This window comes from Heterodontus francisci, chromosome 5 (genome assembly GCF_036365525.1).
Source record: "Heterodontus francisci isolate sHetFra1 chromosome 5, sHetFra1.hap1, whole genome shotgun sequence".
Classification (NCBI taxonomy): domain Eukaryota; kingdom Metazoa; phylum Chordata; class Chondrichthyes; order Heterodontiformes; family Heterodontidae; genus Heterodontus; species Heterodontus francisci.
Window position 1 is genome coordinate 199,503,953 of NC_090375.1, and position 112,839 is coordinate 199,616,791.

Consider the following 112,839-nt stretch of genomic DNA (forward strand, 5'->3'; position numbering starts at 1 on the left):
TACTGGAGTATCAGCCTGACTTCGAGTTGAGGGGCACTGCGCAAACTTGACTCTCATTAAAATATCAGTCATTAGTTCCTAAATAACGACTGTTTTAAGTGACTAAGTATTCGTTGGGTGCTCTCTTTAGCCGAGAATGTTGGGGTACAGAGTTGGTATAAAATTGCTGACAAGATTCAGAGCACTGATACACTGCCTTAATCACTGATACAGTGCCTTAATTCTGAATTGATAATGTTTTATTTAAGATGATTTCTAGTTAGTTTTTTGAAGCGAGTAAACACCACACTTGTTGCAACACGGCATCAGTTACACAATCTGCATAAGCACATCTTAGTTTAACTGTGTTTAGTTTTATTTCAGAGATTATTTCATGATGCAAAGTGCAATACATAATCTGGAAGTGTGCAATGTTCTAATGCTATTTCGCCAGTTCCTTAATCCCATTGGATTTTGCCCTGCAGTGTTGACAAATTCCTCCCTTGAAGCGTATAGTCAGAAGCATGGGTGGGTGGGAATGTTCAATCCGGCTGCCCTCTCCGCGGTTTAGTTCGGGATCCGGGAGGAAAAGCCCCTCCCACCCCTGAGCCTAAGGCTTTCCGGGACAGTGGGTGTGCAGTCTTCACAGAAAATAACGTCTGATTCAATTCGGCAAGTTTCCCTTGTCTGTTGAGGCGGGTGTTTATTAGTTGTGCCCCGCTCTCTGTTACTCCTGGTATCCCCGTATTGTTTCAATCCAAACAGACATTCACATCAAGTTAAAACAAGTGTTTTGAGTTGATTTTGAGACCATTCAGTTTAATTGACACTCAGCTGTAGTTAATGTAAACTTTGAGCGGTTCAATTACCCCGGTTCAGGCAAGTAAATTTTTCACAATCCCTTGCAGCTCTGCGGAGGGTTGAAGGTCATTATCCCGTGGTGACCGGTTCGATACCGGAGTCACGCTGGTTTTCAGTGGATTGTCAAAATATAGTAACATTCTAAACTCGGACCCATTTATTTGTCTACGGTAATTTAGTTATGATCTCCATGTGAAGGGACATCCGTCAGAAATTGACAGTTATTTTGCCGCAAATGCGACTTATTCTTTCAAACAAACGGGGTGATGTACCCACCGGGAAAAGTATACTAGAGTGACGAGGGGGAGAGACCCCCGACTGCTTTCTTGTAACTGATGTAATTCGGATCCTTTCTGGCCCGTGTTTCTCTGGTAAAGCCTGTCACTAATTCACTGGTTTTCTGTATGTGATATTCTGCACTGTTTCCAGCTTCGTTTTGTTCATTTTACAAAAGGACACACACTTTCCTCACAATTACTGGGATTTTCCCCATGAATATTAGTGATTTATTCCGGTTTTGTACGTTTCAATTTTTTCCATCTTTTTTTAAGCGGTTGAGTTTTGGACACAGTATTAATCCAGGATATATCTGGACGATGAGCGTTAGTTATTCTCGTATTACGAAACATTGAAAAAATCAGCCAGGTTCATCCATAGGAATGTTTGGGTTTCATGGTTAAAAGGATAAATTTAGGACGAAACAATGATGACTTCTGCAGCAAAAGATCTAGAAATAAAATTCGGTAAAGTTGCCCTTAGATTGTGATTTAAAAAGTTATTTATTTAAACATGCACAACTTTTATAATATTTACTATACCCCATGTGCACCTTAACAACGGGATTCAAATTAATGTTTTTATTTGTTAATAGTTTCAGCAGAGTTTGACAGTGGCAGGTGCAGCTTCGACTTTCAACAGACTGGACCTGTTTTATTATATTTTGCCGTTCTTTTTATGGCCGAAGATTCTACACAAAAAAGTTTAAAGAGACGTGGTTAGAGAGATTAAATTCGTTAGTTAACACAAGTAGCTTCAGTCTCGGTACATAACAAATCGCCATGAATATTTAAATAAAGTTCATGATTAAATCGGCTGACCCTTAGCCGATGTTAACTCAGACCCGACTCTGTGTGGTGGGGTTAACACTGCGGTGTGTAGAGGGGATCATGTTTATTTAACTCGCCAGGCGGAGGTGATAACACCCGGGCGCGATATTACTCTCCACTGACTCCAGCGTTGTGCCCGTTACCAGCGGGGGTGGGCGAGGTAAAATTCTACTTTAAATGTCTGGAATGCCGGTGCCTGACTGTTAATTGTACTGACTTTTCAAAGATCTCAATCACGCGTTAGTCCATAGCCTTGTGATTTTTTTTACAATTTATAAATCATTTCGAAATTCACAAATGTCCGATATGGACCAGGTTGGAACCTAGGCTCTGTCGGCTTGTTCAGCATCTCCCCGAACCTCATTCCTGCGGTTCGGTAAGTGACTTAAAGGGTTGCTTAGTTCAAAGTAAAGTCTGAAGTTCCTTCCCCACAAAACTCAGGAACTAACGAGCAAACTCCCGGTCACATTAACGACATATTTTCAACACCTGGAGCTTCGGGAGGGGTTTTAAACTGAAGTAACCCCAAGATCCAGAACAGGAACGCGAGTGTTTCCCACCTCTCTCAGAATAAGCGAACGGCGCTTGTCTGGGTTGGAAGTTGAAATATTTTTAATTCACTTTATAACACATTCGTTTGTGTTAAAAATGCAAATGATTCAAACTCTAAAAAAGAACCGAGCAGGCTGGAAGTTGTTTGTAGAGTGAGGAAGGATTACCGCTCGTTATTCTACCATCCTCTCTTCCTATTGTGGTCTATTTAATAACCTTTCCCTCCTCTCTAAATACAATCATTTTATTAATCGGGATTTAAGCAGAAATGATCGGATTTATTAACGGGGACAAATGGACGAAGTGAAACGCGGCAAAAAGTGAAATAATTACTTTAATCTATAAAACCAGTCATCACAAGGAAAACTCCCCGCAAAATAAACATTATATCGATGAGTTTTTACCGAGTTACTGATAGGAATTAATTTATTAATAAACTTTACTGAATGCCGAATTATCCCGCTGCTAAAAGCGGCCGTTGAGGTTCTCATTACAACAAGCGTCACGGAAAATGTGGTTATTTATTTATTGCGCTATGAGCAATGAGCTGAGAACTGCTGTTAAAACCACACAGGAGCGTGTTCAGGGGCCGAGGTTAACATTGTTACAGTGAGGGGTGTGCGAACTTGCGAACATTTGAATTAGGAACAGGGGGAGGCCACTCGGCCCCTCCAGCCTGCTCCGCCATTTAATAAGATCATGGCTGATCTGACTGGAGTACCTCCAGTAAACTCTCACCCCCTTGCTTATTAAGAATCTATCTACCTCTGCCTTAAAAATATTCAAAGACTCTGCTTCTACTGCCTTTTGAGGATGAGCGTTTCAAAGACTCAGGACCCTCTGAGAGAAAAGCAATTCTCCTCATCTCTGTCTTAAATGAACCCCTTATTTTTAAATAGTGACCCCTAGTTCTAGATTCTCCCACAAGAGGAAACATCCTTTCCACATCCACCCTGTCAAGACTCCTCAGAGTCTTATATGTTTCAATGAAGTCACTGCTTACACCTTCTAAACTCCAGCAGATACAATCCTAGTCTGTCCAATCAGAAGATAACCTATCCATTCCAGATATTAGTCTAGTAAACCTTCTCTGAACTGCTTCCAATGCATTTCCATCCTTTCTTAAATAAGGAGACCAATACTGTACACAGTACTCCAGATATGGTCTCACCAATGTCCTGTATAACCTCCCTACTATTGTATTCAATGTCCCTCGCAATAAACAATAACATTCGATCAGATTTATTAATTACTTGCTGTACCTCCATGCTACTTTTGAGATTTGTACACTAGGACACCCAGATTCCTCTGCATCTCAGAGCTCTGCAATCTCTCACCATTTAGATAATATGCTTCTTTTTTATTCTTCCTACCAAAATGGACAATTTCACTTTTTCCCACATTATACTCCATTTGCCAGGTCTTTGCCCACTCACTTAACCTATCTATATCCCTTTGTAGCCGCCTTATGTACTCTTCACAACATACTTTCCTTACCTATCTTTGTGTCATCAGCAAATATGGCAACCTTACCTTCGGTTGCTTCATCGAAGTTGTTTATATAAATTGTAAAAAGTGGAGGTACCAGCACTTATCCCTGTGGCACACCACTCGTTACATCTTGCCAACCAGAAAATGGCCCATTTATGCAGCTGTTACCTGTTAGCCAATCGTGAGCCATGAAAATATGTTACTCCCTATACTATGAGCTTTTATTTTCCACCATGACCTTTGATGTGGTACCTTATCAAATGCCTTCTGGAAGTCTAAGTACAGTACATCCACCAGTTCCTCTTATCCACAGCACATGTTACTTCTTCAAAGAACTCCAATAAATTGGTTAAACATGATTTCCCTTTTACAAAACCATGTTGCCTCTGCCTGATACCTTTGATTTTTTCTAAGTGCCCTGTTATAAAGTCTTTAATATAGCTTCTAACATTTTCCCTATGACAGATGTTAAGCTGAAAGGCCTGTCATTACATTCACTATTTTTCAATCTAATGGAACTTTACCCGAATCCAGGGAACTTTGAAAAATTAAAACCAATGCATCTACTATCTCAGTAGACACTTCTTTTAGGACCCTCAGATGAAGTCCATCAAGACCTGGAGACTTGTCAGCCTGCAGCTCCAACAATTAGCTAGTTACCACTTGCCTGGTGATTGTAATTTTCTTGAGTTCCTCCCTCCCTTCCATTCCCTGATTTACAGCTATTTCTGGGATGTTACTTGTATCCTCTATAAGGAAGTCCAATGCAAAACACATTTTCAATTTATCTGCCATCTCTTTATTTTCCCTTATTATTTCCCCACACTCACTTTGTATCGGACCAACTTTGTTAACTCTTTTCTTTTTTAACTAGCTATAGAAACTCTTACTATCTACTTTGATATTTCTAGCTAACATTCTCTCCTACTCTAATTTTTCCCTCCTTATCAATCTTTTAGTCATTCTTTGCTGTTTTTTATATTCTGTCCAATCTTCTGACCTGCCACCCATCTTTGCGCAATTATATGCTTTTTCTTTAAGTTTGTTACTATCTTTATTTTTTTTTCTTAGCTGTGGATGGTGGGTCCTCCCCTTGGAATTGTTCTTTCTCATTGGAATGTATCTATTCAGTGTTTTCTGAACTATCCCCTTAAATGTCTGCCATTGCATTTCTATTGACCTATCCCTTAACCTAATCTGTCAGTTCACTTTAGCTAGCTCATAATAGCCCTTATATAAGTGTAAAATATTAGTCTTGAACCCACTGTTCTCTCTTTCAAACTGAACATAAAGTTCAATCATCTTATGATCGATGTTGCCTCGGGGGTGCCTTCACTATGAGGTCATTAATTAATCTTATCTCGTTGCACAATATCAGGTCTAGTCTAGCCTACTCTCTGGTTGACTCTGGAATGTGCTATACCAAGAAACTATCCTGAAACCATTCTATGAACTCATCATCTAGGCTACCTTTGCCCATCTGATTCTCCCAATCTATATGCAGATTAAAATTCCCCAAGATTATCACCACACCTTTCTGACAAGTACCCTTCATACTCTGTCGCATTGTGTACCCACTGTTAGGGGGCCTATACACCAGTCGCATGAGTGACTTCGTATCTTTATTATTTCTCATCTCTACCCAAACTGCTTCTACATCCTGATTTCCTGAATTTAGGTCATCCCTCTCTGCTGCACTAATACTATCATTAATCAACAGAGCCAGCTCTCCACATTTTCCTAGCTTCCTGTCCTTAAAAGTAATCTATGCTTCAATATTCAGGTCCCAATCTATATCATCCTGCAGCCACGTCTCTGTAATGGCTATCAGATCATACTTATTTATTTCTATTTGCACTATCAGTTCATCTGTTGTGTTTCAAAGGCTATGTGCATTCAGATACTGAGCCTTTAGTTTTGTCCTTTTATTATTTTTATAACGTCTAGCCTTGACTGCTGATTTACTCTTAGATTCCTACTCGCTATCCCTTCTTGTCACGGTCTGTTTATCATTTCCCATATTAATATCTTTTTCTCTTACCTTGTCTCTACTCTTTGATTTACCACATCTTCCCAAATTTGATCCCTTGCTCCCACTATTTAGTTTAACACCCTCTCTATTTCCCTAGTTATGCGGCCCCAGCTAGAACACCAGCACCTGCACAGTTCAGGTGTAGACCATCACAACAGTACAGCCCCCACTTTCCCCAGTACTGGTGCCAGTGCCCCATGAACCAGAACCCACTTCTACCACACCAGTCTTTGACCCATGCATTTGTTGCTCTAATCTTATTTGCCCTATATCAGTTTGCATGTGGCTCAGGTAATAATCCAGAGATTATTACCTTTGAGGTTCTGCTTCTTAATTTGGTGCCTAACTCTGCATACTGACTATGGAGAACCTCCTTCCTTGTCCTGCCTATGTCGTTGGTACCTACATGGACCATAACAACTGGATCCTCCCCCTCCCACTGTAAGTTCTTCTCCAGCCCTGAGCAGATATCCCGAACCCTGGTATTGGGCAGGCAACACAGCCTTCTGGTCTCTCGCTCTTTGCTGCAGAGAACAGTGTCCATCCCCCTCTCTATACTGTCCCCTACTACCACTACCTTCATTTTTGCTCCACCACTTGAATGGCTTCCTGTACCATGGTCAGTTAGCTCATCCACCCTGCAGCCCCTACTCTCATCCAAACAAGATGAAAGAACCTCAAACTTGTTGGACAATCGCAAAGGCTGAGGCTCCTGCATTCCTGTCTTCTGGGTCCTGTTACCTGCCTCAGCTGCAGCCACACTCTCCTTTCCTTGACTACTGACCAAATCAGAAAACCCTATCCTAAAGGGTGTGACTGCCTCCTGATACAAAGTGTCCAGGTAACTTTGCCCCTCCCTGATGCATCGCCCTGTCTGTCGCTCGGCCTCCAGCTCAATGACTCTGATCCAAATCTCTTCGAGCTGCAAACACTTACTGCAGACGTGTTTGCCCTGAAGCACACTGTCATCCTGGAGCTCCCACATGCTGCAGCTGTGACACAACATTTGTCCTGCCATCTTTAATGTGTTTTAATTAGTTACTTAATTATTTTATTCTATCATTTTGTTTCCTTTTATATATTATTAACCTTACTACCAGTTCATATACTATTTTAAACCTTAGAAATAGAATAGACCTTAACCACTTACCAGATACTCACCAAACAGATAGCTTCTTCTCCCGTAGTAGAGTAAAAACCAAATCCTATAGGATGAAAAAGTAAAAAAAAAGCAAAGAGGCACCTCCTTCCCTAACTTCCTCAGTTCACCGAACTCCATTCAAGTCACACTCAGTCCCGTTTTTAACAATCTAATTAGTAACCTTTTTAAACTATCAATTTTAATTAATACCTCTAGTCCTGCTCTGTGTTTACACTCTTATTACAACATTTGCTGTTACGCTACCCAGCTGAATATTTTTAATTTCCCAGGTCCTAATTTGAACACACTCACTAATAATACACTCCCTGCTGGTCTCTCTCTCTCACTGTGTGATAAATTATAAAATCCACCCTAGTTTTTTGTTTATATACTAATGAATTGATCAAGTCTTATTTCATATTTGATTTATATTAAATTAAAAATTACTGGTATACTCACCCAGCCGGCTTTTAGTTTCCCTGCTCTCTCTCTGTTGATTGTGACATCACTCATATCACATTTTGATTTTTTTCTCTTGCTTTTCTCCTGCCGCTCTCTCTCTCTCCAGCCTCTGACCCTTTGGCGCATTTTTTAAATCTCCACTTTGCTCCCGTGCTCGCTCTCTCGCTCTCTCTCTCTCTCCTGTGTGAGGTATGGTCCCTTTATGAATAGTACAAAAGCAAGGAAGTTATGATAAACCTTTATCAAATACTAGTTCAGCCACACTTTCAGAAGTGTTAAGACCTTGGAGAGGGTGCAGAAAAGATTTACCAGGGATGAAAGATTGAAGAAGCTGGGATTGCTCTCCTTAGAGCACAGGAGGTTAAGGAGAGCTTTAATTGAGGAGTTCAAAATCATGAGGGCTTTTGATCGCGTAAATAAGGAGAAACTGTTTCCGGTGGCGGGAAGGTCAGTAACCAAAGGACACATTTTAAATAATTGGCAAAAGAAACAGAGGGAGTTGAGGAGAATTGCTTTACATGGCAAGTTGTTGTGATCTGAAATGCGCTGCCTGAAAGGGCAGTGGAAACAGATTCAATAGTAATTTACAAAAGGAAATGGGATAAATACTTGAAAAGGAAAAAGAAAGGTAGGGCTATGGGGACCATCTGTCTTTATATTGAGGGCTATTTTAAGCAAAAATGTGGAAAACTTTTATTCTATGAAATATTCTACAGAATGACAAATGGTTATTTTATGCTTTCATTCTGTTCAGAGCATGGCTTATGACTTCCTGTGCTCAACAGTTATCAGATTAACAAACCTCCTGCAGTTGACAAAACAGGAAATTATATTTACCAGTAATTTAATCAGAAACTTAAATCTTTAGCTTTTAGCCCACTGGGGCTGTCAATGAGTAAACCTGCTACCTCCAGAATTTTCATCTTTCTCACCATAAGTAGTTCAGTCCACCTTTACTGCCTCCTTCACTTCATTCACTTAAACACACTCTTAAAAACTGTTAAAATACAGGTAGTAATGATGAAAATTTTAAACATAAAATATTAATAAAGCAATATTGGGAAATAGAACCTTACCTCGGCTGCTATCGGATATTTTTCTGAAGCCCTGCATGATCTTGGCTTGTATCCTCCAGTATCTGGAATTGAGTGTGATCTGAATGAGGTGTTTAAAATGTTAAAAAGGATTGGATTGGATAGGATAGATAGGTAGAAATTAGTTCCTCTGGTGGAGAATTCAAGAACACAGGGGCATAGTCTTGAAATTAGAAAAAAGACAGGGCTAGTTCAGAGAAAGACCAGGAAACAGTTTTTCACACAATGGGTAGTGGAAATCTGAAATCCTCCTTCTCAAAAGTATGTGGATGTTGGGGGTCAACTGAAGCTTTCAAAACAGTGGTTGATAGATTATTGTTGGGTAAAGATATCAAGGAATATGGAGCAGAGGCTGGAAATTGAAGTTAAGGTGCAGATCAGCCATGTTCTATTTGAATTGTGGAACAGACTTAAGGGGCAAAATTGTCTACTGCTGTTGCAATGTTCTTTCACTCCCTGCAGTTAATGGGAACGTGTAGGATGAGCAGCCCTGGGAAACAATTGGAAAATTAAAGTATTTCACAGATGTAGGATAATTACCGAGTAAAATTTGGTGCAATTTAAGTAAGTTATATACTTCACATTTTTTTCCAGAAACGTAAGTTGAGTTCTCAATAAAGTAAAATGGGGCAAGTTAAAGTGCATTTTTAATCTAAGGTACCCACTTTCTGAATCAGCAAGTTTTCTCTCCCTAAGAACTCATATGCATTTGGTAATAGATGAAAGTGGTGTGGGGTGGGATCTATGCTACAGCCCTTGGGAGCTCCTGGAGGAGTTTCAGGTGTCCATGCTTTAAGCTGTTCTTACATTGCCTCAGACCCAAGTTGCTCCCAGTGGCTCCCAAAGCTCAGGTCTGGTGCAAATTACAGCAAAGTAAACTGACCCATTCCCTGAGGCCTAGTGTGGGTAGACCAGTTGCATGAACCTGGTAAATTCCCTCGTCTCCCGAATTATTCCACTATTTTTCTATAAAAGGGCAACCAATGCCAGTTTGCAGCAATTCAACAAAAGTAACGTAACGGCACCCTGAGAGTGAAGGTGGAAGCTGGGGGTGAGTGTGAACCACCTTGACTGACTCATTCAAGTCCCAAATCCTTGCATGCAGTCCATTAGCAATTCTCTCTAATTTATGTGCAGACCCTTTTTTATGACTAATCTCTATCTTCTCATTGTTTCTCCTTGATGTAGGTTCTTGAGTTTTTTCTTATCTTATATCTATAACTGGCCCAAGAAATAGAAATTTAAGCAGAGGAGGAGACCATTTCAGCGCCTCGGCACCAACTCCATATCAAATGATCCAATTTAACTAATCCCATTTCCTGATCTTCTCTTTCACCTGGGGATTGAACCTCAGCCCTCTCAAAGGAAGTTCATTCTTTTGTGAATTATTCTTTGAACAAGTTCTCCTCCAGCCATTCAATCTCTTTCCCCACCAAACTCTTCAGTCCTTTAACTCTGGCCTCTTATGCATTCCACCCCATTGGTCCCACCATTGGTCTTCAGCTAATCTTAGACTAGACCCTAAGTTATGGAATTCCCTCTCCAAACATCTCCACTCTCCACTTCTTAAAACCAACCACTTAAATCAACCTCTTTGTTGCCCCCTACAAATATCTCCTACATTGGCTCAGTGTCCATTTATTCATTGCACCTTTGTGCAATGGGAAATTTTGCTGCATTGAAGAGTTTTATAAATGGAGGTCCTTGTTAAATATTTGACACTATTTTAATTTTATATCCCTATTCTCTTAAACTTTTCTGGGTGGTTAAAACAAATTTTTGCCCACTGTTTAAAAATAATTGTTCATATCTTTATCTGGAACCTTACTGCCTCCATTACTAAAATCCAGATTCCTACAGCCCAGGTCCCAGACTTAGGATGCCCCAGCAGGAAGACCTGTATGTTCAGTTTCACCAGAATTCCAATTAAAATGACCCAACCTCTGTAGAGTTCACAGTATCAGAAGTACATTTATAAAACTGGCACGATTTGCTTAGATTAGTGGAGACAAGTGTTGTCTTCAGGCTCTCTAATCCCCTGGAGATTTGTAGATGCCACATTCTATAATAATGTGTTTAGCCATGTAAATCCCCACATTCGTCGATGCTTGTCTTGTGAAATCCCAATTGAATAAGTATCAGTATAAAAGCAACTCAACTTGAGGTTAGGTCTCCACTTAAAACCAGGTGTCTAAGATCCACTTTAGCTGTGCCAGTTTTGGACAAGTTAATGTCCAGGGAAAAGCAGAGAAAAAAGTGCTGGGTCTCTATCTGAGTGACATTCCCTTGTAACAAATGATAATCTAATAAGGCTCTGGTCAGATCATACCTTGAGCACTGCACACAGTTCTGGTCATTGATGCACAAGGGAGACATTAAAGCATTGGAGGCATTGTAGAAAAGACTTGCAGGTTGATAGGTAAATTGGCCATTATAAATTGTCACTAGTATAGGTAGGTGGTAGGGAAATATAGGTACAGGTGGGGATGTTTGGTAGGAATATGGGATTAGTGTAGGATTAGTATAAATGGGTGGTTGATGTTCGGCACAGACTCGGTGGGCCGAAGGGCCTGTTTCAGTGCTGTATCTCTAATCAAAAGAGTGACAAGAAAGGTCTGAGGAATGAAAAAAGACAGGAGAATCTTTGATTTTTCAGCACGGAAAGGGACTGGTCTTATACAGCAATGCAAGATAATTATATTAAAAAGTTGCATTTATGTAGCACTTTTTGCAAAATCCCAAAGTGCTTTACAGCCAATGGAGTACTTTTAAATGCACAGTTTAAATATAGGAAACATAGCAGCTAATTTGCGCACAGCAAGCTCCAATCAGCAGCAAAGAAATAAATGACCAGATAAGGTATATTTTTAGATGTGATTGAGGGATAAGTAATACATTTTCTGATTTTTTACCCATAGTTATTTAACTATATTGCATTTTGAATGTGTTAAAAATATTATTGTTAAGAGTACTTAGTGGATGGTGAAGAACTGACAGAATCACTCAAAGGATGTTTATTACTGATTCAGATCTGCCGATAATACTTTGCTGGGTTCACTGGTGTCAGTTCCTCCAGTAACTGGTCTGAGCATTTTACTTTAATGGGTGTTATTATCAGCTGAGGAGGGGTCAAATGGCTCCCCTCTTGTTCCTCTCCTTGTGAGAGTGGTTTACTATTTATGTGCAATGATCATAAAAAGAACCAATCAGATAGGTTTTCTCAAGTTTAGCAAAAAAAAAGTTAGCTTTATTGTACTTAAACTGATCTATGTGAAGTAATAAACTATGCTCCAACTTTCACACACACACACACACACACACACACACACACACTCGGAGTTTAGACACGCACAAAAATAGGTTACAGAGTGGGAAATGATAGATTGGTTGAATTAAAGTCCAGAAAATGACAGGGGTATACGGTCTGTGGAGGTTGGTGACTCGGCTGGCTTCATGCTGAATTTGGTGGTCCTGAGGCTTCCAGTTTGAAGATGTAGACAGTCATTTCAGTGGTTCCCCTGGAGACAGTAATGCAGATGATTTCCTTCAGGGGTTTCTATCTACAGTAGTGATATGCCTCGGTGATTACAGCCAGCAGGCAGGGTTCAAAACTTGCAAGGTGCATTGGAGAGAGAAAGGGAGGATGAACCCCATTTGTCAGTCTCTAGTTGCTTGTCTGGTTGCTGCAGAAAAAAGACCAGCTTAAGCACACAAATGGTGGACATGTCACATGACCATCACCCAGTGATTCATCATGGTGGTTACCAGTGTGTATTCCCTCTTGCAACTTGGTCAGTCCATGTCTTGGAATTCCCTTCTCTCATTCTCACATTCCCCATCCCCGAGAGGGGAATAGATTCCCTTTTCCCTCCCTGGGACAGGAATAAATCTCCACCTGCTCCCCCTCCCCCAAGACAGGAATAGATTCCCTCCCAAGACAGGAATACATTCCCCCTCCTCCCACTGAGCAATATATCCCCTCCCCCGAGACAGGAATAAATCCCCCTCTCCTCTCCAAAGCAGAAATAAATCCACCATCCTCTCCCCAGGACAGGAGTAGATCCCCCTTTCCCTCCACAGGACATGAATAGATCCCCCTCCCCTTGATAATAGACTTCCTTAATAATAGATGCCAGTATTTTCCTGCTGACTGATGTCAAGCTAACTGGCCTGTAGTTCCGTTTTCTCTCTCCCTCCTTTCTGGAAAAGCAGAGTTATGTTTGCTAATTTCCATTCTGCTGGGACTATTCTAGAATCTAGGGAATTTTGAAAAATCCTACCCAACATCCCTGGCTCCTATTTTAGCTGATAATGGTTTTCAGCACCATCACCGAGACTGCCTATTTCCACCTCTGTAACATTGCCTGACTCTGCCCATGCTTCAGTTCATCTGCTGCTGAAACCCTCATCCATGCCTTTGTTACCTCTAGATTTGACTATTCTAATGCACACAATCTAACCTCCATAAAGTTGAGGTCATCCACAACTTTCCTGCGCATGTCCTAACTTTCACCAAGTCCCATTCATCTAACACCTCTGCACTCATTGACCTACATTGGCACCTGGTTAAGTAATGCCTCAATTTTAAAATTATCACCTTTGTTTTCAAATCCCTCAGTGGCCTCACCCCTCCCTATCTCTGTAATCTCAACCAGACCTGCAACCCTCCAAGATCTCTGCACTACTCCAAATCTGGCATCTTGTGCATTCCCGAGATCCATCATAGAATCATAGAAATTTTAAGGCACAGAAAAGGCCACTTGGCCCATCATGTCTGTGCTAGCCAAAGAACGATCCACATATTCTAATCCCACCTTCCAGCATTTGGTCCATAGCCCTGCAGATTATGGCACTTGAGGTGCATATCTATGCCTCAACTACCCTTTCAGGCAGTGAGTTCCAGACCCCCACCACCCTCTGGGTGAAAAAGATTTTCCTCATTTCCCCTCTAATTTTTCTACCAATCAGTTTAAATCTATGCCCCCTCATCACTGACCTTTCTGCTAAGGTGAATAGACCCTTCACCTCCACTCTATCCAGGCCCCTCAAAATGTTGTACATCTCAATCAAATCTCCCCTCAGCCTTCTCTCTTCCCAGGAGAACAACCCCAGCCTATCCAATCTTCCCTCATAGCTTCATTTTTCCAGTCCTGGCAACATCCTCGTAAATCTCCTCTGTACCCTCTCTAGTGCAATTACATCCTTTCTGTTATGAGGTGACCAGAAATGCACACAATACTCAAGTTGTGGCCTAACCAATGAGTTATACAGTTCCAACATAACCTCCCTGGTCTTATATTCTATACCTCGACTAATAAAGGAAAGGATTCCATATGCTTCCTTAACCACCTTATCAACCTGTCCTGCTACCTTCAGGGATCTGTGGACATTCACTCCAATGTCCCTCAATTCCTCTACACTTCTCAGTATTTTCCCATTAATCATGTATTCCTTCCTTTGCCTTGCTTGACTTCCCCAAACGCATCACCGCACACTTGTCCAGGTTAAATTCCATTTGCCACTTTGCTGCCCATCTGACCAGTCCATCAATATCTTCCTGCAGCCTACAGCTATCCTCCTCGCTATCTACCACATGGCCAATCTTTGTGTCGTCTGCAAACTTCTTGATCATGCCTCCCATATTTATGTCCAAATCATTGATATACACCACAGAAAGCAGAGGACCCAGTACTGAGCCCTGCAGAACACCACTGGAAACAGCCCTCCAGTCACTAAAACAGCCAAGAACAATTACCCTTTGTTTCCTGCCACTGAGCCAATTTTGTATCCTTGCTGCATTTCCCTGGATCCCATGAGATTTTAATTTTTAAACCAGTCTGCAATGTGGGACCTTGTCAAAAGCCTTGCTAAAATCCATGTAGACCTTATCAATGGCACTACCCTCATCTATCTTCCTTGTTACTTCTTCAAAAAATTCGATCAAGTTGGTCAAACAAGATCTTCCCTTAACAAATCCATGCTGACTATCCTTGATTAACCGGTGCCTTTCTAAGTGACAGTTTATCCTGTCTCTCAGAATAGAATTCAATAATTTACCCACTACTGAGGTTAGACTGGCTGGCCTGTAATTATTCAGTCTATCCTTCACCCACTTATTAAATAAAGGTACAACATTAGCAGTTCTCCAATCCTCCGGCACCACACCTGTATCCAGCGAGGACTGGAAAATGATAGTCAGACCTTCTGCTATTTCCTATCTTGCTTCTGTTAACAGCCTAAGGTACATTTTATCTGGTGATTTATCAACTTTCAAGGATGTTAGTCCCGTTAATACTTACTCTCTCCCTATGTTTATCACATCCAATACTTCACACTCCTCCTCCTTAACTACAATATCTGCATTGCCCCCCTCTTTTGTGAAGACAGACGCAAAGTATGCAATAAGAACCTTACCAACACCTTCCGCCCATACACATAGGTTACCTTTTTGGTCTTTTATGGGCCCTTCTCTCTCCTTAATTATCCTCTTACTCTTAATGTATTGATAAAACATCTTTGGGTTCACCTTGATTTTGCTTGCCAATATTCTTTCATGCCATCTCTTTGCTTTCCTAATTTCCTTTTTGATTTCACCCCTCCACTTTCTATACTGCTCTCAGCTTTCTATAGTATTGAGTTCTTGGTGTCGGACATGTTGTGGGGCAACTCAATCACAACACGAGGAGACTCAGGTACAAGTTATTCGATCATTTATTCAAGCGTATGCAGGGAGAGATACCATCTCGGGTATTACGAGGTAATATTCTGACTTTACATTCAAGACCACCAACTTATATACCATTCTTATCATGCAATGTGTTCAAACAACAGATGATTGATGTGATTGATTATAAAACAATGGTGATTAATTACACATTCCAATGAACACACATCCTCAGCCTTACCAATATGCATACCAGATGGCTCCCTCCCAAGACTATTATCTCTTTGTTTCCCATCACACCAACCTTCCACGGAAACAGTGGCCCCCTCAAGGCCCCGGCTCCAATCCTCATGCCCTAATCCTGCCCTTTACACTAGCAGCATGTTTGTTTCTTTTCTCAACCTGACTGTTAAATTCCGCTGAGATGCTTTTCTAAAACTCAACTTGTTTCTACTTAACCCCTTCAGTCCCCCCTTTTGGCCCTTGGCCCAGCCCAAGATGATCAGCAGACCTGAACAGTGATGTGTTCAACTCTCATTGCTCTCCGCCACTCTTTGATACTGGCCAGGTATCCAGCTTAGGGCCGCAAAGGCAATTGACCACACTGTCTCTATGGGTCAGTCCTGTAGTAAGGGCTCACAACCTACTTTCCTAATCCCCGAGGTCCCATGTTCCCGTGCTACTGGCTTTTCCTTGTGTGTCCTCCTGACCCTGTGGACTAAGCACATCAAATATACAACTATCACTACTTGGGCAATAACCAAGATGTGGGAGATGATCCTGAACCAGGGGGGTATCTGTAAGTTCAAACCCCAATGCCACACATTTTCCAACCATGTGGTATCATCGATCTGTTCGACCTCCTCTTCCAGCGCTTTAGTTTTTTGTTGTAATGCAAAGTGCACCCTGTGTACCTGCTGTGAGGAGTGTGGGCAGTGGTGGGATAGGATATGAAAGCTGTCTCAAGTACTGTGTTAGGTTTTCCTTTATACTCTCGGTAACCTGCAGGTTGACAGCTTCCCTCTTATATATCTCCACAAGTTCTACGTTTCCCACCCTCGGTGATACCTGTGGGTGTAGACCCACCATGTGATTAGTTATCGGACAGGATCGGTTGTGTTCGTATTGATATTCTCGTTGTGTCGTAGTCAGACAATATCTCCCTTTTCCCACAAATGCAACATGGGTCGGTTCCATTACTGCCAGTATAGCTTCCATTATACAATTGACTGTTGCATTAAATCCACATTTTGCCTTTTCAGTTATATATATATTGGATTTGGAGACACTACAGCACAGGCTCCTATACAACATCTATCTACAGTAATACCTATCATTTCGACCTCTATTTCTACAGCGTATGGCAGTATTCTATGATGTCTTACGTAATAAATCTTCCCTTATTACCCCAATGTTCTCTACTTCATATAGGGTTTTACTGTGTATTGATTGATTCTGGTATAACCGTGATTGCCAAGACCACACCTATCAATAGGCTGTTATTGACAATGCATTTTTCATCAGTTTTATACACATGTGTTAAACCTCTGAGCTGGCAACCAGTCAGGTCCTGGTTCTGGAGACGAGACAAGTTGGATAAATGGGTGCTTGATATCCATAGGAGAACTTCACCCTCATGGAGCTGTCTCAAGCTCTCCCAAGTCTGCTCAAGTATCCAAGATACATAAGTGCTGCAGACATCATTCCTAACTGCATCCTCTGAGATGTTACGCCGCTCGCCAATTAGTGCGTTAATGGCCCGTGCATGACTCTCAAGTACTACAAACAAATCCTGAACTGTCCGTGTCAGGGTTTGACCCACACCGAGCTGCCCGCTCTGGACCAACTGTCCCAGTCTGGGGATTACTTTACAGTCATCGAGTCATAGAGTTATACAGCACAGAAACAGGCCCTTCAGCCCATCGTGTCTGTGCTGGTCATCAAGCATCTATTCTAATCCCATTTTCCAGCACTTGGCCTATAGCCTTGTGGGCTATGGCGTTTCAAGTGCTCATTTAAATACTTCTTAAACATTGTGAGGGTTCCTGACTGTACCACCTCTTCAGGCAGCGTGTTCCAGATTCCAACCACCTTCTGGGTGAAAAACTTTTTCCTCCTGCCCCTTCCCTTAAATCTATGCCCCCTGATTATTGACCCCTCCGTTAAGGGAAAAAGTTTCTTCCTATCTATCCTATCAATGCCCCTCATAATTTTGCATACCTCAATCAGATCCCCCCCTCCGTCAGCCTTCTCTGCTCTAAGGAAAACAGCCCAAGTCTATCCCGTCTCTCTTCATAACTGAAATGCTCCAGCCCAGGCAACATCCTGGTGAATCTCCTCTGCACCCTCTCCAGTGCAATCACATCCTTCCTATAGTATGGTACCCAGAACTGTACACAGTACTCCAGCTGTGGCCTAACTAGTGTTTTATACAGTTCCATCATAACCTCCCTGCTCTTATATTCTATGCCTCGGCTAATAAAGGCAAGTCTCCCACATGCCTTCCTAACCACCTTATCTACCTGTGCTGCTGCCTTCAGTGATCTATGGACAAGTACACCGAGGTCCCTCTGACCCTCTGTACTTCCTAGGGTCCTACCATCCATTGTATATTCCCTTGCCTTGTTTGTCCTCCCAAAATGCATCACCTCACACTTCTCAGGATTAAATTCCATTTCCCACTGCTCTGCCCATCTTACCAGCCCACCTATATCGTCCTGTAATCGAACGCTTTCCTCCTCACTATTTACGACACCACCAATTTTCATGTCATCTGTGAACTTACTGATCGTACCTCCTATATTCATGTCTAAATCATTAATGTACACTGCAAACAGCAAGGGTCCCAGCACCGATCCCTGCGGTACAGCACTGGTCACAGGCTTCCACTTGCTAAAACAACCCTTGACCACTTTCTGCCTCCTGCCACTGAGCCAATTTTGGATCCAATTTGCCAAATTGCCCTAGATCCCATGCACTCTTACCTTCTTGACCAATCTTAACTTTAAGTTGGGTGTTTAGTGTGCAGACCTATTGGTCAACCGAAGCCAAGTCAATCGAATTTACGACTGAAGTTCCCATGCTAAATAACGTGGCAGCATCATTCAATAGATTACGTTTTCATCTGTACCTCCCCTGAGCAGGGAGTGCACCCCTTGGTCGACCCCCACATCCCCACTACCCCCCAGCATTGAACCAAGATACCTGTGTTATTACTTGTTTTAAGGCCTCATACAATGTTCGGGTTTCTGTCGGACACCATTGAGGTAATTTAATGTCAGAAATGTTTCGGACAACCGGTACCAGCTCATTGTATACATTTTCATACAAAGTCTTTCTAGTTTTTGTCAACACTAGCACATTCTCTGGCCCAGGGTTTAGGGTTGGACAAAGGTTGGGGGGCGGGGGGGGGGGGGGGGGGGGCGTCCGTTAATTGTATCCTTGGCGTCGGTGTTGTCTTCATTGATCCCTATGGTCTTGAGGTCTGTTGAGCTATTGTGGTATGATCCATTTGTTGCTTGGCACGTTGAACCTTCCCAGATTCCCAGTCCCAGGAGCATTAGTATTGTGAATAGCAATCTGTAAGATATAATGGGCCTTCCAGTCATCACTGGTCAGCTGGGATTAAATTCTGCAAAACAATATCAGTCAGTTACATGTTTCAACTGCGTCCAGTGTTTCCAGTGTCCTTTCCCTCTAATGTCCACACAGGCACTGGTCATTATTACCTCATAGTGTCCTATCCACCTAGGTGCAAACCCCAGTTTCTCAGGCATTACCTTTCCCACTACTTTATCTCCTACACTAGGCACCTTCACCTGTTTCTCTTTCATGTCCATTTCTACATCCTGTATTATCTGCTGATCTCTGACCTCCTGTTTGCACAGCTCTTTTACAAATCTTTTAACCCTTTTTCTCGCGGGTCCTACTTCCTCACTACCTACTACAACATACCCTAGCAGTCTCATCATCCTTCCTGTCAGTAGTTCAGTTGCACTACATGTAACAAATCACATCTGCATACTTACACCAGTATCACAATATCATGCCTCACACTCTCAACTCTCAGGTGATCTTATCAAAAGATCAAAATGTCGGGGGGAGCTGGTGGTGTCTGTCTGAGATGTTTCAGTTACCACCCCCTGCAGGGTCCTGATATCTTGGGTCATGGCCAGACTTTCAAATGTAGCTCTCTTTAAAAAAAACTAATTGGCAAGGATACAAATATCTCCAAGGGAAAAACATCAAAGTACCAGTCTGATCTACACTTTCCTGACTTTCATTGGAAAGTTCTAGGTTTCTTGGAAATTCTACACTATATTAATTTAATGATTTGAATTCTGATTAGCTCCTGCATCAGTCAGATCTAATTGCCAATTCCCATTAATTATAATGATATTTCATTCACGAGCCGTGGAGAAACTGTACAGTCATATTTATTTAAAACATAAATCAAACATTCCCATTTGATTCCAGGCATTACCATATTTTTTTTCTATCTTAGATGACATTTTAATTTGTTAAAGTAAGTTGCTAAATTACACTGGATTTTCAATATCTCAAATTATTCCAAATTTAAATAACAGTGTTGCTGGGTGACAGGTTTTATTAATGTTCCATTTAATATCTCCCCAAAAGAAACTTTGTTTTTTATACTTAGGAACGACCTAGATTGTTTTTATTTTAGGTTTCTAAAAATTTGATTGTCCCCTTAAATGTCAGATGAATTTCCCTTTAAATAAGTGCTTTAAATAACCACTCATATCACTTTAATTTTGTTTATCAATTCCAATTTCTTATGCCCAGACCTGGTGGTAGTGCTTGTTGTTTTACATTAAAGACAGAAGTGCTTGCAACTGTCTCTCTTTCGCAAGCACTTTGTCTCATAGATAACAGATGCTGTGACATTTGTTGTTTGCAGTTATGTTCTTAAATTCTTAAAGCTGCTGGATCTCTTGCTGTGGCCTCAGTTCTCCAAGGGGGTGGAGCCAAACATTCTCAGATGCGTTACTTTACGTAGCTTTTAGAACAAAATTTCTCGTTTGATAAAGAAAGAAATTCCATTTTAAACTGGTTGTTTTTCAATTCTTTTGGTATCCTTAGGGTTTAAAACAACAAAATCATTAGTAACTTTATCAACTTCAAAGGAAGGCATCTCCATCAGGAAAGACAGCATTTTAGATTAAACTCCAATTGTTTCCAAACTTTTAGCATCTTTTGTAATTAAAGACTCCCTCAACTTAACATAATACACTTGAAAGTTCATTGTGGCCACCACAACTTAACAGGATAGTTAACCTTAATAGTATAAACTTAATTCAGACTTATTAACTTACAACATTCATTAACTACACATAGACAGAATAGCATGTGCTTTTTTAAAGAAAAGGTACATTACATCAATTTTTTTCTATTGTTCTTTCTTCAGGCATCTTTTCAAATGATTGTAATAAAACCCAAAAACTAAAGAAAAAGTTATTCAACATTCTTAAAATAAAAGATTCTTCCACAAACTTTAAACATTTAAACATCTCCTTTGTTTATCCTTCTTTCTCTTAAAACAATGCCCAATCCCTGACCTTTACTACTTAACAACAGTCAATAAGACATGTCCTAAATTTAAACTGCAAAAAAAAGAACAGATTTTAAACTTTGGTCCAATTAAAGCAATATTTTAAACTTCAAATTGAATTTCTGCCAGACATCTTCAGATCTTCAATGCTGAAGCTTATCTCTTAGAAAATTGTTGATTGCCTTTTCACAGTTGCCAAACCAACATTTAAAATAAAAATAAAACTTTAACTTAAAATATAATTCAATTATATATCCCATTCCTGGGTGCACAATCTTAAATTGAAATGAATAGACTCAACAATGACTTTTCACACTGATTCAACTCCAAACTTAGAACATTGATTCCTGTAATAAGTTATGAATTCAAAGTACCAAAATCTGTGTCAAATTTTCTGTCCCAATTCTAAGGAACACATGCAGGTTCAACTAGTTCGCCCCCAAAACATGATTCAAGGTTCCCACAAAAATATTCATATAAAAATAGAACAAGTAACAGACTCATGCTTTCAACATTAAAGCCGGGCAACAAAGAGTTAACGACTCAGCTCCACAGTACACATTCATGCAGGCTTGAACAAAGACACGGTAACTTGATTTTACTCACTTGAAATTTCACTAAAAACATAGTCTTTATATGTTGCTCTGCCATAAACTTAGTCATGCGGGCCCCAGTCAGAAAACATTTTGCTACTCAACTTCTTATCTGACATTTTGCTTGCTTCCTGACGTCACCCAGCGCGGTCCCCTATTCCCCTATGACTCTCCCGACCAGTGTGGCTCTAAGTTCAGTATACTTTATGGTAAGTGATTCTGACCTCTGAGCACCTTCAGACTTTTGTCCCCCCAGTGCGGTTCTGCCTCCTTACCCAGCGCACCTCCTGTCCTGAGTCCTCCTTCAGATTCTTTGAATACTCGACCAGATCTTCACTCGGGTAGGCTTACTGCCCTAACTATGGGTGGTAAATAAATGTACTCATCCATTAGCAGTGCCACTCCGATGGTCTGATGCGATTATCCTGCAGGCTACGTCAGACTGTTGTGGGACATCTCAATCACCACACGAGGAAACTCAGGTACAGGTTGTTCGATGGTTTATTCAAACGCATGCAGGGAGAGATACCACCTTGAGTATTCTGAGGTAATACTCTGACTTTACATTCAACAGCACCAACTTATATACCGTTCTTATCATGCAATGTGTTCAAACAATAGATGATTGATATGATTAATCATAAAACAATGGTGATTAATTACACATTCCAATGAACACACATCCTCAGCCTTATCAATACACATACCAGATGGCTCCATTCTGAGTCTATTATCTCTTTGATTCCCATCACATCAACCTTCCACGGAAACAGTGGCCTCAAAGTCCCGGCTCCAACCTTCACTCCCTACTCCTGCCCTTTACATTAGCAGCATGTTGGTTTCTTTTCTCAACCTGACTGTTAAATTCCGCTGAGATGCTTTTCTAAAACTCAACTTGTTTCTACTTAACCCCTTCAGGCATAAGCTTTCCTTTTCTGCCTTATCTTACTCTGTAGGCTCCTCGAAATCCATGGGTCACTAGATTTGGCCGTCTCACCCTTTTTCTTTGTAGGAACATGTTTACTCTGAACCCCTTGAATCTCCCCTTTGAATGCCTCCCACTGCTCTGACACTGATTTACCTTCAAGTAGCTGTTTCTAGTCCACTTTCGCTAAATCACTTTCCAGTTTTGTAAAATTGGCCTTGCTCCAATTGAGAACTCTAACTTCTGTTCTATCTCTGTCCTTTTCCATAATTATGTTAAAGCTGACTGAACCACCAAAATGCTCTCCCATTGCCACTCCTTCCACTTGCTCATCTTCATTTCCTAAAACTAAGTCTAAAATTGCGCCCTCTCTTGCTAGACTTGCTACGTACTGGCCAAAAAGGTTCTCCTGAATGCACCTCAAGAATTCTGCTCCCTCAATTCCTTTCACACTAAAACTATCCAGTTAATACTGGGGTAGTTAAAATCCCTGACTATTACTGCCCTATTGTTCTTGCACTTTGCAGAGATTTACCTACGTATCTGCTCTTCTATCTCCCTATGACTGTTTGGGGTCTGTAAGTACACTCCCAGCAATGTGATTGCCCTTTTTTTGTTCCTTAGCTCAATCCGTATGGCCTAATTTGATGAACCTTCCAACACATCATTCCTCCTCACAACTGTTATAGTTTCCTTGACCAAAATTGCTACTCCCCCTCCTTTCTTGTCCCCCTCCCTATCGCGTCTGAAAACCCTGTAACCAGGAACGTTGAGCTGCCATTCCTGTCCCTCCTTCAGCCATGTTCTGTAATAGCTATGATATCATACTACCACGTGTCTATCTGTGCCCTCAGCTTATGTGCTTTATTTGCTCTACTCCTCGCATTGAAATAGATACCCTTGCGCACTGCCAAACTCTTTAAAAAAAAATTTCTAACCTTTGTTTCCTTTGTCTTCTAGACTCATCCATTAATTTTCCGCCTTCCATTTTCATTTCTAATTTTCTCCCAACCGAGTCTACCCTCAGGTCCCCATCACCCTGCCAAACTAGTTTAAACCCTCCCCAACAGCACTGGCAAAACGTCCCGCAAGGAACTCAGTCCCGGCTCTGTTTAGGTCCAACCCCTCCAGCCTGTACAGGTCCCGTCTTCCCTCAAAGCCAGTCCCAATGTCCCAGGAATCTAAAGCCCTCCCTCATGTTTCCAGCCACGCATTCATCTGTCTTATCCTTCTATGTCTATATGCACTTGCGCATGGCACTGGGAGTAATCTGGAGGCCCTGCTTGCTAATTTCTTACCTAGCTCCCCAAATTCTGAATGCAGGACCACATCCCTCTTTCTACTTATGTTGTTGGTTCCGATGTGGACCACGACTGCTGGCTGTTCACCCTCTCCCCTCATATATGCTCTGCAGCCTGTCATGCTAGGCCCCCACCGGCCAAGAAAGAGGCACATTAATTTTGTCATGGATACTGATTTTAAACTGTTGCTGGAGCAAGGAAATGACTTGTTAAACAGATCAGCCATGGCTGGAAAAGATATTTGCATATTAACAGATGGTGCTTGTGTAGATAAAGGACCATTCCCTGACACATTCAACCCATAATGGATGTTGATCACTGGACAGTGAGGGGGTGGGGGAGCATTTTCCAGGGCCTGCTGGGGTGATGCAATCCACAGGGGCCAGGACTGGTTGGGCCAGCTGGTAATCTGACTAACTGGTTGTTCCAGGGGGTTTTTGAACTAGCCACAGAGAATTTGAGCAGAAAGACTGGTTGGTCCTGAACTGAGCAGATCTCTCTCCTGTCTGCTCCCATCTCTTTCTCACAAGCCTCTGAATCCACTGAAGACACATGAACCCCAAGAGAGAAAAGTCTCCTACAGCGAACAAGATTTAAGAAGAATACTGGGCCTCAACGAAAAGCAAGATCTACCTACAATCAAGGACTCTACAGTGAGCTCGTAGACCTGTAACAAAAACTCTTCAGATATTGCCTCAAACATTTCCACTTTATTTTTCTTCTGCTCTTTTCTGTCTCTATTTGCATGTGTGTATCGTGTACGCATGCTAGCGTGGGTGCGTCGTGTTTCTGTAGGCATCAACCGAATTAGAGTTTAAGTTCAAGTTTAATAAATTTCAACTTTTCTTCTTTAAACCTAAGAAAGCCTGTTTGTGCTGGTTTCTTTGCCTCATAATTGAAAAGTGGTGAACAAGGATTCACCAAGGAGGAGCTTAAAAAAAAGTGTTTAAAAAAAAACCCTGTTACGGTAAGACCAGGTGAAGGCTGAGAGGGACCCCTGGACACCTTTCTCACTTGGTCATAACAAGACGCTCAGTGACAACCTTGACCCTGGCACCAGGGAGGTAACACACCATCCTGGATTCACGTCTGCAACCACAGAAACACCTATCTATTCCCGTTACTATTGAATCACCTATCCCAATGGCTCTTCCAGTCTTCCCTGTACCCCCCTCCCTGTGCAGCTGAGCCACCTGTGGTGCCATGGACTTGGTTCTGGCTGCACTCCCCAGGTGAAGCATCACTTTCCTCAGTAGTCAGAACTGAATACCTGCTGGAGAGCGAGATGCACTCAGGGGTCTCCTGCCTGATTCTTTTTGACTGCCTGGTGGTCACCCATTCCCTCTCTCCTTGCGTACTCTTACGTTATGGGGTGACCACATCTATAAACGTGCTATCCACGTAGCTTTCATCCGCGCGAATGCACCGCAATGTCACCAGCTGCCGCTTAAGTTCCAAAACCCAGAGCTCAAGCTGCTGCAATTGACAACACTTCCTGCACAAATAGTTCTCCAGGACATGAGAAGTATCCACCACTTGTGGCTGTGCCTTCAGCTGCCTGGACCCTAAGCTCTGGAATTCCCTCCCTACACCTCTCCCCCTCTCTACCCCATTTTCCTCCTTTAAGACTCTCCTTAAAATCTACTTCTTAACCCAAGCTTTTGGTCATTTGCCCTCATATCTTCTCATGTGGTCCAGTGTTAAATTTTGTTTGAAAGATGTTCAAGATGTTACGTAAATACAATTTTATTGTTGTTGTTGGGGCAGTTATTAATGTACTTTGCATGTGTATATCTTCAATCTCTCTGAAGATAGACTGAATTAACACTGGGGTATGGCTTGGATTGTTAGGCTGCTTTATTCTACAAAAAGGTAAAGCATGCAGAGCAACAGGTATGATCAAACCAACAGGATTTGGACACTGAAAACGATATTGGCCGGAACAAGATGAACTGGCTGTGAAAGATAGTCATTGCTGTCCATAATGCCCAGCATGAAGAAACAATAATCCTTTCCAGCCCAGTGACAAAATATAATTTTACAAATTGAGTTTCTTCGACTGATAAATCTATGCTTTGGAGCAATAAGTGGGATATTATAATGCACTCAAATATGTTTCTTCGTTTGTTTGAAGGGTAAGTTTAAGTTAGTACAGATTATCTAGTAAATAATGTATTAGCTGAAACCAAAATTTGAAAACTACTGGATTTAAAAAAAAAAATACTTGAGCATGTGTAATGTGTAAACTCCATGTGATCTGAAGTCTGTGTAAATCACTGAATAAAAATGGGTTAGATTTCACATGATGAAATATCTTTATGTGGTGTGATTGGCTCAGTCTATCTATTCTGGGTCAGAATGTCTGAAGCATAAATTGTGCTCCTTGGGTTTTCACATTGACTAAAATAAACAAGCCATAAAATAAAGGCACATTTCACAAAGAAATTCCCATTCACAATAAAACAACTCACATCCCTGAAAACCATGTTTCTAAGTTATCATGATTCAGGATTATGTTGGGCTATTTTTCCATTGATGGGATCTAAGTATGAATTTTACAATGTATTTTGAGTTTGAAGCTGCTTTAAGGGGAAGTCAGATGAAAGGTGGTTAATAGGCTGATTGGAATTTTTTTCCCCAGATATCAAACAATATACAATTTGGTGGCCTGTGTTCATAAAGGGTATGCACCTTGCACCCATTGTGTTGGGAGAGTTGTGATCGCTTCCTGAATGCATAGTCAGGAATAAAGCAGAATCTGGTACACCTGAAAAATCAGACTGGCCTTTGGAAACAGAAATAAACGGGCAGTGAAATGCTGCAAGATCAGAGACTGCAGGAAGAGTGATTCTGTCCTGAACTGCAGGTCAGGATGCAGTTTATTCTGTTTAGATTTAGTAAGACGACCTACTGAGGGTAGTGTTATGTGTTCTTTATTTCATTCTGTCATTGCAATTTATGACAAACTAAGTGACTCTAATCATACCTGTTGCTCTGCAGAATGAAAATACCTTCCAAAGAGATTAAATGTTATTGATGGAAAAGGACTTAATCATTTTGCAGCATCTGATGAGGCCGAGTCAGTCTTTTCAGAATCACTGCACGCTGCGAATGGCTCCCTCTGGTGATGAAATACCAATGGCACAAGTTGCATTTCTCACCAACATGAAGTGGGGTTAATTCTGGTAACTACTGCCACACAATTCCATACAACAACAACTTGAATTTATATAGCATCTTTAGCGTCATAAAACATACCAAAGCACTTCACAGGAATGTAATAAAACAAGCCACATAAGGGACAGATGACTAGAATAAAAAGTAATATACTGCGGATGCTGGAAATCTGAAATAAAAACAAGAAATGCTGGAAATACTCAGCAGGTCTGGCAGCACCTGTGGAAAGAGAAGCAGAGTTAACGTTTCAGGTCAGTGACCCTTCTTCAGAACTGGCAAATATTAGAAATGTAAAAGGTTATAAGCAAGTAAAGTGGGGATGGGGCAAGAGATAACAAAGGAGGTGTAGATAGGACGAGGTCACAGAATAGCTGACCAGAAGGTCATGGAGCAAAGATATGTTAATGGTGTGTTGAAAGAGAAAACATTAGTACAAAAAAGGTGTTAACAGACTGAAAATTGAACAGCCGCAAGTACAAACGTGAAAAAAAGTGGGTAAGCAAACTGAACAAACTAAGATGAAATAAAATAAAATAAACACAAAAAATATATTAAAAGGGAAAAAGAAAAAATAACTGAAAATAAAAGTAAAATGAGGGGCCCGTCATGCTCTGAAATTATTGAACTCCATGTTCAGTCCGGCAGGCTGTAGTGTGCCTAATCGGTAAATGAGATGCTGTTCCTCGAGCTTGCATTGATGTTCACTGGAACAATGCAGCAATCCCAGGACAGAGATGTGAGCATGAGAGCAGGGGGGAGTGTTGAAATGGCTTGACTAAAAGTTTGATCAAAGAGGTAAAGAAAAGACAAGCATTTATAAAGCACCACTGGACTTCTCAAAGTGCTTTAGAACAACCACAGAACAATACAGCATCGAAGGAGCCGATTCAGCCCATCGTATCACAGCCAATGAAGTACTTTTGCAGTGTGTTGGAATGTAGGAAATGTAGCAGCCAATTTGTGCACAGCAAGCTCCCACAAACAGCAATTGTATCAGCTGTTTGGGGGCAGAACCTTTTCATCAAGTTCAATTGAAATAGTGTGGCATTTATGAAACACAGAAACTCAGGCCTTGCGCTTATATACAAGTTTTAATGAGACTTTACAAAACTTCCATATAACAGATAGCTATATAAAGAAACTATAATACACAAAGGTAGTCTGACATCGATTATATTGAGCAGTTACCATGTTAATAATGGATTAGACTTCAGGGTGCAACTCTCAAATAGACAAGAATTAATACTTCACTGCAGGTGAAAGGTGGAATTATTGTACAGAACTGAGTTTGCAGTAAACTTGGTAGTGGTCCATTTAACCCAGTGAACAGGAGTGCCCTATTCCCCTTGGTTGAGGTGTCCATAACCAGGGGGCATAGATTTAGGGTAAGAGGTCGGAGGTTTAGAGGGGAATCGAGGCAAAGGTTTTTCACCCAGAGGGTGGTGGGGATCTGGAACTCACTGCCTGAAAGGATGGTAGAGACAGAAATAGTCATAACATTTAAAAAGTACTTGAAGCGTCATAACCCACAAGGCTACGGACCAAGATCTCGAAAGTAGGATTAGGCTGGAAAACTACTTGTCAGACAGCGCTAACATGATGGGCTGAATGGCCACCTTCCATGCTGTACATTTCTAGGATTCTATAAACCTCACCTGCACCACTATCATTGAGCTGTTTATGGACTGAATGAAAATGAAGCATATAGCTGCATTAATAAGGCCACTGTATGGTAAGATGCCACAATGAGACACAAATATAAATTCATAGAAAAGTGCAGGACTATCAGCTGATTAGAAAGTAACAGAATAATATTTTTGATGGGCTTAAAACAAATGGGTTTATTTGTTAAAGGAAGGATTGGTAGTCAGGACACCAGCTTAAAGAAATCAAGAGATTAAACATGAGGTGATGCAAGGGCAAAGGAAAGATCACAAGTCACAAAGCAGCAAATAGACATTTATTAAAGAAAACACCTTTCTTCCATTTTCATTGATCAATTTACATTTATTGTAAATGATTTAATGTATAAAGTGATCTATTTATTTCAGTGTAATAAAACAAGGCATGACTTGAAAGTTAGAGACATAATATCACATGCACCAGCATAAATGCAGGAGCTGGAACCACTTGGACTGATTCTGCACACTTTGGTTTGCATTGGTTGATTATTTACATTCCAAGCAGTCTTCCTGTAACTGATCTTGTGTGTTTAATATCAGCAGTTTGATCACTTAGGGCCCTAATTTCCTTTGTGTAAAGTTTGAGCAGGGAATTTGATGTGAGCACAAAGCAGCAACATTCAGCCTCCACTTCACTAACGCTCAGTCTTGCTCCCACAAAGAGTTGTATTTTTGAAAGGCAGTCCTGTTTATGTTTAGAGATACAGCACTGAAACAGGCCCTTCGGCCCACCGAGTCTGTGCCGACCATCAACCACCCATTTATACTAATCCTACACTAATTCCATATTCCGACCACATCCCCACCTGTCCCTATATTTCCCTACCACCTACCTATACTAGGGGCAATTGCTAGTGTCCAATTTACCTATCAACCTGCAAGTCTTTGGCATGTGGGAGGAAACCGGAGCACCCGGAGGAAACCCACGCAGACACAGGGAGAACTTGCAAACTCCACACAGGCAGTACCCGGAATCGAACCCGGGTCGCTGGAGCTGTGAGGCTGCGGTGCTAACCACTGCGCCACCCCTATTTGTTTAAACCCAGTGGCAGGGAACTCCAGAAGAATTACTTGTGGACAGATAGAGATAAAAATGGAATTCACTCAGTCATGACCAGCTGTTAATTAAACAAAGGAAGGGAAGGATTTTGAATATCAGCTCAGAGCTGGAACTTGAATCTTTTCCAAAAAATAATGAATACAAAACAATCCAAGGGTGCAGGCACAAAAAAAGGGAAGTATGACATTAAAATAAGAGCATACTGCTCAATAGATTTGTACATAGAGCAGGATCTTGACAAAGAATCGTAGAATTGTTACAGCAGCCCATCGTGTCTGCACCAGCTCTCTGAATGAGCAATTTACCTAGTGCCATTCTCCAGCCTTCTCCCCGTAACCCTGCACATGCTTCCTTTTCAGAGAACAGACTAATTCCCTTCCTTTTGAATGCCTCGATTGAACCTGCCTCTGCCACACTCAGTCAGTGCAGTCCAGATCCTAACCACTCGCTGCATGAGGTTTTTCCTTATGTCACTTTTGCTTCTTTTGCCACTTTAAATCTGTGCCCTCTCATTCTAGATCCTTTCCCTATCCATTCTGCCCAGAATCCTTGTGATTTTGAATTAAAATTCCACCACCTGCCGTGGTGGGTTTTGAATCTGTGTCCCACATCATTAGCCTTGGCCTCTGGATTACTAGTTCACTGACATTACCACTATGTCACCATCTCCCTCCTTGACAATCAGAGTTTTTTTGTGCTAAAACAATATTTTATCCAATAATTTGAATTTAGTGATGTAAATAGAATTAAAACAATTTTAATTCTGAGCATTTGTATAAAATACGATGCAAGTTAAAAGCCCCTGGAACATGCAATAAGCAATTATAATTTCAGTGTAGCAGCAGCAGTTCTCAATATCACAATCTTTTTACTGTAATAGGCTATTGTTATATCTGCTTGTACATAATTAAACTGGTTATTTTCCATTAAAGCAGTTGATCAAATGCAAATTATGTAGAATTCTATTTCAATCCAATTTGAGGTATTAAAATTAATATATATTTGCAAATTTCTACAGTGCATGAACTTTACAGAGGCAATTATACTTATTAACACACACAATATCCTCCTCATGCCCAGATATTTGGTCATATTCTGGGGGCAGGGTAAGCTATGTGAAAATGAAGAGTCCATGATTGTCTATCAATTAAATAGCACTGGCACCTGTAACCATGGAAATATGCTATGCACCTTGAAAACATCCCTGTTCTAACCGAGAGCCTCCTTCCTTCAGCAGGTTAAAGACAGAAAGGGCGACCTCCTGATTTGTGTCTGATCAAAAGATTCACCCGCTATCCAGTGGCTCAGGAAAGGTCAGTCCTCACTTATTTCTGTCTGCAACCTACCTGAGAGGTGAGAGGTGTGGGGAGAATGGTGATCAGAAGTCTAGTAAAAAAAAAAACCTTGTTAGCGGAAGAAGATCTTATAGGAGAGGGAGCATGAGGCAAGGGCAGGCTGCCTTCCTATTGGACAGGGGTCAGCTAGTCTTGGTTCAAAAATCAGAAAAGCACCTTTAAGAGTTGAGGAGCAAAAATCTGGAAATACGACGATATGTTATTCACATGAGAGCTCGGGCGAAGGCCGCCAATAGCTGGAGTGCTGCCCTGAGGAGGGCTCTCTTTTTAGAATTATTTTATTCTACACTATTTCTTACAAAAAAGCTACCAAGCAACTAAAATTGATTATAATGGCTTATTGCACTAATTTATAAATGTACTCCTTCAGTTATTAAAAAGTGAGAATGTTATTAAACTTAAATGATGTACAAAACAAAGGGTTGGAAAACCTGTGTTGGTGCTTCTCATATGAAAAAATGGACACACATACAGTGCCACATCACAAGGGCTTGCAGTGTGAAGAGAGTGCTACTATGGGAGCAAGATCAGCTGACAGATTCCAATTACCAAGCACTACTGGCAGCAGAAATTGCACCCCTGTCACCTGCATAAGGTTTTGGGATTTTCTGCAAACCCTGGAGCAATTAATGGGTAAAGAAAACATAACTCTTAATTCTTCACTTTGTTGCAACTCGTCTTATTTGAATTAATTGTCAAGAATGTAATGAACTTTTCTGCCTAATCTGTTGCTATTGTCAGCTAAATAAAAATGATTTAAAAAAATTTCCTTCACTAAGCTTGTGCTGCAGAATGTAACTGTTGTAAGCTGTGCATCGATACTCGGGGTAAAAACACAGCACATGGGCTAACACACATGGGCTGCACAACTATGCAATTCTCCCTCTGTGTATCTCCAATATTTACCTTTACAAATAAGGCATAAATCTAAAAAGAATTTAAATGTTCAGGAACATTTCATAATTTATAACATTTTGCTGCATTTGGCCAATTCCATTTAAAATAATGAAAGACCAAGCAAAAATCATGGAGAATTTTAGTGCAACATAATGCTTAAAGTGAATAGCCTAAATCACATCAGTCAGGTAAAATGATCACACCTGTCAGTAATCCTCAAATATTCTCAGTAGAATTATTAATCCCTGAAATGATTGGTTTGGAGCCTATAATGAGCTATTTTGAGACATGTTGCGTAGAAGCTGATTCTGTGATTGAAACCATTAGTTCAGTGATGACAGAATACTAAAATCATTTCAGAGCTAGCGTAAGGCAGTAAAGTGATAAATGCCCATCAGGTGAAGAGCTCTGGTGCCCAAAGTGAATCACAGATCTGCTGTTGCCAGTCACATCACATCACGCTCGTCCCCAAAAGGAATCTTTGTACTGGGAGAATTCTGCAGCTTTGCTATTCTCAGAAACGTTTCCATTATCCCTTTCAGGCTGAGCTGCATCCACACGGCAACTGCTGAACTAAGTGGTGAGGGGGTGGTGGACAGAGAGAAAAAGTCAAGTTACTTACAACAAACTTCCACACAGCTGAAAAAGCTAATGAACAGTCAATGATCTAATCAGTCAAAGTGCTCACTGGCTGTTATAACTGATTCAAAATTCTTCTTTCTTTCTTTCGTTTGGGCCTCCTTATCTCGAGAGACAATGGATACGCGCCTGGAGGTGGTCAGTGGTTTGTGAAGCAGCGCCTGGAGTGGCTATAAAGGCCAATTCTGGAGTGACAGGCTCTTCCACAGGAATTAGACATAAATGCAAAGCATAACACAATTTCAGATGATACCGGAAGGTCTGATAAATCCCCAATGATACTGACAAGTAAAATCACATATTTAAGAGTAATTGGGCAACTCAATATAATACAATAAAATCCTTCTCATGCTGCCTGGCACCCAACCCATTGAGGTTAAAGAACAGTGGCTACACAGACGCTAACATCTGTTCCAACCGGTAAAACTGCGAATGCTGGAAACACAGTCAGTCAGACTCTTACTAACCCGTCTTCACAGGTGTACACTGGCTTGTGTGCTTTCAACATTTTTTATTTCTAAAAACAGCATCACTACAACTGCCTGCTGTTGCTCGTTGATTCAGGAATAGCCTGGAACCTCTCCTAGCCTATTCCTAGACACTCCTTTCCTCTCTTCAACAACAGTTAGGCTGCAGGAGCTTCATTTAAATGTTCCACTTCTCTGCAGAATTTAAAATTCTATTAGCTCACACAGACTGAGGTTAGTTTTATATATAATGCTCATGGGTTTAAAAAGTGCAAAGTGGAAAACAGGCCGTACAAAATGAAATGTTTTCAAAACTAAGACTGCATCTGATACATTGCCTGAACCATCCAGGCGAGTGATTGATTAACTTATATAGCTAGTGAGTAAAGCTGGTACCTCCAGTTAATAACAGAGACGATTCCCACCAGCTCCAGAGCAACTGAGTCACAATGAAATATTACTGAGTAGCCTATTTTCACCCTCGATCAGTAAAGAATGACAATAGTTTCTTTTCTGCTGCTTTATGCTGATTATGAATCATAAGCTCACATATTCTCTACCATTGACTGTTTACTGTAAAAACTGAACTGGCCCAGCTGTCAGCTAACAAATGTTTCACAAAGAGAACAAAACTTCAAACGCTGGAGTGATGAAGTGATGAATTTATTTTAATCTCAAGGGGGCTGGAATACAAAGAGAAGGAAGTTATGCTTCAGTTGTACAGAGCCTTCGTCAGACCCCTGGTGCAGTATTGCCTTCAGTTCTGGACACCACACCTCAGGAAGGATATATTGGCCTTGGAGCGGATGCAGCACAGATTCACCATAATAAATTGAGGACAGGCTGCATAAACATGGCTTGTAGTCCCTTGACTATAGATGGTGGAAACGTGATCTGATCAAGCTGTTTTAAAATGATAGTGATTTGATAAGATAGATACGGATAAACTATTTCCTCTGGTGAGAGAATCCAGAACAAGGGGATATAATCTTAAAATGAGAGACAGGACTTTCAGGGGCAAAATCAGGAAGCACTTTTTCACACAAAGGGTAGCAGAAATCTGGAACTCTACCCTCCAAAAGGCTGTAGCAGCTGAAGGTCAATTGGAGTTTTCAAGCCTGGGATTTGATAGATTTTTGATTGGTAAGGTTATCAAGGGATATGGCTGCAAAAGCAGGAAAATGGAGTCAGGTACAGATAAGCTACAATCTAACAGAATAGCAGAACAGGCTTGAGGGGCTGAAGGGCCTGCTGCTGTTCCTATGGGACAAAGCTGCTATAATCGGCAAAAGGGATAAAATTTGCAGTAGCTTTTTGAGTCAAACACCGGTTATTGCAACATTTGTTCAAAATTCATTACTTCTGATGTCTTGTTGGGTTTTCCTGTGAACCTGAAGCATAAGATGACAAGATAAAAGTATTTCCAGTCAGGGCTGTGGACCACAAGAAGAAATAATTACAGTTTGTACAACTGGAACATAACACAACCCATCAAGGCTGGCTTACGGTCGGGGACTCATCCCAGAACTATTTATAATAGGTACATTGCCCACAACAGTTTAATCACCAGGTATGAAACTGTCACAAGGAAAATCTTTGTTCCGTATTAAGAATTATTGCAACACAATTATTGTGCTTACATCTAGGTTTGAAGTATCGGCGATTAAACAATTCTAGTGGTGTGCAGCCGATAGCTTGCTGCTTGGGTGAGATGGTCCCAGTATCAGTTAGGGTGGCACAGTGGCGCAGTGGTTAGCACCGCCGCCTCACAGCTCCAGCGACCCGGGTTCAATTCTGGGCACTGCCTGTGTGGAGTTTGCAAGTTCTCCCTGTGTCTGCATGGGTTTCCTCCGGGTGCTCCGGTTTCCTCCCACAAGCCAAAAGACTTGCAGGTTGGTAGGTAAATTGGCCATTATAAATTGCCCCTAGTATAGGTAGGTGGTAGGGAAATATAGGGACAGGTGGGGATGTGGTAGGAATATGGGATTAGTGTAGGATTAGTATAAATGGGCGGTTGATGGTCGGCACAGACTCGGTGGGCCGAAGGGCCTGTTTCAGTGCTGTATCTCTAAAACTAAAACTAAAAAGCACGGAGGGATTCCACATAGGAGGGAAGGAAGGAAAGGAACAAAACTAAGGAACAGGAGTAGGCCATTTCTTTTTATTTTTGTATGCTTTTGCTTTAATTTTATGTTGTTTCTTACTTCTTTAGTTGTCTTTTTTTAATTATTTTGTGGGATGTGGATGTCGCTGGCAAGGCCAGCATTTGTTGCTCATCCCCAATTGCCCTTGACAACTGAGTGGCTTGCTAGGCCATTTCAGAGGGCAGTTAAGAGTCACCCACATTGCTGTGGGTCTGGAGTCACATGTAGGCCAGATCAGGTAACGACAGCAGATTTCCTTCGGTAAAGGACATTAGTGAATCAGATGGGTTTTTACGACAATAGAGGATAGTTTAATGGCACCATTACGGAGACTAACTTTCAATTCCAGATTTTTATTAATTGAATTTAAATTCTACCAGCTGCCATGGTGGGATATGAACCTGTGACCCCAGAACATTAGACTGGGCCTCTGGATTACTAGTCAAGTGACATTAACGCGACACCAACATCTCCCCACAGCTGTCTTCTTTGGCAAGTCCTCTCTGGTATGTGCTAGGCTGCTTGTCCCTATCTATGTGAAAGTTAAAATTTGCTCTGACGCTCACATAATGCGCAGCAATTGAAACTACAAGAGCTCAGCCTGAAGAATTATCAAAATTGACTTTTTTTTTAAGTGGACAATGTGCTTAAAAAAAGGCCACCAAAAGTCCAAAGACCCTACCTTTGTGTATTCAAACTGTCTGGCAAGGACAAATGAATACATTCAAAACTAACAGGTGTCAATTATGCCCATCCTTAACTCATCAAGAAACATTTTTGAATTGAATAGGTTGATCTGAAACAAAGGAGGTGTGAAGTAGCAACATCCTGGGCCATTGCTGGTCACCACAGGAAGAACGATCTATGTCTAACAGGCAAGATGTGAGAAACCTTCAGCTTTAAAGGTGGCTCTCTGAAGAGAGTGAGAGAGAGGGAGACCCAGGAAAAAGCATCACCAAAGCTTGTCCAGCTGAGAGCTGGGAGAAAATCCAACATGCCAGAATGGAAGGTGCCCTACTGCAAATTCTACCTTTCAACTTGTGCAGAAGTGACCCTGGTTGCAGTGGACCCCGTCCCAAAGGAACAACTCGGTACTGCGAAGTCCATCTACATTTCTCCCGATGAACCAAAAACCTGGTTGTCTGGACCCTCTTGGCTTGAGGTTCAAAGCATCACACTTTCATAGGGCAGGAAGAATGCTGTACATTACTAGGATTGCTGGAGAAGAAAGAGAGTGAGGGCATGCCAGAGAAAGAGAGATTAAAGAGCGCTTCAGGAATAGCTTGAATCTTCTTGCGTAACTGTGAAACCATGCATCTGTCAGTCAGTATTCTCACTCGCAAGCCTGGACTTGAATAGTGCAAACAGAAGTCAATAGCTCTACCATTTTCCGCACCTGCTAATGTTTTGGATTCTCAGCGTCATCTTCATCAGAATCTACAAATTAAACACACACACAATTAATGTCAATCTTTTGATAACTTCTTGTGCCTAAGAGAGAATGGAAGTTAATTACTGCCGACATTTAGGAGGTACATTTTGAGGCAACACTGGCAACTTTTTTTCCTATCTGAAAATTAGAAATAAACACAGCTCATTATTGGAAGGGTATATGAGGAGTATTGCTAGATTTATAGGTAATGATTGGAAGGGTCTTGGAGGAATATTACTAAATTTATAGGTAATGATTGGAAGGGTATATGAGGGGTATTACTAGATTTATAGGTAATGATTGGAAGGGTATATGAGGGGTATTACTAGATTTATAGGTAATGATTGGAAGGGTATATGAGGGGTATTACTAGATTTATAGGTAATGATTGGAAGGGTCAAGGAGGAATATTACTAGATTTATAGGTAATGATTGGAAGGGTATATGAGGGGTATTACTAGATTTATAGGTAATGATTGGAAGGGTATATGAGGGGTATTACTAGATTTATAGGTAATGATTGGAAGGGTATATGAGGGGTATTACTAGATTTATAGGTAATGATTGGAAGGGTCGAGGAGGAATATTACTAGATTTATAGGTAATGATTGGAAGGGTATATGAGGAGTATTACTAGATTTATAGGTAATGATTGGAAGGGTCAAGGAGGAATATTACTAGATTTATAGGTAATGATTGGAAGGGTCTAGCAGGGGTATGGCTAGATTTATAGGTAATGATTGGAAGGGTATATGAGGAGTATTACTAGATTTATAGGTAATGATTGGAAGGGTCTAGCAGGGGTATTGCTAGATTTATAGGTAATGATTGGAAGGGTCCAGCAGGGGTATTACTAGATTTATAGGTAATGATTGGAAGGGTCTAGCAGGGGTATTGCTAGATTTATAGGTAATGATTGGAAGGGTCTAGCAGGGGTATTGCTAGATTTATAGGTAATGATTGGAAGGGTCTAGGAGGAATATTACTAAATTTATAGGTAATGATTGGAAGGGTCAAGGAGGAATATTACTAGATTTATAGGTAATGATTGGAAGGGTCTAGGAGGAATATTACTAGATTTATAGGTAATGATTGGAAGGGTCTAGCAGGGGTATGGCTAGATTTATAGGTAATGATTGGAAGGGTATATGAAGAGTATTACTAGATTTATAGGTAATGATTGGAAGGGTCTAGCAGGGGTATTGCTAGATTTATAGGTAATGATTGGAAGGGTCCAGCAGGGGTATTACTAGATTTATAGGTAATGATTGGAAGGGTCTAGCAGGGGTATTGCTAGATTTATAGGTAATGATTGGAAGGGTCTAGCAGGGGTATTGCTAGATTTATAGGTAATGATTGGAAGGGTCCAGCAGGGGTATTACTAGATTTATAGGTAATGATTGGAAGGGTCTAGCAGGGGTATTGCTAGATTTATAGGTAATGATTGGAAGGGTCTAGCAGGGGTATTGCTAGATTTATAGGTAATGATTGGAAGGGTATATGAGGGGTATTACTAGATTTATAGGTAATGATTGGAAGGGTCTAGCAGGGGTATTGCTAGATTTATAGGTAATGATTGGAAGGGTATATGAAGAGTATTACTAGATTTATAGGTAATGATTGGAAGGGTCTAGCAGGGGTATTGCTAGATTTATAGGTAATGATTGGAAGGGTCCAGCAGGGGTATTACTAGATTTATAGGTAATGATTGGAAGGGTATATGGGGGTATTACTAAATTTACAGGTAATGATTGGAAGGGTCTAGCAGGGGTATTGCTAGATTTATAGGTAATGATTGGAAGGGTATATGAAGAGTATTACTAGATTTATAGGTAATGATTGGAAGGGTCTAGCAGGGGTATTGCTAGATTTATAGGTAATGATTGGAAGGGTCCAGCAGGGGTATTACTAGATTTATAGGTAATGATTGGAAGGGTCTAGCAGGGGTATTGCTAGATTTATAGGTAATGATTGGAAGGGTCTAGCAGGGGTATTGCTAGATTTATAGGTAATGATTGGAAGGGTCCAGCAGGGGTATTACTAGATTTATAGGTAATGATTGGAAGGGTCTAGCAGGGGTATTGCTAGATTTATAGGTAATGATTGGAAGGGTCTAGCAGGGGTATTGCTAGATTTATAGGTAATGATTGGAAGGGTATATGAGGGGTATTACTAGATTTATAGGTAATGATTGGAAGGGTCTAGCAGGGGTATTGCTAGATTTATAGGTAATGATTGGAAGGGTATATGAAGAGTATTACTAGATTTATAGGTAATGATTGGAAGGGTCTAGCAGGGGTATTGCTAGATTTATAGGTAATGATTGGAAGGGTCCAGCAGGGGTATTACTAGATTTATAGGTAATGATTGGAAGGGTATATGGGGGTATTACTAAATTTACAGGTAATGATTGGAAGGGTCTAGCAGGGGTATTGCTAGATTTATAGGTAATGATTGGAAGGGTCGAGGAGGAATATTACTAGATTTATAGGTAATGATTGGAAGGGTCGAGGAGGAATATTACTAGATTTATAGGTAATGATTGGAAGGGTCGAGGAGGAATATTACTAAATTTATAGGTAATGATCGGAAGGGTATATGAGGGGTATTACTAAATTTACAGGTAATGATTGGAAGGGTCTAGCAGGGGTATTGCTAGATTTATAGGTAATGATTGGAAGGGTCGAGGAGGAATATTACTAGATTTATAGGTAATGATTGGAAGGGTATTATTTTTTAAAATTCTTTCATGGGATGTGGGCTTCGCTGGCTAGGCCAGCATTTATTGCCCATCCCCAATTGCCCTCGAGAAGGTGGTGGTGAGCTGCCTTCTTGAACTGCTGCAGTCCATGTGGGGTAGGTACACCCACAGTGCTGTTAGGAAGAGAGTTCCAGGATTTTGACCCAGCGACAGTGAAGGAACGCCGATAGAGTTCCAAGTCAGGATGGTGTGTGACTTGGAGGGGAGCTTGTAGGTGGTGGTGTTCCCATGTATGTGCTGCCCTTGTCCTTCTAGTTGCTAGAGGTCGCGGGTTTGAAAAGGTGCTGTCTAAGGAGCCTTGGTGCATTGCTGCAGTGCATCTTGTAGATGGTACACACTGCTGCCACTGTGCGTCGGTGGTGGAGGGAGTGAATGTTTGAAGATGGGGTGCCAATCAAGCGGGCTGCTTTGTCCTGGATGGTGTCGAGCTTCTTGAGTGTTGTTGGAGCTGCACCCATCCAGGCAAGTGGAGAGTATTCCATCACACTCCTGACTTGTGCCTTGTAGATGGTGGACAGGCTTTGGGGAGTCAGGAGGTGAGTTACTCGTCTCAGGCTTCCTAGTCTCTGACCTGCTCGTGTAGCCACGGCATTTATATGGCTACTCCAGTTCAGTTTCTGGTCAATGGTAGCCCCTAGGATGTTGATAGTGAGGGATTCAATGGTAATGCCATTGAATGTCAAGGGGAGATGGTTAGATTCTCTCTTGTTGGAGATGGTCATTGCCTGGCACTTGTGTGGCACGAATGTTACTTGCCACTTATCAGCCCAAGCCTGGATATTGTCCAGGTCTTGCTGCATTTCTACACAGACTGCTTCAGTATCTGAGGAGTCACGAATGGTGCTGAACATTGTGCAATCATCAGCAAAATTCCCCACTTCTGACCATATGATTGAAGGAAGGTCATTGATGAAGCAGCTGAAGAGGGTATTACTAGATTTATAGGTAATGATTGGAAGGGTCTAGGAGGAATATTACTAGATTTATAGGCAATGATTGGAAGGGTCGAGGAGGAATATTACTAGATTTATAGGTAATGATTGGAAGGGTCGAGGAGGAATATTACTAGATTTATAGGTAATGATTGGAAGGGTCTAGCAGGGGTATTGCTAGATTTATAGGTAATGATTGGAAGGGTCGAGGAGGAATATTACTAGATTTATAGGTAATGATTGGAAGGGTCTAGGAGGAATATTACTAGATTTATAGGTAATGATTGGAAGGGTCTAGCAGGGGTATTGCTAGATTTATAGGTAATGATTGGAAGGGTCGAGGAGGAATATTACTAGATTTATAGGTAATGATTGGAAGGGTCTAGCAGGGGTATTGCTAGATTTATAGGTAATGATTGGAAGGGTCGAGGAGGAATATTACTAGATTTATAGGTAATGATTGGAAGGGTCGAGGAGGAATATTACTAGATTTATAGGTAATGATTGGAAGGGTCTAGCAGGGGTATTGCTAGATTTATAGGTAATGATTGGAAGGGTCGAGGAGGAATATTACTAGATTTATAGGTAATGATTGGAAGGGTCTAGGAGGAATATTACTAGATTTATAGGTAATGATTGGAAGGGTCTCGGAGGAATATTACTAGATTTATAGGTAATGATTGGAAGGGTCTCGGAGGAATATTACTAGATTTATAGGTAATGATTGGAAGGGTCTAGGAGGGGTATGGCTAGATGGTTCTCTACATTTACAATTGAACATTTGACCATTTCTGCTCCCTCCTCCTAACAATATTTCCTGCCCCAGTGATTAGGAAGAGCTCCTTCTGGCATCCAATATCTGTAGAGTATCAGCTCAGATTCCCAATATTTCTCCACAGACATGCCTTCCCTAACATCAGGAATGCTACATGGAGGGCTGGAGGGGAGGCACTTCCCATCAGCTAGAGTCAGAGTAACCTACCCGTGAACTGTCTAATAACTTGCTTCCTTGATGGAAATCCCGAGCACTCAGATCTGTTCCAAGTATTCCACCATGGAGTCATTTTTCATAAAAAGAGAAAACACATTTTGCTGAATCTTTTAATATTTGTGTGGGTGGCCAGCAATGTTACCACAGTGGGGTGGAGGACAGAATGGTGTAACAAGATTATTCTGATCTGTGTTTAATGTGGCCTGCCCCTTTAAGGCCATAAAGTCCAATTGATGTAAAGAGGTGTAGCCCAAAATCAACTCGCAGCCAATGCTATTGAGTGAAGTTATACTATAAATTGGCAGCAGCTAGCTTTATTTCCAATTGCTCCCCCTGGTGAAAGGCCAGGCTTCGACCTCCCGTACCTTCCTGCATGTGTTGTCCGGTCTCCCGCACGAATCGCTTTCAGCACAGCAACAGTTTGTACTTTTTCCCAAATACCCCCACCTGTCCCTTTAATTTTCAGTCTTCTCTGCTTCTAGGATTACACAGAAATTGCAACACAGAAACACACCATTCAGTCCAGCCAGTTCTGTTGATGTTTTCCACAGGAGAAGTATTCTAATCCCATGTACTTGCCTTGTTTCCATATCCCTTTCCTTCAGACACTTCTCTAACCTATTCTTAAATGTTGATATGGTTTTTGTTTCAATCAGTAAGTCCAGTAGTGATTCCACAGCCTCACAGTCTCCGAAAGGGTTTGACCTGCCTTCTGTCTAAAATCTCTTGCATTTAATCTTATATCTACAGACTCTCATTCACATCCCTCACCATTGGAAACAGTCTGCTTCCATCAATTCTGTCCCATCTTCCCATAATTGAAGAGAGACCTTCAAAGAGGACATAGTTTGGCTACAGAGTAGACACATTCCCATGAGGGGGGAAAGGAAGGGCATCCAAAACTAGAGCGCCCTAGGTGACTGAAGATATACAACAACTTTAAGAGATTTAAACAAAACAGAAAAAGGAGGCTTATGATAAATGTCGCTCACAATTCAGTAGAGAAGCAAGATGAATACAGAATGTACAGGGGAGAACAGAAAAAAAAAACAAGAGGGGCAAAGAGAGTATGAAAATAGATTTGCAGGTAACATAAAAGGGACAAAAGAACATAAGAAATAGGAGCAAGAGTTGGCCCTTCAGCCCTTTGAGCCCACTCCGCCGTTCAATGAGATCATGGCTGATCTTCTTCGACTTCAACATCCATTTTCCTGCATTATCCCCGCATCCCGTTATGTTTTTAATATGTAGAAATCTATTGATCTCCGTGTTGAACATACTCAATGACTGAGATTCCACAGCCCTCTGAGGCAGAGAATTCCAAAGATTCATCGCTCAGAGTGAAGAAATTCCTCCTCATTTCAGTCCTAAATGGCCTGCCCCTTATTCTGACACTGTGTCCCCTGGTTCTGGACTCCCGAGCCAGGGAAACCATCCTTCCTGCATCCACCCTGTCGAGCCTTGAAGAGATCCAGAAGTCTTTTAAGCACATAAATAGTACAAGGGTAATCAGAAGGAAAGGCAGGGCCGATTAGGGACCAAAAAGGAGATCTTCTTGTGAAGGTAGAGGGCATGGTTGAGGTACTAAATCAGTACTTTGTATCTGTCTTCATTAGGAGAAGAGGATACTGTCAATGTAGCAGTAAAGGAAGAGGTAGTGGCGCTATTGGATAGAATAATAAAGAGGAGGTACTTAAAAGGCTAGCTGGACTCAAAGTAGAAAAGACACCCAGTACGGATGGGATGCATCCTAGTTACCGAGGGAAGGAAGGGTGAAAATTGTGGAGGCCCTGGCCACAATCTTCCATTCTTCTTTAGATGGTGGAATGCTGAAAGAGCATTGGAGAATTGCAATTATTGCTCCTTTGTTCAAAAAAGGAGACATGATAAACCCAGCACCTATAGGACAGTCAACCTAACATAGGTGGTGGGGTAACTTTTACAGACTACAATCTGAGGCAAAATGAATTGCCATTTGGAAAACATGGGATAATACATGAAATGAAATGAAATGATTAGTTAAAGGCAAATCATGTTTTACTAACTTCATTGAGTTTTTTTCTATTGGAGAGAGTTGATCAAGGTAGTGCGGTTGACGTTGTGTATATGCACTTTCAGAAGGTGTCTGATAAAGTACCATACAATAGACTTGTTAGCAAAATTGAAGCCCATGGGATTAAAGGGACAGTGGCAGCATGGATATATAAAATTAGCTAAGAGACAGAAAGTAGAGAGTAGTGGTGAACAGTTGTTTTTCAGTTGGAGGGAAGCATATAGTCATGCACCCCCCCCCTCCCTTCCCCCCCCCCCCCCACAACCATCCAGCGTGCATCAATATTAGGACCATTGCTCTTTTTGATATATATGAATGACCTGGACTCAGGTACATAGAGCATAATTTCAAAAGTTTGCAGACCAGATGAAACTCAGAAATGTAGTAAACAATGAGGATGACGGCAGTAGATTTCAGGAGGACACAGACAAACTGGTGAAATGGGCAGAGAAATGACAGATGCGATTTAACAGAGAAGTGTGCAGTGGTACAAAGAATGAGGAGCAATAATATAAATAAATGGTATAATTTTAGAGGGGTGCAAGAACAGAGAGGCCTGGGGGTGGCAGGACAAGTTGAAAAGGCTGTTAAAAGGGCACACAGGATCCTTGGATTTGGAAACAGATGCATAGAGTACAAAAGCCAGGAAGTTATGCCAAAACTTTATAAAATACTGGTAAGACCCCACTAGTGTATTGTTGGCAATTCTGGGGTCGACACTTTACTGACGGATGCAAAGCCTTAGAGAAAGTGCAGAGGAGATTTACCAGCATGGCACCAGCAATGAAGGATTTCAGTTACATGGAAAGATGAGAGAAGCTGGGGTGGTTCTCCTTAAAGCAGAAGGTGAGATTTGATAGAGGTGTTTAAAATCATGAAGGATTTTGATAAGAGTGGCAAAAGGGAGAGTAACTAGAAGACATAGATCTAAGGCACCATGAGGAAACCTTTTATTTAAACACAGCCAAGTCGTTGTGATCTGGATTGTGCTGCCTGAAAGGGTGGTGGAAGCAGATTCAATAGTAACTTGCAAAAGAGAATTGAATACTTTAAAAGGAAACATTTGCAGGGCTATCGGGAAAGGGTAGAGGAGGGGAATAATTGGATAACTCTTTCAAGGAGCTGGCACAGGCATGATGGGCCGAATGGCCTCCTTCAGCGCTGCATCATTCTATGATTTTACCTCCATCAATCTCTGTCCCAATTTAGGTCTTTTGTCATATTTGTATTTTCTTACATTAGACAGCAGCCCAGTGAATCGGTGCTGTACCCCATCCATCGTCTCAACATCCTGCCTAAAGTATGGAGCCCCAAACGCTTCAGTGCTCCAACTGTGGTCTCAGCAAAGGGTTTTTTTTAAAAAAGCGATTAACCTTTTTCATTTCATGGCAGACAAAAATTAAACATTCAAATGTCTACTAAGCAGATTTGTTTTATGCTGCAGTGGGCAATCTCTTCAACTGGAGTTATTAGATCTTTTGGTTTCCTCTTAAAATTAATTTTTTTTGTTTGGATATTTATAGCAAATTCTGAAGGAGAGAGCCCAAGATCAGTGAAGTGGTTGTTTTGTGGCTGAAAACAGTTAAACATCTTTACAGTGAACACCTGCAGAAACAGAACCTCAATCCAGACAGTGCAGCCAAGATCTGCACTACATGGGAAATACTCGCTGTGGTTTAAGTTCATGGCTACATAGAGATTTGGGAAACAGGCTTCTGTATCAGAAAATCAGTCCCACAAAGGGGCCAATACAAGTTTCAACCCATCTCTGTATGAAAATAACTGAACAAAAGAGGATGTGGTGAAGAGATGGGGCTTCCATCGTATTGCACACTGCTCAGAGACGACAGCTGGAACAGACACAACCCACAGAGGGCCCACACTGGGCTGTAACCCCATTAACCTACATATCCTAACACCACCAGTCTAGCTTAGGGAGGCAACTGATCTATTTCCAAAAACCAACCACATCAGCACTCACCACAGCTTCACTGTAAAATGGGCCCTTACAACCCTGATCAGCCGTTTGACAGATAAATCAACAAGCCTACACTGGAGGGCAGTCACCGTTTAGCAGCTGCTCTGTACTTCAACGAATGTACTTCTAAAAATCAGCATCAATGCAGCTTCCTCTGTACTGGTTAGAACTGAAATTACACTTGAGAAACCCCACCAGAAAACAGAAGTGCAGATTTTAACCAACACATCATGTGTTAGCACAGTTCAGTAATTGCTTTTTTTTTCTAATTCTTTCATGGGATGTGAGTGTCATATGCTGGGCAAGCATTTGCTGCCCATCCCTAACTGCCCTTGAGAAGGTGGTGGTGAGCTGCCTTCTTGAACCACTGCAGTCCATGTGGTTAAGGTACACCCACAGTGCTGTTAGGGAGGGAGTTCCATGATTTTGACCCAGTGACAGCGAAGGAACGGTATATATTTCCAAGTCAGGATGGTGTGTGGCTTGGAGGGGAACTTGCAGATGGTGGTGTTCCCATGCATCTGCTGCCCTGTCCTTCTAGGTGGAAGAAGTCGCAGGTTTGAAAAGGTGCTGTCGAAGGAGCCTTAGTGAGTTACTGCAGTGCATCTTGTAGAGGGTACATACTGCTGCCTCTGTGCATTGGTGGTAGAGGGAGCGAATGTTGAAGGTGGTGGATGGGATGCCGAACAAGCGGGCTGCTTTGTCCTGGATGGTGTCGAGCTTCTTGAGTGTTGTTGGAGCTGCACCCATCCAGGCAAGTGGAGAGTATTCCATCACACTCCTGACTTGTGCCTTGTAGAGGGTGGACAGGCTTTGGGGAGACACAAAGCTGAGCTACCCACCACAGAATTCCCAGCCTCTGACCTGATCTTGTAGCCACAGTATTTTTATGGCTGGTCCCGTTAAGCTTTTGGTCAATGGTAACCCCCAGGATGATGATGATGGGGGCTGTGATGGTAATGCCATTGAATGTCAATGGGAGATGGTTAATTTTTCTCTTGTTGGAGATGGTCTTTGCCTGGCACTTGTGTGGCATGAAGGTTATGCAAGATTAAACCCAATTTTAGAATCACACATTATGGCACAAGAAGGTACATTCTGAGCAGAGCAACAGCCTCTGAAAACTGTTTAAAGCAAACATTTATTACTTAGGAATATGAGGAACCCAAGAGATAGTAGCTGATTTTTGCTGCAATGCATGTGTGGAACAATGATAAAAATCATATTAAAATAAAAGTTTTATTATTTGTTCTTGGGATTTGAGCGTCGTTGGCAAAGCCAGCATTTCTTGCCTATCCCCAACTGCCATTGAAACCGAGTGGCTTTCTGGGCCATTTCAGAGCGCAGTTAAGTGTTAACCACATTGCTGTGGATATGAAATGACCTGTAGGCCAGACCGGGTAAGGACAGCAGATTTTCTTCCCTGAAGGACATTAGTGAACGAGATAGGTTTTTCATGACAATCTGGTAATTTCATGATTCCAGATTTATTAATTTACTGAGTTTAAATTCCTCCAGCTGCCATGGTGGGATCTGAAGTCATGTCTCTGAAGCATTAGTCTGGTCCTCTAGATTACTACTCCAGTAACATTACCACAATGTTACCGTCTCCAACACTGTTGATTGTTTGTAAATAAAAGTGGTGATAAAGCCTTTGCCAAGAACCTTTGTCACGAACTTATTTTTGATCTCTTTACCGATATAATCCGAATGAGAGCATGATAACCAACTACTTGGAGCGAGACAGCTGGATTTCTCTACAGCATCATTCCGTTATGTTAAAAAGAGGCCTTTCCTTTTGTCTGATAGAGAACATGTCCGTCCAGCCACCGCAGTGGCTCTCAGCTCACAATGAAGGCAAACTACCACTGTGCATCGCCACTGAACCACAAATGTTCAGGACTGGCTTACTCAAGGACTGGTCCCCATTCCACGCCAGCATGATTAAATTTCAGAACAAGTTAGGTACATCACGACAAATTATAATATATAAAGATGTAGGAAAACAGTTAAAACAACTTGTATTTTTATTGTACCTTTAACACAGAAAAACATCCCAGGTTACCACAGAGAATCAGACAAAATGGAGGCCGGGGCAGGGAGAGAGATATTGGGAGAGTGGGCAAAATGCTTGGTGAAAAAGCTCGGTTTTAAGGAGGAGAGAGGTGGGAAGGGGGAAGTGGGGTAAACAGCAGAAGCAGACATAGGGATGGTCTACACCTTGGAAAAAAAAAAATCCATAAATTGCTCATATTTGCTGGAGGCAAAGGACGCGGGGTTTAAGGAGCTGATTGAATATAACTGGTCTTTCCTGTACCACCAAAGTGATTGGAGGAGGAACTGTCTGACCTCCTCCCCCACCCCCCACAGTATGGATGCAGAAGGAGATGGAAGGTGGTTAGGAGGTTGCAGGTCCACAGGGATAAAATGAAGTGGTCACAGTTGAGCTCGTCAGTGACGAAGATTATAGGAGGAGGCAGGTTCCAAGAGATGGTGAGATTCAGTAGCTCACACCAAGAGGAGGGGCAGAATTAGGCCGTCCAGATAACACAGGAGGTTAAGCAGGGAATGCACCATGGTAGCAGGCACTAGGTTCAGAGATGCTCACACTCATTCAAAAGCAGCACAAGGTTAAAGTGTGCGGTGTCAGTTTGTGGGAAAGACCTGCGCAGTGAACAGAATGATTACTGTGCGAGTGCAAATTCTGGAGAGAGTGATTTATTTCAACACTGAAAAGATGCAGAGATTACTAGTGAAGGGTGCTTGGGAACAGGAGGAGAACATGCCCACTCAGTCTCTGTCAAATGTCCCTGGCAGCTGCACCCACTGGCTCATCAACACCTCGTGGGCATCCTGCTCCTTGCAGATACCTTGATGAATGGCCAATTAATGGAGATTTGTGTCCGAAATATCAATGGATATTTATAGGGTCATAGAGAGATACAGCACTGAAACGGGCCCTTCGGCCCACCAAGTCTGTGCTGACCAACAAGCACCCATTTATACTAATCCTACATTAATCCCATATTCCCTACCACATCCCCACCATTCTCCTACCACCTACCTACACTAGGGGCAATTTACAATGGCCAATTTACCTATCAACCTGCAAGTTTGGCTGTGGGACAAAACCGGAGCACCGGCGGAAACCCACGCGGTCACAGGGAGAACTTGCAAACTCCACACAGGCAGTATCCAGAACCGAACCCAGGTCGCTGGAGCTGTGAGGCTGCGGTGCTAACCACTGCGCCACTGTGTCACCCGCTGTGGCGGGAATTAATCAGACCCTCAATATTCTTACATTATTTGCATATTTCACACTAATGAATACAAAGTTGTGGGAAATTAACAGCTGACACCCCATAAACAGACATGAATAATGTTGGCACTATGGTACTATGCACATTAAAGCTGCCCTACAATCTCCATCATGCTCTTACAGTACTCACCAACAACAGATTCGGGAGGAGAATAAAACTGGCCATCCGAGAGGGGGCCAGGACGGATGAGAGGTGCGTGCTCTGATACATCAGATACTATGAAGACTCCTGGAACAGGAAGAATGATACTCACATTAGAGACACTGGCAGAACAAGACGTATGTGTGATTTATTATATTTCATATCCCTAAAGTAACAGTTCAGGAGTTGTAACTTAGTCTATTGGCCCAGCATGTATCACACCGTCCGAATTTGTAAACCATTAAGTCATTTACGGCAACTTGTTACTGACTTTAGCTAACCTTACAGCAATTGTAGAATGGACAAAAAATAGCGTGTGGATAAAACAAAGGTTAGATTGGCTTCATTAAAAATGACAATGTAAAATTCAGTGTTACAAATCATCCTCTATCTGCACCATCCATATCACCTGCTTTGCCTGCAACTTAATCTGACATCACCATCGGGGGAACAGACAGCACAAAAGAACAGTAACTACTTACTGTTTTCATCTTTTGCCTCTTGTGGCAACACTTTAAAATCCAAGAACCAGGTCTCAATCCAGGCCAGTATGAAAGAGATGATTGGCAGTAAATAGGCAAAGGCCGTACCTTCAACCAGGAGCTAAAGTAAAATGAGACACTTTTACCAACTTAAAGCAAACTAATGATGCACAATCTCAGCAATGAACTTTCATTTAGAGTTTAGTTGCATGGTCACTACATACCTTGGAAATAATGACTTTTGTGATTAGAAAGGCACTGGTGACAGCTGTTGTAATCTGGAACAGTGGCAGAAGAGGCATTTACAGTCACAGGAAGGGAAGTTACAAAGATTCAGTAATTCAGCTCTCAGTATTAATGGTGGATTAATCTAACCTCATTTAAAGTTGTGACCACTCATGAAAACTATCACCCTTTATCCAAATTATTCACTGGATCAGAAGCACATTTTCAGTGGAAGACAAAGCAGACAGGCGTCGCACTGTCCAGGAGTGTGTGGGATGGGGAAACAGAATTTGAAGGAAATAAAAAATTTCTGTGTGCATCAGATTGTTATTTATTTAAATCAAAGGCTACTGGATCTCGGAGTGTAAAGTGCACAATTATCTGATGCAGCAGAGGTGTTGTTTGGATACTGCAGTCATAAATACACTGTTCGGACATGTTGCGGGGAATTTTATTTTGCACATTCCCCTAACGGGCAAGACATGGACACCAGGACCAAGAGCATTAAATGCTTCCTTTCCCTGCATCAATAGCTCATATCACAGAAATTCAAATATACACAACTTAAAAATAAACTCTCGTGTGGTCGGAGGAGGGGTTCGAGAACAGAAAGTACAGATTCTGGCCCACATTTTGTACATGTCCACTGTCTTAACGCAAGGGGCAAGAAAAATGCCATCACATCACTCACCGCAATCACCCACCAGTGGTTTAACCTACACAGAGCGTATGCAATAACCAGCATAAGGAAGCGTAACACCGCCAGTAACTGGGAAGGACAAAAGAGAATTAGATAAAAGCTATTAAGAGTTTAAATGCTGCATTAACTGAGCATTTGAAGGGAAATGAGAAAATTTACTCACAAGTATATCAAAGTAAGATTTGTGGAAGTCATAGTGAATGACCTCACTTTCTAAACTATGAATTATGCCACCATCTACCTAGAAAACAAAAAGACACAAGTGGAATCATTTTGTCAGCAGTGGTTATTGAAATCAGGGTAAAATAATCAAATAAAAGCAAAATACTGCGGATGCTGGAAATCTGAAATAAAAACAAGAAATGCTGGAACTACTCAGCAGGTCTGGCAGCATCTGTGGAAAGAGAAGCAGAGTTAACGTTTCGGGTCAGTGACCCATCTTCGGTTCCGAAGAAGGGACATGTTGCGGGGAATTTCGGTTCCGAAGAAGGGTCACTGACCCGAAACGTTAACTCTGCTTCTCTTTCCACAGATGCTGCCAGACCTGCTGAGTAGTTCCAGTATTTCTTGTTTTTATTTAAAATAATCAAACAGCCATATATTTGCTGGCATTTATTCAGATTTTAAAACATGGATCAGATATAGGGAACAATCTCTAATACACTTAAAAAAATCCTAATTTATCGAACTTATTCCAAAAAAAATGGCATTGCACTTAATTTGTGCATTCTGATACACTGTTGCTATTAATCAGGTTTGCCGATGGTGCAAGAGCTGGAGTTAGATTCCCGGTGCTGCTCGCAGTACTGGCTTACTCTGGACTGAAATACAGCGAGAGATTCTGAAACTAAACTCCACAACAAACATCCTGTACCAAAGGCTTATCATTACTCCAGGTGAATCTGTATTTAGTAAATTAATATTCTGAAAAAGAAAAATTTAACAAGGAGTATGGGGAAAGAGTAGGGAGGGCACAGAGCTCTTTCATAGTTGACATAGTAAGTGCGATGGGCCAAATGGATTCCTACTATGCTACAAAATTCCAGAATTCTATAAACAGCATATTATTCTAATCTAAAGTTTAGAATGATTCAATGGCTTCAAAAACAGACTGTAGTCAGTCTGAGTGGCATGAAACTCATTGTTTCAGTTCAGTTCAGTTTCGGTCAAATGAATCAGTATCAATTCTGCAACTCCTGCAGCCTTAAACAAAGAGAAACAGGGAACCACTGAACAGGATGTCCTGACAACATTTTCACTCACATGTTCAATACGTGGTCTCCCTGGAGCCCATTCGCCTAGTTTCTACCGCCTCACTGCACACCACACAGAGTGAAGAGGTAATGGCAGAGGGTACGATATACAGACAGTTCTTTCAGGGTAAACACAAGTGTGGCAGGGCAATGACGACTGCAGGCTGGAAGTGTGGAAGAAAGGATGGGCTAGCAGTGGCTATTGGGGTGAGAATCAATACCATAGCCAGTCAGACATACTGAAAAGTGGCTCTCAGCTGGAAGTGGAAGGAAAGGGGAACTCAAGCTGCTGTGGCCTTGCTAATCTTTTGTAAAAGTGAGCAGTTGCTGTAGAGCCTGGGAGTGTGTCCAGATGTTGGCCTTTCAGAAGGTGTTGGACTTAACAACTAAAGGATTGTGTTTAGGATAAAGCTGGGTATCTGTATCTCAGTTAGGCAGAATGATTTAGACCAGATATAAAGAATTACATGGCCAGTTTTATTGCATCTCCAAGGTGGAGAGGTAGTATGGCAGATAAATCGGTTAAACCATGAGTACACAATTGTAACTGCAGTTTAAAAGAGACAAATAGGATACTGAGTTGCATTAGTAGAGGGGCAAACTATACACTAGAAGGTCCTCTGACTACTGTAGAAGATAGTGGTCAGCTCAGTATGGTCATCTAACCAATGGAAAGTTGTTACTGCCCTTGAGGGAAAGGATTGAAGGTTAAATATTGGTTAGGGCACCAGGGAGAACTCCCCTGTTCCTCTTCCAACAGGGATATGGGATTTTTTATGTCCACCTCAGGCAGCAGATGGGGCCTTGGTTTAATGTCTGATCCAACAGTTGGCACCCCTGAGAGTGCAGCACTCCTTCAATACTGGCACTGGGAGTGTCAGCCTACATTATGTGCTCAGGTCTCTGGACTGAGGAGAATAATACTGCCCGAGTCATGGCCCACATCTTAAATACAAAACACACATTCCCAGCACAAAGCCTCACTCAGCAGAAAACACACATCAGAAAACTGCAGACTCTCTCTCCCCTCTGCACCCTACCCAATCCTAGCGAGACCCTCGCCCCTCTCCCTGTCCGTCCCTGGCCAGGACCCTCTCCCCTCTGCCATCCATTCCTGTTGCGACCTCACCCCTCTCCCCGTCCATCCCTGGCCAGACCCTCTCCCCTTCTGTTCCCAGTGACGCCCTCTTCCCATCAATTCCTGGTGATTTGATAAACCTACCCAAGTTTGCAATTGCTTGTCAAACAGCACCTTTAGCAACAAGTGATTTGCAGAATCTCCCGGGATATAGGATCACAGAAAAATACAGTCAAAGAGTTTAATACTTACATTTAATTCTATTATCCACAGCAAACCAACAAATAAAAGGTCAAATGTAACAAATAAGCAGAAAGTTCTCCTGACATCAGAAATAGGCTTTCTGTCGCTGGATTTGTATGGCTCTAAACTAGCAGCAAGTTGGGACGTGTTAATGGAATGCGTGGTACTGAGGGAAGCACTAGAACCAAAACGATTGACTGCAGCCCGGTCCTGGTCAGTTGGCAATCTGCTCATCCTGCACGACTCTGCCACTGCTTCAGCATCACCACAAGCTGCTGTACAAGAACAGAAATTTGAGTGTTCAGAAAAGGAGTTCAGCAGGACAGCGCCGAAACAGCAACATCACAGCTCAATTACCTTCATTAAAACCCAGGAAACTCAATTTAATACAATTGCCCCTCCACTGAATGAAGGCAAATGTTTGCAGCTGAGTAGTGGGAAACACTGAGCACAAAGCTTCATCCAGGGAAAGCCCATATGGGATAGGGCATTAAGGGAGCACCACCTTCCGCACCCCATTTCCCCACTCAACACAGCATTGTCTCCCCACAGAGTTAGTTCTCATTGGCAGGCACTAGTTCTGTAACATTATATTGTAACATTATAGTTCTGTAACATTTTAACATAGTAAAATGTCCCAAAACACTTCACAGCAGCGTTACTAAACAAAATTTGGCACCAAACCACATAAGGAGATATTAGGACACGTAACCAAAAGCTTAGTCAATAAGGTTTATGAAAGAAACGTCTTAGAAGAGGAAAGAGAGGGAGAGATGTTTATGGAGGGAATTCCAGAACTGAGGGCCTAGGCAATTGAAGGCACGGACAATGATGTAGTGATTAAAATCGGGGGTCCTCAAGAGGCCAGAAATGGGGGAGCACAGATATCTCTGAGGGCTGTAGAGCTAGAGGTGGTGAGATGGGGAAGGACAAGGCTGAGGAGGGATTTGAAAACATGAAAGAGCATTTTAAAATTGAGGCATTGCCTAATCGGGGGTCAATGTAGGTCAGTGAGCACAGGGGTGATGGGTGAACGGACTTAGTGCCAGTAAGGACACGGGCAGCAGAGTTTTGAATGAGCTGAAGGTTGCGGACTGGTGCACTGCTCCATTCAGCATTAGACAAGGTGCATTTACCATGAAACAAACATTTATTCGATCAGGCAACATCTGATGAAAGATCACAGACCTGAAACTCTGCTGTTCTCTCCACAGATGCTGCCAGACCTGCTGAGTATTTTCAGCAGTTTCTGTTTTTATTACAGACAGCACAGAACTTGCATTCGCCCACTGCTATTTCAAGCCAGATGTTCGAGCGCATAAACAAAAGATAGACAAAAAAAGGGCAACATCTGAACGTGATAAAATGAACAGCCAGGTCACCAATCCAGTGATGCGAAGATGACCAGATTATCTGTTTTAGGGATGTTGGATGAGAGATAAATATTGGCCAGGACACCAGGGTGAACTCCCCAGCATTCTTCCAATAGTGGCTTTGTAGTACCGTCACTGTTGTAATCAAGGAAATACAGCAGCCAACATGGTCACAGCAAGAATCCCTAAACAGGAATGGGATAAATGATCAGATAATCTGTTTTTAGGGATCATAGAAAGTTTAAGGCAAAGAAAGAGGCTACTTGGCCCATCGTGTCTGTGCAGGCCGAAAAACGATCCACACAGTCTAACCCAACCTTCCAGCATTTGGTCCATAGCCCTGCAACTTACAGCACTTGAGGTGCATATCCAGACTCCTTGTGAATGGGTTGAAGGTCTCTGCCTCAACTACCCTTTCAGACAGAGTTCCAGACTCCCACCACCCTCTGGGTGAAAAAGCTTTTCTTCATCTCCCCTCTAATTTTTCTACCAATCACTTTAAATCTACGCCCCCTCGTCACTGACCTTTCTGCTAAGGTGAATAGACCCTTCACCTCCACTCTATCCAGGCCCCTCACAATTTTGTACATTTCAATCAGATCCCCCCTCAGCCTTCTCTCTTCCAAGGAGAACAACCCCAGCCTATCCAATCTTTCCTCATAGCTGCATTTTTCCAGTCCTGGCAACATCCTCGTAAATCTCCTCTGTACCCTCTCTAGTGCAAATATATCCTTTCTGTAATGAGGTGACCAGAACTGCACACAGTACTCATATTGTGGCCTAACCAATGAGTTATACAGTTCCAGCATAACCTCCCTGCTCTTATATTCTATACCTCAGCTGATAAAGGAAAGGATTCCATTTGCTTTTTTAACCACATTATCGACCTGTCCTGCTACCTTCAGGGATCTGTGGACATTCACTCCAAGATCCCTCACTCCCTCTACACTTCTCAGTATTTTCCCATTAATCATGTATTCATTTGCCTTGTTTGACCTCCCCAAACGCATCACCTCACACTTCTCCAGGCTGAATTCCATTTGCCACTTTTTTGCCCATCGGATCGGACCATCAATATCTTCCCACAGCCTACAGCTATCCTTCTCGCTATCTGCCACATGGTCAATCTTTGTGTTGTCTGCTAACTTCTTGATCATGCCCCCTACATTTAAGTCCAAATCATTAATATATACCACAAAAAGCAGGGGACCCAGTACTGAGCCCTGTGGAACGTCACTGGAAACAGCCCTCCAGTCGCTAAGACATCCGTCAACAATTACCCTTTGTTTCCTGCCACTGAGCCAATTTTGTATCCACCTTGCTGCGTTTCCCTGAATCCCATGCAATTTTATTTTTTTAATCAGTCTACCATGTGGGACTTTGTCAAAAGTCTTGCTAAAAGCCATGTCGACCACATCAACTGCACTACCCCCATCTATCTTCCTTGTTACTTCTTCAAAAAATTTGATCAAGTTGGTCAAACAAGATCTGAGCTTAGACTGACTGGCCTGCAATTATTCAGTCTATCCTTCGCTCCCTTTTTAAACAAAGGTACAACATTAGCAGTTCTCCAATCCTCAGGCACCACATCTGTATCCAATGAGGACTGGAAAATGATGATCAGACCATCTGCTATTTCTTCTCTTGCTTCTTTTAACAGCCTAGGGTACATTTCATCTGGCTCTGGTGATTTATCAACTTTCAAGGATGCTAATCCCATTAATACTCCCTCTCTTCCTACGTTTATCACATCCAATACTTCACACTCTTCCTCCTGATGTTGGTTGAGAGATAAATATTGGTTAGGACACCAGGGAGAACTCCCCTGTTGTTCTTCCAATAGTGACCATGGATCTTTTACATTAACCTGAGAGAGCAGGCTGAGCCTTTCTTTAATGGCTCAACCGAAAGACAGCCCCTCCAAGAGTGCCGCCATTCTGGCCGATCAGCGCTCCCTCGGTGCTGCCCCTCCAGCAATGCCATGCTCCCTCGGTGCCGCCCCTCTGATAGGTGTGGCGTTGTAAATACCCATCTGGTTCACTAATGTCCTTTAAGGAATAAAATCTGCCGTCCTTACCCGGTCTGGCCACTATTGGACTCCAGACCCACAGCAATGTGGTTGAGTCTTAACTGCCCTCTTAAATAGCCAAGCAAGCCACTCAATTGCATCAAACTGCTACAGAAAAGTTAATTAACAAAAGAAAACAAACAGACCACCTGGCATTGACCTAGGCACTGTACACAACCTGGGCACACCCTGCCCAGTTGACCCTGTAAAGTCCTCATTAACATCTGGGGTCAAGGGAGCCAAAGGCATCATGCCAACTTACTATGTTGAATGATAATTTTCTTTAATCCACTTAATGGACATCTGAACTAATTTTTTTTTAAAAGAAACTTAAAATAGAACAGATAAAAGATGACTTTGCTACCAGCTTAAGATGGCTACTTCATTTGCAACACTGTATCCTGGGTAACCTGCCATGCAAGGCCTGTGAGGTGGAGACAAAATGTCTGCACATCCCAGCAAGAACTAAGACCCAGGAAGTTTAAGGGGAGTGCTTGTTCTTTTTCTTTTAGCAAGAATAAATATCAACTACTACGCTTGAATCACTGAGTGACTGTCTTGTGACAAGCCCTCCCCATCTGTGGTTTTAAGCTTGTGTTTCTCTGCAGCAGCAAGGAGAAGCATCTGGACTCTGAAATGTGCAGACCCAAGTGAGGGTCCTTGTCTCTCTCCCTCTCTCTCTCTCTCCATTCCAGTTTGCAAACTTCAAATCCTGCCTGTTGACTGACCACTTCTGCATACTCTGGCTACAATCAGAAACCCCGTTGGAGGAAATTATCCGCATTGCTGTCTCCAAGAGACATCTACCTCCTGAAACTAAAAGCCTCAGGACCACCAAATTCAGCTAGAAGTCAACTAAATCACCAAACCCCAGAGAGTGCATAACCCCTTTTTTCTATGGACTCTAACTTAACTAATCTACTTTTCCCCACTCTGTAACCGGTTTTTGTGTGTGTAAACCTCGAGAAAGAGTGTGTGTGTGTGCGTGGTGTATGTGTGTGAGATAGAGAGAGTGTGAAATTGGCCCATAGTTTATTATTTTAATTGGTTTGGTTTAGGTGCAATAAAGTTAATCTCTTTCTTTGTTAAACTCAAGAAAACCTGTCCAATTGATTACTTACTTGCAATTATCATAACAAGAACCAAACACCTATTGAATTGGCCAGTACATCTACTTTAAGAAAGAATTAAATCTGTTGTGGCCAAGAGGGAAAACAGAGAAGCCCTTCGACCACTCCTCACTTGACCCTAGCAAAGGGTATCGGGGGTAGGCAGGAAAGTGGAGTTGCATCCACAAACAGATCATCCATGATCTTATAGAACGGCAGGGCAGGCTTGAGGGGCTGAATAGCCTATGCCTGCTCTGAGCTTGCATGTTTGTATGTTGTGCCAAAATTAGGAGAGCTGTCCCACAGACTAGTCAAGCAACAGGCTGATGTAATCACTCTCAGCAAATCATACGTTACAGCCAATGTCCCCGACTCCTCCATCACCATCCCTGGATATATCCTGTCTCACCAGAAGGACAGACCCACCAGAGGTAATGGCACAGTGGTATACAGTTGGGGAGGGGGGGGGGGGTGGTGGAGAGTGGCCCTGGGAGTTCTCAACATTGACTCTGGACCCCATGAAGTCTCATGGCATCATAACAAAAACAGGCAAGGAAACCTCTTGCTGCCCTCCCTCAACTGATGAATCTGTACTCCTCTATGTCGAACACCATTTGGAGGAAGCACTGAGGGTAGCAAGGGCACAGAATGTACTCTGGGTAAGGGAGTTCAATGTCTATCACCAAGACCGGCTTAGCAGCACCAGCACTGCTCGAGATGGCTGAATCCTGAAGGACATATCTGCCAGACTGGGACTGCAGCAGGTGGAGCAAGAACAAACACAAGTGAAAGGCCTACATAAACCTCATCGTCACCAATCTGTCACAGATACATCTCTCCATGACAGTAATGGTCAGAGTGACTACAATCCTTGTGGAGACGAAGTCCCAGCTTCACAATGAGGATACAATCCATCGTGTTGTGTGACACTATCCCATGCTAAATGGGATAGATTCAGAACAAATCTAGCAGCTCAAAATTGGACATCCATGAGGTGCTGTGGACCATCAGCAGCAGCAGAATTGTATTCAACAACTATCCATAACCTCATGGCCCAGCATATCCCTCAGTCTACCATTACCATCAAACCAGAGGATCAACCCTGGTTCAATGAGGAGTGCAGGAGAGCATGGCAGGAGCAGCACCAACCATATCTAAAGGTGAGGTGCCAAACCAGTGAAGCTACAACACAGAGCCACATGTATGCTCAACAGTGGAAGCAGCATTCTATAGACAGAGCAAAGCGATCGCACAACCATTAGATCAGATCAAAGCTCTGCAGAGCTGCCACATCTAGTCATGAATGGTGGTGGACAATTAAACAACTAACCAGAGGAGGCAGCAGCTCCAGAAACATCCCCATTCTCAACGACGGTGGAACCCAGCACGAGCACAACCATCTTCAGCCAGAAGTGCTGAGTGGATGATCCATCTCAGCCATTTTTCAGCCAATTCGATTCACTCCATGCAATCAAGAAACGGTTGCATGCACTGGATACAGGAAAGGCTATGGACTCATATCATCTCAGCTGTAGTGCTAAAGACTTGTGCTTCAGAACTAGCCACGTCTCCAGCCAAGCTGTTCCAGTACAGCTACAACACTGGCATCTACTCGGCAATGTGGAAAATTGTCCAGGTATGTCCTGTCCACAAAAAGCAGGACAAATCCAATCCAGCCAATTATCGCCCCATCAGTCTACTCTCAATCAGCAAAGTGACAGAAGGTGTCATGGGCAGTGCTATCAAGTGGCACGTACCAATAAACTGCTCACCGATGTTCAGTTTAGGTTCTGATTTGATTTAGATTTAGAGATATAGCACTGAAACAGGCCCTTCGGCCCACCGAGTCTGTGCCGACCATTAACCACCCATTTATACTAATCCTACACTAATCCCATAGTCCTACCACATCCCCACCTGTCCCTATATTCCCCTACCACCTACCTATACTCGGGGCAATTTATAACGGCCAATTTACCTATCAACCTGCAGTTCTTTTGGCTGTGGGAGGAAACCAGAGCACCCGGAGGAAACCCACGCAGACACAGGGAGAACTTGCAAACTCCACAGAGGATCCCTCGGCTCCAGACTAAGTCAAAATCCTAGAACTCCCTCAACAGCACCGTGAGTGTATCTATGCCACATGGACTGCGGCAGTTCAAGGCAGCAGCTCACTACCACCTTCTCAAAGGTAACTAGGAATGGGCAATAAATAATGGCCTAGCCTGCAACACCCACATCCCAAGAATTAAATTTAAAAAATACACCTCCCCCTCAGTACTGACTCTGACAGTGCAATGTTTTCTCAGTACTAAACCTGGGGAATGTGTGTGGGGAAGTCTCTCACACTCTGTTACAGAAGTCCATACGTTACTCAGCTGTGGGGCAGTATTTCTCCACAATAGGCAAATATTACATAAAAAGGCATAATTTTGAAAAATCTTACTGAAAAGTATTAAGTATATCCTGCATTTTCAAAGTTTTTTTCTCTTACAAATCAACTGGAGCTACAGATGCATCTGTTGGTTAACATGCTTGGTTAAATGAACTACAGACATCCTTAACTTTGAGTCATGAGATTAAATCCTCAGACTGCCAACAGAAATACATTTTGCAAATATTGGACTCCAGACACCACTTCTGCTCAACAGATTTACTAGTTTTAAATGTCAGAATTTCCCAATCTGTAACTAGGGGAGGAGAAAGGTTAGTATATCCTGTACTAATTCAGTATTTCAATCACCCGCTGTTAATCACCACTTCAGAATACTCACAGGATGTGGCCCCCTTTAAAGTCCCACTCTGAACAGCCCAGCCTGTGGAGTCTGGAACATAGACTCGGAATTCTGGATGCCCACCAAAAGGGGGGTGGGTTAACTTGGTCTGAGGGGTGAGGGTGTTCACCCCCCAATTTGTAAAAGGATAGGTGCAATTAGTCTTGGTTAGAATTATAGAATAACGCAGCACAGGAGGAGGAGGAGGAGGAGACCCTTTGGCCCATCAAACTGCACCATCTCTTTAAAACAGCAATTCAGTTAGCCCCAACTCCCTTGCTCTTTCTCCATACCCCTGCAATTTTTATCTTTCAAGTATTTATCCAATTTCCTTTTGAAGGTCACTGTTGAATCGGTTTCCACCATCCTATCAGGCTAGTAGTGGTAGTGATAGTAGTAGGCATCCGTCTGTCTCAGAAGACGAAGGGCTGCGCCTGAGTGTATATCACTTCGGAGTTGAAAATCTCCTGTTGTGGCTGTCAAGGCCGACTCACAAGTGGCATTCCCTTCCACAGCTAGCACAGATGAATATCGTTGGCCCGAGGTTGACTGATGATTTTTCCTTCCGCCGGGCTCTCTTTTCTGCCATCTGGTCATTTCTTTTGTCCTCTGCTTTTTCCATGCCATTCCTGACTGCCATTCTCCAGGAACTCCAGTCAGCAGCAAGTATTTCCCATGTATTAACGCTGATCCCAGTCAACATGAGATCTCGCTTGCAGAGACATCCTTGTATCACGGATGTGGGCGACCTGTTAGTCTCGTGCTGATAGCAAGCTCACCATACAGCATGCCTTTGGGGACGTGGGGGTCATCCATTCGTGACCCAGCCAACAGAGTCGCCGCTGACTCAAGAGGGCAAAACATGCTGGGGATCCCTGCATGCTGATGTACTTCCACACTCGGTACTCTGTCCTGCCAGGAGATGCCCAATATCCATCTGAGGTAACGGAGGTGGAAGCTGTTCAGCCATTTTTCTTGGCTTGCATAAGTTGTCCAAGCTTCGCTGCTTTAAAGGAGGGTGCTGAGAACACAAAAATAAAAGCAAAATACTGCGGATGCTGGAAATCTGAAACAAAAACAAGAAATGCTGGAATCACTCAGCAGGTCTGGCAGCATCTGTGGAAAGAGAAGCAGAGTTAACGTTTCGGGTCAGTGAGTTCCGAAGAAGGTTCATTGACCCGAAACGTTAACTCTGCTTCTCTTTCCACAGATGCTGCCAGACCTGCTGAGTGATTCCAGCATTTCTTGTTTTTGCTGAGAACACAAGCCTGGTACACGTGGGGTTTTGTATTTTCGGTTAGCTTGCTGTTGGTTCACACTCATCTTCTGAATTTTGGCATGACAGCTGCAGCGTTGGCAATCCTGGTGCTGATTTCAGCATCAAGGGAGAGATTGCTGGTGATTGTTGATCCAAAGTATGTGGAGCTACTCCAAAGTGAGGTGGTCGATTTTGATGGCAGGTATAGTCTCTACGTCCTGGCCCATAACTTTGGTCTTCCTGATGCTGCTCCTTGCAGGCCTGGGTGAACCGATCTGCTGAAAATGAACTTCACGATGGGAAATCAGCACACTGTCATAAGCAAACAGCAACTCACGGACTAGGACTTTACGCACTTTGGTCTTGGCACACAGTCTTGCCAAGTTGAACAGCTTTCCGTCAGCTCTAGTATGCAAGTGGACACTTCCATTTGAGTTTCCGAAAGCGTGAAATAGCAGTAGAGAGAATATACCAAAGAGAGTTGGTGCCAGGACACAGTCCTGCTTTTCCCATCAAGTAGTGCATTCCAAAACCTAACCATTCATTGCATAAAAATGTTCTTCCTCATGTTGACTCTGGCTCCTTTGCCAATCACCCTAAATCTGTACCCATTGTTTTTTGATTCTTCAGCCAGCTGAAACAGTTTCTCTTTATTTACTCTTCATGATTTTAAACATCGTTATCAAGAACACAAGAAATAGGAGCTGAAGTAGACCATATGGCCCATCAAGCCTGCTCCACCATTCAAAACGATCAGGGCTGATCTTAGGATTCAACTCCACTTTCCTGTCCACTCACCATGTCCTTCAATTCCCTGAGAGACAAAAAAATCTAACTATCCCAGCCTTAAATGTATTCAATGATGGAGCATCCACAACCCTCTGGGGTAGAGAATTCCAAAGATTCACAACCGTTTGAGTGAAGTAATCTCTCATCTCAGTCCTAAATGTTCAGCCCCTTATCCTGAGACCGCACCCCCATGTTTTAGATTCCTCAACCAGTGGAAACAATCTCTGTGTTTACCCGAAAATAAAAGCAAAATACTGCGGATGCTGGAAATCTGAAATAAAAACAAGAAATGCTGGAAATACTCAGCAGGTCTGGCAGCATCTGTGGAGAGAGAAGCAGAGTTAACGTTTCAGGTCAGTGACCCTTCTTCAGAACTGGCAAATATTAGAAATGTAAAAGGTTATAAGCAAGTAAAGCAGGGGTGAGGCAAGAGATAACAAAGGAGAAGGCGTAGATAGGACAAGGTCACAGAATAGCAGACCAGAAGGTCGTGGAGCAAAGGCAAACAATATGTTAATGGTGTGTCGAAAGACAAAGCATTAGTACAGATAGGGTGTTAATGGACTGAAAATTGAACTCTAAAATCTATCGATCTCAGCCTTGAATATACTCAATGACTGAGCATCCACAGCCCTCGGGGGTAGAGAAGTCCAAAGATTCACAACCCACTGAGTGAAGAAATTTCTCCTCATCTCAGTCCTTAATGGCTGACCCCTTACTTTGAGACTGTGACCCCTACTCACAATTCACTGCCAGGAACTGTGGTGGAGGCAGAAACCCTCAACTCGTTTAAAAGGTACCTGGACATGCACCTGAAGTGCTGTAACCTGCAAGGCTACGGACCAGGTGCTGGAAGGTGGGATCAGATTAGGTGGCTAGATTTTTTGGCTGGTACAGATACGATGGGCTGAATGGCCTCCTTCTGCGTCATAATTTTTCTATGGTTCCAGTTCTGAACTCTCCAGTCAGTAGAAACAGACTCTTAGCATCGACACTGTCAAGTCTGCAGTATATGGGTCTGAAAGGGTTAATGTTGAAAGTGCAAAGAATATCTCCCACCATGATGATGTAAGTGATCACATGTGAGAGAGACTTGGAGGGAGACGCAGCATGGCTTCAGAGGAGTCACACAGACTGGTGTGAAGCTGTACATAGTCAGAATGTAATAAAGAGTTAACGTTCAAAGTACTGGTGACTCAGGAATCTCTCTAAGCTAGACTAACCAAGTATATTAAGGTGACAGCAGACAAACCAAACACACAACACAGTCTTCTTAGAATTTTATACATTTCAATGAGATCACCTCTCATTCTTCTAAACGCCAGAGAATACCAACCCTTTCTCCTCAATCTCTCCTCATAGGATAATTCTCTCTTCTCAGGAATCAATCTTCATTGCATCCCCTCGAAGCAAGTATATCATTTCTGAAGCATGGAGACTAAAACTATACACAGCATTCAAGATGTGGTCTCACTCAAAGCCCTATACAATTGCAGCAAGACTTCCTTAAACTTGAATTCCAACCCTCTTGCAATAAAGGCTAACATGCCATTTGCCTTCCTAATTGCTTGCTGTACCTGCATTCCAACTTTCTGCATTCCTTATATACAAGTACAGCCATGTCTCTTTGAACATCAACACTTACAAGTTTCACACCTTTTAAAAACTATTCTGCTCTTCCATTCTTACGAGCAAAGTGAATAATTTCCCACTTCCCTACATTATACTCCATCTTCTATCTTGTTGTCTACTCACTTAACCTGTCTATATCTCTTTGCAGCCTCTCTGTGTCCTCCCCACAGCTTACCTTTCCACCTACCTTTGTATCATCAGCAAACTTAGATACATTACACTCTGTCTCTTCATCTAAGTCATTAATGTAGACTGTAAATAGCTGAGGCCCCAGCACTGATCCTTGCAGCACTCCACTGTTCACTGCTTGCCAACTTGAAAATGTCCTGTTAATGCCCATTCTTTGCTTCCTATCTGTTAACCAATCCCCAATTCCATGAGCCCTTACCTGGCCTATTAACCTTTTGTGTGGCACCTTATCGAATGCCTTTTGGAAATCCGGGTATACTACATCGACCGGTTCCCCTTTATCTATTCTACTAATTACATACTCAAAAAGCACTAATACATTTGTCAAACTGGACATCCTTTCATAAAACCATGTTGACTTGTTCTAATCATACTGTGCTTTTCTAAGTGCATTGTTAAGAATTCCTTCATAATAGATTCCAGCATTTTCCCAATGACTGATGTTAGGCTAACTGGCCTGTAGTTCCCTGCTTTCTCTCTCCCTCCTTTCTTGAAAAGAAGTGTAACATTTGCCACCTTCCAATCTGATGGGACCATTCCCGAATCTAAGGAATTTTGGAAAGTCATAGCGCATTCACCATCTCTGCAGCTATCTCTTTTAGAACCGAAGGCCGTCAAGTCCCGGGGATTTGTCAGATTTTAGTCCATTAAGTTTCTCCAATACCTTTTCTCTGCTGATATTAATTTCATCACTCTTTTTAGCCCCTAGGTTAGTGTTTATTTCTGGTATGAAACTTGTGTCTTCTACTTTGAAGAGACACAAAATATTTGTTCAATGCCTCTGCCATTTTCCCATTCCCCATGATAATTTCTCCTGTCTTTGCTTCTAAGGGACCAATGTTTACTTTAGCTACTCTCTTCCTTTTGATATACCTATAAAAGCTCTTACAGGCCAGTTTACTCTCATTCTGTTTTTTTTAATCAACTTTTTGGTGGCCCTTTGCTGGTTTCTAAAACACTCCCAATCCTCAGACTTGTTACTCTTTTTTGCAACATTGTAAGCTTCTTCTTTTAATCAGTGGAGGCCAAGTCATTAAATATATTCAAGAAGGAGATAGACATATTTCTTAATGCCAAAGGGATCAAGGGATATGGGGAAAAAGCAGGTACAGGGTACTGAATTAGACAATCAGCCATGATCTTCTTTGAATGGCGGAGCAGGCCCGAAGGGCCTACCCCTGCTCCTATTTTCTGTGTTTCTATGTTTTATGTTTAATATTATCCTTAACTTCCTGAGTGAGCCACGGATGAGTCTTCCTTGCTGAGTTTTTGTTTTTCAATGGAATGTATTTTTGTTAAACATTTTGAATCGTTGCTTTAAGTTTCCCCGCTGCTCATTTACCACCATACCTTTTAATCTATTTACCCAATTAACCTTAGCCAATTCTCCCCTCATACCTATGTATTGGCTTTGTTTAAATTTAAGATTATTGTTTGTGATTGGGGTATGTTACTTTCAAACTTAACATGGAATTCCATCGTATTATGATCACTATTTCCCAGTGGATCTTTTACTATGATATTACTAATTAATGCTGCTTCATTACACAATACCAGATCTAAGATAGGTTTATCCCCAGTTGGCTCCACAACGTATTGCTCCAAGAAACTGTCCCAAAAACGTTCTACAAACTCATCCTCTAGACCACTCTTGCCAATTTTATCGTCCCAGTCTATATGAAGATTAAAGTCCCACAGAATTATTACATTGCCTTTGTTCCAAGCTCCAATAATTTCCTGTTTAATGTTCCGTCCAACGGTATAAATACTGTTTAGAGGCTTCTAAACTACTCCCACCAGTGTTTTCTGATTCTTCCTATTCCTAATTTCCACCCAAACTGATTCGACTTCATGATCTTCAGAGGCCAGATCCATTCTCACTAATGTCCTTATGTCATCCTTTACTATCAAACTATCCCTCCTCCTTTGCCATTCTGTTTGTCTTTCCAAAATATTGAGTACCTTGGAATGTTTATTTCCCAACCTTGATCACCAAGTAACCATGTCGCTGTAATGATTAGGCTTAAATCAGAGAGATCATAGAGAGATACAGCACTGTAACTCTATTTGTGCCACTAGTTCATCTATCTTATTGCAAATGCTTTATGTATTAAGATAGATAACCTTTAATTTCATTTTTTTCACTTCTATCCCCTGCAATGATCTTATTCGCTGATGTACAATTTTTACTAAACACTCTGTCCCTTCCTATCCCATTTTGCTTGTTTTTATGCACAGCATTATACTGTTCCGATGCCTCAACCTTGCTCTTTGGATCTCCTTTCACATGAACCCTCCCCCTCCACCCCTGTTAGTTCACAACCTCCAGCCTTAGCTGCTGGCACACTCTGTAGAACAAAGAACAAAGAACAGTACAGCACAGGAACAGGCCATTTGGCCCTCCAAGCCTGCGCCGATCTTGATGCCTGCCTAAACTAAAACCTTCTGCACGTCCGGGGTACGTATCCCTTTATTCCCATCCTATTCATGTATTTGTCAAGATGCCTCTTAAACGTCTCTATGGTACCTGCTTCCACCGCCTCCCCCGGCAACAAGTTCCAGGCACTCACCACCCTCTGTGTAAAGAAGTTGCCTCGCACATCCCCTCTAAACTTTGCCCCTCTCACCTTAAACCTATGCTCCCTCGTAACTGACTCTTCCACCCTGGGAAAAAGCTTCTGACTATCCACTCTGTCCATGCCGCTTATAACTTTGTAAACCTCTATCATGTCGCCCCTCCACCCCCGTCGTTCCAGTGAAAACAATCTGAGTTTATCCAACCTCTCCTCATAGCTAATGCCATCCAGACCAGGCAACATCCTGGTAGACCTCTTCTGTACCCTCTCCAAAGCCTCCACGTCCTTCTGGTAGTATGGCGACCAGAATTGCACACAATATTCTAAGTGTGGCCTAACTGAAGTTCTGTACAGCTGCAGCATGACTTGCCTATTTTTATACTCTATGCCCCGACCGATGAAGGCAAGCATGCCGTATGCCTTCTTGACTACCTTATCCACCTGCGTTGCCACTTTCAGTGACCTGTGGACCTGTACACCCAGATCTCTCTACCTGTCAATACTCCTAAGGGTTCTGCCATTTACTGTATACTTCCCACCTGCATTAGACCTTCCAAAATGCATTACCTCACATTTGTACGGATTAAACTCCATCTGCCATTTCTCCGCCCAATTTTCCAACCAATCTATATCCTGCTGTATCCTCTGACAATCCTCATCACTGTCCGCAACTCCACCAACCTTTGTGTCACCCGCAAACTTACTAATCAGACCAGCTACATTTTCCTCCAAACCATTTATATATACTACAAAGAGCAAAGGTCCCAGCACTGATCCCTGCGGAACACCACTAGTCACATCCCTCCATTCAGAAAAGCACCCTTCCACTGCTACCCTCTGTCTTCTATGACTGAGCCAGTTCTGTATCCATCTTGCCAGCTCCCCTCTGATCCCATGTGACTTCACCTTTTGTATCAGTCTGCCATGCGGGACCTTGTCAAAGGCTTTACTGAAGTCCATATAGATAACATCCACTGCCCTTCCTTCATCAATCATCTTTGTCACTTCCTCAAAAAACTCAATCAAATTAGTGAGACACGACCTCCCCTTCACAAAACCATGCTGCCTCTCGCTAATAAGTCCATTTGTTTCCAAATGGGAGTAAATCCTGTCCCGAAGAATCCTCTCTAATAATTTCCCTACCACTGACGTAAGGCTCACCGGCCTATAATTTCCTGGATTATCCTTGCTACCCTTCTTAAACAAAGGAACTACATTGGCTATTCTCCTGTCCTCTGGGACCTCAACTGTAGCCAATGAGGATGCAAAGATTTCTGTCAGGGCCCCAGCAATTTCTTCCCTTGCCTCCCTCAGTATTCTGGGATAGATCCCATCAGGCCTGGGGACTTATCTACCTTAATGCATTGCAAGACACCCAACATCTCCTCCTTTTTGATAATGAGACGACTGAGACTATCTACACTCCCTTCCTTAGTCTCATCATCCACCAAGTCCTTCTCTTTGATGAATACAGATGCAAAGTACTCATTTAGTACCTCGCCCATTTCCTCTGGCTCCACACATAGATTCCCTTCTCTGTCCTTGAGTGGGCCAACCCTTTCCCTGGTTATATATGTATAAAAAGCCTTGGGATTTTCCTTAATCCTGTTTGCCAATGACTTCTCATAACCCTTTTTAGCCCTCCTGACTCCTTGCTTAAGTTCTTTCCTACTGTCTTTATATTCCTCAAGGGATTTGTCTGTTCCTAGCCTTCCAGCCCTTACAAATGCTTCCTTTTTCTTTTTGACTAGGCTCACAATATCCCGCGTTATCCAAGCTTCCCGAAACTTGCCAAACTTCTTCTTCTTCCTCACAGGAACATGCTGGTCCTGGATTCTAATCAACTGACGTTTGAAAGACTCCCACATGTCAGATGTTGATTTACCCTCAAACAGCCGCCCCCAATCTAAATTCTTCAGTTCCTGCCTAATATTGTTATAATTAGCCTTCCCTCAATTTAGCACCTTCACCCGAGGACTACTCTTATCCTTATCCACAAGTACCTTAAAACTTATGGAATTATGGTCACTGTTCCCAAAATGCTCCCCTACTGAAACTTCGACCACCTGGCCGGGCTCATTCCCCAATACCAGGTCCAGTACGGTAGTTTACATGCTCTGTCCCTTCCTGCCACACCTTGATTATCATTACCCTTATTGCTATCTTTCTCTCTTGCCTTCTCCTCTCTCTCAAAATTATCACACCTTTTCTCACTTCAACTTCACTATTGCCCTAGTTATACAGCTCACCAGAACACTGATCCCAGCACGGCTCAGGTGAAGACCATCCCAACATTACAGCTCCCACTTCCCCCAGTACTGGTGCCAGTGCCCCATGAGTCGAAACCCATTTTTCCCACACCAATCTTTGATCCACACATTTAACTCTCTGATCATATTTACCCTACACCAATTTGCTCGTGACTCAGATAATATCGCAAAGATTATTACTTTTGAGATTTTTTTTTTACATATCGCCCCTAGCTGCTCATACTCCCTATGCAGAACCTCCTTCCTAGTCCGATCTACGTTGTTGGTAACCATGTGGACCACGAAAACTGGATCCTCCCCGTCTCACTGCAAGTTCTCTCTACTCTTAGCCTACTCTGCTCCGCTCTAAGGAGAAGACGACCAGCTTCTCCAGTCTCTCCACGCAACGGTAATCCCTCATCCCTGGAATCATTACAATAAATCTCTTCTGTACCCTCTTAAAAGCCTTCACATCCTTCCTAAATTGGAATCGGTCATAATACACCATCTGAAGTTGACTTGGTGTTTTATATGGCTTTAGCATACTTTCCTAGCTTTTGTACTCTAGCCTCTATTTATAATGCACAAAATCCCATAAACTTTATAAACTGTTTTGTTATCCTGTTCTGCCAACTTTAAAGATTTGTGCAGCAAGACCAGGCCAACATCCAGGCTTGGACTGATAAGTGGCAAGTAACATTCGGACTAAACAAGTGCCAGGCAATGACCATCGCCAACAAGAGAGAATCTAACCACCTCCCCTTGACATTCAATGGCATTACGATCACTGAATCCCCCACTATCAACATCCTAGGGGTTACCATTGACCAGAAACTGAACTGGAGTAGCCATATCAATACCATGGCTACAAGAGCAGGTCAGAGGCTCAGAATCCTGCAGTGAGTAACTCACCTCCTGGCTCCCCAAAGCCTGTCCACCATCTGCAAGGCACAAATCAGGAGTGTGATGGAATACGCTCCACTTGCCTGGATGGGTGCAGCTCCAACAACACGGAAGAAGCTCGACACCATCCAGGACAAAGCAGCAAAACAGCCTGCTTGATTGGCACCCCATCCATAAACATTAGGGAGAGCAGGCGCCAGAGTGGGGGGGGGGGGTGGAAGTAGGTGTCAGCGCGGGGGAGAGTGGGTGTCAGCGCGGGGGAGAGCGGACGCCAGCGCAGGGGAGAGCACCTGTCATCACAGGTGAGTGTCTGTCAGTGTTTGTGTGTCAGCGTGTGAGTGTCTGTCAGTGTTTGTGTGTCAGCGTGAGTGTGTCTGTCAGTGTTTGTGTGTCAGCGTGAGTGTGTCTGTCAGTGTTTGTGTGTCAGCGCGTGAGTGTCTGTCAGCGCGTGAGTGTCTGTCAGCGCGTGAGTGTCTGTCAGCGCGTGAGTGTCTGTCAGCGCGTGAGTGTCTGTCAGCGCGTGAGTGTCTGTCAGCGCGTGAGTGTCTGTCAGCGCGTGAGTGTCTGTCAGCGCGTGAGTGTCTGTCAGCGCGTGAGTGTCTGTCAGCGCGTGAGTGTCTGTCAGCGCGTGAGTGTCTGTCAGCGCGTGAGTGTCTGTCAGCGCGTGAGTGTCTGTCAGCGCGTGAGTGTCTGTCAGCGCGTGAGTGTCTGTCAGCGCGTGAGTGTCTGTCAGCGCGTGAGTGTCTGTCAGCGCGTGAGTGTCTGTCAGCGCGTGAGTGTCTGTCAGCGCGTGAGTGTCTGTCAGCGCGTGAGTGTCTGTCAGCGCGTGAGTGTCTGTCAGCGCGTGAGTGTCTGTCAGCGCGTGAGTGTCTGTCAGCGCGTGAGTGTCTGTCAGCGCGTGAGTGTCTGTCAGCGCGTGAGTGTCTGTCAGCGCGTGAGTGTCTGTCAGCGCGTGAGTGTCTGTCAGCGCGTGAGTGTCTGTCAGCGCGTGAGTGTCTGTCAGCGCGTGAGTGTCTGTCAGCGCGTGAGTGTCTGTCAGCGCGTGAGTGTCTGTCAGCGCGTGAGTGTCTGTCAGCGCGTGAGTGTCTGTCAGCGCGTGAGTGTCTGTCAGCGCGTGAGTGTCTGTCAGCGCGTGAGTGTCTGTCAGCGCGTGAGTGTCTGTCAGCGCGTGAGTGTCTGTCAGCGCGTGAGTGTCTGTCAGCGCGTGAGTGTCTGTCAGCGCGTGAGTGTCTGTCAGCGCGTGAGTGTCTGTCAGCGCGTGAGTGTCTGTCAGCGCGTGAGTGTCTGTCAGCGCGTGAGTGTCTGTCAGCGCGTGAGTGTCTGTCAGCGCGTGAGTGTCTGTCAGCGCGTGAGTGTCTGTCAGCGCGTGAGTGTCTGTCAGCGCGTGAGTGTCTGTCAGCGCGTGAGTGTCTGTCAGCGCGTGAGTGTCTGTCAGCGCGTGAGTGTCTGTCAGCGCGTGAGTGTCTGTCAGCGCGTGAGTGTCTGTCAGCGCGTGAGTGTCTGTCAGCGCGTGAGTGTCTGTCAGCGCGTGAGTGTCTGTCAGCGCGTGAGTGTCTGTCAGCGCGTGAGTGTCTGTCAGCGCGTGAGTGTCTGTCAGCGCGTGAGTGTCTGTCAGCGCGTGAGTGTCTGTCAGCGCGTGAGTGTCTGTCAGCGCGTGAGTGTCTGTCAGCGCGTGAGTGTCTGTCAGCGCGTGAGTGTCTGTCAGCGCGTGAGTGTCTGTCAGCGCGTGAGTGTCTGTCAGCGCGTGAGTGTCTGTCAGCGCGTGAGTGTCTGTCAGCGCGTGAGTGTCTGTCAGCGCGTGAGTGTCTGTCAGCGCGTGAGTGTCTGTCAGCGCGTGAGTGTCTGTCAGCGCGTGAGTGTCTGTCAGCGCGTGAGTGTCTGTCAGCGCGTGAGTGTCTGTCAGCGCGTGAGTGTCTGTCAGCGCGTGAGTGTCTGTCAGCGCGTGAGTGTCTGTCAGCGCGTGAGTGTCTGTCAGCGCGTGAGTGTCTGTCAGCGCGTGAGTGTCTGTCAGCGCGTGAGTGTCTGTCAGCGCGTGAGTGTCTGTCAGCGCGTGAGTGTCTGTCAGCGCGTGAGTGTCTGTCAGCGCGTGAGTGTCTGTCAGCGCGTGAGTGTCTGTCAGCGCGTGAGTGTCTGTCAGCGCGTGAGTGTCTGTCAGCGCGTGAGTGTCTGTCAGCGCGTGAGTGTCTGTCAGCGCGCGTGTGTCAGCGCGTGAGTGTCTGTCAGCGCGCGTGTGTCAGCGCGCGTCTGTCAGCGCGCGTGTGTCAGCGCGCGTCTGTCAGCGCGCGTCTGTCAGCGCGCGTCTGTCAGCGCGCGTCTGTCAGCGCGCGTCTGTCAGCGCGCGTCTGTCAGCGCGCGTCTGTCAGCGCGCGTCTGTCAGCGCGCGTGTGTCAGCGCGCGTCTGTCAGCGCGCGTCTGTCAGCGCGCGTCTGTCAGCGCGCGTCTGTCAGCGCGCGTCTGTCAGCGCGCGTCTGTCAGCGCGCGTCTGTCAGCGCGCGTCTGTCAGCGCGCGTCTGTCAGCGCGCGTCTGTCAGCGCGTGAGTGTCAGTGTTTGTCTGTCAGCGTGTGAGTGTCTGTCAGTGTTTGTCTGTCAGCGTGTGAGTGTCTGTCAGTGTTTGTCTGTCAGCGTGTGAGTGTCTGTCAGTGTTTGTGTGTCAGCGTGAGTCTCAGTGTTTGTGTGTCAGCATGTGTCTGTCAGTGTTTGTGTGTCAGCGTGTGTGTCAGCGTGTGTCTGTCAGTGTTTGTGTGTCAGCGTGTGAGTGTCTGTCAGTGTTTGTGTGTCAGCGTGAGTGTCTGTCAGTGTTTGTGTGTCAGCATGTGAGTGTCTGTCAGTGTTTGTGTGTCAGCGTGTGTGTCAGCGTGTTTCTGTCAGTGTTTGTGTGTCAGCGTGAGTCTCAGTGTTTGTGTGTCAGCATGTGAGTGTCTGTCAGTGTTTGTGTGTCAGCGTGCGAGTGTCTGTCAGTGTTTGTCTGTCAGCGCGTGAGTGTCTGTCAGCGCGTGAGTGTCTGTCAGCGCGTGAGTGTCTGTCAGCGCGTGAGTGTCTGTCAGCGCGTGTCTGTCAGCGCGCGTCTGTCAGCGCGCGTCTGTCAGCGCGCGTCTGTCAGCGCGCGTCTGTCAGCGCGCGTCTGTCAGCGCGCGTCTGTCAGCGCGCGTCTGTCAGCGCGCGTCTGTCAGCGCGCGTCTGTCAGCGCGCGTCTGTCAGCGCGCGTCTGTCAGCGCGCGTCTGTCAGCGCGCGTCTGTCAGCGCGCGTCTGTCAGCGCGCGTCTGTCAGCGCGCGTCTGTCAGCGCGCGTCTGTCAGCGCGCGTCTGTCAGCGCGCGTCTGTCAGCGCGCGTCTGTCAGCGCGCGTCTGTCAGCGCGCGTCTGTCAGCGCGCGTCTGTCAGCGCGCGTCTGTCAGCGTGTGAGTGTCAGTGTTTGTCTGTCAGCGTGTGAGTGTCTGTCAGTGTTTGTCTGTCAGCGTGTGAGTGTCTGTCAGTGTTTGTCTGTCAGCGTGTGAGTGTCTGTCAGTGTTTGTGTGTCAGCGTGAGTCTCAGTGTTTGTGTGTCAGCATGTGAGTGTCTGTCAGTGTTTGTGTGTCAGCGTGTGTGTCAGCGTGTGTCTGTCAGTGTTTGTGTGTCAGCGTGTGAGTGTCTGTCAGTGTTTGTGTGTCAGCGTGAGTGTCTGTCAGTGTTTGTGTCAGCATGTGAGTGTCTGTCAGTGTTTGTGTGTCAGCGTGTGTGTCAGTGTTTGTGTGTCAGTGTTTGTGTGTCAGCGTGTGTCTGTCAGTGTTTGTGTGTCAGCGTGTGAGTGTCTGGCAGTGTTTGTCTGTCAGCGTGTGTGTCTGTCAGTGTTTGTGTGTCAGCGTGTGAGTGTCTGTCAGTGTTTGTGTGTCAGCGTGTGAGTGTCTGTCAGTGTTTGTGTGTCAGCGTGAGTGTCAGCGTGTTTCTGTCAGTGTTTGTGTGTCAGCGTGAGTCTCAGTGTTTGTGTGTCAGCATGTGAGTGTCTGTCAGTGTTTGTGTGTCAGCGTGCGAGTGTCTGTCAGTGTTTGTCTGTCAGCGTGTGAGTGTCTGTCAGTGTTTGTGTGTCAGCGTGTGAGTGTCTGTCAGTGTTTGTGTGTCAGCGTGTGTGTCTGTCAGTGTTTGTGTGTCAGCATGTGTGTCAGCGTGTGTCTGTCAGTGTTTGTGTGTCAGCGTGTGAGTGTCTGTCAGTGTTTGTGTGTCAGCGTGAGTGTCTGTCAGTGTTTGTGTGTCAGCGTGAGTGTCTGTCAGTGTTTGTGTGTCAGCGTGAGTGTCTGTCAGTGTTTGTGTGTCAGCGTGAGTGTCTGTCAGTGTTTGTGTCAGCGTGTGAGTGTCTGTCAGTGTTTGTGTGTCAGTGTTTGTCTGTCAGTGTTTGTCTGTCAGTGTTTGTGTGTCAGTGTTTGTGTGTCAGTGTTTGTGTGTCAGTGTTTGTGTGTCAGTGTTTGTGTGTCAGTGTTTGTGTGTCAGTGTTTGTGTGTCAGCGTGTGTCTGTCAGTGTTTGTGTGTCAGCGTGTGAGTGTCTGGCAGTGTTTGTCTGTCAGCGTGTGTGTCTGTCAGTGTTTGTGTGTCAGCGTGAGTGTCAGCGTGTTTCTGTCAGTGTTTGTGTGTCAGCGTGAGTCTCAGTGTTTGTGTGTCAGCGTGCGAGTGTCTGTCAGTGTTTGTCTGTCAGCGTGCGAGTGTCTGTCAGTGTTTGTGTGTCAGCGTGTGTGTCTGTCAGTGTTTGTGTGTCAGCATGTGTGTCAGCGTGTGTCTGTCAGTGTTTGTGTGTCAGCGTGTGAGTGTCTGTCAGTGTTTGTGTGTCAGCGTGAGTGTCTGTCAGTGTTTGTGTGTCAGCGTGAGTGTCTGTCAGTGTTTGTGTGTCAGCGTGTGAGTGTCTGTCAGTGTTTGTGTGTCAGCGTGTGTGTCTGTCAGTGTTTGTGTGTCAGCATGTGTGTCAGCGTGTGTCTGTCAGTGTTTGTGTGTCAGCGTGTGAGTGTCTGTCAGTGTTTGTGTGTCAGCGTGCGAGTGTCTGTCAGTGTTTGTCTGTCAGCGTGTGAGTGTCTGTCAGTGTTTGTGTGTCAGCGTGTGAGTGTCTGTCAGTGTTTGTGTGTCAGCGTGTGTGTCTGTCAGTGTTTGTGTGTCAGCATGTGTGTCAGCGTGTGTCTGTCAGTGTTTGTGTGTCAGCGTGTGAGTGTCTGTCAGTGTTTGTGTGTCAGCGTGAGTGTCTGTCAGTGTTTGTGTGTCAGCGTGAGTGTCTGTCAGTGTTTGTGTGTCAGCGTGAGTGTCTGTCAGTGTTTGTGTGTCAGCGTGAGTGTCTGTCAGTGTTTGTGTCAGCGTGTGAGTGTGTGTCAGTGTTTGTGTGTCAGTGTTTGTGTGTCAGTGTTTGTGTGTCAGTGTTTGTGTGTCAGTGTTTGTGTGTCAGTGTTTGTGTGTCAGTGTTTGTGTGTCAGTGTTTGTGTGTCAGTGTTTGTGTGTCAGTGTTTGTGTGTCAGTGTTTGTGTGTCAGCGTGTGTCTGTCAGCGTGTGTCTGTCAGTGTTTGTGTGTCAGCGTGTGTGTCTGTCAGTGTTTGTGTGTCAGCGTGTGAGTGTCTGTCAGTGTTTGTGTGTCAGCGTGTGAGTGTCTGTCAGTGTTTGTGTGTCAGCGTGAGTGTCAGCGTGTGTCTGTCAGTGTTTGTGTGTCAGCGTGAGTCTCAGTGTTTGTGTGTCAGCATGTGAGTGTCTGTCAGTGTTTGTGTGTCAGCGTGCGAGTGTCTGTCAGTGTTTGTCTGTCAGCGTGTGAGTGTCTCAGTGTTTGTGTGTCAGCGTGTGAGTGTCTGTCAGTGTTTGTCTGTCAGCGTGTGTGTCTCAGTGTTTGTGTCAGCGTGTGAGTGTCTGTCAGTGTTTGTGTGTCAGCGTGTGAGTGTCTGTCAGTGTTTGTGTGTCAGCATGAGTGTCAGCGTGTGTCTGTCAGTGTTTGTGTGTCAGCGTGAGTCTCAGTGTTTGTGTGTCAGCGTGTGTCTGTGTTTGTGTGTCAGCGTGCGAGTGTCTGTCAGTGTTTGTGTGTCAGCGTGTGTCTGTGTTTGTGTGTCAGCGTGAGTGTCAGTGTTTGTGTGTCAGCGTGTGAGTGTGTCTGTCAGTGTGAGCGTGTCAGTGTGTTTCCTGAGTGAATGTACATGATCGCCCATTGCCGCTCGTCACGGCGACCGAGACCGCCCAGATTAGATCAGCGAATCTGGGCATTGGATTCCGCTCAGTCACCGCTTCACCAGACCCGGCTACACGCTCCAGAGCCACTGTAAAGGCCGGGACAGCCCTAGGCCGCCTGCCTGGACCTTGTGACTGGACTCCGGCCTTCAATCCACCTCCCGCCCCTAACTCCCTCAGCAAAACCAGTCCCGGAGCCGGGTCAGAACGACAAACACCCAACCCCGAACCCGCCATCCCACCGCCCGACTTTACCTGAGCACCAAGCGGACCGGAATCAACACCTCGGGGGAAGAGTTAGAGCAGGAACCTGACGTCACCCGGCAGAGCCCCGCCCTTCGAGTGGGAAGTGGGTGGAGCCAGAGAAAGGGCGGGACCAGAAAGTGGGTGGAGCCATTCTCAGCTGTGAAAGCTGTTTTTGCCACTTTTCCTCTGCCTGTTTCCTGCACTGTTTTTGCCATTTCTCCACCACTCCACTCTCCCCACTGCTGTTCTCCCTCCACTCAACCCTCTCCTCCATACCACCTCCCCCTCTCCCTCCTTTTCCTCACCCCTGTACTTGTTTGAAATCTGTAATGTCACAAATCATTCCCTGTTCTGATGAATGGTCATTGACCTGAAACATTAACTCTTTTGCTGTCCTGAGATACTAGCAGACCTGCTGTGTGTTTCCAGCATTTTCTGTTTTTATTACTGTCGTCAAGCTTTCCCTGGAGCAGGGTTTGTTTTGGATACCCTCTAACTTATGCTTCATGATCTACAATATGATGAACCATTTGATTTGCTTTTTCCTTGCTGCCTTACACATTATTATCATAACCCAGTGTCCTCCTGACCTCACCTTTAGTTAATTATCCAACATCCACAGGACAGTCATGACCTCTAATTTTCCTGCTGATATGCCCTGCTTTGCATTTTATTTGGCACTGTTTTGCTTATTTACATATATTTCTAATGCATTCAATATGCTATTTCCCCCAATCCAAGACCCTATCACTGCTATTGTGAATTATGATAATGCTGCTGCTCAAAGTGGGCAGCAACTTTCAATGGATTTTATTGGGCTACATATTGTAGTCCGTGGCAAAGTCAAGGCACTCATCACTGACCTCAAAGAAAGCTGCCCACAAAGATCCAGCAGTCTCTGTGGCGTGGCTCTCCCTTTTCCTGACATCAGTCTGAATCTGACACCAAGTCAAAGGGATCCCCAAGCATCCAGCAGCATGATGCCAGCAAGCAGGGTAAGCAGCCATTCACATTGAAGTACTCTGCAAAGCAGAAAGTTAAAAGCTCTTTATCCTTCATTTCTAAGTTAATATTTGAGATAGTGAAATAAATGATAATAGTTATATTTTAGCTTGTATCTAAATCCAAACAATTTTTAAAGTATTTTTAACTATGTGAAAGTTTTTATTATAATAGAGAAATTTGACATTCCACTAATGTATAAAATTAGCTTTTCAGGGCCAGTGAGGTTATTTAGCGGTAATTATGAAGTTATTACACAGTTCAAACCCATCATTCAACATTTTCAAAGATTTTTGCAGTGAGACTAACAGTGTACAAGTGGCAATTTTCATGAAATCACTGATTGCTTTTGTGGGCAAAAATTTGGTAGATGGAATACAATGTGGAAAAATGTGAGGTTATCCACTTTGGTAGGAAGAACAGAAATACAGACTATTTCTTAAACGGTGAGAGACTGGGAAGTGTTGAATTTTAAAGGGACTTGGGTGACCTTGTTCATGAGCCACTGAAAGCTAGCATGCAATTAAGAAGACAAATGGTATGTAGGCCTTTATTACAAGAGGATTTGAGTATAGGAGTAATGATGTCTTACTGCAATTATATAGAGCCTTGTTGAGACCGCACCTGGAGTATTGTGTACAGTTTTGGTCTCCTTTCCTAAGGGAAGATATACTTGTTATAGAGGGAGTGCAACAAAGGTTCACCAAACTAATTCCTGGGATGGAGGAATTGACCTATGAGGAAAGATGAAATAGACTGGGTCTTTATTCTCTGGAGTTTAGAAGAATGAGAGGTGATCTGATTCAAACATACAAAATGCTTATGGGGGCTCGACAGGGTAGATGCAGGAAGGATGTTTGCCCTGGCTGAGAAGTCTAGAACTATGGGACACAGTCTCAGAATAAGAGACAGGTCATTTAGGACTGAGATGAGGAGGAATTTCTTAACTCAGAGGTTGAGTACATTCAAGACTGAGATCGATAGATCTCTACATGTTAAAGAGCAAGGGTTAAGGGAATAGTGTAGGAAAATGGTGTTGCAGTAGACGATCAGCCATGATCTCATTGAATGGTGGAGTGGGCTCAAAGGGCTGAATGGCCTAGTCCTGCTCCAAGTTCTTATGTTTGTTTGTTCTTATGATTGCAGTCTGTGGAAAGGTCAAGAGTGCACCCTCTGGACGAGCGTAGAATCACTGGCAGCAACTTCTGGATTGACTTCTTTAACTGCATATATGCGAACTCTCAAAGTTGCTGTCAGTTTCAAAGGAATAATGATGGCGAACGCTGACAGTTTTGACCACTGTAAATGTTCAGCATTTCAGTACATAATGAAGAAATTATTCAGCTCGTTTGCTCCTTAGTCGGAGAAAAGTAATTTCAGCCTCTCAGTCAGTCGCTTGTGTTTATAAGCCGTCAAAACTTTAATCCTGTGCAGGAGTAGTTCTTCCTCAGGCATGTCCTAACCTGTCCTCTCACTAGTTTTAGCTTCTTGACACTAACTTGAAGTAATGCTCCAAAATTACCTTGTTACACCTTTTAATATTTTCTCTGGTCACCTTAGTTCAATTGATAACACTTCTGTCTGGGTCAGAACGTTGTGGATTCAAACCCCACATCAGGACAAGCACGAATCCAGGCTGACACACAATGGGGAGTGCTGCAATGCCAGAGCTGCTATCCTTTTATGAGATGTTGCACCGACACATTCTCTGCCTGTTCTGAAGCACATTTAAAAGGGCTGTAATGGGAAGATAGTGCGATTGCAATTTTGAAAATGGTGAAGTGATATAAACGGAAGGGTATTGTTCAAACTAAACTTTGGACAGCTGAGGTGTGGTAATGAGAGATGAAAGGAGAGTCGGGAGGTGAAGGAACACCATCACTGCTGGGTAAGGCTGGTTACTTTCAGGAGAAGTCAGGTTCCAAAAGTAAATATTGACGAACAGCAACAGATGTAGTGAACTGTGAAAGATTGTTTACTGGGAGATTGATAACAAGGGACCTGATAATTATCACTAAAGGTTGAAAGAAGTGTTTTCACAAAGGAGTTTTTCTAACTTGTACTGCTTTATCACTAGTGATTATTGAGGCAGAGACTTTAATATTATTTACAATGGAATTGGATAGATATTTGAAAAGAAAGAACATTTCAGAATCTCAGGGTATCCCAAAGTGCTTTACAGTCAATGAGGGAATAATTGGCCCAGAGAAACTTCAGCTTAATCGAGAGCAGTGCACTGGTGCCAGTTAGATTACCAAGAGCTTGGCATAATGGTACATAAATGGCCCTTATTTTATTCACCACCAGAGGGCCACATGGACTTAAAGTTCTATGGCTGCAAAATTGGATAGGGCCCAAAAACGGGTCTGGGGATCGTAGTGCAGGTTACTCTGAGCCTGTTGCCTTCGATGCAGGCAGCGTGGAAACTTTGTGCTGCCTGCTAATTTAAATTATTGTAGTTTGCAGTCAGCGCTAAATGCACTGTTGAGTGGCTGCAGACCTGAGCGGGAGGAGCAAAATCATGGGAGCCTAGCGCCAGTTAAAGGCAGCCTGCACCTCTTTAAGGGGAGGTGCATTGTGTCTGGAGCAGGTGCTGGAAGTCATTCTGAAAGTGATTATGATGTGGGGAGCACTCAGCAATAGCACAACATGAAAGAGGGTGGGATCTGATGCTGCACTGGAGGCCTTTTTGCAGAAGGCGGTGAGGAGGAGAGATGTCATCTATCCACAGAGGCCGAGGAGGCCCTCCAGACAAACTTTGCAAAGGCAGTGGGTCCAGATAGCTGTTGCAGTCAATGCTAGGAGTCAAGCTCAGAGGAGCTGGATGCAGTGCTGCAAAAAGTTCAACGATCTCATCCCAGTGGTCAGTGTTAATGAATGCATTGCCAGATGCCATATCCCACCAATTGCACCACTGGCCTGACAGACTGCTCAATTCACCACAGCCCCATCACTCACCTACCAACAATCCCTGTCAGTCACAACTCATACATCACATTCATAAGTTCACCTCATCCTCACACATTTTTCACTGCTGTAAGCCTCATAACCACACACTGCCAGCTATCCAACTAATGACAGTCACATCACCCGAACTCACTGACACACTTCGCTCTCTCTTGCAGGATAAGGTGGCGTTTAATGGAAGGCAGCAGCACCTAACTGGCAGGGGACAGGCACTGCTGCATGTCCTTACTCTGACGGAGGAGAAGTTCTTGTTACCTTTGGAGCAGCCATGACTGAGGCCGTGGCCAGCGGCAAGTGTGACTTCATTGAAGGTGAAGGTATCCTCATACCTCATCCTTCTCCTTACATCCCACTTCTCCCTCATGTCACAATGTCTTCTGATTTACAGATATGTTACGACTGAGGCGGGAAGTGCACTGTCAATTCACTCCCACTTCTCCACAGATCACAACACATCAATAAATTTTCCCACTTACTGAAATAGCCAATTAGATTCTCTATTTGTCCCCAGAACAAAGCACACCAACCAGGTTTCTTTAATAAACAACAAAATTATCTATTTATTATAAAACCAAGTCTTAACCAATAATAAAGTAAATATATTCGTGAATTGAAATAGTAAAGCCCCTTATTATTTATCCTAGTCCTCTCACACACTCGCATTCATCCAAAAGCCGGTTAACTGGAAAAAAAAAGGGATTTTTGTTTACAGCTGTTACAAAGAAATAGAAGGAATAAAAAGAAATAATTTTTACTGACGAGAAGAGATGAAAGTCCTGTGTTTGGCGAGGTGTCCCAACGTCGAATAGTTGGCTGCCACTAGGAATTTTCCAGGCAAGGTTGATGAACAGTCTGTTTGGGTAGGCGTTCAAAGAAATTCAGCTGCAGAAGGCTTCACATAGGTCTTCCATCAGGTATCAGCAACAAGGATCTTCTTAGGTCTTACAGCAGCAGCATAGCAGTAAAAGTTTTCTTCAAATTCAGGAGGCAACAGGAGCTACACTTGACACATGATTTGCTTTTCAAGAGAAAGACGGGCCGGCTGAATCTCCTGAATCCTGGCAGGTCAATAAGCAAACTTCTTCTTCCTTTAGCAAAAAAGACTGGCCTTTTTTAACGGTCCAAAATGAAACTAACTGTTCAGCAGCAATCCTGTGACTGTCATAAATTCTCTATTGTCAATAACAAAGAATAGTTCTTAAGACCCCCTGCTTGAAATTACGTGGGTTTCCAGTACTTGTTTACTGGTCAAAACCAGCAACCTCTTGTTGACCTTCCTTTTTTTTTCAAAAGCATCCATAAAGTTCAGCTATCTCCAGATGTTTCAATGTTCATGAAATCCTTTTTTAGTTTTTAAAAATATAGATTCCCAAGTTTTAACAAAATATGGAACTGTCATAACAAGATGCAGATGCTGTAAGCATGCACCTCTTGTTTATCCTGTCCTGTGCTTTTATAATTGTTATGTTTGTATGGAACATGTTGCTGGGATGGTGAAGAGTGCACAGTGGATTTGAGGTGCAATGTACCTTGGCATGCTTGGTAGGGTATCCCCCATTGCTACAAATGGCTTGGAAATGAGTCAGTGTGGAAGGGTGTGAGAAAAGGAAAATGACTGATAGGCAGCTCCATCAGTAAACATCAAACGCTACAGAATTGTGCAGATCATCCAGCTGGTCAAGGATGCAGACAGGATTTCCCCAGAGAGTGGCAAGTGGAGCTGTCTATAAGCAGATCACTGCTTTACAAAGCCTCCGAGGATAGAAGTCCCATGGTCATAGTGTGCAATAACATGTAAATGTATTCAAAAAGAATGTGAAACAAACAAAGTAATTCTTTTCCCAGGGTGAGTCACCCAGAGCAATGATCAAACTAATCAGTGAAGTAAGTATAGTGAGGATTTATCTATCTATGTAATCAAAACAGTGACAGATTTACTAAAGACTGATTTTGTTAATTGTTCTGTCTCCTACCTTGTCAGTTATCCTTTAAACTTTGGCCACAATGTGAGATTTGTTGCCAAATAAAGTTCTCCAACTCCGAGAGGTCAAAGGTTGCCCACCATCTTGGACTGGGATAGGGACGAAGAGGCTTCTTGTCAACAGAATCACTTGTGTAAGCCTTCGAGCTCTGTGGATGAGGTGCTCACCTCTGAATCTGATGTGTTTAGGTTCAAGCCCCACTCCAGAGACTTGATTAGATAATGTGAGGGAGCGTTGCACTGTTGGAGGTGTTGTTTTTCAGATGGGGCATTAAACCAAACCCTCATTTGCCCCCTCAGGTGGATGTACAAGATCCTACAGCCACTGTTTTGACGAAGAGCAGAGGAGATTTCCACAGTATCCTGACCAACATTCCTTTATCAACCAACTTCATTTCTGATGAAGGATCACAGACCTGAAACATTAACTCTGTTTCTTTCCCCGCAGATGCTGCCAGACCTGCTGAGCATTTCCAGCACTTTCTGTTTTTATTTGATTTCCAGCGTCTGCAGTATTTTGCTTTTATTCAGTTATCTCATTGCTGTTGTGGGATCTTGCTGTGCGCAAGTTGGTTGCTCCTGTTCTCTACATTAAAACAGTGACTCCATTGACCGTGAAGAGTGTTGGAACATCCTGAGGATGTACGAGGCGATATAGAAATGTAAGTTCTTTAGAATGTGGGGAGTAGGGGCTTGGGATTCCTTCTCTCCTCCTGGTTGAGCTTGGAGTCCAGTCTCCGCTCCCCACCCCGAGCCTAGCTCCTTCACTTGGGCTAGTTTCTGATACCAATAGTCTCCTGGGGGAGCCCACCACTGCTGAGAGAGGGGATAGTGAGCAGTCCCACAACACCAGAAGAGGAGGCCACTTAAAGGCGCAGAAGAGTGGGGTATAATTTGTTTTTAGGCCTCAGTCTGGGCCAAGGACTAAAAAGGTAAATGTTTGAGGCCTTAGGATCTATCACTAGAATTGGAAGGCAGGCAACTGGAGTAAATTGTTGAGCCTCATTTACAGGTGTCAAGGATGGAAAGGATGGCCAGTAGATGGGATGAGGGAAGGAATATTACCGTTGGGACAGGGATGTGGCAGGAGGATTCCTCACTACACTGCCCAGTGTGGGGTGGGACATCAGAGGAAAATACAGGCCTCGGATTCTACCAGTAAATGTGGGAATCCTGTGCTGAGGGTGGGATAGGTTGGTAGAGCTTCCTCTTTGTGGTTCTTTAACGCACAATTAGTTTCCCAATGTGAGGGATACTGGCCTGGCGGATGGAGCAGAGCATCAGGATTTTCTTGATCCTTTTCTGTGCCTGGTGGGTACCTTTTTTTTATCCATTCTTGGGATGTGAGTGTCACTGGCAAGGCCAGCATTTATTGCCCATCCCTAATTGCCCTTGAGAAAATGATGGTGAGCCACCTTCTTGAACCGCTACAGTTCATGTGGCATAAGCTCACCCACAGTGCTGTTAGGGACAGAGTTCCAAAACTTTGACCCAGTGACAGTGAAGGAACGGTGATATAGCTCCATGTCAGGATGGTGTGTGGCTTGGAGACGTGGTGTCCACATGCATCTGCTGTCCTTGTCCTTCTAGTTGGTAGAGGTCGCGGGTTTGGAAGGTGCTGTCTAAGGAGCCTTGGTTAGTTGCTGCAGTGCATCTTGTAGATGGTACACACTGCTGCCATTGTGCGTCAGTGCTGGAGGGAGTGAATGTTAAAGGTGGTGGATGGGGTGCTTTGTCCTGGATGGTGTCGAGCTTCTTGAGTTTTGTTGGAGCTGCACTCATCCAGGCAAATGGGGAATATTCCATTTCACTCTTGATTTGTGCCTTGTAGGTGGTGGATAGGCTTTGGGGAGTCAGGGAGTGAGATGCTCGCTGCAGAATTCCCAGCCTCTGCCCTGCTCTTGTAGTCACAGTATTTATATGGCTACTCCAGTTAAGTTTCTGGTCAATGGTAATCCCCAGGATGTTGATGGTCGGGATTCAGCAATGGTAATGCCATTGAAAGTCAAAGGGAGATGGTTAAATTTTTATCTTGTTGGAGATGGTCATTGCCTGGCACTTGTCTGGCGCAAATGTTACTTGCCACTTTCAGCCCAAGTCTAAATGTTGTCCTGGTCTTGCTGCATGCGGGCATGGACTGCTTCAATATCTGAGGAGTTACGAATGGTACTGAACGAACACTTTGCAATCATCAGCAAACATTCCCACTCCTGCCCTTATGATGGAGGGAAGGTCATTGATGAAGCAGCTGAAGATGCTTGGGCCTAAGACACAACCCTGAAGAACTCCTGCAGTGTTGTACTGGGGCTGAGCTGATTGGCCTCCAACAACCACAACCAACTTCCTTTGTGCTAGGTATGACTCCAACCAGTGGAGAGTTTTCCCCGATTTCCATTGAATTCAATTTTGCTGGTGCTCCTAGATGCCATACATAGTCAAATGCTGCCTTGATGTCAAAGGGAGTCACTCTCACCTCAACTTTGGAATTCATCTCTTTTGTCACGTTTGGACCAAGGCTGTAATGAGATCTGGAGCAGAGTGGCCCTGGCCAATTCCAAACTGAGCATTGGTGAGCAGGTTATTGCTGTGTAAGTGGCGCTTGATAGCACTGTCATCGACACCTTCCATCACTTTGCTGATGGTTGGGAATATACTGATGGGTGGTAACTGGCCGGATTGGATTTGTCCTGTTTTTTGTGGTCAGGATATACCTGGGCAATTTTCCACATGATCGGGTTTTGTAGCTGTACTGGAACAGCTTTCCTAGGGGTGCAGCTAATTCTGGAGTACAGGTTCTCAGTACTACAGCTAGGATGTTGTCAAAGCCTTTGCTATATCTAGTGCCTTCAGCCATTTCTTGATATGAAGTGGAGTGAACAGAATTGGCTGAAGATTGGCATCTGTGATGCTCGGAACCTCCGGAGGGGGCCAAGATGGATCATCCACTCGGCACTTCTGGCTGAAGATGGCAGCAAATGCTTCAGCCTTGCCTTTTGCACTGTCGTGCTGGGCTCCCATATCATTGAGGATGGGGAAGTTTGTGGAGCCTCTTCCTCTGTTAGTTGTTTAATTGTTCTTCAACTTTTTTGTGGTGGTTTGATACAACTGAGTGGCTTGCTAGGCCATTTCAAAGGGCAACCACATTGCTGTGGGTCTGGAGTCATATATAGACCAGGTCAAGGTGGCTGATTTTATCCCCTGAAGGGGATTCGTGACAATCAGGTAGTTTCATGATCATTGTTAATGACACTAGCAGTTTATTCCAGATTTATTAATTGACTGAATTTAAATTTGCCCAGCTGCTGTCGCGGAATTTGAACTCAGGTCTTCAGACCATTAGTCCGGGCCTGTGGATTACTAATCCAGTGGAAATCTGAAATAAAGATAGCACTGATCGCCTGCACCATGTTACGCCTTTAAGCAGAGGAGGATCTCGCAGGGACATAGGTGACCAGGAGAGAGAGAGGGAGACACAGTGAGAGAGAGGCAGACAGTGTGAGAGGGAGAGAGAGGCAGACAGTGAGGGGGAGAGAGAGAGGCAGAGGGAGAGAGACAAACACAGAGAGGCAGACAGAGTGAGAGAGACACACACAATGAGAGAGAGGCATACAGAGTGAGAGAGATACACGGTGAGAGGCAGACAGAGGGACAATGAGAAAGAGGCAGGCAGAGGGAGAGACACACAGTGAGAGAGAGGCAGATAGAGTGAGACACACACACACAGGCAGACAGAGTGAGAGGGAGAGAGACACACAGTGAGAAAAGCAGACAGAGAGGGAGAGAGAGAGACTTACAGTGAGAGAGAGGCAGACAGAGTGAGGGAAAGACACAATGAGAGAGAGGCAGACAGTGAAGGAGAGAGAGAGAGAGACCCACACAATGAGAGAGGAGACCGAGAGGGGGAGAGAAACAGACAGAGAGGCAGACAGAGAGGGAGAGAGACACACAGTGAGAGAGAGGCAGACAAAGTGAGGAGAGAGAGACAGTGAGAGAGAGGCAGACAGAGGGAGAGAGAGACACACTGAGAGGGGCAGACAGGGAGAGAAAGACACAGTGAGAGGCAGAGGGAGTGAGCCCCAGAGGCAGACAGGGAGAGAGAGGCAGACAGAGTGAGGGAGAGAGAGAGACACAGAGGCAGATGGTGAGAGGGAGAGAGACACACAGTGAGAGAGGCAGACAGAGAGGGGGAGAGAGAGACATACAGTGAGAGAGAGGCAGAGAGTAAAAGGGAGAGAGAAGGAGATAGTGAAAGAGCGGCAGAGTGAGGGAGAGAGAGACACAGAGAGGCAGAGTGAGAGGGGGAGAGACACAAAGTGAGAGACAGACAGAGAGGGAGAGAGAAACACGCACAGAGAGACAGACAGAGTGAAAGAGGGAGATAGTGAGAGAGAGGGAGAAAGAGACACACAGTGAGAGAGAGGCAGACTTAGTGAAAGGGAGAGAGAGGGAGATAGTGAGAGAGAGAGACAGACAGTGAGAGGGAGATAGCGAGAGAGGTGGCAGAGAGGGGGAGGGTCTGGGGAATGGAGTAGGCCAGCGCTGATGAACTAGAAGGTGTGTGAAGGCATATAGGGCTGAATGGCTCACAGAGGTAGGGAAGGGTGAGGCTGTGGAGGGATTTAGAGGAGGATGTGAGAGCTGATGTCAATTCTCTGGGAACTGTGGAGCCTATGGTTTTGATGGTGAAAGAATCCTTAATGTTAAGTTATAAGATTGTGCTCAGTATTGAAAAGGTAAATCTGTAACACTGTTTGAATCAGTACAATTGTGGGATCCATCTATAGTACAAGGTAGCATGGTCTTGATTAAACTTGCTCAGATCTCATAATATTCATTGGCTCCAGTGTTCGTCTTCAAGCCTGGTTTCCTTCACTATAAAAGTACTTTATGGTACAACACTTAAAAATATCATCCCTGAAACCTTTCATCTATGCCAATTACCAACCTGCCCCATGCCACTCTCTCTAATTCACTCTGCTAATTCAATCATCTGCTGCATTTCTAGCTTTGATTGCTTTTGTTTAGCTGTAGAGCAGGAACTCATGGGAGGGTTGTCACTATCTCTGGCTCATCAAAGCAGAGCAAGACAGATGTTTAGTTGATAATACAAGTGATAACCAGGCTGAATATCGGAAGTTTAGAAGGAGAAGTGAGAAAGTTATAGAGAAGCAAAGAGGAAGAATGAGAAGTGACTGTCAGCTAAATAAAAGGGAATCCAAAAGTCTTCTACAGGCATATAAATAGTAAACAGGTAGTAAAAGGAAGGGTGGAGCCAATTAGGGAACAAAAAGGGGATTTACACATGGAGGCAGAGGGCATGGCTGAGGTATTAAATGAATACTTTGCATCTGTCTTTACCAAGAATGAAGATGCTGCCAAGGTCATTATCATGCCCAGTCAAGACATATCATATTCATACTCTTAAGATGCAAACTTCATTCAATATGGACTCTTTGAAATTTAGTTCTCCTTTAAAAAAGTGTACAATGTTCTGCAAGATTGCTACCGAAGGTCAGATGATATGGCCTGTGTATTCAAACTGTCTCACTGTCTCGTAAGGACAAAAGGATACATTCCAAACTAAGAGGTGTCGACTACACCCATCCTGGAACCATCAAGAGACATTCCAGAATTGAATCATTTTCTTCTGAGACTAAGAAGGTGTAAAGTAGACACATCATAATAGAATAGTACCAATTGAAACATTAATAGATAGCCATGGATTCCACATCCTGGTCCATTGTGTGGTCACACTGAGGAGAAGGCCATGGGTCAACTAACAGAAACTCTGATGGATTTTGACCTTTCAAAGGTAACCCTCTGGAGAGAGAGGAGAGATCACAGCAACATCACAGAAGGAGTTCAGCAGGGGCTGTGGAAAGATCCAGAGCAGCCCCACTGCTAATTGGACAATTCAACTTGGTGCAGCAGAGAACTGAAAGTGACTGCCACCTCCAGTCTGAAACCTTACTCACCAGAAATCTATAACACCTCAACAAGTTCAAGACTACACCCAGATCTGCAACTTTAAAAGAGACTGACCTACTTAGAAGATGCAACAGGTTTACCATAAGCCATGAACACCTACTACACCTTGAATTCTTACCTTTACCTGCTATCTATCTTTGCTTGAGAGTGCATGTGAGAGTGAATGTGTGTGTGAGTGGTGGCGTGAACATTTCGGGGAATGAATATTGTTCAATAAATAGTTAATCTTCTGTTTTAAACAAGAAAACCTGTTCCTGTCTGTTTATTTGGCAAGCAAAACACTCAGGGGCTAACTCATCATTTTAAACAAAACACGATTGCGGTCAGTTGGGAGGTGAACAGTGGGAATCACCCACACCCCTTACCACCTGTCGTAACATCATAGTGAAAGAGGACATATTTGAATCACTGGATGGGCTAAAAATCTATGCAAGAAAGGGTGGGGTGGGGGGGGGGGTGTTGCGGAATGACCAAAAGCAGGATATTATAAGCCAGTTTGCCTACCATCTGTCATTGGGAAAATGCTAGAATCATTATTAAGGAAGAAGTAGCAGGACATTTAGAAAATCACAATGCAATCAGGCAGAGTCAACATGGTTTTATGAAAGAGAAATTGTGTTTGACAAATTTATTACAGTTCTTTGAGGAAGTAACAAGCAGCGTAGATAAAGGAGAACCAGGAGATGTAGTGTATTTGGATTTCCAAAAGGCATTCGATAAGGCATTCCAAAAGGCATTGTTTTATCGAATAAAACAAGATAAGAGCTCATGATGTTGGGGGAAATATATTAGCATGGATAGAGGATCGGCTATCTAACAGGAAACTGGGAATCTAGGTAAATGGGTCATTTTCAGGTTGGCAAACTGTAATTAATGGAGTGCCATAGGGATCAGTGCTGAGGCCTCAACTATTTACGATCTATATTAATAACTTGGATGGAGGGACTGAGTGTATTGTAGCCAAATTTGTGGATGATACAAAGGTAGGTAGGAAAGTATGTTGTGAAGATGACACAAAATGTCTGCAAAGAGATATAGATAGGTTAAGTGAGTGGGCAAAAATTTGGCAGATGAAGTATAATGTGGGAAAATTTGAGGTTGTCCACTTTGGCAGGAAGAATAGAAAAGCAAAATATTATTTACCTGGAGAAAGACTGCAGAATGTTGCGGTACAGAGGGATCTGGGTGTGTTGTACATGAATCACAAAAAGTTAGCATGTAGGTACAGCAAGTAATTAGGAAGGCAAATGGAATATTAGCATTTATTGCAAGGGTGATGGATAATAAAAATAGGGAAGTCTTGCTACACTGATCAGGGCGTTGGCGAGCCCACATTTAGAGTACTGTGTACAGTTTTAGTCTCCTTACTTAAAGAGGGATAGACATGCATTGGAAGCAGTTCAGAGATGGTTCACTAGGCTGATTGCTGAGATGAAAGGGTGCTCTTAGGCCTATACTCAATGGAGTTTAGAAAAATGAGAGGTAAACACCCTGTAACACACACCCTGCAATATTTGCGCCATCACTAAAACCGCCTATTTTCACCTCCGAAACATTACCCGACTTTGCCCTGGCTCTGCTCATCTACTGCTAAAACCCTTGTTCGTTACCTCTAGACTTGACTACTCCAACGCACTCCTGGCTGGTCTCCCACATTCTACTCTCCATTAAGTTGAGGCCATCCAAAACACTGATGCCCATGTCTTAACTTGCACTAAGGCCCATTCCCCTTTCAACCCTGTGCTCGCTGACCTCCATTGCTCCTGGTCAAGCAACGTCTTGATTTTAAAATTCTCATTTTTGTTTTCCAGTCTCTCCATGGTCTCGCCCCTCCCTATCTCTGTAATCTCCTCCAGCCCTACAACCCTCCAAGATATCTGCACTCCTCCAATTCCTCAGACCCTGCAATATAGATCCTACAAAAAAGACCCTGCAATACATAGAGTCATAGAGTTATACAGCACAGAAACAGGCCCTTCGGCCCATCGTGTCCATGCCAGCCATCAAGCACCTATCTATTCTAATCCTATTTTCCAGCACTTGGCCCGTAGCCTTGTATGCTATGGCATTTCAAGTGCTCATCTAAGTACCTCTTAAATGTTGTGAGGGTTTCTGCCTCTACCACCTCTTCAGGCAGTGCGTTCCAGATTCCAACCACCCTCTGGGTGAAAAAAAATTTCCTCAAGTCCCCTCTAAACCTCCTGCCCCGTACCTTAAATCTATGTCCCCTGGTATTGACACTTCCACTAAGGGAAAAAGTTTCTTACTATCTATCCTATCTATGCCCCTCATGATTTTGTATACCTCAATCAGGTCCCCCCTCAGCCTTCTCTGCTCTAAGCAAAACAACCCTAGCCTTTTCAGTCTCTCTTCATAGCTGAAATGCTCCAGCCCAGGCAACATCCTGGTGAATCTCCTCTGCACCCTCTCCAGTGCAATCACATCCTTCCTCTAGTTTGGCGACCAGAAATGTACATAGTACTCCAGCTATGGCCTAACTAGTGTTTTATACAGCTCCATCATAACCTCCTTGCTCTTATATTCAATGCCTCGGCTAATAAAGGCAAGTATCCCACATGCCTTCCTAACCACTTTATCTACCTGTGCTGCTGCCTTCAGTGAACTATGGACAAGTACACCAAGGTCCCTCTGACCCTCTGTACTTCCTAGGGACCTACCACCTATTGTATATTCCCTTGACTTGTTAGTCCTCCTAAAATGCATCACCTCACACTTGTCAGGATTAAATTCTATTTGCCACTGCTCTGCCCATCTTACCAGCCCATCTATATCGTCCTGTAATCTAAGGCTTTCCTCCTCACTATTTACGACTACTTACGGGGTGGCACAGTGACACAGTGGTTAGCACCGCAGCCTCACAGCTCCAGCGACCTGGGTTCGATTCTGGGTACTGCCTGTGTGGAGTTTACAAGTTCTCCCTGTGACCGCATGGGTTTCCGCCGGGTGCTCCGGTTTCCTCCCACAGCCAAAGACTTGCAGGTTGATAGGTAAATTGGCCATTGTAAATTGCCCCGAGTGTAGGTAGGTGGTAGGAGAATGGTGGGGATGTGGTAGAGAATATGGGATTAATGTAGGATTAGTATAAATGGGTGGTTGTTGGTCGGCACAGACTCGATGGGCTGAAGGGCCTGTTCCAGTGCTGTATCTCTATGACTATAACCACCAATTTTCTTGTCATCTGCGAACTTACTGATCATACATCCTATAGTCACATCTAAATCATTAATGTACACTACAAACAGCAAGGGTCCCAGCACTGATCTCTGCGGTACACCATTGGTCACAGGCTTCCATTCGCAAAAACCACCGTTGACCATCACCTTCTGCCTCCTGCCACGAAGCCAATTTTGGATTTAATTTGCCAAATTACCCTGGATCCCATGGGCTCTTAGCTTCTTCAGCAATCTTCCATGCGGGATCTTATCAAAAGCTTCACTGAAGTCCATGTAGACTACATCAAATGCTTTAACCTCATCTACACATCTCGTCACCTCCTCGAAAAATTCAATCACATTTGTTTGACATGATCTCCCCCTGGCAAAGCCAAGCTGACTATCCTTGATTAATCCCAGCCTCTCCAAGTGGAGATTAATCCTGTCCCTCAGAATTTTTTTCCAATAGTTTCCCTACCACTGATGTTAGACTCACCAGCCTGTAATTACCTGGATTATTCCTGCTACCCTTCTTGAATAATGGTACCACATTCGCTGTCCTGCAGTCACCTGGCACCTCTCCTGTGGCCAGAGTGGATTTGAAAATATGTGTCAAAGCCCCTGCTATCTTGTCCCTTGCCTCACATAACAGCTTAGGTTCCATCTCATCTGGGCCTGGGGATTTATCCACTTTTAAGCCCGCTAAAACCTCCTCCCTTTCAATGCTAATTTGTTCGAGTACATCACAATCCCCCTCCCTGATCTCTACACCTACATAGTCCTTCTCCATAGTGAACACAGATGAAAAGTAATAATTTAAAACCTCACCTATGTCCTCCGACCCCACACACACATTGCCACTTTGGTCCCTAATGGGCCCTACTCTTTCCCTGGTTATCCTCTTGCCCTTAATATACATATAAAATGCCTTGGGATTTTCCTTTATCTTGCCAGACAGTGTTTTTTCATGCCCCCTCTTCACTCTCCTAATATTTTTTTGAGTATCCCCTTGCACTTTCTATACTCTTCTAGGGCCTCCGCTGTTTTCAACCCTCTGCAGCCTCCATTTTTTTCCTTATCCAATCCGCTATATCCGTTGACATCCAGGGTTCCCTGGACTTGTTGGTCCTACCCTTCACCTTTATGGGAACATGTTGGCCCTGAACTCCCACTATTTCATTTTTGAATGACTCCCATTGGTCTGATGTAGACTTTGTACAAGCAGCTGCTCCCAGTCCACTTTGGCCAGATCCTGTTTTATCATATTGAAATCAGCCTTCCCCCAATTCAGTACCTTTATTTCCAGTCCAACGTTGTCCTTTTCCATAACTACCCTAAATCTTACAGAGTTATGGTCACCAACCCCGAAATGCTCTTCCACTGACACTTCTACGACTTGTCAGCTGCAGCTGTACAAAACCCTGGTTAGACCCCACTTGGAGTACTGTGAGTAGTTCTGGGCACCACACCTTAGGAAGGATATATTGTCCTTGGAGGGAGTGCAACGTAGGTTTAGAAGAATGATACCTGGACTACAGGGGTTAAGTTACAAGGAGAGATTACACAAATTAGGCCTGTTTTCGCTAGAATATAGAATGTTAAGGTGTGATCTGATCAAAGTCTTCAAGATATTAACAGGAAAAGACAGACTAGATAAAGATAAACTATTTCCACTGGTTGGAGATTCTAAGCCTAGGGGGCATAGTCTAAAAATTAGGACCAGACCATTCAGCGATATGTTAGGAAGCACTTCTTCACGCAAAGGGTGGTAGAGGTTTGGAACTCTCTCCCACAAACAGCTGTTGAAGCTAGAACAGTTGTTAATTTTAAATCTGAGATAGATAGATTTTTGTTTAGCAAAGATATTAAGGGATATGGGCCAAAGGCAGGTATATGGAGTTAGGCTGCGGATCAGCCATGATCTCATTGAATGGTGGGACAGGTTCCTATCTTCCTATGTTCCTATGTCTGGCTTCATTCCCTAGGATTAGGTCCAGTAACTCTTCTCTTGTAGGACTTTCTACATGCTGGCTCTAAAAGCTCTCCTGTATGCACTTTAAGAATTCTGCCCCCTTTAAGCCTTTTGCACTAAGACTATCCCAGTTAATATTGGGGAAGTTGAAATCCCCTACTATTATTACCCTATTATTTTTACACCTCTCTGAGATTTGACCAAAAATCTGCTCCTCTATCTCTCCCTGACTATTTGGAGGCCTGTAATGCACTCCCAGCCAAGTGATTGCCCCCTTTTTGTTTTTAAGTTCTACCCATATGGCCCCATTTGAGGAACCTTCTAAGATAGCATCCCTCCTTACTGCGGTAATTGACTCCTTGATCAATAGTGCAATGCCACCTTCCCTTTTACAGACCCCCCCCCCCCCCCCACCAACCCCGTCACGCCTTAAGATTCTATACCCTGGAATATTGAGCTGCCAGTCCTGCCCTTCCTCAACCATGTCTCTGTGATAGCAATAATATCATATTCCCATGTGTTAATCAATGCCCTCAATTCATCTGCCTATACTTCTAAGACTCCTTGCATTAAAATAGATGCAGTCCAGCCTTGAATTATTCGCTTGTGCCTTAACAGGTCTATATTTGCTCTGTCTACCAGACTGACTTAGTTTCTGTTCTGTATTTGGCTGTGCATCACCCCCTACTGTACCTCCACTCCTCTGCCAAATTAGTTTAAACTCCCCCCACTAGCAGTAGCAAACCTCCCAGCAAGGATGTTGGTCCTGTTCTGGTTTAGGTGCAACCCGTCCACCTTGTACAGGTCCCACCTTCACCAGAAACAGATCCAGTGATCCAGGAAACTAAAGCCCTCCCTCCTGCACCATGTTTTCAGCCACGCATTCATCTGCTCTACTCTCCTATTCCTATACTCTCTGACACGTGACACCAGGAGTAATCCAGAGATAACAAACTTTGAGGTCCTGCTTTTTAATCTGCTACCTAGCTCCCTAAATTCATGTTGCAGGACTTCATCCCTCTTTCTTCCTATATCATTGGTACCAATGTGAACCATGACCTCTGACTGTTCTCCCTTCCCCTTCAGAATGTTCAGCAGCCACTCCGTGACATCTTTGACCTGAGCACCAGGGAGGCAACATACCACCCTGGAGTCATGTTTGCAACCACAGAAACGCCTATCTGTACCCTTTACGATAGAATCCCCTATCACTATAGCTTTCCAACTCTTTTTCCTCCCCTCCTGTGCAGCTGAGCCATCCATAGTGCCACAGACTTGGCTCTTGCTGCATTCCTCTGAGAAGCTATCTCCCCCAACAGTATTCCAAGCGGAGAGGGAGATGGACCCAGGGGACTCCTGCACTACCTGCCTAGTTCTCCTACTCTGCCTGGCGGTCACCCATTCCCTTTCTGCCTGAGCAGCCTTCACCTGCGGTGTGACCACCTCCCTGTGCATGCTATCCACTATGATCTCAGCCTCGCGGAGAATTGTTACTAATGTTTTTTATAGTAAGTAGTGGTTTTTAGGGACTCAAGGTCCCTAGTGTAAATAATCTCAACTTTTTGAGTAATTTAAGGGAGTAAATTAAGGGTAAATCATGGCAGGGCAGCTCAGCAACGTGGAGTGCTCCTCCTGTGCAATGTGGGAAGTCAGGGACACTTCCAGTGTCCAGGGTGAACACGTGTGTAGGAAGTGTCTCCAGCTGCAGCTACTCAAAATCCGCGTTTCGGATCTGGAGCGGTGGCTGGGGACACTGAGGAGCTTCCATGAGACTGAGATCATCAAAAAAAAACATGCCTTGCAATAGACATATTGCAATATACATCCTGCAATACACACTCTGCAATGCAGGCCCTGCAATATATTTTCTGCAATACAGACAATACAGTTTCCACCCTGCAATACAGACCATGCAAAAGACATCCTGCAATATGGAGGTTGCAAGACATACTGCAATACACTTGCTGCAATACAGACCCTGCTATACACACATTGCAGTACAGGCCCCGCGATACACACACTGCCAGACACTCCCTGCCATACAGACCCTGCAATACACACACTGCAATGCACACTCTGCAATACACTCCCTGCAATACATACTCTGCAACACACTCCTTGCTATACAGATCCTGCAATATGCACCCTGCAATACAGATTGTGCCAACTGCTTTCGTCTGATGGGATTTCATGGATTGGAAGGGCCGGTATCTCTATTTATTGTTCAAAGCATTGACTAGTAATAAAAATACAAGTGCAGAGAGTACTTATTAAAGAATTAATCCTTTGACAACAGCAGTGACATCACTGTAGTATTTTAAAAGGCCGAATATTCCTGGGGAATGAAACAATTAGATTTTAAGAAGTAAACTGAGACAGCTTTTGTATGTGTTCGTTCTAATTGTGCTACTTTTCTGTGCAATTAGAAAGGTAACTGACATGACACGTTAACTCTGTTTCTCTCTCCACAGATGCTGCCCGACCTGCTGAGTATTTCCATCTTTATGTTTTTGTTTCAGATTTCCAGCATCCGCAGTATTTTGTTTTTGTTTCACCATTAGATCATTCTGGACCATGTGAATGAAGAGACAGTAATTTTAAGATCTGCTTTAATAAACTTGTGAAAACTTGTAGCGTCAGCATTGAGCAAAATAACAGAAGCTGTAGGTGCCTCCTCTGGACACTGCCTCGCCCAGTCCGCCTTCCCTGTGAGACTGGAGACACTTCACACCCCAGCAATAATCAGAGCTCCATGCTGTTGCACTGTAAATCTCAGCCGATGTTACCAGACCCACCGTCAATAAGGCTTCAGCAACTATTGAGCTTTCTAATGTGACGTTATGAGAGTGATTTAGAATGACCCCCAACTACATTGATGTGGAGTACAGGAGAATGGTTTGATATTTTTCAAAGAGCCACACCTTTTGTTAATTAAATTTTGCAGAACTTTAGGTTAAGTGGAACGCTGATAATAACTGGGTACATTTTCTTCAATATTATGTAACTTTACACCTACCTGCGCTGGAGGAACATATACTTCCGTTCATGCCCAAATAGCAGTGCAGAAAGCTCTAGACTAGCGGTGTCAGTGTTAAAGCTGTTTTTAGCCATTTATTCTGTATGTCTGTGAAAATATAAGTCTTGTGTATATAAAAGATGGGGCAGATTTGGTAGGTAATTTTCACCCTCACCTCCCCAACACTAAAATACCTGCTCGATGAAATCCCTGGGCAGGAAAATTGGGCAGGTTGTGTAATGGGTGAGTGATCCATCCTGCCCAGCAATTGTAAAAATTCCACAAACCTGCAGGTCATTTCCCTAAAACCTTCATCGATGTCTTTAATATAGACGGTAAGAAGCAAAGTCCCTAATCACTGGTCATCGGTCTTCGGGCACATACACAGCATTGATAACAACTTTCTGCCAATGGACATTCATTAATCCATGGCAGCAGCTTCCCACTAATTCCACAAGATTCTCCCCTGTGGAGTAATTCATGGTGAGGGACCTTACCTATGCTTTCTAAGTACCCAGTTAAACAATGTCTACAGAGTAACATTCATCCACTAACCTAGTGGCTTCTTCAAACAAATTCATTCAAAATAGTAAGACATAACATGTTCATGTTCCTTTTCTGTCTAGGTGATCATATAGAGTGTTACACTGCAGAAAGCCAGGTGGTGAAGAATAGAACTGGAGCCAATTTTTACATACTTTTATAAGCACTTATTTAGAGTACTTCCAGAATATCCCAGAGAACTTAAGGAAGTGGCCCTAGAAATAGTAGGTGCATTGCTTGTCATTTTTCAAAATTCTATGGACTCTGGAACAGTTCCAACAGATTGGAGGGTAGCTAATGTAATCCCACTATTTAAAGAAAACAGGGAATTATAGACTGGTTAGCCTGACATCAGTAGTGGGGAAAATGCTAGAGTCCATTATAAAAGATGTAAGAGCAGAGCACTTGGAAAACAATGACAGGATTGGACAAAGTCAACATGGATTTACGAAAGGGAAATCATGCTTGACAAATCTACTGGAATTTTTTGAGGATGTATCCAGTAGAATAGATAAGGGAAAACCAGTGGATGTGGTGTATTTGGACTTTCAGAAGGCTTTCGATAAGGTCCCACATAAGAGATTAGCATACAAAATTAAAGCGCATAGGATTAGGGGTAAGGTGCTGACAGAGAACTGCTTGGCAGACAGGAAACAAAGAGTAGGAATAAACAGGTCTTTTTCCGAGTGGCAGGCAGTGACTAATGGGGTACCACAGGGATCAGTGCTAGGACCCCAGCTATTCACAATATATATTAATGATATAGATGAGGGAATTAAATGTAATATATCCAAGTTTGCAGATGACACAAAGCTGGGTGGGAGTGTGAGCAGTGAGGAGGACGCAGAGAAGCTCCAGTGTGATTTGGACAGGTTGAGTGAGTGGGCAAATACATGTCAGATGCAGTATAATGTGGATAAATGTGAGGTTATCCACTTTGGTGGCAAAAACAGAAAGGCAGATTATTATCTGAATGGTGATAGATTGGGAAAGGGGGAAGCACAGCGAGACCTGGGTGTCCTAGTGCACCAGTTGCTGAAAGTAAGCATGCAGGTGCAGCAGGCAGTTAAGAAGGCAAATGGTATGTTGGCCTTCATAGCGAGAGGATTCGAGTACAGGAGCAAGAAAATCTTGCTGCAATTATACAGGGCCTTGGTGAGACCACATCTGGAATATTGTGTGCAGTTTTGGTCTCCTTATCCCAGGAAGGATGTTCTTGCTATGGAGGGAGTGCAGCAAAGGTTCACCAGACTGATTCCTGAGATGGCAGGACTGATGTATGAAGAGATATTGGGTGATTAGGCTTGCATTCGCTAGAGTTTAGAAGAATGAGAGGGGATCTCATAGAAACCTACAAAATTCTAACAGGACTGGACAGACTAGATGCAGGAAGGATGTTCCCGATGGTGGGGGAGTCCAGGACCAGGGGTCACAGTCTAAGGATAAGGGGTAAGCCATTTCGGACTGAGATGAGGAGGGATTTCTTCACCCAGAGAGTGGTGAACCTGTGGAATTCTCTACCACGGAAAGCAGTTGAGGCCAAATCCTTAAATATATTCAAGGAAGAGTTAGATATAGTTCTTAGGGCTAAAGGGATCAAGGGATACTGGGAGAAAGCGGGAACAGGTACTGAGTTTGGATGATCAGCCATGATTGTATTGAATGGCAGTGCAGGCTTGAAGGGCCGAATGGCCTCCCCTTCTCCTATTTTTTTATGTTTACAGAGATACACATTACAAACCTGCATCTCCTAACCCAACAACCACAGTTTCAGTCTGTTCCTATTTATAGTAGCACAAGTGAATCCCCAGTTAATGCCCACCATCAGCATACAATTAACATACAATTAACATAGAGCAATTTACCTATCACTGAAGTGAAACTAATTATCCTATAGTTCCCTGGCACTGTCTTGTCTCCCTTGTTGAAAATTGGAAGTAAAGGAGCATGCTTCCAGTGTGAGGGACCAGTCCCCAACTTTAGTGAGCTGTTAAACATATGGGCAAGTGACTTGCAAAGCCAATGTCCCATCTTTTTAAGGATCCTTGGACTAATGCCATTTAAGCCGGTAGCATGATCTACTTTATGGTTTCTAATTATAAGATGCCATTTTCATCTATTTTAACATTTACACTTTTATTGTTAACAGTGCAGCTTTCTGCCTGATGGTAAAGATTGATGCAATCACTTCATATCTCTGCCATCCCCTGGAAGTCCACTCCAATCTGTCCCTGGGAATCTATTAGTGGTCCTGTACAGTCTTTTAACAGACATGGCTCTAACATAACTCAGGAAGCTTTCACCATTGCTTTGATCCATTATTCAGTGACCGTTCAAGGATTGTAACAGCCTTGTTTAATTGTGCACAATATATATCTTTGTTTTCCTGAGAATTATATTACTTAATCTATGGAAACATTTTTGTTAACATGTAAATGAATGATAACTTTTGGATCTTGTTTCCCAATATCATGGGTTGCCATATTACAGCAGGCACAGTCAGAAATGGACACAAGTCAGTAATAGGTGGCTTCGACCCACTACGCAAACACTTGTGAATTGCAACATATTGGTGATGGTTAAGATTAAAATGTGGAATTCAGAAAGAGTTTGTTCTGTTTGCAATAAACTACAGTCAATTTTGAGAATCGCTGAATTTTTCAAAATGCTGTGTTAGCTGTTGTTAAAGTTGTAATTCTAGCGCTGTGTATCTGATCCCAGTATTAACACCTTCATGTCAAATCTAAAACTGAGTAGGGCAGAGGACAGGGGTGAGGGGGAACACCATGACTGGAGGCTTGGGATGAAGCTTGATGAGTAAAGTCTATTGTTACGATCAGGTGAGGAGGGGTCGAAGGGTTCCCCTCTTTTCCCTCTCAGGTTTATTTCTTTTAAAAATAGATATACTTGCTAACTAGTGAGTGTTTTTTAACTTTTACGCGCCATGATCATAAGAAGAACCAATCGGACAGGTTTTCTCGAGTCTAACAAAGAAAGAGGTTAACCTTATTGTACTTAAACTGATCTAAGTAAAAATAATAAAATATGCTCCAACTTTCACACACACATACACACACACACACATACACAAATAGGTTACAGAGTGGGGAAGAATAGATTGATTGAATTAGAGTCCAGAGAAATAAAAGGGGTATATAGTCTGTGGATGTTGGTGACTCAGCTGGCTTCAGGCTGAATTATGTGGTCGTGCGACTTTCCTTTGGTGGTCCTGTGGCTTCCAGTTTGAAGTGGACGCTGATTCGGTGGTTCTCCAGGAGGCAGCAATGCGGCTGACTTCCCTCGGGATGGGGTCTCTGTTCTTTCCGGAAGTTTCTCTACTCTCAGTAGCTCCCCCCTCAGGCTTAAATAATTAAGCACAGTTAGCTTTGATTGGTGGACAGACTAACACAATCAAACACAGATCAATTAAACCACTGAACACTACAGTCTGTAGTAGGGAATATGCCTCAGTGCTCACAGTCAGCAGACAGAGTTTGAAGCTTGCGAGATTTGAGTGGTGCATCTCCACCAGTTTAATATTCAGGTTTCCAGGCAGTGGATTAAAAATCATCATTTGACCTAGCATGTTTTTGTGACACTGTACATGATAAGGCACAGGACCGGGAAAACATCAGTGTCTATTTTAAATACCGAACTTTGGGAGCAGTAATTTCTTTAGTTGCTAATTTTAGTGAACATGTTGTATTTATTATTAATGCCTGAGTTTATCCCTTGCTGAGGATTGGGTTCAAGAAAATTAATGAAAAGGAAAAAGCCAATCATCTTTCAGATGAGACGTTAAACCAAGGCCATATCTGCCCCCTCAGGTGGATGGTAAGTATCCCATGACACTATTTGAAGAAGGACAGGAGTTCTCCTGGTGTCCTGGACAATATTTATTGGTGGATACAAACCTTGATTTCATCATGAAACTATAGGGACCAAAATATGGAGTGGACCTTCCTCTATGAGGTTTTACAGCACTGCTGTTCAGATTGTGCTTATCTCCTCAGAGATACAGAGAGAGGGAACAAATAGGGCTTTTACAACAAGGGGGCAGTCCTGACAAAGAGTGACATCGGGACCACTGGTCAGGGCACTGAGGGCTAGCAGCATCTGTTTTACCAGCTAAAATGTATAGTCAGAAAATGAATTCATCAACGTCTCATATGAAAGACTGAGAAGCAGGAGCACTATAACTGTAATAGTTTGTGTCAAATCATTTCCAACATTTGTAAAATTTTACTTTCATTCGATGTCAAATAAATATGAAATGATCCTTCTCACTCTTCATCTTGTGTTAAAAGCAGTATTAAGATGCTAGTTGGTGCAGTGAATGGGTTGGCAGAGTTTAGGAATGGAGTCTCAGAGATGAGGAGTGGGGTCTTCGAGATTTGGAGTGGGGTCTCGGAGGTGAGGAATAGGGTCTTATAGATTAAGTATGATGTCTCAGCGATTAGTAATGGGTCTTGGAGATTTGGAGTTGAGTCTCGGAGATTACATAATATGCACAATATTACACAATATCGGTTTGCCTGGGTGCACACTAGGTAAATAGGGGATTGCTCAGTTTCATTTGACATTTCACATGAAAAGTACAACTCCACAGCTCAATTAAATAGCATCCTCATATTGTTATTGGTTACGTGATTCGTTAATTGCACAAGGATATTCTAAGGCAGAGTTAGAGCAGGTAATTCCACATTAACTGTCTTCACTAATGTGTTACAGTTAGGTGAGGAGGTGTCAAAAGGCTCCACTCTTGTCCCTCTCTTTGTTTGACTGCGACAGGGTTTATTTCTTTTGAACAGTGGATGCGCTTACCAATTCAGTGAGTGTTAACCCTTTATGTGCTATGATCATAAAAGAACCAATTGGACAGATTTTCTTGAATTTAAACAAGAAAGAGGTTAGTTTATTGTACTTAAAATCAAAAACCTGATCTAAGTAAAATAATAAACTACGCTCCAACTTTCATGCACGCACACGCACACGCACACGCACACGCACACACACACACACACACACACACAAGAATCTCACACACACACAAGAATCTCACACACACAAATAGGTTACAGAGTGAAGAGAAATTGATTAGTTGGATTAGAGTCTGGAACAATAAATAAGAATATACAGTCTATGGAGTCTGGTAATTCAGTTGACTTCTGGAGGAACTCATGGTCCTGAAGTTTCTGGCTGGTAGAGTGGCCAACTGGTTCAGTGTTTTCTTGAGACAGAGATGCAGATGGTTTTCTTCCCTAGATCTCTCTCTGCATCAATGGTAGACTTGGATGTTTTGCAGCCAGCAGACAGGATTTGAACTTGCAGGGTGGCCTGGAGACAGAGTGAGAGACAAACAGACAGACAGACCCCCACTTGGGTCCTGCACTGGTCAAACTCAGGAGCTTGTCAGTTGTGCAGAGAAGGAACTGCAAGTTTTCTCTCTTTTGCAATTTAATTAGATCAGGTCTAAGAATTCCCAATCTTTCAGGGTCCCATTGTTCCAGGATTACCCTTTGAGTGGCTCATCTCCACCAGTGTTAATGTTCTAAGATGGCCTTGAATGTCTTGTGAATGAAGGCAAGGCAGGTAGCTAATTCAAAATTTGCAGGCCATTGCTCTGGTGGGAGAATTTACCAGACCTACGTCTCCACCTCAATACATTGGTATGTAAGGTTTTTAGATGAAAACTGTGGTGGTCATTTTAGCTGCTAGCAGTGATCCTTTTATCAGTTTTTTCATCTCCTGCTTTCTTTTTAAAGTTTAATTCAAGTTCTTGGTCTTCTGCTTTCTGTTTAAAGTTTAATTCAGATTTCCAACTGATGGCTTAAAAAATTCATCATTCAGCATAGCACGTGTTCATGACAAATGTAAATTTTATAGAATTAGATAATTTATTTAAAAGCATTCACAATCACCATTTCATGTTGTAAATCGCAACAAAAAAGGTTATTGTGCTTTTTGTGTCTAGTAAGCAGCCTACTAAACCTCCAATATGGCAAGCAGGAACCGTACGCTCATTATGTACCGGAAGTGTGGCACCTGCCATGTTGGTATAAATCAAAGGTTGGTGTGCAGTGCTTACAGCTGAAAGAGTCTTTAGGCCCTTTGCATATGATACTAAGAGGCCTAACACATGTATGAGGTCCTTGGCTGCACTCAGTAAAATAAGGTCTACATGCTGCCAAATTGCTGGCCTTAAAGGAACCACCTCACCACCCCCAAATTGCTCCCCCCATCACCCCCACCCCATTGCAGCACCCATCCTCTCCTTTGATACTCTCCCCTGATTGCCCCCAACTTCATTGACCCACCCTCCAACATTGCTCCCCCTTGAATTTCTAGGCACTTTTTTTAAATTTCTGGAGTTTGCTTAAATACTGAAGATGTGGCACATCCTAAAATGAGAACCTGTCTCCAATCACGTCACAGGAATAACTTTACCATAACAGAATAACTGTTAAATCGATCACAGCTCTTCAGCACAAAATAAATCAGTTCTCCAAGTGTCAGGGATTCATTTTGCTGTATATAACCTATCCAGACAGATTCATTACAGCATTAGCATAATGCCTGGGGATTCTAACCCCTCAATTTTCTCTTCCTTTGGTCAGTTGGGAATCCTATCCTATACTAGTACAGATTCCAGCACTAAGAAATTTCTATTGAGGAATTCCCGTGTCCCTGATAGTGAGTTATTATTTGTTGCAAATAATACTGCAGATTGAGTACCACTAATTGCAACACTAGATATAAATCCAATGCTGTCCAGTTGCTGCTATAGTGTGAGTGACATACTCATCATCACAGGCCTCCAATAATCAATCTCACTCCAGAAAAGGGAAAATAAATTTTCTCCAAGGTACTGTCACCATAACTCACCCAGTTTTATACTTTTCAATCATGCTAGGTAATTGCTATACAGGATATGCATTGGATGAAGGCTGCTGACAATTTTGGATCAATACAACCCCCCTATCTATAGAAGACCTAAACCAACAATGCAAGTTAATTACTCGCTAAGACATCATGGGATCTGTTACTGATTTGCTGATTCTTGTTTTAGTTTCAGAACAAGAAACACAAGTTGCACTTTCGCTTCTAGGAATCAGAATGAAGTCTTTTTAAGGGGTAAGTATAGCTCTGAAAAAGCTACCCACTTAGTCCTATTTCCCTACCCTTTCCCTACACTCTTTTAAATTTTTATATTTTAATATTTTGATCCACTTCCTACAATCTTCTATGCTATCCTCCAAACACACAGCTCCCGGTTACCACACCCTCCTTCCAAACTGGAATACAGACTGATGAAGCGAAACCATTAAGTTAGGCAACTCTGAGAAATGTATTTCCTGCCCTCAGTTGCTGGACTAAATGTTATATCTTGCCACCAAAGTGCTGTTGTGCGCTGCACCATCACTGCCTAACCTGCTGCTACCCATAAATGAGAGGTCAGAGTGTGCAAGGTGGCTGCGGACTCTGTGATAGAGCCTCTGGCCGGTGATAACCTTATTCCCTGGTCATTTACAGCCTGTGAAGGAGCAGCTGTAGCTCCAGTGCTGTGGACGGGCTGCCTGGTCCTGTTGCCTTATTGCCACCCGTGCAGGTATCTGAAAGGGCTGGCCCAAGGGTGTGCTTGACTTGCTATTACGAGACACAGTATGATGATGTGAAATCTCCCTGCCAGGTCACTGATTATACAAGGCTCAATGCAATTGTAGACTGAGGTACAAATGAGTGCTGCAGAAAATCTGTCTCATGGTTGTCATTAACATGTCCTACCTCGAAGAGACGATCCTCCCCAAGGCCAGAAGTATGATTGGCTAGATCCAAAGCTGGTGCTCCCCCTTGGGCCTCTGTACTGGGGTGTCTGGAACAGCTAGAGGGAATTGGGGGAAAACTCTCCACTGGTTGGAGTCATACCTATCACAATGGAATATGGTTATGGTTGTTGGAGGTCAATCATCTCAATCCCAGGACATTGCTGCAGGAGTTCCTCAGGCTAGTGTCCTAGGCCCAAACATCTGCAGCTGCTTCATCAATGACCTTCCTTTCATCCTAAGGCCCGAAGAGGGGATGTTCACTGATGATTGTACAGTGGTCAGTACCTGCACAACTCCTCAGATACTGAAACAGTCTGTGCCCAATCCATCACAGGTGTTGAGGCTGGAGCACCTATTGAGAGGGTGAGTTCCTCAGGTAACAAGCATGGGAGGAGCAACAGGTGAGAATGAGGGATGGTCGCACATTCCAAGTTACAGACATGTGGCAGAGCTTTAGCCAACTCTATGTGCCTCCGTCTGGAGTATTGCGCGGGCCCGATCTTTCTGCTTTCTCTCACAGGTGAATGGCAACAACATCTCCAGGGGACATCTGTCCACCTCTGAGGACGCGGAGGAGTGCTGATAGGGTGCAGCGTCACAACCTTGCCCTGTACCCTCCACCATGGTGGGCCAATGCGTGGGTAAAGATTTGAGGTCACAAGCTAACACCAGCACCGCACAAGTGCTGGACCAGCTATCAGAGGCTGTGATAACCGAGGCCTCGGACACTCAGAGGACTGTGGGAGACCAGGCCCATGCTGAGCCCCAGGCTGATGACAAGCCTCTGGAGTTGTCTGTTAGATGGCAGATGCTGGAAGTGGCGTTTTGAATGGTCTAGTGAGCCTTTCATAAATGTCACTTTTTGCTTATGACTTTCTCAATGTAGTGATGGTGGCCACAGCGATATGCATGTGTAGGAGCTGATGACTCGGGGGTGGGGGGGTGTTGGGGTTGACCGTGGTGTGTGTGCTGATCAAATGGACTGATGGGTGAGTGCTTCTGGACCTCCAGCAGATGTGAGTGCCTGCAGCGAGCCTGGAATGTGGATCCTTAGTGGACTGGATGGCTGATATGCTGCAGTTCAGGAGAAACACCTGTGTGTAAGGGCTTCCCGAGCCTCCCTGGCACCTAAATCTTGAGATCCTCCAAGTGGTCCCCCAGACCGGTCAGGATGCTACAGCTCCTCTTCAGCACCCTCCTTGTCTGAGGATGCCTCATGCTCTACCATGTCTTCAACAGGCAGGGCCTCCCTCTTCTGCAGCGCTAGGTATGCAGGATGCAGCATTTAACTATAATCTTGGAAACCCTTGCTGATGCATACTAAATAGCACCACCTGAGCAGTCCGGGCACCTAAATATCATCTCATCGATCAGCTCACTGGTCGCTCTGGATGTTGTGTAGCCCACATTGTCCGTGGGCTTCTCACCGGTGTCATCAGTGAATAATCCCTGGTGCCAAATATCCATCATTGCAGGCGCACAGGGCAGGTGAAAAGCTGTGGCACCTGGGAGTGCCGGAGAATGTAAGCATCGTGACTGCTCCCAGAATAACGAGCACAAACCTGCAATATTCACTGCCAGTGGTTACTGAAGAGTTGGATACTGAGGGAGTGAAATCCCTTCCAGTTGATGAAGGCCCCTGACTGGTTTGTGGGAGCCCTGATGGCAACAGACGTGCAGTCAATGATGCTTGGACCAGGGGGAATCCAGCCATGGTGCTGAAACCTCTGGTTCTCTCAGCCTGACTGTCCGCATCGGTTGTAATCTTGATGTATAGGTTGACCCTCTTGAAATATTTAACGCTAAGTGAGTGGGCAAAAATTTGGCAGATGGAGTATAATGTGGGAAAATGTGGACTTTTCCACTTTGACAAGAAGAATAGAAAAAGCAGTATATTATTTAAATGGAGAGAGATTGCAAAATGCTGCGGTACAGAGGGATCTGGGTGTCCTGGTACATGATTCACAAAAGTATGCAGGTATAGCAAGTGATGAGGAAGGCCAATGGAATGTTGTTGTTTATTGCAAAGGGAATGGAATATAAAAATAGGGAAGTTTTGCTACAGTTGTGTCGGGCATTGGTGAGACCATATCTGGAGTACTGCATACAGTTTTGGTCTCCTTACTTAAGAAAGGATGTAATTGCATTAGAAGCAGTTCAGAGAAGGTTCACTCAACTGATTCCTGGGATGAAGGGGTTATCTTATGAAGAAAGGTTGGACAGGTTGGGCCTATACCCATTGGAGTTTAGAAGAATGAGAGGTGATCTTATTGAAACATATAAGATCCTGAGGCGACTTGACAGGGGGGATGCTGAGAGAATGTGTCCCCTTGTGGGGGCGAATAGAACCAGGGGACACAGTTTAAAAATTCAGGGTCTCCCATTTAAGAAGGAGATGAAGAGGCTTTTTTTCTCTCAGAGAGTTGTTAGTCTGTGGAATTCTCTTCCCCAGAGAGCAGTGGAGGCTGGGTCATTGAATATTTTTAAAGCTGAGTTAGATAGATTCTTGATTGACAAGGGAGTCAAGGGCTAAAACTGTTAGACAGGAAAGTAGAGTTGAGGTCACAGTCAGATCAGCTATGATCTTATCAAATGGCAGAGCAGGCTCAAGAGGCTGAATGGCCGACTCCTGCTCCGAATTCATATGATCGTATGTAAGAGGGCATCGGTCACAACCTTGATGTGCAGCTAATTGGGAAATGCCAAACATGTCTCCAGTGGCAGCCTGGAATGAGCCTGAGGTGTAGAAGTTCAAGGCATTTGTGACCTTGAGAGCCACTGGCATCAGATGGCCACCCAGCCAATTACAGCTGGCCTTCACCACCAACATGTCACACAGATCTGTCACAGTCTCTCGGGATAAGCGCAGTCTTCGAAAACACTGGTGCTCTGACATATGGAGGAAGGACAACTGCCGCCGGTACATCCTGCCTACTGGGTAGCCTCGTCTCCTCACAGTCCACACTGTGGACTGTGCCCTTCCCCCATCACCAGGCTGCACGTGCAGGTGGCCTTCACAACAGTTCGCTGTTGTCCTTGGCCGCCTGCCCACCTCTCTCTCCTTCTCCGGATCTCCTCCTCGCTAGAGAAGCCTCTTCTTGAATAGACAATGCCCATGCCACCGTGCACTGAATATATAATGGGGCACCTTTCCACTGATTGCTGAGAGGACACGCAATCCCTCTTAGAAAACTCTTCCAAAATGGCCCTGCCAGGAGGACCACATGCTCAAGTGGGCATAAGTGGGTCAATGATTTTTGTCCTTCAACTTTCATTCCCCGCTGGTTTAAATCCTTAACTTCACTAGCCTGAGTCCTTCAGGGCCCTTCATCTGTCACCCAGTTGCCACTCATTTAAAGCTGCCGAAGCTCCACCCCTCACCCCCTCCTCCACCCGCGTGTGGCCCGTGTGTATCCTGTAAAATGCTGAAGGGTATGTAAAATTGAAGTCAATTGGATTTCCAAATACGTTAATTGCACTTTAATTGGCCTGTATCGGATTGCAAGCTGCCGTCCGCTGCATGTAAAATGGCGTTCAGGCGCGATGCTCTCGGGGGCCTGAGTCAACATCATTCTGCACCATTTTCCATTTCCCCTCTCTCCGACAATGTCCCTATTTCGAAGGTAAAATTGCGGCCAATATGTCTGGTGAGAGCAACCCCTCACTTGTCTAACAAAGGTATTAAGTGCAAGCAAGAATACAAAGGAACGTGCATTTAGTTTCCGAATTCATTTTGGCCACAGCCAGGTGTGCATTGCTGCCAGTACATCACTCAGGATTGCAATTTATCCCAAAACATCTATTATTCAATTAGTAATTCATATCTTCGAGCTGGCGATTCTGCTTGTAAATGAGCATATTGCCCCAAATTTCTTAAGAGTTTTAATTATTTATTTATGAAGGATCCAGAGGAACAAAATGTGGGATCCTCTTGGGTACAGAGCCCCAAAACACACACTGTGGACATGATCAAATCTTATTCAACAAATAGAGCAGGATCATTGGCACAACTATTGACAAGCGCAGATTTGAATGGGTGCATACGCCAGCCTTTGGTGGGGCTGCATGGTAAGCAAGACATAGGACATTGAGCCAGTTCCACCATTCAAGTAGATCATGGCTGCTCTGTACTTCAGTTCCATTTCCTCACTTTAGCTCCATATCCCTTGATATGCTTACCCAACAAAAATCTATCGATCACAGTCTTGAAAATTGCAACTGGCCCCTAGTGTCAATAGAGAGAGAGTTCCAGATTTCCACTACCCTTTGTGTGAAGAAGTGCTTCCTGATTTCACATAAAACAAAACTAAAGCAAAATATAGCAAATGCTGGAAATCTTCAATAAAAATGCTGGAAATACTCAGCAGGTCAGGCAGAGAAAAATGGAGTTAACATTGCAGGTCAGTAACCTTGCATCAGAACAGATTTCACCTCAAATGGCCTAGTTCTAATTCTAAGGTTATGCTGTCCTGTTCTGGATTCCCCACCAGAGGAAATAGTTTATCCCTACCTACTTTATTGAATCCTTTCATCATTTTTAAACAACTCAGGTATATGACATTTCAACTTTCCAAACTCAAGGGAATACAAGTCAAGTTTATGCAACCTAGCCTCAGAACTGAACTCTCCAAACCTCAGTATAATTCTGGTGAATCTGTGTTGATTCTTTGCACCCGCTCCAAGGCCATATCCATATCCTTCTTGAGGTGCAGTGCCTAAAACTGCATCCAAGTTCTTCAGATGAGACATAGTGTCATTGGGGAGCTTCTGAGGAAGCATCTAATATTATGGCTAGCCGAAGATTCACATATCTCCATTATACCATCAGGTCTCCTGTCACTAGAAAGTGAAGCCTCCATGTCTATGAATACTCTGCCAAAGTGAGGGATGTGCACCTGTCTGCAGATGTGGAAACCAAAAGCTGGGCACATAGCCTGATCTGCCTCCCATCCCTCCATTGCTCCTTCTCATTTTGCAACTATGATAGGCAGGAGACTTCCCATTGGGAAACCTAATTGTGTACTATTGGGCCTGGAACAAAAAAGATAGAATAATTATTGCAAAGATCGATGAGACCCTAAGCATCAAGAAGAAAAAAAAAGGAAAATTATTCGAGATGTGTAAAAATACTTATTCCTCCCCCATCCTCAAATGTCCAACTATCTCATCGTTTATTGCATGCTAGTTATCAAGAACATAATTAAGAATGGACATCTTGCACATACTAATGCTAGAAAATGTAGTGCAGGACATTGTGCTCACATTTGTACATCTAAATGAAGTTTCTGTCAGAACAGACAGGAGTTTCCTGTGCCCATTTCCTGGTCTATCAGAAATGTACATCAAGTATAAATGGTCCCTGCCTCTGCCTTTTCCCAATGACCAAGACCCATTGTCCCTGGATTCACACAACAGCCTTCCCAAATGCATGGCCCTGCCAGGGGCGAGCATGGGGGGGTGCCTGGGGGGGGGGCCTGTAGGGTTTATTATCTTCGAAAGGAATAGTGAGAATAGTTTGAAATGTGCCTGTAACTACACTATCATCAAACGTAAAGGCTGTGTTTAGTGGTACGAACAGTACAAGTTCTCTTTCAGATGGAGTCTCATCATGCATCTTTCCTTTTGCTTCTACAAGTGGAAAGTGGAAAGGTTTGTTCTAAATGTCACCTTGTATGTATGAGATAATGATATATGGAGGCACTGACATCCAGGAAGGAATTATATGGCTGTAATTCATAAAGGGAGGTCTGATATTGTTGCTACAGTTATCAGAATCTTCCTTCTAAATTAAAGGTCAACTTTATAGTCCTCCTGGAATGTAAGACTAAATACTTCACCCTCAGTGCCTTACTTAGTGTGTTTAGTAACAGTCACAAAACAAGAGGAAGTAGTTGTTTTGCATTTCATTACTGTTGAAGAGTATTAAAAGTAGTTCATGTTTTACATCAATGCATTTAATAGTTAGCAAGTTCTAACTAGTGTATAATGATGTACAAGAAAGGGTTTAATCAGTTGTGATGACATTTGACCGAAAGGGTTTGTGATCATGAAGCAGCGGAGCTAGGACGGTGCTTTAAGATGTAATCTCATCTCATGGGTATTCTGATTGCACAATGACCCACATGTCATTCTAAGGATTGACTATGTCATCAAAAACTCTGAATTCTGGCACCTTATTATTGAGGTAATAGAACTTTGTGACTGGGTAGACACTTTGGTAATTTTAGAAACATGCCTGTCTAATCAACACAATTACAGCATATGACTGCTGCCTTTTTCTCTAAGCCGTGTATACACGATACCATGTGTCTTTAGGACTATACTGAGAGTCTGTCTCAGGACAGTCATTGCTAACAATGGTGCCAATTTAAGTGTTAAATTTAAATTTAAGTTAGACTATGAGCCTGGGACCTGGGAAATAGAGTCAGTGTTCACAATCACACTCCACCTCGACATCCCTAATCCCTCTCCCTAACACCACCCTATCCTACCTACGCAATGATACGCATTCCCTCACAACCTCTCCCAAATCCCTTCCTCCCTCCCTGACACCCCTCCCCAACACCCACTTTCCTACCCACTCACTAAAGGTTTTGTCTTACTGTTATTCCTGAAGCGTATTGGTTCCCTTTCTCTTGCACTGCACTCAGCAGTGGTGTTCAATGTTATAATTTATGTTATTTTTGCTCGGGATGTGGGTGACACTAGCAAAGTTGTCTTTAATGGTCATTCCCAGATATCTTGAAAAAGTGCTGCTTTCTCCTTGAATCACTGCATTCCTTGATTCCAGTCTGGAGCTGTTATTTGTTTTTACAACTGAGGCCATGCTGGCCATTTCAAAGAGCCTTAAGAGTCTGGAGTCAAATGTAAGCTAGGCTGGGTGGGATGGCAGGTTCCCTTCCCTGAAGGAGATTAATGAACCTGATGGTTTTTTATTACAATTGGCACCTTTGATAATCAATTTATCTGGTGTGAACCCCATAAATTGCCATATCAGTTGAATTTCAGGTGAGATTTGAAGCTTTAGATCTGTGTTGACCAATATCATAACCACTACAATACTACACCCAATGGCGTACAGTGTAGGCATGAAACTGTGTAGCTATCCTAGATGATGTGTGATGAATCATGTTAGAATCATATGATGTTTAGTGTCACAATTACATATTGTCTATGATCCATGGTGCAAGGAAAGTAACCATTGATGGTGTCAGTATCAACCGGAGCCATGGATCAGTGGATGGGGTAGCTGTTGAACAGGCAGATACCGAGTGCAGAGAGTCTGTGAGGAAGGTTAGACAGTTGACAGGGCAAAGTTGCAGCCAGTATGATGGGTTGAATTGTGTCTATTTTAACGCAAGAAGTGTAAGGAATAAGGGTGATGAACCTAGAGCATGGATCAGTACTTGGAGCTACGATGTTGTTGCCATTACGGAGACTTGGATATCACAGGGGCAGGAATGGATGTTGGATGTTCCGGGGTTCAGATGTTTCAAAAGGAATAGGAGGGAGGTAAAAGAGGTGGGGGAGTGGCATTGTTAATCAGGGATAGTATCACAGCTGCAGAAAGGGAGGTCGTCGAGGAGGGTTTGTCTACTGAGTCATTATGGGTGGAAGTCAGAAACAAGAAAGGAGCAGTCACTTTGTTGGGAGTTTTTTATAGACCCCCCAATAGCAACAGAGACATGGAGGAACAGATTGGGAGGCAGATTTTGGAAAGGTGCAGAAGTAACAGGGTTGTTGTCATGGGTGACTTCAACTTCCCTAATATTGATTGGAACCTCCTTAGTGCAAACAGTTTGGATGGAGTAGTTTTTGTCAGGTGTGTCCAGGAAGGTTTCCTGACTCAATATGTAGATAGGCCGACTAGAGGGGAGGCTATGTTGGACTTGGTGCTTGGCAACGAACCGGGCCAGGTGGCAGATCTCTCGGTAGGAGAGCATTTCGGTGATAGTGATCACAACTCCCCGACCTTTACAATAGTCATGGAGAGGGAAAGGAGCAGACGGGATGGGAAAATATTTAATTGGGGGAGGGCGAATTACAATGCTATTAGGCAGGAACTGGGGAGCATAAATTGGGAACAGATGTTCTCAGGGAAATGCCCGACAGAAATGTGGAGGTTGTTTAGGGAGCACTTGCTGCGACTGCTGGATAGGTTTGTCCTGATGAGGAGGGAAGGGATGGTAGGGTGAAGGAACCTTGGATGACAAGAGATGTGGAGCAGCTAGTCAAGAGGAAGAAGGAAGCTTACTTAAGGTTGAGG

General features: G+C 43.6%; 1 protein-coding gene and 1 long non-coding RNA gene across 6 annotated transcripts; both read right to left on the reverse strand.

The window, feature by feature from the left end:
- Positions 1-1,636: 1,636 nt before the first annotated feature.
- Positions 1,637-8,870, reverse strand: LOC137369672 (uncharacterized). The gene is made up of 3 exons (XR_010974996.1): positions 8,701-8,870; positions 7,622-7,822; positions 1,637-1,807 (listed from the first exon to the last, which is right to left on the reverse strand). It is a non-coding gene; the product is annotated as an uncharacterized lncRNA (long non-coding RNA).
- A 20,025-nt stretch (positions 8,871-28,895) lies between these two features.
- stard3nl (STARD3 N-terminal like) lies at positions 28,896-76,201 on the reverse strand. 5 transcript variants are annotated; one of them, XR_010975120.1, is made up of 10 exons: positions 76,115-76,201; positions 52,793-53,058; positions 50,373-50,450; positions 50,201-50,278; positions 49,509-49,562; positions 49,285-49,405; positions 48,791-48,889; positions 36,591-36,631; positions 32,633-34,441; positions 28,896-32,517 (listed from the first exon to the last, which is right to left on the reverse strand). XR_010975120.1 is itself a non-coding variant. In XM_068032615.1 (9 exons), the coding sequence occupies exons 2-8, from the start codon at positions 53,015-53,017 to the stop codon at positions 36,594-36,596; spliced, it is 693 nt and encodes a 230-aa protein (XP_067888716.1). In that variant the 5' UTR covers positions 53,018-53,055; positions 76,115-76,201; the 3' UTR covers positions 28,896-32,517; positions 36,591-36,593. The 5 variants fall into 5 exon arrangements, 3 of the variants coding, with proteins under 3 accessions (XP_067888716.1, XP_067888715.1, XP_067888714.1); XR_010975119.1 differs by having other exon boundaries at positions 32,633-36,631; XM_068032615.1 differs by lacking the exon at positions 32,633-34,441 and having other exon boundaries at positions 52,793-53,055.
- Between the last annotated feature and the right edge of the window lie 36,638 nt (positions 76,202-112,839).

What these genes read in the sequence shown, in the direction of transcription:
- stard3nl (XM_068032615.1), bottom strand. Translation starts at nt 53,017, where the DNA reads ATGAGCAGATTGCCAACTGACCAGGACCGGGCTGCAGTCAATCGTTTT. An exon ending in TGTGGATAATAGAATTAAAT is followed by an intron (nt 50,451 to 52,792) that starts GTAAGTATTAAA and finishes TTTGTTTTCTAG; the next exon opens with GTAGATGGTGGCATAATTCA. An exon ending in AATCTTACTTTGATATACTT is followed by an intron (nt 50,279 to 50,372) that starts GTGAGTAAATTT and finishes TGTCCTTCCCAG; the next exon opens with TTACTGGCGGTGTTACGCTT.